The 117,500-nt window shown below is 39.7% G+C and overlaps 3 protein-coding genes, 1 long non-coding RNA gene and 5 other non-coding genes across 9 annotated transcripts in view; 2 read left to right on the forward strand and 7 right to left on the reverse strand.

Annotated features, from left to right (window-relative positions):
- Positions 1 to 12,073: 12,073 nt before the first annotated feature.
- Positions 12,074 to 30,732, reverse strand: dkc1 (dyskeratosis congenita 1, dyskerin). The gene is made up of 15 exons (XM_056446649.1): positions 30,667 to 30,732; positions 29,829 to 29,881; positions 26,588 to 26,674; positions 26,167 to 26,258; positions 23,349 to 23,533; positions 23,177 to 23,241; positions 22,342 to 22,468; positions 19,710 to 19,840; positions 16,148 to 16,291; positions 15,825 to 15,945; positions 15,520 to 15,638; positions 14,682 to 14,785; positions 12,845 to 12,884; positions 12,587 to 12,754; positions 12,074 to 12,483 (listed from the first exon to the last, which is right to left on the reverse strand). The coding sequence occupies exons 1-15, from the start codon at positions 30,680 to 30,682 to the stop codon at positions 12,415 to 12,417; spliced, it is 1,521 nt and encodes a 506-aa protein (XP_056302624.1). The 5' UTR covers positions 30,683 to 30,732; the 3' UTR covers positions 12,074 to 12,414.
- Positions 15,705 to 15,780, reverse strand: LOC130215304 (small nucleolar RNA SNORD83). Its single transcript, XR_008835689.1, has one exon. It is a non-coding gene; the product is annotated as a small nucleolar RNA SNORD83 (small nucleolar RNA).
- LOC130215301 (small nucleolar RNA SNORD83) lies at positions 16,027 to 16,103 on the reverse strand. Its single transcript, XR_008835687.1, has one exon. It is a non-coding gene; the product is annotated as a small nucleolar RNA SNORD83 (small nucleolar RNA).
- LOC130215310 (small nucleolar RNA SNORA36 family) lies at positions 19,551 to 19,687 on the reverse strand. Its single transcript, XR_008835695.1, has one exon. It is a non-coding gene; the product is annotated as a small nucleolar RNA SNORA36 family (small nucleolar RNA).
- Positions 19,910 to 19,986, reverse strand: LOC130215300 (small nucleolar RNA SNORD83). The gene has a single exon (XR_008835686.1). It is a non-coding gene; the product is annotated as a small nucleolar RNA SNORD83 (small nucleolar RNA).
- On the reverse strand, positions 23,628 to 23,704 carry LOC130215302 (small nucleolar RNA SNORD83). The gene has a single exon (XR_008835688.1). It is a non-coding gene; the product is annotated as a small nucleolar RNA SNORD83 (small nucleolar RNA).
- Positions 30,733 to 32,711: 1,979 nt separating the features above from the next.
- tmlhe (trimethyllysine hydroxylase, epsilon) lies at positions 32,712 to 57,768 on the reverse strand. The gene is made up of 8 exons (XM_056446375.1): positions 57,586 to 57,768; positions 55,278 to 55,431; positions 53,352 to 53,528; positions 45,938 to 46,217; positions 43,673 to 43,792; positions 39,569 to 39,805; positions 38,958 to 39,096; positions 32,712 to 36,005 (listed from the first exon to the last, which is right to left on the reverse strand). Exons 2-8 carry the CDS (start codon positions 55,423 to 55,425, stop codon positions 35,874 to 35,876), a joined length of 1,233 nt encoding a protein of 410 aa, XP_056302350.1. The 5' UTR covers positions 55,426 to 55,431; positions 57,586 to 57,768; the 3' UTR covers positions 32,712 to 35,873.
- A 2,706-nt stretch (positions 57,769 to 60,474) lies between these two features.
- On the forward strand, positions 60,475 to 61,498 carry LOC130214935 (uncharacterized). Its single transcript, XR_008835643.1, has 3 exons — positions 60,475 to 60,548; positions 61,077 to 61,151; positions 61,426 to 61,498. It is a non-coding gene; the product is annotated as an uncharacterized LOC130214935 (long non-coding RNA).
- Positions 61,499 to 112,488: 50,990 nt separating this feature from the next.
- Positions 112,489 to 117,500, forward strand: part of LOC130215292 (5-hydroxytryptamine receptor 2C) — an 18,022-nt gene continuing 13,010 nt past the window's right edge. The window contains exon 1 of the mRNA XM_056447217.1: positions 112,489 to 112,550. The gene's annotated coding sequence lies outside the window, so the exon portion shown is untranslated. The remainder of the gene's footprint in view (positions 112,551 to 117,500) is intronic.

Genomic DNA, 117,500 nt, shown 5'->3' on the forward strand with positions numbered 1-117,500 from the left:
CTAGAGCGCCGTCTGCTGTTAAACATTCACCCAGAGAGCGTCATCTGCTGTTAAACACTAGTCTAGAGCGCTATCTGCTGTTAAACACTTGCCTAGAGCGTCGTCTGCTGTTAAACACTAGCCTAGAGCGCCATCTGCTGCTAAAACACTAGCCTAGAGCGCCGTCTGCTGCTAAAACACTAGCCTAGAGCGCCTTCTGCTCCTAAAAACTAGCCTAGAGCGCCGTCTGCTCCTAAAACACTAACCTAGAGTGCCATCTTCTGCTAAAACACTAGCCTAGAGCGCCATCTGCTGCTAAAACACTAACCTAAAGCGCCATCTGCTGCTAAAACACTAACCTAGAGCGCCATCTGCTGCTAAAACACTAACCTAGAGCGCCATCAGCTGCTAAACCCTAGCCTAGAGCACCATCTGCAGTTAAATGCTAGCCTAGAATGCCGTCTGCTGCTAATACACTAGCCTAGAGCATCGTCTGCTGCTAAAACACTAGCCTAGAAAGCCGTCTGCTGCTAAAACACTAACCTAGAGCGCCATCTGCTGCTAAAACACTAGCCTAGAGTGCAGTCTGCTGCTAAAACACTAGTCTAGAGCGCAGTCTGCTGCTAAAACACTAGCCTAGAGCGCCATCTGCTGCTAAAACACTAGCCTACACCGTTCTCTGCTGCTAAAACACTAGCCTAGAGCGCAGTCTACTGCTAAAACACTAGCCTAAAGCGCCGTCTGCTGCAAAAACACTAACCTAGAGCGCCATCTGCTGCTAAACACTAGCCTAGAGCGCCCTCTGCTGTTAAAAACTAGCTACTCTATGCCCCGCCCTCTTTTTTTATGTTTCAGTTGAGACTGCGTCTAACATCGTATCTAAATAAATGCACAGTTCAAAGCACGTCACAGGACCTTTAAATGTAGCCATGTTCTGCAGGGGAACTGTGGACTTGGCATCGGGCTGCTCTGGCTACACATGAAAGAGCATTTAGTGTTTTTATAAGGGCTTAAGAGAGCAGGGGTTTCCCTCCTACTGCCTCTAATGACCTCATTTAGCACACTTTGGGAACTTTGTTTAGAAAGACGATGACATCATATGAACTGCTTGGAGAAGCCGCTGGATATTGGGTTCTGTGAAGCCACTAATTATACCGTGGTTTACTCCACTGTGTGTTTGCCATTTTTGTGACGCACAGTAAAGCAAGAATAACTGCTTAGATGACGTTCCCACACCTGCTCACTAATGTGCATTTCAAGACTGTCCAGTTGTTTGTCATTACTGAACAATAACTGGAAAATATTATCCAATAACGGTCAATTAACTCGATTTCTAGTTTCATATCAGAAACCAGTTGAAGATGCAAAAACCGCTACTTCCACCAAAAATGAGCTAATGACACTGAGTGAATGTTTTAGGCACGTAATACATGTTTAACAAATAGATGTGCTTCAAAAATCTCAGTTTCAGCGCATTCAGAAATAGCAGTTTGTTGGCAAAAGCCGCTAAACGCCACTTGCCTTTGACAGCAAAAGCCGCTATATCCCGAGAACCAATCAGAAGGCGCGAATTGAATCACATGTTTCCAATGTAGCAGCACACTGATGATACGCCGGCTTTTATGAGGCTGATTTACCTCAAAACTCTGTGCATTATAAGAAAAAGAAAACATAATCTACAGTCGGGCGACGCAGTGGCGCAGTAGGTAGTGCTGTCGCCTCACAGCAAGAAGGTCGCTGGTTCGAGCCTTGGCTGGGTCAGTTGGCGTTTCTGTTTGAGTTTGCATCTCCCTGCATTCACGTGGGTTTCCTCCAGTTTCCCTCACAGTCCAAAGACATGCGGTACGGGTGAATTGGGTAGGCTATATCGTCTGTAGTGAATGAGTGTGTATGGATGTTTCCCAGAGATGGGTTGCGGCTGGAAGGGCATCCGCTATGTAAAACATGTGCTGGATAAGTTGGCGGTTCATTCCGCTGTGGCGACCCCGGATTAATAAAGGGACTAAGCCAAAAAGAAAATGAATGAATCTACAGTCGGAAGTGTTGAACATGCATTCATAACGTGTTTTTGCGCAGTGATGCTACTTTGGTTGAGTCCGATTTACTATATATTAAACGGCAACTCCATTTCACGAAAGGCGAAGATAAGATGCCGTTCATTCATCCCGCATGGATGCTATGAGGATAAACAAGAGGCGAAAAAGAGACAAAGGCTGAGTATAATGAGAATGAATGAATGAATGAATGAATGACAGCCTCTAACATTGTCTGAGAGGCATCCCCTATTTGCCCAGTAGACCTACCTTCTGTTTAATTAGCTAATGTAAGATATGTTTAAAAAGATAAATTTAATGTATTAAACTATACATTATTTATATTACTTCATAACACCTATACGTCTGATAAGCTTTTTATATTAATGGACACAGATATTGATGTTTCACAATGTTTTTACACATTATTTGAATCTACCAAGCTTACTTTACAATGTTTACAATGTTTACAATGCTCTACTGACATTAAATCTAAATCCTAAATACCAGAAATGACAACTGATTAAAATTTTATTAATGGTAATTTAAATGTTATTGATTAATCCCCTTACTTGACAGATTTCATTCATTCATTTTCCTTCTGCTTTGTCCCTGGTTTATCAGGGGTTTCCACAGCGGAATGAACCGCCAGCTACTTGACAGATTTCAGTATAGGTGGCTTGTGTAATGTGTTCTATATTTGGTAAAATAATCTCTAATTGCATCTTTAGTCATTTTCAGCTAATTACACTGTCTTGATCCAATAGGTGGATTTAGAGGTTTTTGCAAAAAAAGCAGAAGTGGATTTAGCTGGTTTTGACGCAAAAGAAAATCTACCTTGTTTAAAAACCAAAGAATTGTCTAAAGTGACATTTCTTTAGACAAAGGTATTGTATTTACTAGCTAATAACATTATCATTAGCTATAAAGTGAAACTTCTAAGCCTAATCAGAGGAGCCTGATAGAAAATGCAAGCAAAAGAGGTCTGATGGATTTAGAGGGTTTTGCATCTGAACTCTTCAGTTGTTTTGCTACGTTTGTTTCCTGAATCAAAGTCAATCTTTATGCCTGCAAATTTCATTTCCCCAGGATATCCTTAATAGTTCCTGACTAAATGCTAAAATCTAAAAATGGACAGCAGTTACTTTTATATTCAGGCCTGTAGATGCCAGAACACATTATTGAGCGTGTTCTGAACTATTCTTACTGTACTCTGGACTAGTTTGTTCTTGGCACAGAAATGGAGTCACTTGTCCAGTTAGTGTTTAAATGTTCTTTGGAAACGCTTTCTGATGGCAAACAACCACAGTATTGATCGTTTTTACAATACACAAAGCTGTTGGCTAGTTTTATCCATGCCAAAAATGAAGATTTACAGATATCTGCTTCTATTTTTCTGCTCTTAATCTAAACCATCCTCCATCCCAGCCGTCTCCACATCTGCCTTGTCCAAGTGTGGTGCTGGAAAGATGTGCTGCCAGTGCTCTCTGACTCAGCACAAGACAGAGATCTACTGTAAAATAAAACGTCCATAAAATAAACAGCAGCTGTGGTTGCCAGAATTTTACTGTTAAAAAAAACCCCACAGTGGAATGAACCACCAACTATTCCAGCATATTTTCAGTACTGGGAAACACACACACACACACACACACTCATATACTACGTCCAACTTATTCCATCTAACTGTATAACCCTTGTAATTGGACTGTGGAGAATACCGGAGCATCCGGAGGAAACCCACGCCAACACAGGGAGAACATGCAAACTCCACACAGAAATGACCCAGCCAGGACTCGAACCAGCAACCTTCTTGCTGTGAGGCAACAGTGCTAACCACTGAGCGACCGTGCCAGCCATAGCAGAAATAATACCTGGGTTTTTTCACTAAAACATACATTTATATGAATTGTTGAGGTGTTACTGATATACAACATGATTATTTACTAGGGATGTAACGAAAAAAAACAGCGATACGATATCAGAGTATATACAGGAATCAGAGAGTGAAATTCAATACCTTTTAAGACTCTTTCCATACATTTTAAGACCTTATAACCACTTTTCAACCAGAAAAACTTGCGAGTTTTTAACTTATAGTATATTTACTAAACATTAATGTAAGAAACGAAACCAAAACTAAAATATTATTCATATTCTGAATAAAACTCTATTAAATCCAGCTAATTCAGCAGGTTGGCGCCTGTAGAACTGCAGAAATAACCTTGGTTACTGCAGTAAACAAAGCAGCGTGATGTCAAGTCTAGTAGGATTTGATTGATTTCATAAACTACACAGCATCCTGATATTCGCAGATTTAATTCAGGCTAGCTTTAGCATACAGCCATACATTTCATAATTAAATATAATATCAAATTGAATACCTTGCAAAGTAACATTTAAGACTTTTTAATACTTTTTGAGGGTCTTAAATTTCTCTACAAAACTTAAGACTTTTTAAGACCCCGTGTACAACCTGGATATAGCCCACACAGTAAGGACTACAATACTCTGCTTTCAAATACATGCTTACGAGTAGAAAAGCCATGTTGGTCTGTATTCATGTGAACACAGACAATAACAGTCTGATTAAAGAGAAAGCTCAGGAGGTTTTATCCATGCACTAGGTCTTAAAGTGACAGCAGCTATTTATGCTGCTATAGACCAAAAAGCACACACAGATTTACATGTGGATGGATGGATGGATGCTAGATGGATGGATATGGATGGATGGACGGATGGATGGATATATATTCAGATGGATTGATGGATAGATAGACATTCAGATAGATAGATAGATGGATGGATGGATGGATGGATGGATGGATAGGCATTCTGATGGATGGATGGATGGATGGATGGATGTAGATAGATAGATAGATAGATAGATAGATAGATAGATAGATAGATAGATAGATAGATAGATAGATAGATAGATAGATAGATAGATAGATAGATAGATAGATAGATAGATAGATAGATATTCAGATGGATGGATGGATGTAGATAGATAGATAGATAGATAGATAGATAGATAGATAGATGGATGGATGGATAGATGGATGGATAGATGGATAGATGGATAGATGGATAGATGGATAGATGGATAGATGGATAGATGGATAGATGGATAGATGGATAGATGGATAGATAGATAGATAGATAGATAGATAGATAGATAGATAGATAGATAGATAGATGGATGGATGGATAGATAGACATTCAGATGGATGGATGGATGGATAGATAGACATTCAGATGGATGGATGGATGGATAGATAGACATTCAGATGGATGGATGGATGGATAGATAGACATTCAGATGGATGGATGGATGGATAGATAGACATTCAGATGGATGGATGGATGGATAGATAGACATTCAGATGGATGGATGGATGGATAGATAGACATTCAGATGGATGGATGGATGGATAGATAGACATTCAGATGGATGGATGGATGGATAGATAGACATTCAGATGGATGGATGGATGGATAGATAGACATTCAGATGGATGGATGGATGGATAGATAGACATTCAGATGGATGGATGGATGGATAGATAGACATTCAGATGGATGGATGGATGGATAGATAGACATTCAGATAGATAGATAGATAGACAGACAGACAGACAGACAGACAGACAGACAGACAGACAGACAGATAGATAGATAGATAGATAGATAGATAGATAGATAGATAGATAGATAGATAGATAGATGTTAGAGGTTACTGTAACTGAATGTTAATTTCTTTATATTGGATTTCTATTTTAGCACCTTGTGTTTGTATTCTGGCTGCATCTGTTATCATGTTATCAATATGTTTATGTAAATTAGTGAATGAATATGCAAATTTTTCATTTTGATTCCATTTGATTCAAGTCATTCATACATTCTGTACATGTTTAACTGGCTTCTTGTTTTAAGTTAGCTATACTGGAAGTATTAACAATGGGGTTTCCAGACGATCTGAATTCGTCATGTTCTGTCTCCACCTGCTGGACTTATTTGACATCTAAGATTTCAGACCCTCTGTTTCTTGACCCTCTGTTCCTGCCAATAGGATCTGGATGCAGCATTTATGATGCAAGCTAGGATTGCATCAATGTTAGACAATGGAGCTAGTGACATCACTGTGACAGGTAGGGTTAGGGGTGGGGTTTGGTGAGCCCATTCAAAAAGCATTGCATGCAGATTAGATTGCAGCCAGACCCCTCTCATTCCTGCTGCTGTGATTATTTCATCCCTGCCCCCATTTTTCTGTGAGTGCCCTGAATGTGTCTAAATCTCTGACCTGTTGGTGGCTTTCTAGGGAAGAGGAGTCAGCTTCTGGACGGGACCTCTGAAGGAACAAACAGTCCCACAGGGTGTTAGAGCGTCACTCCTACTGTCCAGACTGTAGCTGGAGCCGCATTACAGTCTGTACCCAGGAACTCAGGAGGAGTGTATGTTACTAAAGGCATCAAAAAATCATAAACCTGAGGAAATAGCATACGGAAATAGGACATTAGGGCACTTAAACAGAAAGAGAAACAGAAATTAAAAGAGCTGAACCACTCTGAGAGACAGGAGGATCACAACATCCACTCAGAATGCTTCAGTACTTTGAATTTTTTTTTCTTTTTTAAATATTTCCAAAACGATGTTTAACAGATTCAGGAAATTTTCACAGTATGTCTGATAATATTTTTTCTTCTGAAGAAAGTCTTATTTGTTTTATTTCGGCTAGAATAAAAGAAGTTTTTAATTTTTTATGAGCCATTTTTAAGGTCGATAGCCTACAGAACAAACCATCGTTATACAATAACTTGCCTAATTATTGCCTAACAATAACTGCCTAGTTAATGTAATGAGGAGGCTGATACAGAGGGATCCATCTGCAGTGTATTTATTAAACACAGTTGAAACAGAAACCACCAATAAGTGATGATTGAGACACTCACATGAATGATAGGCATAAGTAGAAAGGCAGGCAGCAAGCATACGTTGGTCAGGGAAACAGGCATGGATCAGGGCTGGCAGCGTAATTCGGAAACGGACAGGAAGGCAGAGGATCGGGGCAGGCAGCGAGGAAAACAAGGTCTAGAGCAGTCCGGGTCAGCAACAAGAGATCAAACAGAGTACAAGGAAATAACGCTCAGAAATGTTGACGGGGCAAACAAGACTTCGCAATGAAGTGAGCGTGCAAGCTGCTTATATGTGTGTGTGTGTGATCAGAGTCAGGTGCAGCGCAATCAGTGACAGATACGGGGCTTCTGGGGGATGTAGTGTTAATAGTCTGGGGAGAGAGACCTCTGCTGGCCAGTGAGGGGAATTATTGGGACCGAGTTGGTGACAGTTAACCTTGTTAGGCCTTTAAATGTCTCTTTAAGCTGTATAGAAGTGTCTTGAAAAATATGTAGTCGAATATTATTATCTGTCATCATGGCAAAGATAAAATAAATCAGTTATTAGAGATGAGTTATTAAAACTATTATGATTAGAAATGGGCTGAAAAAAAATTTCTCTGTTAAACACAAATTGGGGAAAAAAATAAACAGTTATAATATAATTTAACAATTAATAATAATAATAATATAACAAAATTAATAATTTTGACTTCAAGTGTGTGTGTGTGTATACTACCGTATTACTATAAATTACAAAAAATTATTATAGTATTACCACTAATACTGTATTATTGTTTGTATTATTACAGGTTTAAAATTTATGTCCATGAACAACTCAAAAATAAACAAATATGAAGCATCACATGAATGAAGAAAGAACAATTTGCTGTATTTTTATTTTTGCCACCACCACCTCTTATGAATGTTGTTTGAATTTAAGTTACCATAGAAATGCAAGTTGTTTGCCCTTTATAGGTGTCGCAATTCAAGTTTATCCACATTACCACAGACACACATTGGTCGAAACGTCCTGTTATTGTTAACCAAGTTCTTATTCGTTGTGCTGTAGAAAATTACAATTTAAAAGGAGATTGTAATAATATGATAATATTATAATAGTATAATATAATAATAGTATCAAGAAAAAAAAAACATTACTAATGCTTTGCTTCTTAGACTTTACACACCTGAAACTTGTCTATAGCACTTGTTCACTGCTGCTCTTATAGTTGTGTGAATTGCTTCCTTGTCCTCATTTGTAAGTCGCTTTGGATAAAAGCGTCTGCTAAATGACTAAATGTAAATGTAAATCTAGTATTTGCGATAGGAAACTGATTTTTAGTGATGGTTCTAGTTTTTTTAAATGGTAAATTGAAGCTGAAGAGCCACATATTTTTGGTCAAAGAGTCACATGTGGCTTGAGAGCCATATGTTCCCTGCCACTGCTTTAGTCGATCATCAGCAGGGTTTTACCAAGTCAAATTTAAGACCATGAAGAATGAAATTTCATATCTGCAACGGGGGAAATAAGTATTGGACACGTCTCCATTTTCCTCAAAAAACATATTTCTGAAGGTGCCGTTCATTTGAAATTTTCACCGGATGTTGATAACAAATGTTTCAAGATTTTTAAGGCCTAAAATTAAGTTTTAGAAATTTAAGAGGTTTTAAGACCCCACGGATGCCCTGATCAGAAGCTCAAAAACATCCACAGAAATTTTCATAAACGCACCTGCAAAGAATTTGTAGGCAGAGCAAATATTTGAGTCTCCACAGCTAAAGTCCAGCAGCTTGATGTCTTGGGACAGCAGGTTCTCCTTTTTGACTGGTTCTATTTCACCACTGTCAGCTGCACCAGCACTTTCTTGGCCAGACACTTGTTCAGACAGCCACTCTCCTAACAGAAGCTCTGGAGACCTTGGCAAATGGCCGGACGCTCCAGAATCAGTACGTAGAATCTGGCACGGTTTAAACCATTCCAGCAGCTGCAGGACACTGGGGCAGGCAGCCGCTCGTGGGTCATTAGCGCCACTGACTCAGGTCTTCCTACAGGACAAACACTCCATTATATCCAGCACTCAATCAAACACCAGGGTGCACGCTTTAAGACAAATATCCAATTGCCTGATTTTCACTGACAAAAAAGCTGCACTTCCATAACATCCAATGCTGCTTATATTAATATCATTGCGAGTTTTGGTCTTGTTTCTAGTCTAAATATCTAAAAATTCTTAAATCAAGAAGCATTTTCTGGACTAGCAAAAAGTAATGTCTTGTTTTCAGAAATAACCATTCAAAATTAAGTGAGTTTTCCACAAAACGTGAGTTAACAGTTTAACTACTGGTAAAAAAGAGGAGGGGGGAGGGTAGATTTCTTTACCTTTGCACTTCCTCAGCTCTAACTTGCTTTATCCTACATCTTCCCTCATTGCTCTTTTATTTCAGTGTTATCTTAGCTGAGGAAACGGATAACCTGCAGGTGCAGTTGCTTCCTCCAACACACCTGAGGCTTCGGGTCCTGAAAAACAATAGGTTGTTTCCAGCCACGTGGTTTTGGTGACGCGCGAAATTCAGATGGAAAGCAGGAAGTAAATAAATAAAAAATATTAATGAATATTTATAAGCACAAAAGACGTAAACCTCCTTTGTTTTTTCCCATTTTTCTTGCAGAATTTGACTCTCGTTTCCTCTCTTAGACTAACTAAACACAAGAAAAACACAACTTTTATTTAATATGACAACCTTGTTAAGGACACATAAACCCTTGTTGATTTGATTTTTTTCTGTTATGTAATAGCTTTAATGTATGTAAACCCACTCTTGCATTAGTTTTATTTTCTTGTTATTCTTATTATTTCTTGTCCTCTGTATGTTACATTTACAAAAGATGTTTTTGTCGTATTTCTCTTTTATTGTACAAGTTTGGACATGCCCTGGTCACCTACATTAGAGTAGATTGATAAATATCAGAATCAGAAATCAGAAACAGCTTTATTGCCAGGTATGTTCACACATCCGAGGAATTAGTTTTGGTGACAGAGCTTCTACAGTGCAACAGGATTACAGAGACAGGACAAAAAAACAGATAATAAATATATATTTTTAAAAATAGAAGTAAGTAGTGAGTGCAAATATACAGATTGACAAGTGTATGTACATGTTTATTACTATATACAACGTTATATGTGCAGCTGTTATGTGTAAATTGGCATGTAAAGTGTGTGGTTAAATAAGTGTATATGTGTATAAAAGTGTATAGCAAGTAGTGATGTTGGTTCCACAATTATTATCATCAAGTGTTCATGAGATAGATTGCCTGAGGGAAGAAACTGTTTCTGTGTCGGGCTGTTCTGGTGCGCAGTGCTCTGTAGCGTCCACCAGAAGGTAAAAGTTCAAAGAGGCAGTGTGCTGGGTGTGAGGGGTCCAGAGTGATTTTGGCAGCCCTTCTGCTCGGTCTGGATAAGTACAGTTCTTGGGGAGTAGGAAGGGTTGTACCAGTGATTCGCTCAGCAGTCCGAACTATTCGACGTAGTCTTTGGAGGTCGTATTTAGTAGCTGAGCTAAACCAGACAGTTATTGATGTGCAGATGACCGATTCAATGATGGAGGTGTAGAACTGTTTCAGCAGCTCCTTTGGGAGGTTAAACTTCCTCAGCTGACGAAGAAAGTACAGCCTCTGTTGAGCTTTTTTGACAATGGAGTCAATGTGAGTGTCCCACTTCAGGTCCTGAGAGATGGTGGTGCCCAGGAACCTGAATGACTCCACTGCTGCCACAATGCTGTCCATGATGCTCAGTGGGGGAGAGCAGGGGTGTCTTATTTTACATTAAAAAAACTCCCAATTTTACGATGTGTATATAGGATAATGCGTATTTTTGTCAAATGCATTTTAAGGTTTGGTCCATGTTCTTTCCAAATGTTTTATTTTATTCCACTAGGTGGCGGTAAAGTATTTTTAATCTTGTGTCGAACAAAATAAAGCGCTTCTGTCTTATAAAATGGCAAGGTCATATTATTATTACTGTCATTATTGTTATTAGGTACATAGCTATTCAAATGTTGATTTTGCTTTCCTTGTTATTGTACTCTTTAATTCCAAGCATAAAAACATGAAATCTGAAAACCACTAAATATTGAGTCATCTACTTTTGCAAATGAACTCTTATATTTTCATCATTCTTCATAACCTAATTCAGTTTTAGTGGAGTGAAAGCTGGTCATCCGCATGTCAGCAACACACAGACACGTTTATGTACATGTAATGGAGGCCAGCTAGTAAGTGTTGTGCAGGTAAAAAACTGCTTAAATCAGCCTGGGTTGGTTGGCTGGTTTTAGCTGGTCAACCAGCCTAGTTCTAAAGGGGTTTTCAGCCTGGTCTTTGTTGGTCAGGCTGGGAGATGACCAGCTATGTCCAGCTTAAACCAGGCTGGTCAAGCTGGTTTTAGATGGTCATTTTCTAGCCTTACCAGTTAAGACAAGAATGGAAATCAGCCTGAAACGACCAAAACCCCTGTAAAACCAGGCTGGATTGTCCAACTAAAACCCAGCTTAGACGGGTTTATTGGTAATAAGACTGATTTTCTTTTTTTTTTTCAGCAGGGCTGCACGAATTTTTCACCAGAAGTTCATTACTTTTTGAAAAACACTAGTCCATATAGCCCATTGAATTAAGTCATCAAGACGCAAGGTCACATGACTTCACAATTACATCGCTATAGCATCACCTTACGATACGAATTCTGACTTCTATAAACAATGAATCAAACTGACTGAAGCAAATATTGTAGTGACCAATAACATGAGCAGAGGCGTAGCGGACTATTTAAAAGTGGGGGGACAGTTAAACAAGTTCGGTTCATGTAATTATTAAATCACCTGTTTCTAAATGGTCGGTCTTTAAGAGTGAGGGGGACGTATCCGCCCATCCCCTTGTTGCTACACCCCTGCATGTGAGGGGTGTTCAGTGCCACCCTGGCCACCCCTCTAGCTCAGCATGGGTGATTTAATTGATTAATCAAATATAATTATGCTGCTGTACATGGTAGCAGACCAAGATATCGAACAGACATAGATATCAAGATTAAAAGACCCACTACACCAAAACATCTTAGATAATTTAGGCAAAGTATGAAGAACAGACCCCGCTGGCAATAAAGACAAACATTTTGTTTTTGTAAAAAGTCAGTCGTTTCATTTGATAACAGGATTACAATCTCTGTATTTACAATAAAAAAAAGAAAGAAATTCTCCATTCAAATACATGAATATACCCAGACAATACGGGTCTCGTTTAAGAAAAACAAAAGAGCATCACAACCGCAACCATTTACAAAGATCAAACTTCAAACTCTTGGATCTTCACTGAGCCGTTGTTCTGTCCACTATCACACCGCAGCAGACATGACTGACCGGATGGATGAATGAATGAATGGAGGGAGGAATAAATGTCCATTAGACGAGTCCACATTTACAGCACTCTCTCCTCTACAGTATTACACGAGTGTTCAATCAGAGTCTGCCTCGGTCTCTTTGGCCTTTTTCTTTTTCTTCTTCTTCTTAGCGCTCTCGGTAACCTGTGGAAAAGAGATGCGTTTAGAGTTTCATCTTTACAGTGAGAGCAGAATAAAGTGGAACAGTCCAGACAGAGGCTGATCTAGATTTATATTAAATGCTGACCTCAGTTTCTTCCTCCGCTGGAGCCTCGGCCGCTGCTTCTTCTGCCAACTTCTGCTTCTTTTCTTTCTTCTTTTTCTTCTTTTCCTTCTTGATTTCTTCCTCCGTCTTTGAGGTGTCCTGAGCAGCAGCTGCAGCTTCGCTTTCACTTCCACTCTCGTCTCGTTTCCTCTACAGAAAAAACATTGAAAAATAAATAAACATTTCAATTCAACACTGATGATATTAAATGTACTGATGCATTTCAGCCGTCAGGTTTACCTTTGCAGAAGCTTCACTATCCTTTTTCACCTTCGTTGTGCTACAAAAGGAAAAAATTAATAAATTAACATTTCATATTAGTGATGCAAGTAATACGAGTAAATAAAATATTCAATTGTTACTTCATTTGGGTGGACGTGACAAACTGCAAGCTTTGCCAAAATGTACCTTTAGTAGACAAAGCTGATACAAACATTTACTGTGAGCACACTAGCTTATAAGTAACCTTTACAATGAACAATACTCTTACTAACGTCGAGGGGTGCTTAAATCACAACCCACAGTTCAAAAGGCACGATTAATAATGAATTAGAGATCGCCTCCATTCAGATCTTATGTGAAAACATTTAAGCTTTCCTGTAAAATTTAAATGACGACAGAAGTTGGTGAGGCACCGAAATGCTTTATGGCCCATTTCCACTGAGTGGTACGGTACGCTTGTGTGGCCATTTCCACTGTCAAAAGGCGTACCGAACCGTACCACTTTTTTTGCTACCCCTTCGAAAAGGGTACCAAACACGAGAAAGGGTACCAAAAGGCGGAGCTAGACGCGCAGCTGAACGCTATTGGTTTACAGAGATACGCCAATCACTTGCGCAAGAAGCCAGAAAACAAAGGAACCGCCATGTTTTAAATACACAGCCAAGAGATTACAGCGTAATATATACATATAACCAGCCGTGGTCGACCCAAGCTCAAACAAACCTCGTCATTGTCTTGATAAACAGCCACAAAGCCAAAAAGAAGAGCAGATTTTATCCTGTGCCCCGTAGTTTTTACGAGCCAGTCCGAAGCGCGAGCGGTTTCACTTGCTTGCGCTCTCTGCGCGTCTATATTTAAAATGATCTTCTTGAGCTGATAATGACGTACGCTTGATAATTGACGTGCTTTTGAAACCAGATCCTGTCAGAAACTGACAAACGCGAGAGTGATGGGCGAAAAAACAAAGGAGAGCCGGAAAACAAAAGGAGCACATTATTTTTTTTAGCAAACGTGAACAAACTGCCCTTTTTAACTATTATTATCATTACCTTTTGGACTATGATGAACTCAGAATGATAGAATTACTCTAATAGAGGCTAGATACAGATGAGAGGTTTGCACTGACTGTGGGCTTTATTTTGTGTTGTTTTTAACCTAAATTAGGACTAAATGTCTGTTGTGTATAGTTTTTCTGTAATTGGTAACATATCAGAGACTGCAAGGGGTCTATATGTGTTCATATGCTGCATTTATTTATTTAATATAATTCCAGACGGAAATCCAGACGCAAATTTCAGTAAGCTATTTCTTATCATTGATCTACAGTTATAATCAACTCATGTTCATAGAAAAGTCAGTAATAAACATTTATAGTATTTGTGTGTATAAAGCATCACGTTTTGTAAGAAGTGTTTCTCATATGATGCGAGCGACCCGTACAGCTTTACTGTAGACATTCAAGCAAAAATGACGTTGACTGAAACTCTGTCATGCACTACGCTTACCAAAAGGGTACCCCCTTGGTAGTGGAAATGCAAGCCTGATAAAGGTGACCCGAACCATACTGCACCAGTCAGTGGAAACGAGCCATTAGGTTATTAGACATTGTTACTACATGTTAAGCCTGCATTAATGCATTCAGTGTAAAGCTGCACAATTGATCATTAAAAGATCGGGATCAGTAGCACACATGCAGATTTGTCCACAGAGCTCAGGTGTCCATCATGCCCGCAGCAGACAGAAATAGCCTGAGCTCAGGGTTTTGCTTTAGCAGACAGACTCCCTCTAGGCTCACAGCAGAACAAAAAGGGATAACAGTCTGCAGGATCATGTGCTAACACAGAAACATGCCTACCTGTAGTCTACGTAGCCCTCTTTCCAGTCTGTAGGTGTGCTGTTGTTCGGTTTGCCATGTTTGTCTAGAAGTCCCTTTTGGATCATCATTTTCTTCTGGCTGGCCTGAAGTGCAGGAGTTACACATTACTTCATTATCAACACTACATAGGAATCTGTTAACACCTGATTTAATTCAATAACTATCCTATAGGTAAATAAACAGCTCAGCAAGTCAGAATTTGTCCATTTAAATTTATCTTAAAACCTACTTCTATCAATTTTCACAATTTATGATGGCATACTGTCAAAAATGAGACAAATGAGCTCATAAAGGGGCCAGATTCTGGACTTTGTCAGTGGGGGGGTGGGTCGAACCACCCAACCCCCTTGCTTGGCAACAGGCCTGAAATTACAATAGGCCCATGCCTACCATGAACACACAATTGTTGTTTGTTTTAGATAAAATTGTGACTATAAAAGGCTGTGAGATTGGATTTAACTTCATTTGCATTAATAAACCAAAATGACTTTGTTTTAGCATCTCTTTTTCCTAGCGTACAAGCATTTTTCAATTCCATTTTGGCTGCAAATTGTGAATTTACTCACAGAAGAAACTATAAATCGAAATATATCTTCATTTCAAGGCATGTGACTGGCTGTTTGCTACTGATGTCCCACCTTCATCTACACATGAACTCAAAACCAGAGTAAACAAAGTTGAACGTCATTCTACCAACAAAGCCTGATTACATTAGTTTGGCTTTATCAACTCAAAATTAACCCTGTAATCCAGAGTTTAAGCCTCTATCAGGATACAGGCTCGTCTGATCTCACAGATCTCCCTCAAAGTTCATTACCTTGGGTCCAAGGCCCCATTTACGTGGATATGTGTCTCGCTCCATGATGACTCGCTTGATTTTAGCGACAACCCCATGGTCACATGTGGATATTACAGCTGTGGTCATCAGAGCAACCGCTGAGGAGCAAAACAAAGTTAAACACAAACCAAATCTGAATATACTCATTGTAAAGTCTTTCACAGAGCCATCAGTCATGGGTGATAGATAAACGGTCATCTTTGCAGCAATGCTAATGCAATCTACATCACATCATGTGGCTCAGAACGGTGCATGCTGGGAGTTTCACAGCTTTTGACATTTACCTGTGCAAATGGCTTCTCCTTTAGTAGTTATAACCACAATGTCTTGATTCACCTCGATGCCATCTTCATACCGGAGGACGCCGGGTAACATGATCTTAGCACCGTAGCATATAGCGTTCACCTGTTACAAAATGTGTTGTTAGGCCAGCTCAATATATGGTTAAAGACAATCTTGCATATTGAAAAACTCGTGCTGCATTACAGCCATCAGTCATGGGTGATAGATAACCGGTCATCTTTGCACAGTGTGCTAATGCAATCTACGTCACATTATGTGGCTGGCAACATGAAGATTGTTAAATATGTAGTGTAGGTTTTCGTACAGCGCTGTCCTTCATGACGATCCTCTTATGGGAGATGAGGAGTTTCTCCAGAGGGAAGATCACTCTCCTCAGATACGTCTCGTCTTTGTTGTGGTCAAACTGCCACTGGGCGTCCAACACGTCATGCATGGTCACCAGGTTATCCTTCAAGAGAAATCAATTAGCACAATTACTAGATTTTCCATGTTAGACCTATTCTGGCTGCTTATATTAAGCAAATGTTATTGTATTATTGCCTTCAGCAGTTACCTGAGCACATCCAAACAATCGGCCTGGTGCTCTCATGAAATTGGTCAACTATATTTGAGAATATTGTAATCTAGGGCTGCACAATTTATCAATTGAGCGTCAATATGTTCATTTAGCAGGATTAGATAGCTTAAAGACTTGATTTTTAATTGACTTACACAATGATTGCCAAGTTATTCTGTTTGATTTCTGTTCATGAATACAGTTAAGACTCCAGAAAATCATCCTTTTTATTTACTTATCTTTGCTCTGTTGTAATTATATATGCTTTATTATAAAGCAAAGACACCGCATAGAAAAACACTTGATCATCCCAGTCGACCTAAATTAAATCTTTGAAAATATAGCCAATTAATCTGATGAAACGATTCGTATCGCAGCAAAACAAAATATAGCTGTCAGATTTTTCCAATATCGTGCGGCCTTATTGTAATCCTTAAATATAAAAAGCCATTAAAGGGACAGTTCACCCAAAAATCTATTTATTCCCACTCCCCAACTTATTTCTTTTGTTAAAAAATATTTTGAAGAATGCTGCTTTTTTGGGACCCACAGACTTCCATAGAACAATAAATTACTATAGAAGTCAAAGGGTGCCAAGCATTTTTCAAAATATCTTCTTTGGTGTTAAACAGAACATCATAGGTTATCAAGTGAAGGGTGAGTGAACGACAATTTTCATTTCAGTGAACGTTGACCTTAACTATTTAAAATTTAGTAGCAAATCAGGCACACGTGAACTTATGGGAGCTTACGTTAAGTTCAAAACATTCAAAAGAGCATGTGTTAGTTTATGTATACAGTGGTCCCTTGCCATAACGGGAGAAATCACCTTTCATGGTCTCAGTTTCGCTGATTTTAGTGCAGTTTGACAAGCTTTTTTGTTTTACAGCACATTGTTCTGCATCCTGTACAGCACAGAATGTGTTCAACTTGCTAAATCTTTGATAGCTGGCGGTGTGACTGTTCTGTATGTTTGCAAGTTTCCTCCCCAACAAACCCCATAATGTCAACTAGGCATGGGAGGATACAGTTTAAGGTTTACCACGGTTTAGAGAAGTCAAGGTTTTAAAACCACCAAAATTCTCTGTAATACTGCTCATAAGGTATGTGTAAGATTTTTACCACAGTATCTTCAGCAGAAAAGATATCCTAAGATGCCGTTTTAAATTGTAAAGAAATGTGTTTTTGAAACTGATGAAGACAGAGGAAGTCAATGGTTCATTTGAATTGACATGTTTACTGCTCCAAAATATTGTAAATCTTTCAAAAAATGAAGTGTTTTCAAAGGGAAAAAGGTTTAGTTTTTTACCTAGACATTTAAAAAGAATATATTTCAGAGCAGTGATCACAATACTGTGAAACTGTTATATTTTTATCCAAAGTCATGCCTAATGTCGTCGAAACATTCTGCAGTGTCAAAGGCACACACGGCAGCACCCAAAAGGCAGAAGATAACCAAATCGCACAAAGTTCTGGACATGCTAAAGGAAGGTAGAAGTTATACGAGTGTTTAAATGAGAGAAGTGTGATAATGTTATTGTCTATCTGAGAAAAGTGTAGTGAGGGGTTACACAGCCTTAAAACATCTATATTTGTAAAAAAATAAGCAGACCACTTCACGGATTTCACCTATTGCAGGCTGTTTTTAAAATGTAACTTCAGCGATTAACACAGGGACAGGGTATTTGCAGGAATCCTAAAGATCATTTTAAATCTTTGTAAGACTAAGACCTTTAAGTTCTAATCAATATCAAAGTTTTAACTTAATAAACAGTTGTAGTTAAATAAATCAATGGAGCACAATCATGCAACAGAACTCCGATAAGCTCTGAAGAAACAAAGCTTGAAAGAATAAATTGCATGGTTGTTTTCAGGGACAGGATTCAGCCACTGTTTAAACTCGTCTTTCTCCAATCAGGAGTACGCAAACTTACAGTTTCCCATTTGTTTCACTCTATGGTTTCGCTACACGTGTAGAGCGTCACATCACCCTCCTGCATTTGCCGCAAATTACATGGCATCACCCAGCCCAAGGATCTTGGCCAGATGATCAATCTATGCAGTTGGTTCGGGCCGGGACATGCTGCTGTTAATATTAGGAGGAAAATAAATATATTTATGCTTTTTTGGAGTCAAAGATTTTAGACAACGCTTCAACAAAATTTAAGACCTCGTGAAAACGATATTGAGACTTCAATACTTTAAGGGCCTTCATTTTCTCACAACTGATTTATCAAGTTAAAACTTTAAGACCCCGCAGACACCCTGGAGGGACCACTGTATGCTTGCATTTCAAAATCTTATCAATACTGCACATTTCAGTGCCCCAAATCAATGCCAGGTAAACTAAATGCAAAAAAAAGATCTAATAGCTTCCTTATTTTCCGCAGTCATGGTTTAAAACCCTTTGTTGCATTTGCTAGCCTTTTGTTTTTTTAAAATAACCCAAAATACAAGTCATAAATGTATTTCACTTTTAGATCCCCAACCAAAACAAGTTCTCCACATATAGCACTTCATAACTACCCTATAACTCAGCATCTCAACCACGTTCCTGGAGAACCACCAACACTGCATATTTTGGATGTTTTATTTGTCTGTCACACCCCTTACATGCGTTTCAATCTCTGCTGATGATCTGAATCAGGAGCGTTTGGTTAAAAAAACAAGGAAAATATGCAGAGCAGGTGGTCCTCCAGGAGCGTGATTGAGAAACGCTGCAATAACCCATTAAAGCTGTGGCCTCAACTAAAGCTGCGATCACACTGGGCTTTGTGTGTGCGAAATTCTGTCGTACGGCGCGGCGAAAAGGGGCTGGATTAAACATGACAGCGACATGCGAAACTTGATGCATGACCTTGCGTTTCCAGTCTGAAGCATTCGCGTGCGTATGAATGGAAGCCTATGGGAGGAAAAGCCCAGCGTGACCGCAGCTTTATACACCTTGATTAGGTTGACCAGCTGTGTTTGATTGGGGTTGGAGCAATACTGCAGAGCTGTGGCCCTCCAGGAATTATGTTTGAGACCTATGCATTAAAAGAATTCACCCAAAACAAACACAGAAGAGTCATTTACACCAAAATGGCTTGAGTAAATTATGGCACAATTTTCATTTGTGTGTGAATTATCCCTTTAACATTGATATTCATGTTCATGTCGGCTGAAAGGTTTGATGAAGGAGGTCAAAGTATAACCACTTCATGTTGATCACCACTCAGCCATTTCCTGTACCAAAGATTAATTAGCAGAACTGGGGAGAGACCCAGAGCTGAACTCAACACTTTGGCTCTGCAGGGGGTTTTTTCCATACCTTTTCACCCAAAACACCGGAACGGACTCGTCGCAGCTCCTGCATCTGCCCGCCGACCCCCAGCAGCAGACCCAGATGCACGCAGAGAGTTCGGATATACGTGCCTGCTTCACAGCTCACCCAGAAAATACCTGTTGAGTGAAAATATATCCGGTTACAGACAATCTTTCACATTGGAAACAGTCACCATGCTGCATTACAGCCATCAGTCATGGGTGATAGATAACTGGTCATCTCTGCACAGTGTGCTAATGCAATCTACATCACATCATGTGGCTTTAACATTGTTAAAAGGGATAGTTCACCCAAAAACTCACTCGTTTATCTTCAGGACAAATTGAAAAGGGTATTGGAATATTAAAAGGCACCAAGAGCAGTGTTAAGAGCAGTCTGAGAGCGGATCAACCGTAAAGTTTCATACAAATAACCTTCATGTGTGAAGCTACAAAAATGTGAAGTGAACTTTAAGATAAATCTTTTCAGCATCAGTTTAGCATGCGTGTTCATATGAAACCCCATGTATAATGCTGTAAATTCTGGCCTTTTTTACACTCCAAGGCAGAATACCCAGATGTCTGCTTAGCAATCATGAAGGCATCTTGAACTGATGTTAAAGCGTTACGTGGGTCTGTTTTATGTTTTGCATTTTTTATGGTTGTGTGCTTCGTCTGTGCACTTGTCTGAGTTTATTTGGTGGAGCATGCGAACAGCTTGCCCAGATTGGAGAGAGAGAGTTTTAATTTTATTGCCATTTCAGCTTCTATAGCTACGTCATGGCAAAAAGTAGAGATCAATTTTACCACATTTTATAAATACCAAATTTCTATAATTATAAAAATATTCTAAAAATTAAAAGTAATCAACAGCAATAAACAATATACTAGGTAAAATACATAAATAATAATGATAATATAGAAGATAAAAATCTAAAACAGTTTAAGGTTTTCTTTCGATAAAAATTGTACAATTTTAGACGGATTGCCCGGATTGGATCATGCAGGTGATGTCATTAGGAGTCCCTGTATATGGGCCAGACAGCAATGGCAGCCATGTCTCTATCCTACTCTCACTGTCTGGTTGGCGGGGCTCCGCACATGCAGGGATTGCTTCACATAGCCAGGGGTGTAGCAACCAGGGGGAGGAGGGGAATACGTCCCCCGCACTTTTAGAGACTGACCATTTAGAAACAGGTGAATTTTGGATTTCATAGAGCTGCCTCCCCCCCTCCCCCCTTTTAAAATGTCCACTACACCCCTGCACATAACGCTTCTCTCATTGTTGTTTTTGTTAACTTTGGCTCCTTTAGTATTCCTTATGTCAACTACTTTGCTTAGTTTGTCCATTTTAATACTTTAATTTTGTAGCTGGTTGTGGATATTAATTTTCAGTCACGTTTTGTTAATTATTTAGTTCAGCAAGGTAAGCAGTGACCTATAAGATTCACCTGTTTTTATTCTTTTTCATGTGAGCTAGGCAAGATCTCTCCTGGAGGAACAGCTGTAGTCAGTGAATGGTTTTGTTTAGCTGCCCTCCCGGTCGAATGTTTTCGTTATTAATAGTTTCTTCCTGTAAGGTTAAATTAAATTAAGATTAAATATATTGACAGGGACCTCAATTTGTCATATTCAAGCGTCAGTCTTCACGATGTTCAGCTCAAATGCTTATTTCGTTTATAGTTTGGGATTTTGAACTGTAACACGAAATTGTTAAATAAAAATAGCCCAGACATTACTTTTCTTTTTAACAAAACATTCAGATAGACTCAAAATTATGGTCAAGCTTTAATCCTGATTTGCACCTGATAAAACGCTATTATTGTTAATTTACCAGCCATGCATATCATACAAATAATCAATGGTGGTTCTCAAACACTGTTGTAATGGTTCTAAATCTAAAATGTTCAATAATAATAAAATTGAGCCACAGATTCAGATATGGTACCTTTTTTGGTTTTCAACATTTCAGGACCACGGCAGTGTATGGAGGCTCGCGCACTTTTTCTATGCAGTTTCGCTGTTTGTCCACACAAAAACATTATGGGGTGACGAACCAAAACTTAGTGTTTCAGCAGGTATAGCTCCAGGTATAGTGTGGTTGTGTGGACACTACAAGCAGAGTTTGCCTCATGATTTTCTCTTCTTTCTAATTGGCGAACACTGCTGGGTTTACACCAAACACAGAAGCAACGAATCGGGCAAATACAAAAGCATTGCGTATTCTGCATCGTTTGCACCATGGGACTGTAATCCGCTGCCGTTCTCAAGTTTGCATTGAATTGTTTGCAATTTACTCACAAAAATACAAAAATTTCTCATGAAATTCCCTATTTGGTGTAAACCCAGCATAAGTGTCATTATCTCAGCCTGTTGGTTTAGTACGCCGTTTTCATGTGGACAAAAATGTTATGAAAGTGGGGGAAACGGTTCATAAAAACATCAGTGTGTGGACAATATTCAGATTTATTCAAAATACCTTTTTTTTTTAAGCTCCAAAGATGAATGAAGCTCTTAAACGTTTAGACCAATATGAAGCTGGTATTTAACGACAAGTTCCATTTCTAGGTGAACTAACCTTTTAAATTAACCATACACAAGCCATTTAAAAAATAAATAAAAATAAAAAAAAAATTTACCTAATCTCCTCTCAGGATCATATTCAATAAGCTTGCTCTCGTAGATGGTGCGCACTCGCAGTTGGCGCTTCACAGCAGCGATGAGCGGCGGCCTCTGGAACAGAGCTCCTGTTAAACACTCCAGAGCCTGAGGAGAAACACAAAATCAAAAATCAGTCTCAGACTTCCTGCAGCCGCTGACGGTTAACAGTCCATGTGTATGTGATCAGAAATGTCAGTTCTTCTTCTGTGAAACCGAAACCTACACCCCTGCACGAGCCTCCAGCAGCCGCCGCTACAGTAAAACACTGCAGCGGAGAGCCGGAGGCCAGCCGGAGAGAGGGACGGAGACACTCAGAGAATGGATAAACAGGTTCATCACGCCACATACAGCAATACACACTATTAAAACCAAGCTTTTCCCTTGAAACACTAGCTACTTTATTTAAATGAGCACTTGGAGGTCAATAACTTGAGTTCATTACATGGCAACTGCTTTTCAGCCACCAATAAACTTCCAGTTAAAAGATTTGCATGACTTAAGTTCAATTTCATTAGGTTAACAGCATTGATAATGTAATTAAAATATAATCAGGTTAATAGATTCAAGCATTCGTTTACTTGTTAAAGTGTAAAACAAGATGTTAAGGCTGTTTAAACGCAGATACAGTCAGTAGCATCAGGAAAATTCATAAAAAAATAAACTAGATACGGGTCACATGATCAAAATAAATTACATACAATCTGAATGTAGCCCATGTTTAAATAAAAAAACTTAAATTTCATCAATTGACCAGAATATACAGCTCTACTGCTCAACTAAAATGTCAGTGTTTAAAGCAGAACACCTACTTACCCTCGCTAGCTGGTGTTCGTTCTCTAGTGCATTGTGCAGCCGTACTATGCCCACATACTCTTTGCCTGAAAGTAACGGCACAAGAGTAGTAAGGAGAGGCCACTAGTTTTAATGTAATTGTGCTGGTATTTACAGTAATTAAGCTGGATGTGCCGCGGTGAACATACTGTACCTGCGCTCTGCTGGGATTTGACCAGACGTGTGGCTCGCTCCACACACACGATCAGGCAGCCTGTGACTTTGGGGTCCAGAGTGCCACTGTGACCTGTTTTTTCAACACGAAGGATTCTCTTGATCCAAGCCACGACTTCATGGGAGGATGGGTTTGCGGGTTTGTCCAGGTTAATGAAGCCAGACCTGGGGGGGTGGGGGGGGGGGGGTGCGGGAGATAGATGATGGAAACACTTGTCGGAGCTGTTTTGCAAATCTAAAACACGCTTGTTTTCTCAGAAACCATCAGTCTTGGGTGATAGATACCGAGTCATCTTTGCACAGAGTGCTAATGCAATCTACATCACATCATGTGGCTTCATGTAAAGGCCCTGATATACCCAAATTGAAGAGCTGCGAGGAAAAATCATTCAAGAACTGTATTCTACATCAAATGCAAGGTTTTCATAATTAAATCACCACTTGAGTATTCTGAGCCTAGCATTTTAGAGACTAGGCTCTAGGGTAGAGTTTACCAGCAGATGGTGCTGTTAGACTAGCGTTTACCGGCAACAAATGGAGCTCTAGGCTAGTGTTTAATGGCAGACCACGCTCTACATTAACAATTACCGGCAGACGGCGCTTTAGGCTAGCGTTCGGCAGCAGACGGCGCTCTAGGCTAACGATTGGCAGCAGACGGCGCTCTAGGCTAACGATTGGCAGCAGACGGCGCTCTAGGCTTGCGTTTAACAGTGCTCTAGGTTAACACTTACTGGCAGACAGAGCTCTAGGCTATAGCGTTCAGCGGCAGACAGCGCTCTAGGCTAGAGTTCGGCGGCAGACGGCGCTCTAGGCTAGTGTTTTAGCAGCAGACAGCTCTCTAGGGGTAGAGTTTACCAGCAGACGCCACCCTAGGCTAACGTTCGACCGCAGACGGCCCTCTAGGCTAATGTTCGACAGGCAGACGGCGCTCCTAGGCTAGCGTTCGACAGGCAGACGGCGCTCCTAGGCTAGCGTTCGACAGGCAGACGGCGCTCCTAGGCTAGCGTTCGACAGGCAGACGGCGCTCCTAGGCTAGCGTTCGGCGGCAGACGGTACTCTAGGCTAAAGTTTTAGCAGCAAACCGCTCTCTAGGCTAGCGTTCGACAGGCAGACTGCGCTCTAGGCTAGCGTTCGACAGGCAGACTGCGCTCTAGGCTAGCGCTCGACAGGCAGACTGCGCTCTAGGCTAGCGCTCGACAGGCAGACGGCGCTCTAGGCTAGAGCTCGACAGGCAGACGGCGCCCTAGGCTAGCGTTTGACAGCAGACGGCGCCCTAGGCTAGCGTTCGACAGCAGACGGCGCCCTAGGCTAGCGTTCGACAGCAGACGGCGCCCTAGGCTAGCGTTCGACAGCAGACGGCGCCCTAGGCTAGCGTTCGACAGCAGACGGCGCCCTAGGCTAGCGTTCGACAGCAGACGGCGCCCTAGGCTAGCGTTCGACAGCAGACGGCGCCCTAGGCTAGCGTTCGACAGCAGACGGCGCCCTAGGCTAGCGTTCGACAGCAGACGGCGCCCTAGGCTAGCGTTCGACAGCAGACGGCGCCCTAGGCTAGCGTTCGACAGCAGACGGCGCCCTAGGCTAGCGTTCGACAGCAGACGGCGCCCTAGGCTAGCGTTCGACAGGCAGACGGCGCCCAGGGCTAGCGCTCGACAGGCAGTCGGCTAACGTTCGACAGCAGACGGCGCCCTAGGCTAGCGCTCGACAGGCAGTCGGCTAACGTTCGACAGCAGACGGCGCCCTAGGCTAGCGTTCGACAGCAGACGGGGCCCTAGGCTAGCGTTCGACAGCAGACGGCGCCCTAGGCTAGCGTTCGACAGGCAGACGGCGCCCTAGGCTAGCGTTCGACAGGCAGACGGCGCCCTAGGCTAGCGCTCGACAGGCAGTCGGCTAACGTTCGACAGCAGACGGCGCCCTAGGCTAGCGCTCGACAGGCAGTCGGCTAGCGTTCGACAGCAGACGGCGCCCTAGGCTAGCGTTCGACAGCAGACGGCGCCCTAGGCTAACGTTCGACAGCAGACGGCGCCCTAGGCTAGCGTTCGACAGCAGACGGCGCCCTAGGCTAGCGTTCGACAGCAGACGGCGCCCTAGGCTAGCGTTCGACAGCAGACGGCGCCCTAGGCTAGCGTTCGACAGGCAGACGGCGCCCTAGGCTAGCGTTCGACAGGCAGACGGCGCCCTAGGCTAACGTTCGACAGCAGACGGCGCCCTAGGCTAGCGTTCGACAGGCAGACGGCGATCTAGGCTAGCGTTCGACAGGCAGACGGCGCCCTAGGCTAGCGTTCGACAGGCAGACAGCGCCCTAGGCTAGCGTTCGACAGGCAGACGGCGCCCTAGGCTAACGTACGACAGCAGACGGCGCCCTAGGCTAGCGTTCGACAGGCAGACGGCGATCTAGGCTAGCGTTCGACAGGCAGACGGCACCCTAGGCTAGAGTTCAACAACAAACAGCGGCTAGGTCACACAAAAAAAGGAACTTTGTTGGAAGTATATCGGGCCCTTAATGGAACATTCCACTTATTTTGGAAAATAGCCTCATTTTACATTGGTAATAAAAGTTAGTACACAATGTAACTACAGAAGAGTCCAGTTTGAATAGGTCATTTTAAGGATGCTAATGGTCTAATCTGATTCAATGACCTATGCTAAGCATTCCTGCCAGACCAGAACAGCTGAATGGATTCTAAAATTATAAAACTGAAAAGTTTTACTCTAGGGCAGCTGTAAAATGAGCCTATTTTCCAAAAAGGTGGAGTTTCTTTTCTGTTAAGAGTCGATTACGTGAATACAAGACTTCATACCTGACATAATCGTGTATGCCCCTCTTGAGCGGATTGGAGCCATGTGGCAGAGGAGTGTAATGAGCAGTCCTGATGTTCAGCTTATCAAAGTTCTGCAGAAAAACAGGTTTATAGGTCAATAAAAACACACCAGAAGCAACGTCAAAGTTAAACTCAAGTATGTGCATGTTATCAGCCATGTATAATCATCTTGGCCAGAGCCGGACTGATCCTCCGCACCAGCACATCAGACACCACAGCGACTGAACCAATAAAACATTGACCCAGCAGTGCAGAATCAGACGGCTGAAACCCTGCGGCCCAGAACAGACCGCAGGGCCGCTGAGAGACAGAACCAGCAGCGCTCGGCGAATGGATAAACAAGTTCATCACGTCACACACTATAGACAGAGTGAAAAGACTTGAGTGAACAGAAACTGACCTTCAGCAGCAACGGCCATTGAGATGTGTCCAAGCTGGCAACCTTAGACTCTGGCTTAATGAGGAAGTCTCCGCTTTCTTGAATGTCCTGTTGGCAAAGGTGGCTTTATTAGGAATTATATGCTTTTAACAACTCATTTTAACATTGTTAAGACTTTCTGATATCGTGACAATAGGACTGGGCGATTAATAGGGCTGCATGATTAATCGAAAAAAGATTAAGATCTCGATTCGACCCTACACACGATCTTACTATAGCTTTTTCTACGATTCAGCCAATTATATTTTCAAGGTCAGGAGAGAAGCAAGGCAGTCGCACAAGTCTTCACAGCAACATTGACACCTTCAAATGGCGTTAAAAGTGTCACATACTGTATTTATAAGATATAATTCACCCAAAAATGTCATTTCTGTCTTCAGGTAATGTATTCGAAGCCGTGAAATCACACGTGAGCTGACCGCCAACTGTTTGTTTACTTCCGAGAACCAGTGTTGCCAGATGTAGCTGACTTTTTCCAGCCTAAAACCTGCTGAAAACTAAAAGGCACCGCCCAACAATCTGTAGTCTCGTTGGGAGGTCACAACTGTTGTAAGTTTTTTTTTATATGTGGACAACGGGGGCTATGGCACCTCTTTGGGGGATCATAACAGGTTTATAAGTGAAGACCGGGGCTAGCGGGCCAATTTTAACCGCCCAATTTTACACTACCCACCAATGTCATTTTTTACCCGCAAAAATAAATTCAAAACCGTCCAATCTGGCAACACTGCAGAGAATGGGCGCGTGCCCGTCTTTAGTGAACAGAAGCTGCATAGGCTGTGGATAACAGGTAATGAAGTTGTAACTAACGTTCAGTTTGTTGCACAGAGTGATCGTTTAAGGGCCATGCGGGAGATTTGATTTGCATGTATGCGTTCTCACAGTGACAGCAGCCATGAGCCGCACTCGGAAGTGAAAGTGAAATCTGTGCGTACATCGTTTAAATGATCATATCGCATTTTAGTTATGATTACGACAAACATTTGATGTTTTTTTTTCTTTCATAGCGAACAAAGCGTTGTGCATGAAAATAAATGTTTACCGAGTCAGTATAACAACCCTAGCGTATATGTAATGTTGAATATAATGCAAGGAGTCTGACAATCTAATAATGGTCTAATAATGTTGTTAATAACAGATGACAAGCACATCTTAAACATGGTTCAACTTTATAATTATGAATAGTTATATTCTGACATCTTTTTACTGTGAATTAACAGAGGACATATTGAAAGTCTGTTTAAGCCCACCATAATTTTAGCATTTTAAGCAACAGTAGACCTACACATAAGCCTATTATTATTGTTGTTATACCATATGTTTGAGAATTAACAATAATAGGCTAATCATATTAACCTTGATTTTGTATTTACAGAATTGTGAGAAAGAATCGTGATCTTGATTTGAAGCAAAAAAATGGTGGTTCACATTTTTGCCAGAATCTTTTTTCTGGCAAAACTGACGTATTGCAAACATCAATTTAGCTAAGTTAAAGTCAAGATTGTCCTTTTTTTCTCTATTGTGACATACATCTAAAGTCTAGAAATGAGGAAAAAATACATATATGCATAATTTTATTATTTGAAAACCAACTGGATTGTTGAATGATGAGCGTTAGCCTTCATTTTTTCATTTCAGAGCAGAAATGACATACACCCTGATAGCCCCGCCCTAAATTACTTATAGCTCCACCCTAAAGAATTTAACAAGAGCTGAGATTGCCTAATAATAAAGAATTAAAAAGAAATATAAAAGAAAATGCGCATGCATGCATGCATGTGTATATATATATATATATATATATATATATATATATATATATATATATATATATATATATATATATATATATATATATATATAGTTATCAGTGGCGCCCCCAAGTAAACTCTGGCCACGCCAATATGATTTTGCAGTTGATACTATTAATTTAAATGTACTTGCGTAATTCACAATATTTCATTAAATTAATAACCACTAAAATATTGTGGACTGATTGGTGTCATTGACATAGCTGATTCACTGCCCCTCCCCGATTGTTGTTGACAGCACGCACACACCTTCAATAGATGGCAATGACAATTTAATATTTACCTTAAGGTACATCAATAGAAGTTGTATTAATAATATTGTGGCTCAAAAAGGAATATGGATCAATTATATTATTAGGGTCTGTATAGTGAGTGAGTGTGTGTGTGTGTGTGTGTGTGTGTGTGTGTGTACATAGTAATGTGTTTTGTCCAGTTTGCTCATGTTTGTTTTATTAATTAAATCATTAATCTTCGTTCATTTTAGACATGGCATATACTGTATGCTGTACAATAGAAGTATGTGAAAAATAACTGAAAAGTTATGTAAATGAAGTGTTTTTAAACTAAATATTGACTTATTTGGTTTGCACATGCACAAGCCGAATTATTATATTGGAATAAGTTTATAAATTTCTTATTATAAGGAAATTATTATAAGGAATAAGTAGCAAAAGTTCAAGAGAAATTAAATGAATTAAAATCACGTTATTTCATTTACCAGAAACAAAAATATAACATTACACTGAATTCATTATTTTTTGTCACCCCAAGAATTGGCATGGCCTCTTTTGGTCACCCCCAAGAAAATTCTGGGGGCGCCACTGAGATAGAGATGTATATGGTTTAGCGTGAAAATAATTTCAAAAGTTTACTAGCCACTATGAGAACAGTGGATGATTTACCTCAGATTTGGGGGAGAAAAAATAAATTCAAGTAGTAGCTGTTTTTTATTTGGCGGTAAAGATCCCCTTTCATCTAATTAACACTAACAGTTTCTGAAGTTGAAAAGCAATTAAATTTAATTATCCTGACATGTTTGGTTTTGTTAGCATGTACAGTCTGGTGACAGCAAAACAACATCAGCACTATTTAATTGACTGAACAATGTTGTACTTTGATAGTCATTGGCTGCTTATTTTGATTTCACTACTTAGAATTTTGCTAACAATACTGAAATTATATCAAGGTGAAAGTCCAAATGTGCAAATATAAAACCAACTTCATCTCAATACATACAGTTGAGCATGAAAGGAATAAATTTGCTTTAAAAAAAAAAAAACCATTACTTGCAAAAATTGGCCTATACGTGCAAAACCAAATTTAACAGCATGTGCCATTGTTAAATCACTCAATAGAATTAAACATGTATATATATAAGAAATGAAAATTACCCCAACTTCTTCGTCAGAAATCTTCTTGGCCTTCTTTTTCTTCTCTTTCTTACCTGATCCAACAAAAACACAAAAAGAGTCACGAATGTGTCATGGACATTAATTTAAATAAATAAAGTCATGTTTTTATTAAGAGCTTTAGATTAGTGCACTTTTAAGCTGGACCACGTGGCGTGTTGGACCAGCACGTGGGGTTTAACGTCCAGTTCTAACCTCACAAAAACATGTTTAAAGCTTCATTATTAACATTATGAGTTACATTAAAATCACTGTCACTGCTCATTATTTGAGTATCAATATAAAACAAATCATAAAAATAATAAATGACCTTGATTTTAGGTCTGCATAAATCTGATAAGACTTTAGTGTCCCTAACAAGACCACTCCCTAACTTTACATCACAATTATACGTGTATTAGCCTATTAAACGTGTATTAGTGATTTATATTAACGTTATTAAATACTAAATTAGTTGTTTAGTTACTAAAAAGGCAAGATATCCAACTTTAACAAAAACTATTTACAAAAATATTTTTAAATTATATATACACATTTATTTATATTACATTTTGCTTGTGTGATTGTTTTGAAAAGCTTAAAGTTACTATAACTAATAAAAGTAATAGTAATTATTAAAGAGGCACACTTTTAAAAGCAGATCAGGCTTTGCATTTTTGCACGCACCCGGCTGCTTTGCATGTGGTTTGAGTTAAGAACTCAATTTACCATCATACTTCTACTTATTTACACTGTTTTTATAAAAATGTATCTATAATACAACCTTTTAGAGAGCAACGTCATAACAAATGTAACTAATATGAATAAAAGACGATCTTACTCTCAGTGTCCGCCATCTTCACCACAGCTGCGCGCTTCTGAACTGCAGCACGTGTGAATGGCCGAGCATGCGCATTTCTCCACACAGGCAGAGCGCGGACTCACATCTCGGATTTATAGTATCGCGATACTACGAGAAACCAACAACAACGAGAGATGGAGCCACACGATGGCGCAACACGAAGAGACGCTTCAGGTGAACACAAGAACTCAGATTAAAGAAATCAACTTAAAACAAAGTGCTGATATACAAAATGTAGGACATGTTCAGGGCAGTAATGTATTAGCTAATTAATGGAAAGAAAAAGATAAATATTCTGTATTTGATTATCTGTAGCACAAACTGTAAACTGAGCCAAGATGGCCCCCATACACTAAACAGCTACTTGTTCAAGCTACTTATTTAAAATGAGCTGAATCAACACTTGAGTTACTTGTATTTTTTGGGACAAATGAATTGTTTTATGTTCAATCCACTTAAATTTGTAAAAACAATAAGGTTAACTTAATCGATTTGTGTTGGGAAAACATGAAGGAATTATGCGTAACCCAGCATTTTTACAGTGAAGCTTTATGAGTAAATTGACGCATATTATTCTATGTTATTCTGTGAAATGTGTAATAATCAAATATTGTTTTTAAATAGTTTTGACAGTTTGAATAATTAACTTTAGCTGGACAAAACAGTCTAATTCTAATTTATTCTATGAGTTATATAAAGGTGTTTGTAAATGTAATATTTGGGAAACATTCAGGTTTTCATTAAACTTGTTGTCCAAATAGCAACACAGTACATTTATATAGATTAATCTAACATATTGAACGTTTAACTTGCAATAAAGAGCAAAGATACCGTAAATGTAAGTAACATATGGAGTTTTCTGATATCTTATTGTATAATGTTATTCAATAAGTAATCATGTCATTAATTATATATATATATATATATATATATATATATATATATATATATATATATATATATATATATATATATATATATATATATATATATAAAACAGTTGATGTCAGAATTATTAGCCTCCGTTTATTTTTTTCCCTAATTTCTGTTTAACGGAAAGAAGCTGATTTATTTTTTCTTTGCCATGATGACAGTAAATAATATTTTATTAGATGTTTTTCAAGACACTTCTATACAGCTTAAAGTGACATTTAAAGGCTTAACTAAGTTAATTAGGTTGACTAGGCAGGTTAGGGTAATTATGCAAGTTATCATATAATGATGGTTTGTTTTGTAGACTATTGAAAAAAATATATATAGCTTAAAGACACTAATAATTTTGACCTTAAAATGGTGTTTACAAAATTAAAAACTGCTTTTATTCTAGCCAAAATAAAATAAATAAGATTTTCTTCAAAAGAAAAAATATTATGATGGAGTCAGACACAATATTCATTCTGTTTCCACTGCAGCATGACTTTATATTCTATACTGGACATTATTGAAGGTTCAGTGACAAGACTTTAGTCTGAGCAAAGTCAAACCTTACTGTCCTAATTAAATCATTAAAATCAAGGCATGATTATGTTTTATTGTGGTCAAATAAGCGTAATCTAGAGGCCTTTGCCTTTCATATGAGCAACTTGAATTAAACTTGGATAGGCAACAAAATTTTTGTCAGGTAGTGTATAATTTTCTTTTTTAGACCAAAAATATGTGTGTTAGTTCAGAAAAAAATATGATTAAAATAAATTGAAGTCTCTCCCATATAATCTTTCAAATTAAATTGTGGCGTACTGTGATTCTGGATAAATGATGGAAGTGCAGAAATTTTATTTAAATGATTTACCTTATTTTCAATCTAATAATAATATCTTCAAAATCAGTATAATTTAAAGAGAAATGTTAATAGCAACACTTGTATATATTAAAATAAAAATGTGAACTGCAGACTTTCCCACTGGCACATCTTCTGTTTATATTCTAGCATAGTGTGTATTTTATTGTGTAAAATTTATTAGTGTATCATACAATGTGTAGTCGTATGTTCAAACTAAAATGACATGAAATCAAAAACGACAACATAATAGCAAGAAACTATTTATTTAGAGAGGTACCATTGGTATTGTGTGCGTACATTCACTTGAGATGATTTTGTACAGGATACAGGATGGTAAAATCATACAGATTAAAATATATATTCGTAGTATAAACAGAATGCGCTCCCAAATGTTGTGAAATCTTTCCCATTATTGCAACCATGCATTCACATTTCAATGTTAAGGCACAAACCAACAGAAATACCCTCCATTATTTCCATTTTTACTGAAAACAAAGCACCTTCTGGATTGATCGGTCTGTCATTATGCATTAAATCCTCAGTCAGACATCATACACTCAAGAATATAAATTTCACTGCATATTCTCTTGTATGTACACTGAATGCCTCGACCAATTCAGTTTTGTTTTTATGATCTAAATGAAAATCTTTATCATTAAATTGTCTGTTTTTCTGTGGAGAATGTGTTATGGATCAAAAAAGTACTTCTACACTGCAAAAAAAGCCTTTATTACTTAGTGTTTTTGTCTTGTTTTTAGTCCAAATATCTAAAAATTCTAAAATCATGAAGCATTTTTTAGACAAGCAAAAAATACTGGTTTGTTTTCAGAAATAATGAGTCAAAATTAAGTTTTCCTTTAAACACGAAAAATAATCTGCCAACGGGGTCAGCAAAATAATCTTATTTTCATTTTATTGTTTTCTTACATTTCCCAGTGATGGGTTGCGGCTGGAGGGAAATCCGCTGCGTAAAAACGTGCTGGATAAGTTGGCGGTTCATTCCGCTGTGGCGACCCCGGATTAATAAAGGGACTAAGCCGACAAGAAAATGAATGAATGAATGTTTTCTTACCACATTGGCAGATTATTTAGCTTGTTTTAAGGAAGAACTCCCTTAATTTTAACTCATTATTTCTGTAAACAAGACAATATTTTTTACATGTCTATAAAATGCTTCTTGATTTAAGAATTTTTAGATATTTGGACTAGAAACGAGACAAAAACACTAAGTAAGAACAGCATTTTTTCAGTGCACCCGCAAACCCATAACGAACATAACTGAATGCACATAATTACAATTGTTGATTATTAAAAGTGTATATAGATAAAAAACTGCCCATAGAATGATATCCTGCTTGCCTTAAAGGATTAGTTTACTTACAAAATAGACCTTTTGCTATTTGTCAACCAAGATTTTGTAATGAAGGTTTTTAAAGAAAACATGCAGGATATTTCTGTTTTCTCCATATAGTGAACTTCAATAGTGCTGCTCAGTGGTTTCAACTTCCAAAATGCAGTTTCAATACAGCTTTCAAGCAAAACAATTACCTAGAAAATCAATACCTTAACTAAATCAATGTCTGGACCACAAAAATTTTTTATTTTTTTTTTGTGAAAAGTCATCTGAAATCTCAATAAATAAGATTTCTATTGATATATATATGTTATGATATATAGGACAATATTTGGACGAGATACAACTATTTCAAAATCATTAATATGAGGGTTCAAAAATCGAAAATATTTTTTAAAATGTGTGATCCCAATTTTTAAAAAACAAAATGTCGTATCACCTTTTATCAAATCAAATCTATCAACTGATGTATTTTTATCAATGCATTGTTTTTAACATTAATATACATTGAAAAGTGCCATATTGGATGTTAAAAATGCATTTTTATGCTTTTTAAAATGTATTTTCCATAAATAAAAAAGTTCAGACATCCAAAACCTAAAGGTCTGTTGACTTTGGTGAAATCGTTTGGCTTATGATTGTATAAAAATCTCGAAATATATAAAATAACAATAGAAAGTACATGACGATAGTTTTCAATGGCATTTTGAGGGGTCTGTGTGTCTGAATGTGAGAGAGTGAGTGTGTGTGTTTGACACATTGAGCATGTTGTATAGGCTCAGATCTTACATATGATCTTTCAGTCTGATCTACATTAAGTTCGATATTTTTTATTGGACAAATTATGCTTAAAATGTCATTTTCATGAGCACAAAAGTTGTTTTAAACCACTTAAATTTGTTGAATTGAGTCTCCTTTTTGTGTTTTACAACAACAATCCTAGCCAATTTCTCAGATTAAGGCTCAGATTAAGGAAAAACAATCTAAAACTTTGCCCAAAAAAGACCTCTAACATGCTTTAGGATTAATCATAAGTGCTCAAAATTGTCATCCTTGAAGATAACCAATATTTTAATCTAAGTTTAAACTGATAGCTCCCCTAAAAATGAACATTGACTCATGATTTACTCTCCCTCTAGTGGTTCCAAACCATTATGAGTTTCTTTCTCATGTTGAACCTAAAAAAAGATATTTTGAAGAATGTTAGAAACCGGTAACCATTGACGTCCATAGTGTGAAAAACAAATGAAAGTCAGTGGTTACAGGTTTCTAGCTTTCTTCACAACATTATCTTTTGTGTTCAACAGAAGAACAAAACAATTACAATATAATAAATGACAATAAAGTTTTGAACAGCATTTTGGGTGTGTGTGTGTGTTCGATCTACATTGTATTGCTTTTTTTTTGGACAAATAAAGAATAAAAAGCTTAAAATACTTGCATTTTCCTTTTGTTTTGCATGGGCCCAAAGATAAAATGAAGGCACAAAAATGACCCGATGTAACTGCTCAGATTAAGAAAACTATTTTAAAAAATCTATAATTCTGCCCAAAAAAGTCCTCTAAAATGCTTTAGGATTAATCATAAGTGCTCAAAATTGTCATCCTTTAGGTGAACCAATGCTTTAATCTAAGGGTAAAGGGATAGTTCCCCTAAAAATGTACATTTACTCACTATTTACTCTCCCTCTAGTGGTTCCAAACTATTATGTGTTTCTTTCTCCTGTTGAACCTAAAAAAAAGATATTTTGAAGAATGTTAGAAACTGGTAACCATTGACTTCCATAGTATGAAAAACAAATAAAATGCAATATTTCCAGCTTTCTTCATAACATCTTTTGTGTTCAACAGAAGAAATAAACTCATAAAGGTTTAATACAAGTAAAAGGTGAGTAAACTAATTTTTCATTTTTGGGTGAACTGTCTCTTTAATGGCCTTTAAGAGCCTCCTTAGCATCTTTAAGTGCAGATAGTAATACTGCTGTGTTGTTGTGATCCTGCTTATCCTGCTAAACAGACTCATTTTAGGAAAATGCCTTGTTGTGTGCGTTTTTCAGGCCTGCAGACCCAGAGAGCGAGCCGTGTTCAGTACATCATCTCGTGTCAGATAACATCCACACAGCTGCCGCAGACCTGTGAAGGACTCTCTGCCATGGAGAACACGCCAGTTATCAATAAACAGAACCTGCGAACACAAAACAAACACAGGTATGATTCAACTTGAAGAAATAGAATAGAACAGAGTAGAGTAGAGTACAATATATTACCTGACTAAATTCTTATCGCTTATGGAAGTTAGGAAAAACAAATAATAAGTTGACTTCTAGTTGATCATTTGGTATCAGAAGTGGCTTGTATGAAAGCCAAAGGCCTCTAGATGACGCTTATTTTACCAAAATAAAATATGATCATGTCTTGATTTTGAATGATTTCATTAGGACAGTAAGGTCTGACTTGCTTAGACTAAAGTCTTGTCACTGAACAGAAATAATGTCCAGTATAGAATATGTGGTCATGCTGCAGTGGAAACAGAATGAATATTGTGTCTGACTCCATCATGAGCTTGGAGGACTGCATCCATACATCTCTGCACTGACTCAATCACTGAGTAATAAAGCCATCTGGAATGGCGAAGAAAGCCTTCTTGCAGGACTCCCAGAGTTCATCAAGACTCTTTGGATTCATCTTCAATGCCTCCACCTTCATCTTACCCCAGACATGCTCAATAATGTTCATGTCTGGTGACTGGGCTGGCCAATCCTGGAGCACCTTGACCTACTTTTCTTTCAGGATCTTTGATGTGGAGGCTGAAGTATGAGAAGGAGCGCTATCCTGCTGGAGAATTTGCCCTCTCCTGTGGTTTGTAATGTAATGGGCAGCACAAATGTCTCGATACCTCAGGCTGTTGATGTTGTTATAAACTCTGCAGATCTCTCGCACGCCCCAATACTGAATGTAACCCCAAACCATGATTTTTCCTTCACCAAACTTGACTGATTTCTGTCAGAATCTTGGCTCCATGCAGGTTCCAGTAGGTCTTCTGCAGTATTTGTGATGATTGGGATGCAGCTCAACAGATGGTTCATCTAAAAATCGACCTTCTGACACTTTTCCAAATGATCAACTAGAAGTCAAGCTATTATTTGTTGCTCGTAAAACTGGGATTGATGATAAGACTTTGGTCAGGTATTGTAGAATAGAATGAAGAACATGGCAGTTGTAAACAAACAGAACCTTCCAACACAAAACAACCGCATGTATGTATTTATTATCTGTTTTTTGTCCTGTCTCTGTAATTCTGTTGCACTGTAGAAGCTCTGTCATGGAAACAAATTCCTCATATGTGTGAACATACCTGGCAATAAAGCTCGATCTGATTCTGATTCAAATGCGCTTTCTGAATAATGATGAAATGTGCATTATTTGTCATACTTCTTGTACAAGATAAAAATTTAAGACTGTTTAATTAAAGGGCACCTATGGTAAAAAATCTACTTTTCAAGCTGTTTGGACAGCCATATGTGTATGTATGGTGTATAGACCGTCATATTGGGGTGATATAAGCACACCCAGTGCTTTTTATTAAATTTAACAACATAAAAAACGGTGGACCAATTGGAGCGGTTTACAAACCGACCGCAACTTTACGTAGGAGAGCGGTCCCCCCGCCCACCAATATTGATTGACAGGCGCGTCATCATATCCTCAGTTTGTTGATTCACGTCCGCCATTTTCAGCCTGAGTCGAAGCGATATCACTAAAGGAACACGCTAGCTCTATTTTTAGATGTAAGGCTCATTGGGCTCAACACAAGATCAATATTCTCCACATTATCGCACTAATCGGAATTATTGGTTGTATCTTTAGGTAGGTTTGCAAACATGTGTACTTCTCATCGAGTCTACCTTATACTTCAGCCGTTTGCATTTCTCGCGATCCCAGAAGCTCCCTGTGATCTTAACTAGCATGCGTTTTAGAGTTCTAAACATCGGTTTCTATCAGGGTACACTCAAGTTGACGGCTGGGCGCCGCAGACCGCTGCAGAAACCTATGTTTAGAATTCAAAAATGCGTGGCGCGACGATTCGGGACACTTCATGTTTCTGCCGCGCTACAGAGAGTGTCCGGTGTGTCGTGTCGCGGCCTGAGCAGCGCATCCGGTGCCTCAGTCAAAGTTAATTCAGTGTGTGTGGTTATTAGTTTCTGTGTACAAGCTCGGCACTTGAAACTAGCACACAGTTGGCTGTAAAACTATACAGACACATATGATTTTGTACTCTCTGCTTGGTCTGTGTCAGAGTCGTACATGTACGACTGAATGGTGATCCTCTCACTCCTGCTCCTTCTCGCAGTCTGCCTGTCTGTGTTGCAAACACAGAGCGGGTGAGCTCATGGCTCCGCCCCCTTGTTACATTGGGCGGGAAGCCGAAACTAGTCTACATGTGAAGCAACACACCCCTAAATCAGCGAGCTGTGGACACGCCCCCAACATGACACTTTTTAACACATTATAATGAAACAATCTGAATTGTGTTTTAAACTGAACCTAAACTGGCACACTCAGAAGAACCAGCATATTAATATTACATCAGAAAAAAGAGGTCAACTATGTGCCCTTTAAGAATTGTTTCCCAGTGATGGGTTGCAGCTGGAAGGGCATCCGCTGTGTAAAACATATGCTGGATAAGTTGGCGGTTCATTCTGCTGTGGCGATCTCAGATTAATAAAGGGACTAAGCTGATGAAAACATGAATGAATGAATAAATAATTAAGAATTTCTTCATTTTTTCTTCAGTTTTTAAAAGCAGCACAGTGTAATTGTTGAAAAAGCACCATACACTTTCAATTCAAGCACTTTCAAGAACCTGTGTTTGTTTTTAAGCATTTCCAGGCCTTGAATTCATAATGTATGTCTGAAATTCAAGTACTTTTAAGAAGCATGGGAACCCTGTACTGTACAATGCGAATTAATAGCTACAGATTTCCAGCTTTCTTCAAAATCTTTTGTGTTCAACAGAAGAATGAAGCACATGGTTGGGAACCACTTGAGGGTGAGAAAATAGTCAGTGGATTTTCATTTTCTGGGTGAACTCTTTCTTTAGGAGCTCTAATAAAACCACTCTAAGAAGACTTAATACCTTGCCCGGCTTGAGTTTGACCCAGAGCTCGTTGTCTGCCCTCCTGAGCTCAGCAGTGAGTTTCCTGTGAGCAACATACCAGCGGCGCACCACATCATGGGGGACTGTGTTAATGACTGAGCGGTCGTAGTTATTATATCTGAAAAACAAGGGAGCAACTCACTTTCAGAACTAGGAAATGCAGAGCTTCATCCATTACATCATATAACCAGGGCTTTCTCTGATCATTACATATATAAAGGGGACCCGTTATGCTGCTTTTTACAAGGTGTAAAAAGGTAACAATTTAAAATAATGGACCATTAGTTGATGTATTTATTAACATTAGCTTAGTGTCTTGTAAAGCATTTATTAATTATAGATTAACATCCACTAATGCGTTATTAAAATCCAAAGATGTGCTTGTTATCATTGGTTAATGCTCCATGAGGTAATATGAACTAACGTTATTTAAATTAAATACAACCATGAATAAATACTGTAATAAATGTATTACTAGTTTGTTCATGTTAGTAAATACATGAACTAATGGAACATTATTTTAGTGTCAGCCAAAAATGTGCAGTTGCCTGTATTTGTAAAAGATATGGTGCAAATAAAACGCATCTCACCGAATCATGTAAACCTCATTGTTCCAGGGATAAACGTTGAGCACGGGGCCGATGCCGATCATGTGGTTGCGATGATCGCTGAGGTTTTCCACATAGTCGTGTTTAATCGGCACGTGAGACAGCAGCTGGAAGTTCTCCGGCGTTTGCTGTAAAACCGTGTCGGCAGCGTGAAAACCGTCCACCAGCAGAGTCCTGCCGCCCGTGCCCTCGTGCCGCAGACAGTGAAACACCTGGATGCTTCAGCAGCAAAATAAAGCATTAAATAAACACCTTACGGACAGATCTTAAAGAGCCCATATTATACATGAAATAGGGTCATATTTAGGTTGTAAGGGTCTCCAACAACAGTCTAATATGCATGCAAGGTCATAAAACACTTCGATGGTCTTATAATCTGCATTTATTTTTACCTAATTATCCCAACGACTCCCATATGAATCGTTCAGCGATTCATTTGTTCCCAAACCCCTCCTCAGCTCGAAGCTAATCTGCGCTGATTGGACCGATGACAGCCTGCTGCGATTGGTCGACAGTGACAGGCTTCAGCACGAGACAGAGTGAAATGCCCAGCTGGTAATCAACTATATAAAAGTAGTCACAGTGCACACACGCTTCATAGTGTAAGGCTTTTTTCACACACACACACAACCCTCTTCAGAAGAACTGGGGAGATCGACGCGAGTCTCTCTCTCTTCCTCTCCCTCTCTCTCTCTCTCACACACACACAACGCTCCTCAGAAGAACTAGGGAAAGCGACGCGAGTCTCTCTCTCTCTCTCTCTCTCTCTCTCTCACACACACACACACACAACGCTCCTCAGAAAAACTAGGGAAAGCGACGCGAGTCTCTCTCTCTCTCACACACACAGACACACAACGCTCCTCAGAAGAACTAGGGAAAGCGACGCGAGTCTCTCTCTCTCTCTCTCTCTCTCTCACACACACACACACACAACGCTCCTCAGAAGAACTAGGGAACGTGACACGAGTCTCCTGTCTCCTAGCTTACGATCGATCGCCATAGCAACGACAAACGGCAGTGGAACGCGAGCTCACAAAAGCCTTTAACGTTAAATCCGTAAACAAAGCGGCACGCGTCGCGTTTTTAACGTGGCTTACATGTGATAAGAGAATATAAAGAGTAACCGCGTGTACTGTACCAGGTTAACAACTCATCTTTGGGTAGAGACTGTCAATATTATCCATCTGAGCACAGCGTGACTTCATTCGACCGGCGGCGTCTGTGTGTGTGTGTCTAGTGTTTTTTCTGTGTTAGTGGGCGGGGCCGCAGGTTTCAAATCTCCCTGGTTTGCGCGCGTAACTACTGGCGAGGCTTGTGTTTCGTGGCTGCGTCATCGCGAAACACCTAATGACTCGTTATCAAGGCGACTCGTTTGAAGCACTATGAGTCGACTCTTTTATAGATGAATCAATAGTTTTAAACACTGTACACTTACAGATTTAAGCCTTAGCTGGATATTTCACTTCACTTAGAGCTATGTTACACACTACATGGAAGGGCATTTTCAAAAACCCATAATATGGGCTCTTTAATAATCATCATCAGGATGTACAGATATTAAATGATTTCCAAATATGTGTGTTTAGCAGAGCAAGGATTCCCAGTGATGGGTTGCAGCTGGAAGGGCATCCGCTGTGTAAAACATATGCTGGATATGTTGGCGGTTCATTCCACTGAGGCGACCCCAGATTAATAAAGGGACTGAGCCGAAAAGAAAATGAATAAATGAATGGAAAGAGCATGGACATTTTCCCACAGTATTTTCTATTATATTTTTCTACTGAAGAAAGTCTTTACAGTCATTTCTTTTAGGAAATGAGTCGGATAAAATAAACAAAAATGAAGTCCGGTTAAATCAAAGATTTGTTTAAATCAAATCAATTACACGATGCATATTTCATCTAATTAATGGCAACTTAAAAGCATGTTCAATTTCATCGAAACATTACTAACAATAAAAAATTCGAAGTCGTTATTGGGTTAAATGTGAAACATCAGATTTGATCTGGTCATATTTAAATGATTTTTGACGGACCAGCAGGTTTACTCACTTTTCAAAGTAAAGTTAACTAATCACTTCAAAAGCATTGGGTTTACTCACTTTTTTAAGTAAAGTCAACTGATCCCTTTAAAAACTACTACTTTACTCACTTTCAGTAAAGGTAACCAATCGCTCTAAAAACAACAGGTTTACTCACTTTTATAAAGAAAACTCGACTAATCACTTTAAAAGCATGACCTTTATTCACTATTTTAAAGGTGCACTATAAAACAGGGTGTCCGCGGGGTCTTAAAAAGTATTAAAAGTTGATAAATCAATTATGAGAAAATTAAGGCCCTTAAAAGGTAATAAAGTCTTAATCGCATTTTTACGAGGTTTTAAATTTTGTTGAAGCGTTGTCTAAAGTATTCGACTCCAAAAAAAGCATAAATAAGTAAATAAATATATATATATATATATATATAATCACTCTAAAAATAACTAAATCGCTCTAAAAGTAAGTAATCACTCTAAAAGTAACTAATCGCTTTAAAAGTAACTAACTGCTCTAAAAGTAACTAATCGCTCTAAAAGTAACTAATCGCTTTAAAAGTAACTAATCGCTCTAAAAGTAACTAATCGCTTTAAAAGTAACTAATCGCTCTAAAAGTAACTAATCGCTCTAAATGTAACTAACTGCTCTAAATGTAACTAATCCTTCTAAAAGTAACTAATCGCTCTAAAAGTAACTAATCGCTCTAAAAGTAACTAATCGCTCTAAATGTAACTAACTGCTCTAAATGTAACTAACTGCTCTAAAAGTAACTAATCGCTCTAAAAGTAACTAATCGCTCTAAAAGTAACTAATCGCTCTAAATGTAACTAACTGCTCTAAATGTAACTAACTGCTCTAAAAGTAACTAATCGCTCTAAAAGTAACTAATCGCTCTAAAAGTAAGTAATCGCTCTAAAAGTAACTAATCGCTCTAAAAGTAATCGCTCTAAAAGTAACTAATCGCTCTAAAAGTAACTAACCGCTCTAAAAGTAACTAATCGCTCTAAAAGTAAGTAATCGCTCTAAAAGTAATCGCTCTAAAAGTAACTAATCGCTCTAAAAGTAAGTAATCGCTCTAAAAGTAACTATTCGCTCTAAAAGTAACTAATCGCTCTAAATGTAACTAACCGCTCTAAGTAACTAATCGCTCTAAAAGTAACTAATCGCTCTAAAAGTAACTAATCGCTCTAGATGTAACTAACTGCTCTAAAAGTAACTAATCGCTCTAAAAGTAAGTAATCGCTCTAAAAGTAAGTAATCGCTCTAAAAGTAACTAACCGCTCTAAAAGTAACTAATCGCTCTAAAAGTAAGTAATCGCTCTAAAAGTAACTAATCGCTCTAAAAGTAAGTAATCGCTCTAAAAGTAACTAATCTCTCTAAATGTAACTAACCGCTCTAAAAGTAACTAATCGCTCTAAAAGTAACTAATCGCTCTAAATGTAACTAACCGCTCTAAAAGTAACTAATCACTCTAAAAGTAACTAATCGCTCTAAAAGTAACTAATCGCTCTAAATGTAACTAACTGCTCTAAAAGTAACTAACTGCTCTAAAAGTAACTAATCGCTCTAAAAGTAACTAATCGCTCTAAATGTAACTAACTGCTCTAAAAGTAACTAATCGCTCTAAAAGTAACTAATCGCTCTAAATGTAACTAACTGCTCTAAAAGTAACTAATCGCTTTGAAAGTAACTAATCGCTCTAAATGTAACTAACTGCTCTAAAAGCAATGTGTTTACTCACTTTTTTAATAAAGTCAACTAATCGCTTTAAGCAGCAAGGCAAAAATTAGTGTATGCACACCTTTTCATCTCAAAGTTTTCACTGTTTCTTTAGTAAATCCTGAGTTATTTTTTACCATTAACAGAAGGTTTGCACTGGTATAAGCAGTTAGTAAATCCGGCCCTTAAGCTCTTATAATAGACCACAGAGAATGTGAATTTGACTCCTGCCGCTCATCTAAGCATGGACTAAGGAAACTTGATCTGACAGTCAGATGTTTAGTCTTGGGTTTCTAATTGAAGCTTAACTCTGATTTTCCTGTTTACCCGCAGGGCTCCTGGAAGTATGACGTATCCGTGTGGCGATCCAGTGCCAGCTTTGTGTAGGCAGTGTCTCCGCGAGAAAAATCTGAAGTGAAGTTCCACATCCGCCCATACATGGTCTCCCTGGAAACAAAGAATTGAAGTACTTAAAGGGACAGTTCACAAAAAAATGGAAATTTCCTCAGCATTTACTCACACTTAAGGGGCTCTAAACTTTTGGGACTTTCTTTCTTCTGTTGAACAGAAAGCGAGATGTTCTGAAGGATTCATTCATTTTCTTTTTGGCTTAGTCCCTTTATTAATCTGGGGTCGCCACAGCGGAATGAACCACCAACTTATCCAGCATATGTTTCACACAGCGGATGCCCTTCCAACTGCAACCCAGTACTGGGATACATCCATACACACTCATTCACACACAAACACTACGGACAATTTTAGCGTACCTAATTCACCTGTACCGCATGTCTTTGGACTTGTGCGGAGCATCCAGAGGAAACCCACGACAACACGGGGAGAACATGCACACACAGAAATGCCAACTGACCCAGCCAGCACTCAAACCAATGACCTTCTTGCTGTGAGGCGAACGTGCTACCCACTGCGCCACCATGACGCCGCATTCTGAAGGATGTTGAGGAAATCAAAGCAGCCATTGACATCCATAGTAGGAATAAAAAAATACTTCTTCAGTCAGGTAACGTGGGTAGAGTATCCAAAATTTATACTCAAGTAAAAGTACAACTACTTGAGGAACTGTTTACTCAAGTAAAACAAAGTATTCATTCGTTCATTTTCCTTCGGCTTAGTTCCTTATTTATCAGGGGTCGCCACAGCGGAATGAACCGCCAACTATTCTGGCATATGTTTTACACAGCTGCAACCCAGTACTGGGAAACACCCATACACTTTCACATTCACACACACACACTCATACGGCAAATTTTGTGCACATGTGTTTGGACTATTAGGAAAACCCACGCCAACACGGGGAGAACATGCAAACTCCCCACTGAAATGCCAACTGGTCCAGCCGGGACTCGAACCAGCGACCTTCTTGCAGTGAGGAGAATCTGCAGAATTCTTTTGCTATTTCTGCACAGAATTTTGTAGATAATCTGCAGATTTATGCGGAATGTTTTGGGAGTATCGTAATTAAAAACTTAATACATCAAATTACAAATAATACCATTTTAACTGTTATTTAATGTCTACAATGCAAATCTAATTAGATCCACTTATACAGTGGTAAACAAAGCAAGTCTCTTAGGGTTAGAGTACGTTGACATGTACTTGCAAAGTATCTTATAGTCAGTTAAATGTCTGATGAATGTCAGTATCAACAGATATTAAGCAGACAGTCTACTAATACCATCAAAATAAAGTGTTACCAAAAATTAATTTCCCTTTATTCATATATTCACTCATTCATTCATTTTCCATCGGCTTAGTCCCTTTATTCGTCAGGTGTCGCCACAGCGGAATCAACCGCCAACTATTCCAGCGTATGTTTTACACAGCAGATGCCCTTCCAGCTGCAACCCAGTACTGGGAAACGCCCATACCCACACACTCATACACTACGGCCAATTTAGTTTATTCAATTCACCTATAGTGCTTGTCTTTGGACTGTGGGGGAAACCGGAGCACCCGGAGGAAACCCACACCAACACGGGGAGAACATGCAAACTGACCCAGCTGGGACTCGAATCAGTGATGTCCTTGCTGTGAGGTGACAGTCCTAACCACTGAGCCACCGTGCCTCCCATTAGCTGAACTTAGTCACATTTGTAGTCTTTAGTTGACTAACAATGGTTTTAGGAAATGCAGCCCAGAGTCATGAATTAGATCCACTCATACATTGGTAAACAAAGCAAGTCTCTCATGTAATATATCTCCTAAAAGACAGAAAATATTACTTTACAAACCGTATTGTACATAAATCATATGAACATTTTCATATTAGTCAATAATATCACTTAAATTCATTTAAAAACTGAATAAATACTCATATATACATACAAAAATTGCACACATTTAGACAAGTAAATAAATACACTCACTGATGCTCTAAAATTCTGCAGAAATCTGCATACGGCCTACTAACGTAATGCATAACTTACCATAAAAAGTAACGCAACCAGTTTGAGTGCTTGACTTATAAAAGGCAGCTGGACCCGTTTGAAAGCACTGTTTTGGGGTCTTCACATTTCCTACCAAAAAGAGTTTGCGAGATGTAATTGAGTCATTATGAACACTAGGACTGACCTGATGAGGCTCACTCTTTGGGTCACAGTTTCTGTTTCTTCGAGAGTTGGCGGAACACCTTCAACAAAAGCAATCCCGTAAAGCAGGAAGTTGTTCAGGAAGTTCTTCAGCTCCTCGTCGCAGCTCATGAATTTGTCCCAGTTGGCAGAGGGAACTTTAGCACTGGAGTAGATGTGCGCGTTCCAGAGGACACGAGGCTGTATGGCACTCCTCATCTGGCCCTCGTAGCTGTTCTGGGCTAGCCATGCTAAATTGTATCGTGTGACGTGACCATCTGGCCCTGGATTATAAACAACAGGGAAATGACTTGTAATTCACCTCCACAGCATATATAGAAAGTTCTTCCTGTACTTAATATTTCACTTACACTTAATATTTACGTTAAAATGTTACTGATGATGTTTTGAACGTGTCATTTTCAAAAATGTACACCATTAAAAGTTAAGTTTAAAGTTACGTTCAAAGAACTTTCATACAATAGGTTGAATTCAATACTGGTAATATTCAAATGGGCTTTTTGAAGTATTGATTAAATGCATTATTTGCAAGCGGCAACCTCCTGTTTTCCCTCGTGAAGCAAATACGCACCTGAAACTGCAATTCATCGAAATTCTGCTAGTCCTGGCTCCATTATAGAGCACATTTCTATTGAGCCCACTGTTAAAATGGCTGACTTTACTGCAGGAAAAACTTGTGTATACAACCTGGTACAAAGAACGATTTTGGTTCGTACAGCTAATATTACCCTTCATGACTGTGAGGGTGGGTGCAAGTTATATTAAGTCTGCATAATTAAGGGCGTGGCCACTTGAGTGACAGCTAGGTCTCGCTGGTCGCTGTCTCGTCACCTCAGCTGATTCCGGCTGATTAGATGCTGAACTCATATTTTTGTGATTTATGTGGCTTTACACAATTAGTTCCCTTTTGTAAATATTTCTTACAATTACCAGATGATATGGCATGCTGTGTGCACTTAATTGACCATTAACATGGCCTCCATTTCTCAGGTGAGTGAAATTATATACTTATATAGCATCTCTATAAATGTATTTTTTTTATTTAAGATCATTTATAATGTTCTTTAGACCTGTAAAGCACTCCAGAATCTGACAGATTGATTAGCTGTAGGCTCTATAACAGTCATCTGAAACGTTGTCATACAGTGTTATGCCTGGGTTTCATCAATAGCCCTGCATTTACCAACACACACTATATCTGAAGTATTTAGAAGTAATTCACATTTTCCTCTTGTATAAAAACCTAATAAGAACAATGTTTAGTGGCTCAATGTGTTACAGCAGTGTTTTTAAAAGACTAAACACTTTATTGATATAGTGTACAGCCAAGCACATGTGGTCAGAACACAAACGAGTCGCAGGTAATGAAGTATTAAGCGTTTCTCTTAAAGAAAAACCTGTCTAAGCAAAATGCTAGAAGGCGTCTGTAGCTTCTCTCACGCTCCGCCTCTTTGCCCTTATTTGGTTACCCCGGATGGTGCGATGACGCACAAACAAAATGGCGCCGGTTGGCCACGCCCACTTGTATCTTTATTTTCGCCCTTCAGAAACCTATGAGTGGCATCACGGATACTACATCCATAACTTTTACAGTCTATGGTTATTTGTTATAGTTTTTTCACGAGTTCACACTTGCAATAGTTTCAGAATAAAGCGTATTTGGCGTGCTGTCCGGGGAGAGGGCTCTGAGCACGGGGAAGACACCCAAACTCGAGTTATTCCCCTTATCAGGAAACAGAGAGGAATTGGGATTCGAGCGAAGTATCTAGCCCAGCCCCAGAACGCTCCCCCCGGGAAAGTAATGCTTAAGAGGTGAGGTGACGGGGTGGTGGAGGAATGCTAAAGTCGTAAGATGCTGCAGGTAAGACAGCTTTGGTATATATAGGGGTTTGGTCAAGAACTGATTGGATAATAGAATAATTGTCAATGACGTATTTGATACTGAAACTTCTGTGCGTGCTCCTCCCCAAATTTGATTAGAAAACATCACTAGATTTTTATATTAAGAATTTTTATTCAGTTTTTAAAAGCAGCACAGTGTAATTGTTGAAATAACACCATAAACCTTCAATTCAAGCACTTTCAATGAATGACCTGTGTTTGTTTTTAAGCACTTTCCAGGCCTTGAGCTCATATGTCTGAAATTCAAGTACTTTTAACTACTTTCAAGAAAGCTTGTGAACCCTGTTCCTTAAAAAACAACATATTGGGGAAAAAAGTCAAGATTTTATCAGTGTTCATTAAGGGAAGCCATTATTAGTGGAGTGATACTGTATGTCCATCAGGGTCGTTTCAGTACAAGATAAGCTCAACGTTAGTTGGAGAGTAATGGTGATCTCAAAAAATTAGGTCACACTTTATTTTGATGGTCTGTTTGTTAAATGAAGTTACACTGCATCTGTATGCCAACTAATTCTCATTAGATTATAAGTGGACTGTTAGGTTGGAGTTAGGGTTAGTGTACGTTGACATGTACTTGCAAAGTATCTTATAGTCAGTTAAATGTCTGATGAATGTCAGTATCAACAGATATTAAGCAGACAGTCTACTAATACTCAAATGGACCATCAAAATAAAATGTTACCAACAATTAATTTCCCTTTATTCATATATTAACTCATTCATTCATTTTCCATCGGCTTAGTCCCTTTATTCGTCAGGGGTCGCCACAGCGGAATCAACCGCCAACTATTCCAGCGTATGTTTTACACAGCGGATGCCCTTCCAGCTGCAACCCAGTACTGGGAAACACCCATACCCACACACTCATGCACTACGGCCAATTTAGTTTATTCAATTCACCTATAGTGCTTGTCTTTGGACTGTGGGGGAAACCGGAGCACCCGGAGGAAACCCACGCCAACACGGGGAGAACAAGCAAACTGACCCTGCTGCGACTCGAATCAGTGATGTCCTTGCTGTGAGGCGACAGTGCTAACCACTGAGCCACCGTGCCTCCCATTAGCTGAACTTTGTCACATTTGTAGTCTTTAGTTGACTAACAATGGTTTTGGGGAATGCAGCCCAGGTCAGTTATTCCCACCCAAATTGAAAGAGGAAAATGTAAAAATATTTGAACAAAATTAAATAAAACAAATTTAATGCAAAAGCTTTTGTACTGAGAGAAGGTCTGTGATTGGGAGGGAATAAATCACTAATGCTGCTGTCCTTGGTTCCGTTGTGTATGTGCAAAATGTCCAGAACTAAGAGTTCAGACAGTGGGACAGTACTGGTAAGTCATTATGTCAATGTCTGGTTCTGTGAAGCTGATATATGAAATATAACAGCTCAGGCGAAAATTTTATTCATTTTAAAAGTGAATCAAGACATGCTTTTTTTTATAATTATTTTTTCTGGGTTATCACCTTTATTTGAGAGGACAGTAGAGAGTATTGACAGGAAAGCATGAGAAGCAGAGAGAGGGGAGAGATCGGCATAGGACCGCGAGGCGGAATCAAACTCGGGTCGCCTTGAGTGCATGTGTCGATGCACTAACCACTACACCACTGGCGCCAACAAGATATTGCAATTTGATGTAAGATTATAAGGACAATTTGTACTAAAATTCTAAAGGGCCAATGTAAAGGATTCACATGACATTATGTAAGGTAATGTAATATCACATCAAATATTTAACCAGTCAACCGACATAAACCTGGGCCAAAGTAACACTGACATAAAAGTCATGAGGAAGTATGGAACGCTGTCACTATATAACTGACTACAAAAAACGTGAGTCACATAGGTGGTCTGTCTGTGTTTCGTAAGAGTCAAAGTCTGTCTGTCTTTCTCTCAGAGGCTTATCTTTACTTAGGAACAAGATAACCATCTTTGTTTTAGAAGAGTGTTAAATCTTATCTTAGCACAATAGAGGTGAGCACTGAAACATGAAGACAACATTCAAGATGATTTATCTTCTTATCACAGTCACAATAACAAGCAATCTTGGAGAAGCTACACTTGACATCAAAATTATTCGCCCTCCTGTGACCTGTTTAACAGTATTTCATATAATATTTTTTCTTCTGGAAAAAGTTTTATTTGTTTTATTTCGGCTAGAATAAAAACAGTTTTTAATTATTTTAAAGCCATTTCAAGGTCAATTTTATTACCCCCCTTCAGCAATATTTGTTTTTTCATTGTCTACAGAACAAACCACTGTTATACAATGACTTCGGTTTGGTACGCTTTTATGGCCGTTTCCACTGTCAAAAGGCGTACCAAACCGAACCGTACCGTACCACTTTTTCGGCACCCTTTCGAAAGGGTACCAAACACGAGAAAGGGTACCAAAAGGCGGAGCTAGACGCGCAGCTGAATGCTATTGGGTTACAGGGAAACGTCATTCGCTTACGCAACAAGCCAGAATGAAAACAAAAAACCCGCCATGTTCAAAATACACAGCCGAGAGATTATAGCGGAATTATATATACATATAATAACGAGCCATGGTCGACCCGGGCTCAAACAAACCTTGTCGTCGTCATGATAAACAGACACAAAGCCATGGAGTAGAGCAGAATCTACCCTGTGCCTTGTAGTTTTTTACGAGGCAGTCTGAAGCGCGAATGGTTTCGCTTTCTTGCTAGCGCTCGCCGCGCATCTATATCTGAAATAACAAACTTCTTGAGCTGATGGTAATAACCTGCGCTTGATTATTGACGTGCTTTTGAAACCCGATCCTGTCAGACACTGACAAACGCGAGAGTGAAGCGTGAAAAAGCAAAGGAGAAGCCGGAGAAAAAGGAGCAGATTATTATTCAGCAAACATGAAGAAAATCCCATGTATAACTAACTTATTATCTTCACATTTTGGACTAATATGAACCGGGAATGATGGAATTACTCTCTAACAGAGACTACATGTGCTGTATCTACAGACACAGATAAGAGGTTTGCACTGACTGTAGGCTATATTTTGGATTGTTTTTTAACCTAAATACGGACGAAATGTCTGCTGTGTGTAGTTCTTCTGTAGTTGATAACATATCGGAGACTGTAAGGGGCTGTATGTGTTTATATATGTTCATTTATTTAGTTATTTAATATAATTACAGGCGTTACAGTAGGCTGTTTCACACTGTCATTGATCTGCAGTTATAATCAACTCATGTTCATAGAAAAGTTAGTAATAAACATTTCTACACAAGTATTTATGTGTATGAAGCATCTGTTTTGTGAGATGTGCTTCTCATATGATATGTAAGTGACCTGTACAGCTTTATTATAGACCTTTCCTCGAGCGAGAATGACGTCGACTGAAACTTTGTCATACACCACGCCCACCAAAAGGGTACCCTTGTTAGTGGAAACGCAAGCCTGATAAAGGTGACCCGTACCGTACCAGTCAGTGGAAACGAGCCTTAACTTTAACCTAATTACCCTGGTTAAGCCTTTAAATGTCACTTTAAGCTCAATACTAGTATCTTGAAGAATATCTAGTCTAATATTATTTACTGTCATCATGGCAAAGATAAAATAAATCAGTTATTAGAGATGAGTTATTTAAACTATTATGTTTAGAAATGTGTGAAAAAAATCTATATACAGGAGGGCTAAAATAATTCTGACTTCAACTGTATGCATGTTGTATAAATGTGACATTTTTAAAGCTAATGTGTAAAATTAACTAAAGCCGCATTCACACTAGCACTCATTTTGTCGCTCTTTGTGGTGACTGAAGTCACTAGTCACTTTTAGGGCTGCTTAGGTAGCTTTTATAAAGATATTCACTAACAGCGAATGAGTTTTCTTGTCGTTGTGAAGGTAAAACACCAAATATGAATAGATTCTATGAAAAAAGCATGTTCTCTGTCAATTTAGAGACGATTCAGAACTATTTTTTAGGTGTTGTGTAATATCATTTTGCTTCTGCAGCCATGGTTTGACAGGAAAGTAGTTCCTCGATAATTACGCCAGAATGAAAGGTTCCTAGCTGTATCAGACAAGAAAATGGCAACTACTCATTTTCTGTCAGTCTTAGTACGTAGTGAAGTATATTTTTTAACTAATTTCGAGAGGAGCACATGCTTATGATTGATCGCAGCTGGTCCCGCATTAGATAATACATGATCCACCAATCAGATGATTCTAAAATCGCTATAAATAACCACAGTATCTTACCTTAGCCATCTTCATCTTGAAGAATCCCCCCTTCCACCCCTACTCCACCCCTTCTCTTGACAGGGCAGCACGGAGGCCCAATGGTTAGCACAGTTGCCTCATAGCAAGAATGTCAGCTCTCATCTTTACCTGGCCAAGTCAGCATTTCAGTGTGGAGTTTGCATGTTCTCCCCGTGTTTGCGTGCGTTTTCCCGCCGGGCTCTCCAGTTTCCTCCCACAGTCCAAAAACATGTAACATAAGTAATCTGACCAACCCAAATCAACACCTTAGATGAGCATATAATTTAATTTAATTCAGCATATTCTCTGCATATTTATTTATAATTTACATTCACCATTATCAAGCAGGGGAGTTCTCGAGACCTACCTGAGCTCAAACTCCCCTCTCGCTCTGCAACGGGAGGGAGCCCCGAGCTCGAGGATCTCATGAGCTCAGGGCTCTCTCCCGGGACAGCATGCCAACCACGCTTTATAATTTCACGAGTTCACACTTAGCTTGAATATAGTTATACAGAAGAGACAAGCTTTAAATAGGAAAATGATCAAAACTCTTTGAGTGAGATGCTAATGGTCTAATCTGATTTAATGATCTATGCTAAGCTAAGCTAAAAGTGATCCCGCCAAACCCGAAGATCAGCTGAATGGATTCAAAAAATGGTTAACTCTAGGGGAGCTGTAAGACTTTATTTTAGGTTTTAAAGCAACAGGTTTACTTACTTTTTTAAAGGTATACCCAGATTTTCTTTTTCTGTCAACAAGACAGATAAATAAGAGATCTGTATATGGAAATAGGCATATTGTGAGCCTCAGACACCAGTTTGCTTGTTCTCATGTAATTTCCATGAGTGTAAAACTCACAAGCCATGCCCTCCGCATTTGCATGTACGCCTACTTTAGGTTATTCATCCGGATCTGACGAGCAGCCCCGTCATCAACAGAGCACAGACTCATGTAGCTCTGAGATCATTAATACGCATGCCAAATGTGTATTAATTGAAAAGCTAAATGTTTTCAAGTGAGAAAGCAATGATAGTTTCCCTCCCTTGGTTATATTCAAGCTTATATTTTACTTACTATGTATGTGGGACTTTTATTTTGAAAAGGCGAACCCCAAATGGTTTACAGTGCATTACAGGGCAACCACTGCACGATACATGTTTCAAACTGGCCTCAGGGCGCATAATGCAAGAGTTGCAGATTATATATTCATTCATCTCCACTCTGAAGAGCTTTGTTTAACTATTAGGCAAGATGAATTCGCGTTCAGCACTCACATGTCAGGAAGAGGTTGTGTTCGTCCACTCTGCTCTTGGAAGGCCTGATGGTCAAATCGATGCTGGCCGTGTCCAGATTACGCTGGTTGGTTTTGGAGTTGTAGCATGAAGCGGATCTGCAGTGGTCTCGCAGCCAAACATAGTCAAAGTGCATAACAAGACCACCATAGTTGAGCTCTGCAGAAATATAGCAATTAAACAACAGCTTACAACCATTCGTCTGTTTTTCACTACTATTCATTGACTTCCCTTTGCTTAGTCCCTTTATTCATCAGCGGTCGCCCCAGTGGAATGAACCGCTAACTATTCCAGTATATGTTTTATGCAGCGGTACCACAACCCAGTACTGGGAAACACCCATACACACTCATACACTACGGATCATTTAAAATCAGATATTCAGGCTCATATGTACTCGACAGCTTAGCACCCTCAAAAGAAAGCAAGAGCATGCTCCTTTGCAAGTGTAATTACAGATATAGTCAAAAACAGATCTGGCAACGCTCCAGTGCATATTTGTGGTTGTGCTCCGCAAAGCATGAGAATGTGTCTATTTGTAGCATGTTAGTGATATTATAATGATATATGATGTGACGTACAGTCAGGGGCGTAGCAACCAGGGGGGACGGGGGGATACGTCCCCCTCACTTTTAGAGACAGACCATTTAGAAACAGGTGATTAATAATTATATGAATGTATGATCTCATACAGCTGTCCCCCCCACTTTAAAAATGTCCGCTACGCCCCTGCGTACGGTTATTATTATGACATTCAGCTGTGTAGTGTACACAGCCTGACAAAAGTCTTGTCATCGATTCCAGTTGTAAGAGCAACAAATAACTTGACTTCTGGTTGATCATTTGGAAAGGTGTCAGATGAATCATCTGTTGATCTGCATCCCAATCATCAGAAATACTACAGATGTCCTACTGGAACTCGCATAGAGCCAAGATTCTCATAGAAATCAGTCAAGTTTGGTGAAGGAAAAATCATGGTTTCCAGGATGTGCTCCAGGATTGGCCAGCCCAGTCACCAGATATGAACATTATTGAGCATGTCTGGGGTTAGATGTAGGTGGAGGCATTGAAGATGAATCCAAAGAGTCTTGATGAACTCTGGGAGTCCTGCAGGAATGCTTTCTTTGCCATTCCAGATGACTTGAGTGATTTGAGTCATTGCAGAGATGTATGGATGCAGTCCTCCAAGCTCATGAGACTCATGCACAATATTCATTCTCACCATGACTTTATCTTCTATACTGGACATTATTTCTGTTCAAGGACAAGACTTTTGTCTAAGCAAGGTCAGACCTTACTGTCCTAATTAAATCAGTAAAAATCAAGACATGATCATATTTTATTTTGGTCAAATAAGCGTCATCTAGAGGCCTTTGCCTTTCATATAAGCCACTTCTGATACCAAATGATCAACTAGAAGTCAAGGTATTATTTGTTTTTCCTAAAACTTGGATAGGTGACAAGACTTTAGGTAGTATAGTAGAGTTTCTTTGATCATGAAGAAAACCTTGTGAGATTGTGATAGGCTAAAATAACAGCTTTTTAGCCCTTGTGAAAATTAACCAAAGTTTTACTACAAATAACACCACCCAAAATACATGTTTGTAGTTAAACCACGAAACCCCCAAATTAACCACTGTTTTGCTACACTAACCATGGTTTTTAAAATGGGTTTCAAAAATTAAAACGGCTTTTATTCCAGCCGAAATAAAACAAGACTTTCTCCAGAAGAAAAAATATTGTAGGAAATACTGTTAAAATTTCCTTGCTCTAATAAACATAATTTGGGAAATATTATAATAATTCAGACTTCAGCTTTAAGTCTATAATAACTATGATAATAATTTGTAATACAAATGCATGTTGAAAGCTTGTGTGCGTCTATAAAAATGTGTGTGTGTGTCTCACCCAAGCAGTCGGGCAGCAGCTGATAGTTGCATGAAGATGAATGAGTGGCGGTGTGCTGGAATCTGTGGCTCTGCGCTCCCAAACTCTCCAAACCCTGTTTCCAGCTCACAAATCCACTCAATCTGTTCAACACTCGAATTAAAGGCATGATGACCTGCAAAAAAGAGCTCATTGATGACTCTGGAACACACAACCAGTCCCATGCTGCTTATTTTGCCTATTGAAAATACATAGATTGAGTCTAAATGATTTTGGGCAACACTTTTTGGGAGGCTCATGCTTGTAATGAATTATAACTTTGTTTATAATGATTCTATATTATATATGTATCTATATTCATTTTCCTTCGGCTAAGTCTCTTCCATCAGACCCATTAGACCCATCAGGGAAATGAACCACCAACTATTCCGGCTGTTTAATGCAGCGGATGCCCTTATAGTTGCAACCTAGTACTGGGAAACATCCATACACACTCATTCACACACTCAGTCATTCACACACACTACAGACAATTTTGTTTACCCAATTCACCTATAGTGCATGTGTTTGGACCAAGCGGCAACCTCCCGCTCTCCCTCGGGAAGCCAATATGGAAGTAACAAACTGCAATTCATCAAAATTCCGCTGGCCCTGGCTCCATAATAGAGCAAATTGCAATTGAGCCCACTGTTAGAATGGCCAACTTTACAGCAGAAAAAAAGGTGTTTACAGCCAGGTACAAAGAACCATTTTGGTTCATATAGCTATTATTACCCTCCATGACAACTGTGAGGGGGGTGAATTTTTTTATAACTCATCCATTTCCTTTATTTTAGGTTATATTAAGTTTGCATAATTAAGGGCGTGGCCACTTGAGTGACAGCTAGGTCTCGCTGGTCTCCGTCACTTCACCTCAGCTGAATCCGGCAGATTAGCCACTGATCTCGGCATATTCATCGTATTTTTGTTTACATCTTTACATCTGAACTCATCATATGTAAAAACTCAATTTTTGATGAGTAAAAAGTTCATTCTGACAACTTTAAAGGTGATTTCCTCACTATTTAGATTTTATTTTAATTGCTAGATTCCAGATTGTCATATAGTCGTATCTCAGCCAAAATATCTTCCTAAAATAACAAAGTATACCCAAATAGAAAGCTTATTTATTCAGGCTTCATAGGATTTTACGAAAATTTACATTTAACTCAACTTCACTTCATTTAGACATCTTTACATTTAATTTTCTCCATATTTACATTTATTTAAACCCTCAGATTAACATATATAATTGCATCTCATCCAGTGTGACCCTTGGTTGACATAACTAATCTTTTGTTGCAGTTGTATTTTTGGCTGTAGCCATTAATGCATTGTATGGATATTTATTTATTTATTTTTCCTTTATTAGGAAATCATTAGTATATTAAATAAAGACCATGTTCCGTGATATTTAGATGCAAAAGCCTCTAAATGGCGTCTAAAATTTTCTTCTAAAATGAACTCAGCAAAATACAGCAAAAACATTGGTTATTATCATTGTGTTAAGATTAAATACCTGATATGAATATGATATGATAGGGATTTAAAAGAATTCCTGTGTTTGGAAGAAAGATTTACACAGCACTTACTTGGCTTTTTCATCTGTAACTGTAAACTTGCATTTGTAACTCTTCATATTAAAATAAAACACATTTTTATTTGTAAAAAGTTAATTCTGATTACTTTAAAAGGTGATTTCCTCAGTATTTAGATTTATTTTTGAACCCCCAGAATGCGGATTTTCAAATAGTCGTATCTCAGTCGAAATATCTTCCTAACATAAAGTATTTATCAGTCAAAAGCTTATTTATTCGCCGTTCATAAGACGTACAAATCTCAATTTCACAAAAATTGACATTGGTGACTGGGTTTGTGAAGCAGGACCAATTTAATTCAATTCAAGTTCATCTGTATAGCGCTTTTCACAATCATTATTGCTTCAAAGCAGCTTTAAACGTGCACAGTATTGCATTACAATCAAATTCAGAAATGCTAGGTTATTACTTAGCATAACTTTATCAGCTACTAATAACTTAAGCAAATTAATAGCCTTTAACAGTTAAAGTTATTATATATAAACAAAGTTAACCTGCAGTTAGCACATATGTGATGTCTATGTGTACAGAGAATTTGTACCCACATTTCTGTGAACCCCTCGTGCACATATAACGCATCAGTAAAGCAATAAATGCAGTCAGCAATACTCTCTGCACAACAATGTAGCTGTGATTACAATGTAATATCATCATCATGTCTGCGTGCGCGCTTGTGTTTGCAGTCGACTCACATGCGAGATGAATCCGCCACTTTCAGCTGCTGCTCGGCTTGTGACAATCGTATAACTTCGGTGTGAACTCCTCTTGAAAAGCTGCCGTATTTATTCCTCAATATCAATCATTAAACTTGAGCTCGCTCCCCGCCATTGTGTCCGTCATGAGATGTACACGCAGGCGCTCATATCCGCGAAACGATCTACTATGATGAAGACTGGTTCATTAATATTCATGAGAAGGGGCAGTACTATTTCGGGTTACCGGGCAACTTGAGCATCGCTTTATGAATATTAACAAGTTCAGTCTTCAGCAAAAGGATTCCACGCAACATCACTTCATTCATATTAATAAGCCCAGTCAAGCCTTTACCATAGTAGGATTCATAATTTACAGTGTTAGGGGGTTTGTTTGATTTAAAGGGATAGTTCACCCCTAGAAATGAGTTTGTTTACTTGCGCTCGGTTTGATGCAACTTTTTATGAGTTTATCGTTACATCTGAATATAAAAGAATAGATTTTAAAGAAAGCTGGACAACTTTAGCTTACATAGTAGGAAAGACAAATACTGCACTCTAAAAAACGTTGAGTTTTTCATTAAAGAGCCCATACTATGGGTTTTTAAAAATGCTCTTCCATGTAGTGTGTAACACAGCTCTCTAAGTGAAGTGAAATGTCCAGCTAAGGCTTAAATCTGTAAGTGTACAGTGTTTAAAACTATTGATTCATCTATAAAAGAGTCGACTCATGGTGCTTCAAACGGGTCGTCTTGATAACGAGTCATTAGGTGTTTCGTGATGACGCGGCTACGAAACACAAGTAGTTGCGCGCACAATCCCGGGAGATTTGAAACCTGTGGCCCCACCCACTAACACCCACTTGCCGACGCCGCTATGGATGCACCGGCCCTGTGTGTGTGTGTGTGTGTGTGTGTGTGTGTGTGTGAAGAGCAGGTAGACTGTGATGGGCTAGGAGATCTCCTCGCCAGTTCTTGGACTTTTTGCTCAATAAAATAGTTAGTCGTCAGTATTTTCTAGTCCATCGTCTGTATTTACATTCACCCACTGGCAGCCAAAATCCACTATGAAGCGTGTATGCACTGTGACTACTTTTATATTGTTGATTAGCTGCTGGGCATTTCACTCTGTCTCGCGCTGAAGCCTGTCAGTGTCGTCGACCAATCAGGCCAAGCAGGCTGTCATCGGTCCAGTCAGCGAGATTAGCTTCGCGCTGAGGAGGGGTTTGGGAACAAATGAATCACTGAACGATTCATATGGGAGTCGCTGGGATAATTAGGTAAAAATAAATGCAGATTATAAGACCATGAAAGGGTTGTTTGACCTTGCATGCATATTAGACTGTTGTTGGAGACCCCCAAAACCAAAATATGACCCTATTTCATGTATAATATGGGCTCTTTAAGTTGATATAGGATGCTTTGGTTATTTTTAAACTTTATTTGGTTATTTATTAATAACTCAACCAGCTGGGTTAAATATTTGGTGCTTTGTTGAGTTATATTTTAATCTTCATTGGGTTATTTATTTAATAACTCAACCAGTTGGGTTAAAATTTTGAATTTCACCAGTCAACTGATTTAACTGACACAAAACAGCTGTATTAATATGCGTGTGTAATGTTGTTTTTGCGTTATAAAGTTTATTTAAGTTATTATAACCCAATAATGTTGTTATTTTTTATTAAATTACCTCTCCCTGTTGTGTTTTTTACATCCGTTTCATTATCCAAGACCTTCTTTTAGAAACGTTTGAATGTGGTTAAAATGTATTTAACCAATGTAATTCGAAAACATTGTGGACACTGAGTGAAGCCTGCTGCAGCTGCTGGACAGTCTCTACAGTACACAGAGCTGTCTGCGGAACAGAAGCATATAGAAACAGGTGATTCAAAATGTCCACTACACCCCTGTCCCAATTTTGTCCCAAATGGGATAAAATAACCCATAGTTGGGAAGGTGCTATAATAACCTAGAGTTGGGTTATATGTTGGCGTATTTTTAACCAAACTATTTTAAGAGAGTATTATTATTATTGTTGTTGTTGTTGTTGTCAGTTATTATTACAGTAGATAGTGCTGTCGCCTCACAGCATGAATGTTGCTGGTTCGAGCCTCGGCTGGGTGAGTTGGCGTTTCTGTGTGAAGTTTGCATGTTCGCGTGGGTTTCCTCCCGGCGCTCTGGTTTCCCCCATAGTCCAAAGACTTGTGGTACAGGTGAATTGGATGGGCTAAATTGTCCCTAGTGTATGTGTGTGAATGAGTGTGTATGGGTGTTTCCCAGAGATGGGTTGCAGCTTGAAGGGCATCCGCTGTGTAAAACATATGCTGGATAAGTTGGCGGTTCATTCCGCTGTGACAACCCCAGATTAATAAAGGGACTAAGCCGAAAAGAAAATGAATGAACGAATGAATGAATGAGTGTGAGTCTGTCATCATCAAGTAAATGATCATTTGTGTGTGAACTATCCCTAAAAGGGTTAATTGTAGTTGATAATCTTGACCACCAGATGGCAGATCCGGCGTTTGTTTAGATGACCTTTATTTCATTCCACTCAAACACACATGAAGTAGGTATAAAGCACATATTTCCACTCCTTTCTCCTCTCTATTTGATATGTTAATGTGTTGATTGATGTCTCCTATAACTGTTTTAAGATTTCAGTAACCATATCAATCATTCTAGAGAAGCAGCAGAAGTGAATGACTCGAGAAACGCACACTGATGAGTGAGTGAATGAATGAGTGATTTTGAGCACAGCCTGAATGCGCGCACCCGCTGCCAATAACAATTAGCTCAGTAACAGGTGCTGACGATCAGGACAGAGCTATAAAGTTTGCTATGAGGCTTATTCTTTCATATGAGTAAAGAGTGTTGCTGCTTTTGAGGTAGAGATGGGTAGCATGGGGTATTCGGCAAAACTCTTTATTTTATCACTATTGTGTCATCACTGGCTGTGTAATGGTGAGTTAAGCATGCTTAAGAAATGGTGTCCTATAGACATGGTTGATCTAGTGCAACACTATTGATGTTTATTAATTGCACTGTGCATTTGTTTAAGTGCTGCTTAAACTTTCAATTGACTTTAGATGACTTCTATTTTGCTAAGCATTTGTGTAATTGGTTGGTTCCTCTAAAAATAAAAATTTGGGGTTTTTTTTTTTTTTTTTTTTTTTTTTTTTTTTTTTTTTTTTTTTTTTTTTTTTTTTTGTGGGGTGTATGAATCCTTAAGAAAACAAATGAAGTAAACTTTGCTTTATTCTGACTTGAGTTGGAAGATTAGATATTTAAGAGCATTAGGTTGGCCTCGATACTTGAACAAAGATGTTTAAAACCATCATAAGATTGTAAAATTGTTCAAGAACCCAGTTAAATGTTAGCAGAAGCTTTAAATTTGGCCAAAATTGGAACGTTGTGTTCGGTGGCCGCTTAATTTTGAAAATTCTGCTTCTGTTCAGCAAAATGAATTGCATGTCTGATGTTTCTCCACAGCTGTTAACAGTGCAAGATTATCTGAAGTGGCTGATGTGCTCTCATGGGAGGGTGTGCCTGACTCCATTTTTGAAGGTGAGCAAGCCACATTACCATTAACCAGATATTGATAGCAGGATTTCAAAGTAACTGTTACATTCAAGCATATTGGTTAAGCTTCACTATGCAGGGCAATAGCCCTCCAGGAATGGTTTTGGACACCAATAAGTGACTTGTCATTTGCAGGTCTCAAACAGAAATCTCAGCTCCTGCTTGAAAGTATCCACCCACCCCAAATTTAATGACCTGAGTGTCTGTAGAAAATTACACTATGTGAAATTTTATTTTTTTTTTTTTTGCTCTTCTGTAGGTTTGTTGGGTGGTGAGCTTCAGAATGATGGCCTCTCAAAGGATACAAATGTGCAAAATGTAACAAACCTGGATTCAGATATTTTAGAATCTTTCAATTTGGATGATAACTTAATCCTAGATGTTGCGGAATCCAACTCCACTCTGCGAGGTAACTTAAGCCTGGACGCTGCTGCAGAATCCAATTCCACTCTGCGAGGTAACTTCAGCCTGGACGCTGCTGCAGAATCCAATTCCACTCTGCGAGGTAACTTCAGCCTGGACGCTGCTGCAGAATCCAACTCCACATTTGGAAACTTCAGCCTGGACACTGCTGCAGAATCCAACTCCACTCTGCGAGGTAACTTCAGCCTAGACGCTGCTGCAGAATCCAACTCCACATTTGGAAACTTCAGCCTGGACACTGCTGCAGAATCCAACTCCACATTTGGTAACTTCAGCCTGGACACTGCTGCAGAATCCAACTCCACATTTGGTAACTTCAGCCTGGACACTGCTGCAGAATCCAACTCCACTTTGCGAGGTAACTTCAGCCTGGACACTGCTGCGGAATCCAACTCCACATTTGATAACTTCAGCCTAAAGGCTGCTGCAGAATCCAACTCTACATTTGGGAACTTCAGCCTGGACACTGCTGCAGAATCCAACTCCACATTTGGTAACTTCAGCCTAAGGGCTGCTGCAGAATCCAACTCCACATTTGGGAACTTCAGCCTGGACACTGCTGCAGAATCCAACTCCACATTTGGGAACTTCAGCCTGGACGCTGCTGCAGAATCCAACTCCACGTTTGGTAACTTCAGCCTAAGGGCTGCTGCAGAATCCAACTCCACATTTGGTAACTTCAGCCTAAGGGCTGCTGCAGAATCCAACTCCACATTTGGGAACTTCAGCCTGGACACTGCTGCAGAATCCAACTCCACATTTGGTAACTTCAGCCTGGACACTGCTGCAGAATCCAACTCAACATTTGGTAACTTCAGCCTAAGGGCTGCTGCAGAATCCAACTCCACATTTGGGAACTTCAGCCTGGACACTGCTGCAGAATCCAACTCCACATTTGGTAACTTCAGCCTGGACACTGCTGCAGAATCCAACTCCACATTTGGTAACTTCAGCCTGGACACTGCTGCGGAATCCAACTCCACTTTGCGAGGTAACTTCAGCCTGGACACTGCTGCGGAATCCAACTCCACATTTGATAACTTCAGCCTAAAGGCTGCTGCAGAATCCAACTCTACATTTGGGAACTTCAGCCTGGACACTGCTGCAGAATCCAACTCCACTTTGCGAGGTAACTTCAGCCTGGACACTGCTGCGGAATCCAACTCCACATTTGATAACTTCAGCCTAAAGGCTGCTGCAGAATCCAACTCTACATTTGGGAACTTCAGCCTGGACGCTGCTGCAGAATCCAACTCCACGTTTGGTAACTTCAGCCTAAGGGCTGCTGCAGAATCCAACTCCACATTTGGTAACTTCAGCCTAAGGGCTGCTGCAGAATCCAACTCCACATTTGGGAACTTCAGCCTGGACACTGCTGCAGAATCCAACTCCACATTTGGTAACTTCAGCCTGGACACTGCTGCAGAATCCAACTCCACATTTGGTAACTTCAGCCTGGACACTGCTGCAGAATCCAACTCCACATTTGGTAACTTCAGCCTGGACACTGCTGCAGAATCCAACTCAACATTTGGTAACTTCAGCCTAAAGGCTGCTGCAGAATCAAACTCTACATTTGGGAACTTCAGCCTGGACACTGCTGCAGAATCCAACTCCACGTTTGGGAACTTCAGCCTGGACACTGCTGCAGAATCCAACTCCACGTTTGGGAACTTCAGCCTGGACACTGCTGCAGAATCCAATTCCACTCTGCGAGGTAACTTAAGCCTAGATGCTGCTGCAGAATCCAACTCCACGTTTGGTAACTTCAGCCTAAGGGCTGCTGAATCCAACTCAACATTTGGTAACTTCAGCCTGGACGCTGCTGCAGAATCCAATTCCACTCTGCGAGGTAACTTCAGCCTAGACGCTGCTGCAGAATTCAACTCCACGTTTGGGAACTTCAGCCTGGATGCTGCTGCAGAATCCAATTCCACTCTGCGAGGTAACTTCAGCCTGGACGCTGCTGCAGAATCAAACTCCACGTTTGGTAACTTCAGCCTGGACGCTGCTGCTGCAGAATCAAACTCCACGTTTGGTAACTTCAGCCTGGACGCTGCTGCTGCAGAATCAAACTCCACGTTTGGTAACTTCAGCCTGGACGCTGCTGCTGCAGAATCCAATTCCACTCTGCGAGGTAACTTCAGCCTGGATGCTGCTGCTGCAGAATCCAATTCCACTCTGCGAGGTAACTTCAGCCTGGACGCTGCTGCTGCAGAATCAAACTCTACATTTGGGAACTTCAGCCTGGACACTGCTGCAGAATCCAACTCTACATTTGGTAACTTCAGCCTAAAGGCTGCTGCAGAATCCAATTCCACATTTGGGAACTTCAGCCTGGACGCTGCTGCAGAATCCAACTCCACATATGGTAACTTCAGCCTGGACACTGCTGCAGAATCCAATTCCACTCTGCGAGGTAACTTCAGCCTAAAGGCTGCTGCAGAATCCAACTCCACATTTGGGAACTTCAGCCTAAAGGCTGCTGCAGAATCCAACTCCACATTTGGGAACTTCAGCCTGAAGGCTGCTGCAGAATCCAACTCCACATTTGGGAACTTCAGCCTGGACACTGCTGCAGAATCCAACTCCACATTTGGGAACTTCAGCCTGGACACTGCTGCAGAATCCAACTCCACATTTGGGAACTTAAGCCTGGATGCTGCTGCAGAATTCAATGCCACCCTGCTTGGTAACTTAAGCCTAGATGCTGCTGATGAAAATGTTAACTTGAGCCTAAATGATGCTGCCGAAACAAGTTTTTAAAATAAAGTACAAGTGAACTGCAAGTTGCTGTCAAGTTTATTTGTTAACACTTTCAAATTTGACATGGGCTGTTTTACTTTTCCTTTGCCTTTTCACTTCATAAGCTAATGTTAAGTGTGGCCAAGCATTTCACAGAGTTTGTCAAACTGACCATAGCGGACTACTGTTTAAAAGCCGATTATCAAAGTTTTTGTTCTTTGCCTTATGTGTGCTAGCACAATGCCCTTTAAATTCATGCAGACTAGGTACTTATGGGTTTGTTCCACATATTACTTTAAGTTACCTAAAAGCTGTGGATTGCAAAACTGATTGCAGACTTTCATTGAATTGGGTTTATTTGCAGCTCTTCATAAAATTATTAGATGGTTAACTTGTATCCTAATATACTTCACCTAGAAATCTTCAGTGCTGCTTATAGGGTTCATCAGGATTTAGTACTTGAACTGATCCTTTTATCCATGTGCACTACATTACTGGAATCCTATTATGCTACTCTTGATATGCTGATGTCACAGTATGTCAAACATAAATTAATCAAACCATTGGTTTAAATGTTACTCAACTAAGGGGAAAATTATCAAAAGTTTGGACCACTGCAATATCGGGCTCATTGCTACTAGCATTGTGAAGTAACTAGTTACATGAAACATCCTTAATTTAATTACAAAATCTGTCATCATGGGACTGAAAATGAAGCAAAGATATCCATAGCAGATGGAGATTCTGCTGTGGGGAAATAAAGGGGTAAAGTTCATTTTCACAACAGTAACATAGTATAGCCAACCTAATGCTGTGTCCCTGTAATTTTTTTTTTCATGCACAGTGCGCTATGGAATTTTGTTCCATAATGCGCTGCGTTATGGAATGTGAAGGAAAATATTTGTTGACAGCGCTTTGCCGACAGAGAGAGAGTGCGTCTTGTTTATACACTATGAACAGCAGCTACGCTATTTATGCTCCATTTCCACTTGGTCATACTCATCCCGAGGCCCTCAGACTGTGCAGCGCCACTGATTCGATCCAAGACCAGCAATGAGATGATCCGAGGTTGCCATATCCTGAGCAGCTGCTGTGCTGGTCATGGAGGAGTGGAGAGCACGAGACTGATTCCTGTGACGCTCCAGGGACATATGAGTCTTCGCTGAGGTCCAGCCTCCGGCGCCAAGACTGCAGCTCTGCACAAGACGTTTGGCCATAGGAGAAATGGTCATGCCCAACTGAGCCTGGTTTCTCTCGAGGTTTTTTAATTCTTCGATTTTTGCCAATTGGTGAAGTTTTTTCCTCGCCTATGTCACCACTAGCTTGCATGGTTCGGGATCTGTAGAGCTGCGCATCGATGGATTTGCTCTTCAGTGTTTGGACTCTCAGTAGGGATTATTAAAGCACACAGAACTGAGCTAAACTGAACTTAAATACTGAACTGACACTGTTTCAATTTACTATGATCTTCTATGTGAAGCTGCTTTGACACAATTTACATTGTAAAAGCTCTATACAAATAAAGGTGAATTGAACTGTTCAACAACATCTGGTCCAAATACTTGGGGTTAGGGTTAAGAGTAGAGTAATATACTGGTCTTTAACTGCATTGATTTATTGCATTCCTGCAGTGGGTTCTCACATACTCTCTGGCTGCTATACACATAGTCTCATGCTGAATGCAGTCGACTAATCACAACAGACTGTGTCATTGGACCTATCAGCGCAGATTAGCTTCATGCTAAAGAGGGGTTTGGGAACAAATGAATCGCTGAATGAATCATTTGGGCGTCGCTGGGATAATTAGGTTAAAATAAATGCATATTCTAAGACAATGAAGGTGTTTTTTGACCTTGCACGCATATGCGCATGTTGTTGGACACCCCTAAAACCAAAATATGACCTTTTTTAATGCGTAATAGGGGCTCTTTAAAAATCTGGCATATGTTGAATAATATTAATCTGTTGCTTTGCCTGTTTTTGATATGCACGATGCCTTCTGCCAAGGCAATTTATTAAAGCGGTGCTATTCTGCTGCTTTTGACTGGTTTTCTGGCTTAATTGCGGCGCACCACATCTACCAGTTACGTTAATCCTCTCTGTCACTGAAAGCATTACGCTACTACAACCAGTCTGAGAGCTGCCGTCATGGCGAGTGATAAAAATGCATTTCATTGCTGGAAATTTAAAATCATTTCAGAAGGGCACACATGTAACAGTTCAGTGCAAAATTTGTGTGCCAGCTGTTAAAATACTTTCAACATCAACAGATTCAATGTCGAACCTGAAGCAGCTGCAGGTATGTAAGCTAGCCTTTCTTTATTTTATAAAAGCAAATGTTTTTGTTGTTATTGTGAGTGTACAGAAATAAAAACAGACCCTTTCATTTTGAATGATTATATTATGACTTACAAAGTAATGGATTTGTGAAATTCAGGGCACCAACAGACTCCTCTGGCCAAAGTGATTTGATCCCATTAACAGTGTTGGGCAGTAGGTGACGCTACAAGCTTACCTACATTTCTCAGTAGCATGGTGGTAGCGTTGCTATTTTATAAATCAAATAGCTTTTCAGTAGCGAAGCTATTTTATTAGTCAAGCAGTGCAGTAGCGTCCACACAAGCTACATTTACTGATCGAGGATCAATAAGTGACGGCACCGACATTCACAGAGCTGTGAGGCTGGTGTCTACCTGACGAAAGTAAATCCATATGATGGTGAGAATGACGATTTCTTCTTGCTGTTTTTTTCGGTGGTTGACAACAAACTTTTTGGTGCTGTAGTTACCAAATGTGGAGTTGGATTCTGCAGCAGTATTCATATTGCTTCATGAATGTAAATGTTTATATCTTTAAATGTACTGCATTTTAAAAATATACTATACAAGAAAAAATCCCATGTAGGCCTACTGTATAACAAAAACATGAAAAGTATGCTATAGAAATTCTAGATTGGTCATGGTATAAAAAGAGCATCTCTAGGGCAGTGTTTCCCAACCCTGTTCCTGAAGGCACACCAACAGTACACATTTTCAATGTCTCCCTAATCAAACACACCTGAATCACCTAATTAGAACATAAGAAGAGACTCCAAAACCTGAAGTTGATTAGTCAGGAAAGGGAGACATCCAAAATATGTACTGTTGGTGTGCCTCCAGGAAAAGAGTTGGGAAACACTGCTCTAGGGGACTTGATTTGCATACTTATGTGCAGATTTTGTACTGTATAATTATATTTTGTCTTTGACCCCTGTAAAAAAAAAATGCTATTTATGTAAAACAATCATGATTACGCTAAACTTGGAATGACAGTCAAGTATTTATAAGTGAGTGTTTATTAAAACACCAATTAAATATTTGCTAATTAAGTAAATGAACATTTGTGTGTGAACTATCCCTAAAAGGGTTAATTGTAGTAGATGATCTTGACCACCAGACGGCAGATACGGCGTTTGTTTACATAACCTTTATTTCATTCCACTCAAACACACATGAAGTAGGTATAAAGCACATATTTCCATCCCTTTCCCATCTCTATTCGATAAAATATGTTAATATGCTGACTAATGTCTCCTATAACTGTTTTAAGATTTCAGTAACCAAAATTAGTAGGCTACTGAACATACAGTTTGGTGAGAGGGGTGATTAAATTAGGTTATAATCACATAATATTTTAATGCTTCTCTTTATTGTAAAATATAATTTGATATTTTTTCTGTTGCGTCTATGAACTCAAGAAACACAGACTGATGAGTGAGTGAATGAATGAGTGATTTTGAACACAGCCTGCATGCGCGCACCCGCTGCCAATAACAATTAGCTCAGTAACAGGTGCTGACGATCAGGACAGAGCTATAAAGTTTGCTATGAGGCTTATTCTTTCATAAGAATAGAGAGTGTTGCTGCTTTTGAGGCAGTCATGGGTAGCATAGGGTATTCGGCAGAACTCTTTATTTTATTCCTAGTGTGTCATCACTGGCTGTGTAATGGTGAGTTGAATGCACTAAAAAAAACTTTTATTATTATTATTAACAGTGAGGGGGAAACGACTAAGTAATCTGTTTAAGACGCACTTAAAGTAGACATGACTTATGTAGTGCTGCACTATTATTGCTCTGCATTTTTAATTGACAAGATGATTTCTGCTTTACTGAGCATGGTGAACTTAAGGGGTAATTAACCTAAAATAAAACTTGAACTCCTTTAGGTGGTTCCTAACCTTAAGTTTGTTGTGCACTGTTTTCAAGAGCTGAAAACCTGTAACATTTGACTTCCATAAGACAAATTCTATGGATTAAATAGTTAAAGCTTTTTGACCCTTTTAAAAATCTTAAGGGTTCTGTAAGTAAACTTCAATAGTTTGATTCACGTAAGGGGGAGCTGAGATTAATTTTTAGATGAACTACACCTTTTAAGTCAGTCCTTCCAAGGATAATGAATGAACCTTACTTAAACCTTAAAACCGACTTGTTGAAAGATTAGTGCTACTTTTTATATTGGGTTAACTTAAATTTATCCTCTAAACCCAAGAATCTTTCAAACAAGATTGCAGTATTCAAGAACCCAGGTATAATATTTGCTGGAATTTAATTTGGCACAAATTCAAATGTTTAGTGACAGCTGAATTTATCAAACGTGAAAGCTGCTGTAAATTTCAGCAAAATATGAATTTAATTTCTGATTTGAATCTTCTCCACAGCTGGTAACAGTGCAAGATCACTTGAAGTGGCTGATGTGCTCTCATGGGAGGGTGTGCCTGACTCTGTTTTTGAAGGTGAGCAAGCCACATTACTAGTAGCTCCTGAACCTCAGACCCCCTCCCCCCCCCTCATTTAATCTTTAAATCTTTTTGTCATGGGTTTTGTTCCCGTTGTTCTGAGTAGATTGGCTGCTAGTACAGACTAGGCTGTGCTTAATGATATATGCTAAAAGGCTATTGGTAACGATCTAAAGATGACTTGGGTTTTCAAGAGTTCAAGTCAGGGGTCACCAAACTTGTTCCTGGAGGGCCGGTGTCCTGCAGATTTTAACTCACACCCTAATCAAACACACCTGAACAAGCTAATCAAGGACTTACTAGGTATACTTGAAACGCCCAGCCAGGTGTGTTGAGGCAAGTTGGAGCTAAACCCTGCAGGGACACTGGCCCTCCAGGAACGAGATTGGTGACCCCTGGTTTAAGTTAAACAATCTCTGCAGGACAATAGCCATCCAGGAATGCTGTGAGGCACCAATTAAAATTGATTGTGGTTTCTCCAATTTTGGCCTAGTTCCTAACATGTGTTTAGTTGACGTTAATGTCTGTCTGAGGTTTACTAAATTGTCCCCATTCTAACAACTGCAGTTTTCTCATCTTTAGAAATGGTTCATGGGTTCAAGAAGTCACTAGTTGGTTTCAAGCATAGAAATCTCAGTTCCTGCTTGAGGACCCCCCCCCCCATTACCCCAAATTTAATGATCTGTACAAATGTATGAGTGTCTCTTTGGAAAATATGCTGTTAACAGCTAACTTTTTGTCTCTGTAGGTTTGTTGGGTGGTGAACTTGAGAATGATGGCCTCCCAAAAGAGACAAATGCCCAAAACTTATCAAACCTGGAGGAAGATGTTCTAGAATCCTCCAATTTGCATGAGAACTTCAGCCTAGAAGTTGCGCAATCTAACTTGACATTGCCTGGAAACTTCAGCCTAGATGATGCTGCAGAGTCCAACTCAACCGTGTATGGTAACTTCAGCCTGGATGCTAAAGATCGAAATGGTTACTTCAGCGTAGATGATGATTATGGTGCTGAATTTAACTCCCTGTATGGTAACTTCAGCCTGGATGCTGAAGATCGAAATGGTAACTTCAGCCTGGATAATGCTGCAGAATCCAACTCAACCCTGTATGGTAACTTCAGCCTGGATGCTGAGGATCGAAATGGTAACTTCAGCCTGGATAATGCTGCAGAATCCAACTCAACCCTGTATGGTAACTTCAGCCTAGATGATGATTATGCCGCTGAATTTAACTCCCCGTATGGTAACTTCAGCCTAGATGATGCTGCAGAATCCAACTCAACCTTGCAAGGAAACTTCAGCTTAGTTGTTGTTGCTGCTGCTGCAGAATCCAACTCTACCCTGCATGGTAACTTCAGCCTGGATAACGCTGCAGAATCCAACTCTACCCTGCATGGTAACTTCAGCCTGAAAAACGCTGCAGAATCCAACTCAACCTTGCAAGGAAACTTCAGCTTAGATGCTGCTGCAGAATCCAACTCTACCCTGTATGGTAACGTCAGCCTGGATAACGCTGCAGAATCAAACTCTACCCTGCATGGTAACTTCAGCTTGGATAACGCTGCAGAATCCAACTCTACCCTGCATGGTAACTTCAGCCTAGATGACGCTGCAGAATCCAACTCAACCTTGCAAGGAAACTTCAGCTTAGGTGCTGCTGCAGAATCCAACTCAACCTTGCAAGGAAACTTCAGCTTAGATGCTTTTGCAGAATCCAATTCCACGCTGTATGGTAACTTCAGCCTAGATGATGATTCTGCTGATGAATTTAACTCCCTGTATGGTAACTTCAGCCTGGATGACCCTGCAGAATCCAACTCAACCCTGTATGGTAACTTCAGCCTAGATGATGATTATGCTGCTGAATTTAACTCCCTGTATGGTAACTTCAGCCTGGATGCTGAAGATCGAAATGGTAACTTCAGCCTGGATAATGCTGCAGAATCCAACTCAACCCTGTATGGTAACTTCATCCTAGATGACGCTGCAGAATCCAACTCAACCTTGCAAGGAAACTTTAGCTTAGATGCTGCTGCAGAATCCAACTCAACCTTGCAAGGAAACTTCAGCTTAGATGCTGCTGCAGAATCCAACTCTACCCTGTATGGTAACGTCAGCCTGGATAACGCTGCAGAATCCAACTCTACCCTGCATGGTAACTTCAGCTTGGATAACGCTGCAGAATCCAACTCTACCCTGCATGGTAACTTCAGCCTAGATGACGCTGCAGAATCCAACTCAACCTTGCAAGGAAACTTCAGCTTAGGTGCTGCTGCAGAATCCAACTCAACCTTGCAAGGAAACTTCAGCTTAGATGCTTTTGCAGAATCCAATTCCACGCTGTATGGTAACTTCAGCCTAGATGATGATTCTGCTGATGAATTTAACTCCCTGTATGGTAACTTCAGCCTGGATGACCCTGCAGAATCCAACTCAACCCTGTATGGTAACTTCAGCCTAGATGATGATTATGCTGCTGAATTTAACTCCCTGTATGGTAACTTCAGCCTGGATGCTGAAGATCGAAATGGTAACTTCAGCCTGGATAATGCTGCAGAATCCAACTCAACCCTGTATGGTAACTTCATCCTAGATGACGCTGCAGAATCCAACTCAACCTTGCAAGGAAACTTTAGCTTAGATGCTGCTGCAGAATCCAACTCAACCTTGCAAGGAAACTTCAGCTTAGATGCTGCTGCTGCAGAATCCAACTCTACCCTGCATGGTAACTTCAGCCTAGATGATGCTGCAGAATCCAACTCAACCTTGCAAGGAAACTTCAGCTTAGATGCTGCTGCTGCTGCAGAATCCAACTCTACCCTGCATGGTAACTTCAGCCTGGATAACGCTGCAGAATCCAACTCTACCCTGCATGGTAACTTCAGCCTGAATAACGCTGCAGAATCCAACTCAACCTTGCAAGGAAACTTCAGCTTAGATGCTGCTGCAGAATTCAACTCTACCCTGCATGGTAACTTCAGCCTGGATAACGCTGCAGAATCCAACTCTACCCTGCGTGGTAACTTCAGCTTGGATAACGCTGCAGAATCCAACTCTACCCTGCATGGTAACTTCAGCCTGGACAACGCTGCAGAATCCAACTCAACCTTGCAAGGAAACTTCAGCTTAGATGCTTCTGCAGAATCCAATTCCACGCTGTATGGTAACTTCAGCCTAGATGATGATTCTGCTGATGAATTTAACTCCCTGTATGGTAACTTCAGCCTGGATGACCCTGCAGAATCCAACTCAACCCTGTATGGTAACTTCAGCCTAGATGATGATTCTGCTGCTGAATTTAACTCCATGTATGGTAACTTCAGCCTGGATGCTGAAGATCGAAATGGTAACTTCAGCCTGGATAATGCTGCAGAATCCAACTCAACCCTGTATGGTAACTTCAGCCTAGATGATGATTATGCTGCTGAATTTAACTCCCTGTATGGTAACTTCAGCCTAGATGACGCTGCAGAATCCAACTCAACCTTGCAAGGAAACTTTAGCTTAGATGCTGCTGCAGAATCCAACTCTACCCTGCATGGTAACTTCAGCCTGGATAACGCTGCAGAATCCAACTCTACCCTGCATGGTAACTTCAGCCTAGATGATGCTGCAGAATCCAACTCAACCTTGCAAGGAAACTTTAGCTTAGATGCTGCTGCAGAATCCAACTCTACCCTGCATGGTAACTTCAGCCTGGATAACGCTGCAGAATCCAACTCTACCCTGCATGGTAACTTCAGCCTAGATGATGCTGCAGAATCCAACTCAACCTTGCAAGGAAACTTCAGCTTAGATGCTGCTGCTGCAGAATCCAACTCTACCCTGCATGGTAACTTCAGCCTGGACAACGCTGCAGAATCCACCTCTACCCTGCATGGTAACTTCAGCCTGGATAACGCTGCAGAATCCAACTCTACCCTGCAAGGAAACTTCAGCTTAGATGCTTCTGCAGAATCCAATTCCACGCTGTATGGTAACTTCAGCCTAGATGATGATTCTGCTGCTGAATTTAACTCCCTGTATGGTAACTTCAGCCTGGATGACCCTGCAGAATCCAACTCAACCCTGTATGGTAACTTCAGCCTAGATGATGCTGCAGAATCCAACTCTACCCTGCATAGTAACTTCAGCCTAGATGATGCTGCAGAATCCAACTCTACCCTGCATAGTAACTTCAGCCTGGATAACGCTGCAGAATCCAACTCTACCCTGCATGGTAACTTCAGCCTAGATGATGCTGCAGAATCCAACTCAACCTTGCAAGGAAACTTCAGCTTAGATGCTTCTGCAGAATCCAATTCCACGCTGTATGGTAACTTCAGCCTAGATGATGATTCTGCTGATGAATTTAACTCCCTGTATGGTAACTTCAGCCTGGATGACCCTGCAGAATCCAACTCAACCCTGTATGGTAACTTCAGCCTAGATGATTATGCTGCTGAATTTAACTCCCTGTATGGTAACTTCAGCCTGGATGCTGAAGATCGAAATGGTAACTTCAGCCTGGATAATGCTGCAGAATCCAACTCAACCCTGTATGGTAACTTCAGCCTAGATGACGCTGCAGAATCCAACTCAACCTTGCAAGGAAACTTCAGCTTAGATGCTGCTGCTGCAGAATCCAACTCTACCCTGCATGGTAACTTCAGCCTAGATGATGCTGCAGAATCCAACTCAACCTTGCAAGGAAACTTCAGCTTAGATGCTGCTGCTGCAGAATCCAACTCTACCCTGCATGGTAACTTCAGCCTGGATAACGCTGCAGAATCCAACTCTACCCTGCATGGTAACTTCAGCCTGAATAACGCTGCAGAATCCAACTCAACCTTGCAAGGAAACTTCAGCTTAGATGCTGCTGCAGAATTCAACTCTACCCTGCATGGTAACTTCAGCCTGGATAACGCTGCAGAATCCAACTCTACCCTGCGTGGTAACTTCAGCTTGGATAACGCTGCAGAATCCAACTCTACCCTGCATGGTAACTTCAGCCTGGACAACGCTGCAGAATCCAACTCAACCTTGCAAGGAAACTTCAGCTTAGATGCTTCTGCAGAATCCAATTCCACGCTGTATGGTAACTTCAGCCTAGATGATGATTCTGCTGATGAATTTAACTCCCTGTATGGTAACTTCAGCCTGGATGACCCTGCAGAATCCAACTCAACCCTGTATGGTAACTTCAGCCTGGATGCTGAAGATCGAAATGGTAACTTCAGCCTGGATAATGCTGCAGAATCCAACTCAACCTTGCAAGCAAACTTTAGCTTAGATGCTGCTGCAGAATCCAACTCTACCCTGCATGGTAACTTCAGCCTGGATGACGCTGCAGAATCCAACTCAACCTTGCAAGCAAACTTTAGCTTAGATGCTGCTGCAGAATCCAACTCTACCCTGCATGGTAACTTCAGCCTGGATAACGCTGCAGAATCCAACTCTACCCTGCATGGTAACTTCAGCCTAGATGATGCTGCAGAATCCAATTCCACGCTGTATGGTAACTTCAGCCTAGATGATGATTCTGCTGCTGAATTTAACTCCCTGTATGGTAACTTCAGCCTAGATGATGCTGCAGAATCCAACTCTACCCTGCATAGTAACTTCAGCCTGGATAACGCTGCAGAATCCAACTCTACCCTGTATGGTAACTTCAGCCTAGATAATGCTGCAGAATCCAACTCAACCTTGCAAGGAAACTTTGGCTTGGATGCTGCTGCAGAATCCAATTCCACGCTGTATGGTAACTTCAGCCTAGATGCTGAAGATGGAAATGGTAACTTCAGCCTAGATGATTATGCTGCTGAATTTAACTCCCTGTATGGTAACTTCAGCCTGGACGCTGCTGCAGAATCCAACTCCACATTTGGTGACTTCAGCCTAGGCTCTGTTGCAGAATCCAACTCCTTGTATGGTAACTTCAGCCTTGACGCTGCTGCAGAATTCAATGCCACCCTTCGTAACTTAAGCCCAGATGCTGCAGATGGAAAGTTAACTTGAGCCTAAATGATGCTGCAGAAACAAGTTTTTAAAATAAATTAAGTATAAGTGAACTGCAAATTGCTGTCAAGTTTATTTCAGTGTCAACACTTTCAAATTAAGTGCGGGCTATGTTTTACTTGTCCTTTGCCTTTCATAAGCTAACGTTAAGTGTGGCCAAGCATTTCACAGAGTCTGTCAAACTCACCATAGAGGACTACTGTTTAAAAGGATTATCAGTTTCCTCTTCTTTGCCTTGTGTGCTAGCAAAATGCACTTAAATTCATACAGACTAGGTACTTATGGGTTTGTTCCATATATTATTTGGTTACCTAAAAGCTGTGAATTGCAGACTTTAATTGAATTGGGTTTGTTTGCAGCTCTTCATAAAATTTAGATGGTTAACTTGAATCCTAATATACATCACCTAGAAATCTTCAGTGCTGCTTATAGGATTCATCAGGATTTAGTACTTGAACTGATCCTCTTATCCATGTGCACTACATTACTGGAATCCTATTATGCTACTCTTGATATGCTGATGTCACAGTATATGCCAAAAATAAATTAATCAAACCATTGGTTTAAATGTTACTCAACTAAGGGGAAAATTATCCAAGTTGAGTTCAGACAACTGCAATATTGGGCTCATTTCTACTAGCATTGTGAAGTAACTAGTTACATGAAACATCCTTAATTTAATTAACAAATCTGTTACAAGTTTCTTTAAAGAGCCCCTATTATGGGAATTTGTAAATGACCCTTCCAGTGTCTCTGCTCTAAGTGAATAAACATACAGCTGAGGTTAAAATCTAAAGGTGCAGCATGTTTAAAACTATTGATTCTTTAGTAAAATATAATTGGTTGAGTTGAACAAAATTTGAGTTGAGTTTGGATCTCTTGTTTGACTACATTGACATTGATGTGGTACACAACCAAAAATGTACTTCCAGTTCCATTTAAACTGTGCACGTGTTGTTCCTCCACACACTAGTAGTGGGGGAGGGGAATCATGGGACTGAAAATGATGCAATGATGATCCCTGACAGATGGAGATTCTGCTGGGGGGAAATAAAGGGGTAAAGTTCATTTTCACAACAGTAACATAGTATAGCCAACCTAATGCTGTGTCCCTGTAATTTTTTAATGCACTGTGGGTTATGGAATTTTTTTATGGACTGTGGAGGGAAATATTTGTTGACAGTGCTTTGCCGACAGAGAGAGAGTGTGTCTTGGTTATATACACTATGAACAGCAGCTACGCTAATTATTCTCAATTTCCACTTGGTCATACTCATCCCGAGTCTCTCAGACTGTGCAGCGCCACTGATTTGATCCAAGACCAGCGATGAGATGATACCAAGGTTTCCATATCCTGGACTAGGCCGTATCCTGAGCAGCTGCTGTGCTGGTCATGGAGGAGTGGAGAGCATGAGACTTGAGGTGCGGTCACACTTGACTTTTCTTCCCATAGACTTCCATTCATACGCACGCGAATACGTCAGACCGGAAACGCGGGGTCATGCGTTAAGTTTCGCAGGTTGCTGCAGTGCAAAGTTCAAGCTTGGTGAACTCTGACCTGCTAAATCGCATCACTTGACTGCATGAGACCAATTGAGGATCAAAACACGACCTCTCTGGACAGAAATTTAAAACATGGAGCTATCGCTCGCTTTTTTAATGTCTAATCATCTTGTTTAATCCCGCCCCTTTTCGCAGCGCCGCACGACAGAATTTCGCACACACAAAGCCCGGTGTGACCGTAGCTTTATTCCTGTGACACTCCAGGGACATGCAGGGAGGTCCAGCCTCCGGCGCCTAGACTGCAGCTCTGCACAAGACGTTTGGCTATAGGAGAAATGGTCATGCCCAACTGAGCCTGGTTTCTCTCAAGGTTTTTTATTTCTTCGCATTCGCCAATTGGTGAAGTTTTTTCCTCACCACTGGCTTGCATGGTTCGGTATCTGTAGAGCTGCGCATCGATGGATTTGCTCTTCAGTGTTTGGACTCTCAGTAGGGATTATTAAAGCACACAGACCTGAGCTAAACTGAACTTAAACACTGAATACTGAACTGACACTGTTTCAATTTACTATGATCTTCTATGTGAAGCTGCTTTGACACAATTTACGTTGTGAAAGTGCTGTACAAATAAAGGTGAATTGAATTGAACTATGTTCAACAACATCTGGTCCAAATACTTGGGGTTAGGGTTAAGAGTAGAGTAATATACTGGTCTTTAACTGCATTGATTTATTGCATTCCTGCAGTGGGTTCTCACATACTCTCTGGCTGCTATACACATAGTCTCATGCTGAATGCAGTCGACTAATCGCAACAGACTGTGTCATGGGACCAATCAGCGCAGATTAGCTTCATGCTAAAGAGGGGTTTGGGAACAAATGAATCGCTGAATGAATCATATGGGTGTCGCTGGGATAATTAGGTAAAAATAAATGCATATTCTAAGACAATGAAGGTGTTTTTTGATCTTGCACGCATATGCGCATGTTGTTGGACACCCCTAAAACCAAAATATGACCTTTTTTAATGCATAATAGGGGCTCTTTAAAAATCTGGCATATGTTGAATAATATTAATCTGTTGCTTTGCCGGTTTTTGATATGCACGATGCCTTCTGCCAAGGCTATTTATTAAAGCGGTGCTATTCTGATGCCTTTGACTGGTTTTCTGGCTTGATTGTGGCGCACCACATCTACCAGTTACGTTAATCCTCTCTGTCACTGAAAGCATTACGCTGCTACAACCAGTCTGAGAGCTGCCATCATGGCGAGTGATAAAAATGCATGGTGGTGGCTGTACTTTAAAATTAAATTAATATAATCTTAATTCAAGTGATGAAAGATTTTGACATTCTAACAGAAAGCCGAGTGCTACTGTAAGGTCACACCTGCTTAATATAAATGCTTCAAAATGATTTAGTTGAAAATATCCATTAGAAACTTAAAAGTAATCAAAAAGTAATCAGATGTAATCAGTTACTTCACTTTTATAAAGTAATTGAAAAGTTACACCACTTATTACATTTTAAATAGGGTAATTTGTAATGTGTAATCTATTACATTTCCAACGTAACATCCCCAACACTGATTACTACAACTTAGTGATAGATAACTAGACAGAGAGATTGATAGACGGATGAAGCTTTCTCTTTCCAGAACCTTCTCATTCTTTGTTTTGTACTGTGGAGTGTATCCCAAATAATTCTGTTCTAAAGTACATAACCACATCCTGCTTTTCCTTAATTATACTATACAAGAAAAAATCCCATGTAGGCCTACTGTATAACAAAAACATGAAAAGTATGCTATAGAAATTCTAGACTGGTCATGGTATAAAAAGAGCATCTCTAGGGGACTTGATTTGCATACTTATGTGCAGATTTTGTACTGTATAATTATATTTTGTCTTTGACCCCTGTAAAAAAAAAATGCTATTTATGTAAAACAATCATGATTACGCTAAACTTGGAATGACAGTCAAGTATTTATAAGTGAGTGTTTATTAAAACACCAATTAAATATTTGCTAATTAAGTAAATGATCATTTGTGTGTGAACTATCCCTATAAGGGTTAATTGTAGTAGATGATCTTGACCACCAGATGGCAGATCCGGCGTTTGTTTACATAACCTTTATTTCATTCCACTCAAACACACATGAAGTAGGTATAAAGCACATATTTCCATCTCTTTCCCCTCTCTATTTGATAAAATATGTTAATATGCTGACTAATGTCTCCTATAACTGTTTTAAGATTTCAGTAACCAAAATTAGTAGGCTACTGAACATACAGTTTGGTGAGAGGGGTGATTAAATTAGGTTATAATCACATAATATTTTAATGCTTCTCTTTATTGTAAAATATAATTTGATATTTTTTCTGTTGCGTCTATGAACTCAAGAAACGCACACTGATGAGTGAGTGAATGAATGAGTGATTTTGACCACAGCCTGCATGCGCGCACCCGCTGCCAATAACAATTAGCTCAGTAACAGGTGCTGACGATCAGGACAGAGCTATAAAGTTTGCTATGAGGCTTATTCTTTCGTAAGAATAAAGAGTATTGCTGCTTTTGAGACAGTCATGGGTAGCATAGGGTATTCGGCAGAACTCTTTATTTTATTCCTAGTGTGTCATCACTGGCTGTGTAATGGTGAGTTGAATGCACTAAAAAATTGACTTATTTTTGTGAGTGGCAATTTATAACTTTTATTATTATTATTATTATTAACAGTAAGGGGAAAACCACTAAGTAATCTGTGTAAGACGCACTTAAAGTAGACATGACTTATGTAGTGCTGCACTATTATTGCTCTGCATTTTTAATTGACAAGATGATTTCTGTTTTACTGAGCATGGTGAACTTAAGGGGTAATTAACCTAAAATAAAACTTGAACTCCTTTAAGTGGTTCCTAACCTTAAGGACAAATGCTATGAAGTAAATAGTTACAGATTTTTGACCCTTTTAAAAACCTTAAAACCGACTTGTTGAAAGATTAGTGATACATTTTAGATTGGGTTATTTAACTTAAATTTATCATCTAAACCCAAGAATCTTTCGAACAAGATTGCAGTATTCAAGAACCCAGGTATAATATTTGCTGGAATTTAATTTGGCACAAATTCAAATGTTTAGTGACAGCTGAATTTATCAAACGTGAAAGCTGCTGTAAATTTCAGCAAAATATGAATTGAATTTCTGACTTGAATCTTCTCCACAGCTGTTAACAGTGCAAGATCACTTGAAGTGGCTGATGTGCTCTCATGGGAGGGTGTGCCTGACTCTGTTTTTGAAGGTGAGCAAGCCACATTACTAGTAGCTCAACCTCAGACCCCTCCCCCCCCACCCATTTAACTTTTTAAATCTTACTGGTTTTGTTTCCATTGTTCTGAGTAGATTGGCTGCTAGTACAGACTAGGCTGTGCATGATGATATTATATACTAAAAGGCTATTGGTAACGAACTAAAGATGACTTGGGTTTTCAAGAGTTTAAGTTAAAGCTAATCTCTGCTGGACAACAGCCATCCAGGAATGCTGTTAGGCACCAATTAAAACTGATGGTTGTTCCTCCAACTTTGGCCTAGTTCCTAACAAATGTGTTTAGTTGACATTAATGTCTGTCTGAGGTTTGCTAAATTGTCCCCATTCTAACAACTGCAGTTTTTTCATCTTTGGAAATTGTTCATGGTTTCAATAAGTCACTTGCAAGTTTCAATCATAGAAATCTGTTCCTGCTTGAGGACCCCCCCCCCCCAAAAAAAAAACCCCACAAAATTTAATGATCTGTACAAACGTATGTGTCTCTGTGGAAAATATGCTGTTAACAGCTTTAACTTTGTCTCTGTAGGTTTGTTGGGTGGTGAACTTGAGAATGATGGCCTCTCAAAAGAGACAAGTGTCCAAAACTTATCAAACCTGGAGGCAGATGTTCTAGAATCCTCCAATTTGCATGAGAACTTAGGCCTAGAAGTTGCGCAATCTAACTTGACCTTGCCTGGAAACTTAAGCCTAGATGATGCTGCAGAGTCCAACTCAACCCTGCATGGTAACTTCAGCCTAGGTAATGCTGCAGAATCCAACTCAACCTTGCAAGGAAACTTCAGCTTAGATGCTGCTGCAGAATCCAATTCCACACTGTATGGTAACTTCAGCCTAGATGCTGAAGATGGAAATGGTAACTTCAGCCTAGATGATGATTATGCTGCTGAATTTAACTCCCTGTATGGTAACTTCAGCCTAGATGCTGCTGCAGAATCCAACTCAACCTTGCAAGGAAACTTCAGCTTAGATGCTGCTGCAGAATCCAACTCTACTCTGCATGGTAACTTCAGCCTAGATGCTGCTGCAGAATCCAACTCAACCTTGCAAGGAAACTTCAGCTTAGATGCTGCTGCAGAATCCAACTCTACCCTGTATGGTAACTTCAGCCTGGGTAATGCTGCAGAATCCAACACTACCCTGCATGGAAACTTCAGCCTGGATAACGCTGCAGAATCCAACTCTACCCTGCATGGAAACTTCAGCCTGGATAACGCTGCAGAATCCAACTCTACCCTGCATGGTAACTTCAGCCTGGATAACGCTGCAGAATCCAACTCTACCCTGCATGGTAACTTCAGCCTGGATAACGCTGCAGAATCCAACTCTACCCTGCATGGTAACTTCAGCCTGGATAACGCTGCAGAATCCAATTCCACGCTGTATGGTAACTTCAGCCTAGATGATGATTATGCTGCTGAATTTAACTCCCTGTATGGTAACTTCAGCCTAGATGCTGCTGCAGAATCCAAATCCACCCTATATGGTAACTTAAGCCTGGATGCTGAAGATGGAAATGGTAACTTCAGCCTAGATGATTATGCTGCTGAATTTAACTCCCTGTATGGTAACTTCAGCCTAGATAATGCTGCAGAATCCAATTCAACCTTGCAAGGAAACTTCAGCCTAGATAATGCTGCAGAATTCAACTCAACCCTGCATGGTAACTTCAGCCTGGATAATGCTGCAGAATCCAACTCAACCCTGCATGGTAACTTCAGCCTGGATAATGCTGCAGAATCTAACTCTACCCTGCATGGTAACTTCAGCCTGGATGCTGAAGATGGAAATGGTAACTTCAGCCTAGATGATGATTATGCTGCTGAATTTAACTCCCTGTATGGTAACTTGAGCCTAGATGATGCTGCAGAATCCAACTCTACCCTGCATGGTAACTTCAGCCTGGATGCTGAAGATGGAAATGGTAACTTCAGCCTAGATGATGATGATTATGCTGCTGAATTTAACTCCCTGTATGGTAACTTGAGCCTAGATGCTGCTGCAGAATCCAACTCTACCCTGCATGGTAACTTCAGCCTAGATGACGCTGCAGAATCCAACTCAACCTTGCAAGGAAACTTTAGCTTGGATGCTGCTGCAGAATCCAACTCTACCCTGAATGGTAACTTCAGCCTGGATAACGCTGCAGAATCCAACTCTACCCTGCATGGTAACTTCAGCCTGGATAACGCTGCAGAATCCAACTCTACCCTGCATGGTAACTTAAGCCTAGATGATGCTGCAGAATCCAACTCAACCTTGCAAGGAAACTTCAGCTTAGATGCTGCTGCTGCAGAATCCAACTCTACCCTGTATGGTAACTTCAGCCTGGATAACGCTGCAGAATCCAACTCTACCCTGCATGGTAACTTCAGCCTGGATAACGCTGCAGAATCCAACTCAACCCTGCAAGGAAACTTCAGCTTAGATGCTTCTGCAGAATCCAATTCCACGCTGTATGGTAACTTCAGCCTAGATGATTATGCTGCTGAATTTAACTCCCTGTATGGTAACTTCAGCCTGGACGCTGCTGCAGAATCCAACTCCACATTTGGTGACTTCAGCCTAGGCTCTGTTGCAGAATCCAACTCCTTGTATGGTAACTTCAGCCTTGACGCTGCTGCAGAATTCAATGCCACCCTTCGTAACTTAAGCCCAGATGCTGCAGATGGAAAGTTAACTTGAGCCTAAATGATGCTGCAGAAACAAGTTTTTAAAATAAATTAAGTATAAGTGAACTGCAAATTGCTGTCAAGTTTATTTCAGTGTCAACACTTTCAAATTAAGTGCAGGCATGTTTTACTTATCCTTTGCCTTTCATAAGCTAACGTTAAGTGTGGCCAAGCATTTCACAGAGTCTGTCAAACTCACCATAGAGGACTACTGTTTAAAAGAAGATTATCAGTTTCCTCTTTGCCTTGTGTGCTAGCAAAATGCACTTAAATTCATGCAGACTAGGTACTTATGGGTTTGTTCCATATATTATTTGGTTACCTAAAAGCTGTGGATTGCAAAACCGATTGCAGACTTTAATTGAATTGGGTTTGTTTGCAGCTCTTCATAAAATTTAGATGGTTAACTTGAATCCTAATATACTTCACCTAGAAATCTTCACTGCTGCTTATGGGGTTCATCAGGATTTAGTACTTGAACTGATCCTCTTATCCATGTGCACTACATTACTGGAATCCTATTCTGCTACTCTTGATATGCTGATGTCACATTATGCCAAAAATAAATTAATCAAACCATTGGTTTAAATGTTACTCAACTAAGAGGAAAATTATCCAAGTTGAGTTCAGACAACTGCAATATTGGGCTCATTACTGCTAGCATTGTGAAGTAACTAGTTACATGAAACATCCTTAATTTAATTAACAAATCTGTTACAAGTTTCTTTAAAGAGCCCCTATTATGGGAATTCGTAAATGACCCTTCCAGTGTCTCGGCGCTAAGTGAATAAACATACAGCTGAGGTTAAAATCTAAAGGTGCAGCATGTTTATAACTATTGATTCTTTAGTAAAATATATTTGGTTGAGTTGAACAATTTGAGTTGAGTTTGGATCTCTTGTTTGACTACATTGACATTGATGTGGTACACAACCAAAAATGTACTTCCAGTTCCATTTAAACTGTGCACGTGTTGTCCCTCCACACACTAGCAGTGGGGGTGGATTATGGGACTGAAAATGATGCAATGATGATCCCTGACAGATGGAGATTCTGCTGGGGGGAAAATAAAGGGGTAAAGTTCATTTTCACAACAGTAACATAGTATAGCCAACCTAATGCTGTGTCCCTGTAATTTTTTAATGCACTGTGGGTTATGGAATTTTTCGTTCCTTAATGTGCTGCTTTATGGACTGGAGGGAAATATTTGTTGACAGCGCTTTGCCGACAGAGAGAGAGTGCGTCTTGTTTACATACACTATGAACAGCAGCTACGCTCATGATTCTCTGTTTCCACTTGGGCATACTCATCCCGAGGCTCTCAGACTATGCAGCGCCACTGATTTGATTCAAGACCAGCGATGAGATGATACCAAGGTTTCCATATCCTGGACTAGGCCGTATCCTGAGCAGCTGCTGTGCTGGTCATGGAGGAGTGGAGAGCATGAGACTGATTCCTGTGACACTCCAGGGACATGAGTCTTCGCTGAGGTCCAGCCTCCGGCGCCTAGACTGCAGCTCTGCACAAGACGTTTGGCCATAGGAGAAATGGTCGTGCCCAACTGAGCCTGGTTTCTCTCAAGGTTTTTTAATTCTTCGCATTCGCCAATTGGTGAAGTGAAGTTTTTTCCTCACCACTGGCTTGCATGGTTCGGTATCTGTAGAGCTGCGCATCGATGGATTTGCTCTTCAGTGTTTGGACTCTCAGTAGGGATTATTAAAGCACACAGAACTGAGCTAAACTGAACTTAAACACTGAATACTGAACTGACACTGTTTCGATTTACTATGATCTTCTATGTGAAGCTGCTTTGACACAATCTACATTGTGAAAGTGCTGTACAAATAAAGGTGAATTGAATTGAACTATGTTCAACAACATCTGGTCCAAATACTTGGGGTTAGGGTTAAGAGTAGAGTAATACGCTGGTCTTTAACTGCATTGATTTATTGCATTCCTGCAGTGGGTTCTCACATACACTCTGGCTGCTATACACATAGTCTTATGCTGAATGCAGTCAACTAATCGCAACAGACTGTGTCATGGTACCAATCAGCGCAGATTAGCTTCATGCTAAAGAGGGGTTTGGGAACAAATGAATCGCTGAATGAATCATTTGGGTGTCGCTGGGATAATTAGGTAAAAATAAATGCATATTCTAAGACAATGAAGGTGTTTTTTGACCTTGCACGCATATGAGCATGTTGTTGGACACCCCTAAAACCAAAATACGTGCCCCACGTGCCCCAGTGAAAATCTCCAGTGCCCCAGTAAATGCATTGAGATATGATTTACTTCATATGCAAGTGTATTTATTAAGAGTGGTCATTCCGAAATAAAGACGTTATTCTCTATGTGCAACCGAACCAACGCTGGTGAAAGCAATGTGTTTAACCAAAAAGCAAACTGAAGCATCTCCGCGTGTGCGCAGAGAACCCGCGCGCCTCTCCCACGCGCAGTTCTCGCACGCGCTGCTCTTCTGCTGGTGCGAGTCCCGGTAGTTAACATGCGCGCCAAAAGAGCAGGCTACCTGCTTGTTACGCGCCGCTCATGCGTTGTAAAACCGGCGTAACAGCCTTTTTTGTTTAGCTAGTCACAAAACTAAAGTTTAAACAATATGACTGTGATCTTACTAAGCATGCTTCCTGATAGATTTATTTTGTATGAAGCAAAAAGGAGGGATGAGGAGTCAGAGAGGTAAGACTTAACAAACCTAATTATCTGCCATGTGTCATCTTTTTTTGTGTGTTTTATTGAATTGTCTATAGAATTTCATTAAAATGAAATAAATATTCATGCAAAAGTAATTTCTTAAATGATCTTAGCATCACTCCAGTTGTCTCAACAATGTTTTCCAGTTACATTTAAGATTATTTAGAAGAATAATTGTATAATAATAAGAATACTTTTATTTATAATAAATATAATAAATATTATATGATATATATATATATATATAATATTTATTATAAATAAAAGTATTCTTATACTTATATATATATATATATATATATATATATATATATATAGTGTGTGTGTATGTATATATGTGTGTGTGTGTGTTTATATATATATATTTTTTTAAATATTTATTTATTTATTTTTATTATTATTATTTTGAGGGGGGGGGGGGGGGGGGGGGCACATGCCCCAGTAGAGCTTTATGTCTAGCAACACACCTGGCACAATGCCTTCTGCCAAGGCCATTTATTAAAGCGGTGCTATTCTGATGCCTTTGACTGGTTTTCTGGCTTGATTGTGGCGCACCACATCTACCAGTTACGTTAATCCTCTCTGTCACTGAAAGCATTACGCTGCTACAACCAGTCTGAGAGCTGCCGTCATGGCGAGTGATTAAAATGCATGGTGGTGGCTGTACTTTAAAATTAAATTAATATAATCTTAATTCAAGTGATGAAAGATTTTGACATTCTAACAGAAAGCCGAGTGCTACTGTAAGGTCACACCTGCTTAATATAAATGCTTCAAAATGATTTAGTTGAAAATATCCATTAGAAACTTAAAAGTAATCAAAAATTAATCAGATGTAATCAGTTTTTATAAAGTAATTGAAAAGTTACACCACTTATTACATTTTAAATAGGGTAATTTGTAATGTGTAATCTATTACATTTCCAACGTAACATCCCCAACACTGATTACTACAAGTTAGTGATAGATAACTAGACAGAGAGATTGATAGACGGATGAAGCTTTCTCTTTCCAGAACCTTCTCATTCTTTGTTTTGTACTGTGGAGTGTATCCCAAATAATTCTGTTCTAAAGTACATAACCACATCCTGCTTTTCCTTAATTATACTATACAAGAAAAAATCCCATGTAGGCCTACTGTATAACAAAAACATGAAAAGTATGCTATAGAAATTCTAGATTGGTCATGGTATAAAAAGAGCATCTCTAGGGGACTTGATTTGCATACTTATGTGCAGATTTTGTACTGTATAATTATATTTTCTCTTTGACCCCTGTAAAAAAAAAATGCTATTTATATAAAACAATCATGATTACGCTAAACTTGGAATGACAGTCAAGTATTTATAAGTGAGTGTTTATTAAAACACCAATTAAATATTTGCTAATTAAGTAAATGAACATTTGTGTGTGAACTATCCCTTTAAGGGTTAATTGTAGTAGATGATCTTGACCACCAGACGGCAGATCCGGCGTTTGTTTACATAACCTTTATTTCATTCCACTCAAACACACATGAAGTAGGTATAAAGCACATATTTCCACCCCTTTCCCTCTCTCGATACAATATGTTAATGTGCTGACTAATGTCTCCTATAACTGTTTTAAGATTTCAGTAACCAAAATTAGTAGGCTACTGAACATACAGTTTGGTGAGAGGGGTGATTAAATTAGGTTATAATCACATAATATTTTAATGTTCGTTGCTTCTCTTTATTGTAAAATATAACTTGATATTTTTTCTGTTGCGTCTATGAACTCAAGAAACGCACACTGATGAGTGAGTGAATGAATTAGTGATTTTGAACACAGCCTGAATGCGCGCACCCGCTGCCAATAACAATTAACTCAGTAACAGGTGCTGACGATCAGGACAGAGCTATAAAGTTTGCTATGAGGCTTATTCTTTCATAAGAATAGAGAGTGTTGCTGCTTTTGAGGCAGTCATGGGTAGCATGGGGTATTCAGCAGAACTCTTTATTTTATTCCTAGTGTGTCATCACTGGCTGTGTAATGGTGAGTTGAATGCACTAATAAATTTACTTATTTTTGTGAGTGGCAGTTTACAACTTTTTTTTTTTTTTATTTATTATTATTATTATTATTATTATTATTATTTTTTTTTTTTTTTTATTAACAGCGAGGGGGGGGGGGAAACAACTAGGTAATCTAGGATGCACTTAAAGTAGACATGACTTATATAGTGCTGCATTATTAATTGCTCTGCACTTTTAATTGACAAGATGATTTCTGCTTTACTGAGCATGGTGAACTAATGGGGTGATTAACCTAAAATAAAACTTGAACTCCTTTTAAGTGGTTCCTAACCTTAAGTTTGTTGTGCACACTTTCAAGAGCTGAACCTGTAACGTTTGACTTCCATAAGACAAATTCTATGGAGTAAATAGTTACAGATTTATGACCCTTTCAAAAATCTTAAGGGTTCTGTAAGTAAACTTCAATAGTTTGATTCACGTAAGGAGGAGGTAATGACACTTTTTAGAGTAACTACACCTTTTAAGTCAGTCCTTCCAAGGATAATGAATGAACCTTACTTAAACCTTAAAACCGACTTGTTGAAAGATTAGTGCTACTTTTTATATTAGGTTATTTAACTTAAATTTATCCTCTAAACCCAAGAATCTTTCAAACAATATTGCAGTATTCAAGAACCCAGGTATAATATTTGCTGGAATTTAATTTGGCACAAATTCAAATGTTTAGTGACAGCTGAATTTTCCAAACGTGAAAGCTGCTGTAAATTTCAGCAAAATATGAATTGAATTTCTGACTTGAATCTTCCCCACAGCTGGTAACAGTGCAAGATCACTTGAAGTGGCTGATGTGCTCTCATGGGAGGGTGTGCCTGACTCTGTTTTTGAAGGTAAGCAAGCCACATTACTAGTAGCTCAACCTCATAACCCAACCCCACTCATTTAACTTTAAATCTTATTGGTCTTGTTCCCATTGTTCTGAGTAGATTGGCTGCTAGTACAGACTAGGCTGTGCATAATGATATTATATACTAAAAGGCTATTGGTAACGATCTAAAGATGACTTGGGTTTTCAAGAGATTAAGTTAAAGCTAATTTCTGCTGGACAATAGCCATCCAGGAATGCTGGTAGGCACCAATTAAAACTGATGGTTGTTCCTCCAACTTTGGCCTAGTTCCTAACAAATGTGTTTAGTTGACGTTAATGTCTGTCTGAGGTTTGCTAAATTGTCCCCATTCCAACAACTGCAGTTTTCTCATCTTTAGAAATGGTTCATGGTTTCAATAAGTCACTTGCAGGTTTCAAGCATAGAAATCTGTTCCTGCTTGAGCCCCGCCACCCCCCCCCCCCATTACTCAATTTAATGATCTGTGCAAACGTATGAGTGTCTCTGTGGAAAATATGCTGTTAACAGCTTTAACTTGTCTCTGTAGGTTTGTTGGGTGGTGAATTTGAGAACGATGGCCTCTCAAAAGAGACAAATGCCCAAAACTTATCAAACCTGGAGGCAGATGTTCTAGAATCCTCCAATTTGCATGAGAACTTCAGCCTAGAAGTTGTGCAATCTAACTTGACCTTGCCTGGAAACTTAAGCCTAGATGATGCTGCAGAGTCCAACTCAACCCTGCATGGTAACTTCAGCCTGGATGCTGAAGATCGACATGGTAACGTCAGCCTAGATGATGATTATGATGCTGAATTTAACTCCTTGTATGGTAACTTCAGCCTAGATGATGCTGCAGAATCCAACTCGACCTTGCAAGGAAACTTCAGCCTAGATGCTGAAGATGGAAATGGTAACTTCAGCCTAGATGATGCTGCAGAATCCAACTCAACCCTGCATGGTAACTTCAGCCTTGATAATGCTGCAGAATCCAACTCTACCCTGCATGGTAACTTCAGCCTGGATAACGCTGCAGAATCCAACTCTACACTACATGGTAACTTCAGCCTAGAAAATGCTGCAGAATCCAACTCAACCTTGCAAGGAAACTTCAGCTTAGATGCTGCTGCAGAATCCAACTCTACCCTGCATGGTAACTTCAGCCTGGATGCTGAAGATGGATATGGTAACTTCAGCCTAGATGATGATTATGCTGCTGAATTTAACTCCCTATACGGTAACTTCAGCCTAGATGCTGCTGCAGAATCCAACTCTACCCTGCAAGGAAACTTCAGCTTGGATACTGCTGCAGAATCCAATTCCATGCTGTATGGTAACTTCAGCCTAGATGACGATTATGCTGCTGAATTTAACTCCTTGTATGGTAACTTCAGCCTAGATAATGCTGCAGAATTCAACTCTACCTTGCAAGGAAACTTCAGCTTAGATGCTGCTGCAGAATCCAACTCTACTCTGCATGGTAACTTCAGCCTGGATAACGCTGCAGAATCCAACTCTACCCTGCATGGTAACTTCAGCCTGGATAACGCTGCAGAATCCAACTCAACCCTGCATGGTAACTTCAGCCTGGATGCTGAAGATGGATATGGTAACTTCAGCCTAGATGATGATTATGCTGCTGAATTTAACTCCCTATACGGTAACTTCAGCTTGGATACTGCTGCAGAATCCAATTCCATGCTGTATGGTAACTTCAGCCTAGATGCTGAAGATGGAAATGGTAACTTCAGCCTAGATGACGATTATGCTGCTGAATTTAACTCCTTGTATGGTAACTTCAGCCTAGATAATGCTGCAGAATTCAACTCTACCCTGCATGGTAACTTCAGCCTAGATGATGCTGCAGAATTCAACTCTACCCTGCATGGTAACTTCAGCCTGGATAATGCTGCAGAATCCAACTCTACCCTGCATGGTAACTTCAGCCTGGATAACGCTGCAGAATCCAACTCAACCCTGCATGGTAACTTCAGCCTGGATGCTGAAGATGGATATGGTAACTTCAGCCTAGATGATGATTATGCTGCTGAATTTAACTCCCTATACGGTAACTTCAGCTTGGATACTGCTGCAGAATCCAATTCCATGCTGTATGGTAACTTCAGCCTAGATGCTGAAGATGGAAATGGTAACTTCAGCCTAGATGACGATTATGCTGCTGAATTTAACTCCTTGTATGGTAACTTCAGCCTAGATAATGCTGCAGAATTCAACTCTACCCTGCATGGTAACTTCAGCCTAGATGATGCTGCAGAATTCAACTCTACCCTGCATGGTAACTTCAGCCTGGATAACGCCGCAGAATCCAACTCTACCCTGAATGGTAACTTCAGCCTGGATAACGCTGCAGAATCCAACTCTACCCTGCATGGTAACTTTAGCCTGGATAACGCAGCAGAATCCAACTCTACCCTACATGGTAACTTCAGCCTAGATGCTGCTGCAGAATCCAACTCAACCCTGCATGGTAACTTCAGCCTAGAAAATGCTGCAGAATCCAACTCAACCTTGCAAGGAAACTTCAGCTTAGATGCTGCTGCAGATTCCAACTCAACCCTGCATGGTAACTTCAGCCTGGATAACGCTGCAGAATCCAACTCTACACTACATGGTAACTTAAGCCTAGATGCTGCTGCAGAATCCAACTCAACCCTGCATGGTAACTTCAGCCTAGAAAATGCTGCAGAATCCAACTCAACCTTGCAAGGAAACTTCAGCTTAGATACTGCTGCAGAATCCAACTCAACCCTGCATGGTAACTTCAGCCTAGATAATGCTGCAAAATCCACCTCAACCCTGCATGGTAACTTCAGCTTAGATACTGCTGCAGAATCCAATTCCATGCTGTATGGTAACTTCAGCCTAGATGCTGAAGATGGAAATGGTAACTTCAGCCTAGATGACGATTATGCTGCTGAATTTAACTCCTTGTATGGTAACTTCAGCCTAGATAATGCTGCAGAATTCAACTCTACCCTGCATGGTAACTTCAGCCTAGATGATGCTGCAGAATTCAACTCTACCCTGCATGGTAACTTCAGCCTGGATAACGCCGCAGAATCCAACTCTACCCTGAATGGTAACTTCAGCCTGGATAACGCTGCAGAATCCAACTCTACCCTGCATGGTAACTTTAGCCTGGATAACGCAGCAGAATCCAACTCTACCCTACATGGTAACTTCAGCCTAGATGCTGCTGCAGATTCCAACTCAACCCTGCATGGTAACTTCAGCCTAGATGCTGCTGCAGAATCCAACTCAACCCTGCATGGTAACTTCAGCCTAGAAAATGCTGCAGAATCCAACTCAACCTTGCAAGGAAACTTCAGCTTAGATGCTGCTGCAGATTCCAACTCAACCCTGCATGGTAACTTCAGCCTGGATAACGCTGCAGAATCCAACTCTACACTACTTGGTAACTTCAGCCTAGATGCTGCTGCAGAATCCAACTCAACCCTGCATGGTAACTTCAGCCTAGAAAATGCTGCAGAATCCAACTCAACCTTGCAAGGAAACTTCAGCTTAGATACTGCTGCAGAATCCAACTCAACCCTGCATGGTAACTTCAGCCTAGAAAATGCTGCAGAATCCAACTCAACCTTGCAAGGAAACTTCAGCTTAGATACTGCTGCAGAATCCAACTCAACCCTGCATGGTAACTTCAGCCTAGATAATGCTGCAGAATCCAACTCAACCCTGCATGGTAACTTCAGCTTAGATACTGCTGCAGAATCCAATTCCATGCTGTATGGTAACTTCAGCCTAGATGCTGAAGATGGAAATGGTAACTTCAGCCTAGATGACGATTATGCTGCTGAATTTAACCCCCTGTATGGTAACTTCAGCCTAGATGATGCTGCAGAATCCAACTCGACCTTGCAAGGAAACTTCAGCCTAGATGCTGAAGATGGAAATGGTAACTTCAGCCTAAATGATGATTATGCTGCTGAATTTAACTCCTTGTATGGTAACTTCAGCCTAGATAATGCTGCAGAATCCAACTCAACCTTGCAAGGAAACTTCAGCTTAGATACTGCTGCAGAATCCAATTCCATGCTGTATGGTAACTTCAGCCTAGATGCTGAAGATGGAAATGGTAACTTCAGCCTAGATGACGATTATGCTGCTGAATTTAACTCCTTGTATGGTAACTTCAGCCTAGATGATGCTGCAGAATCCAACTCAACCTTGCAAGGAAACTTCAGCTTAGATGCTGCTGCAGAATCCAACTCTACCCTGCATGGTAACTTCAGCCTGGATAACGCTGCAGAATCCAACTCTACACTACATGGTAACTTCAGCCTAGATGCTGCTGCAGAATCCAACTCAACCCTGCATGGTAACTTCAGCCTAGAAAATGCTGCAGAATCCAACTCAACCTTGCAAGGAAACTTCAGCTTAGATGCTGCTGCAGAATCCAACTCTACCCTGCATGGTAACTTCAGCCTGGATAACGCTGCAGAATCCAACTCTACACTACATGGTAACTTCAGCCTAGATGCTGCTGCAGAATCCAACTCTACCCTGCATGGTAACTTCAGCCTGGATAACGCTGCAGAATCCAACTCTACACTACACGGTAACTTCAGCCTAGATGCTGCTGCAGAATCCAACTCAAGCTTGCAAGGAAACTTCAGCTTAGATGCTGCAGAATCCAACTCTACCCTGCATGGTAACTTCAGCCTGGATAACGCTGCAGAATCCAACTCTACACTACATGGTAACTTCAGCCTAGATGCTGCTGCAGAATCCAACTCTACCCTGCATGGTAACTTCAGCCTGGATAACGCTGCAGAATCCAACTCTACACTACGTGGTAACTTCAGCCTGGATGCTGAAGATGGATATGGTAACTTCAGCCTAGATGATGATTATGCTGCTGAATTTAACTCCCTATATGGTAACTTCAGCCTAGATGCTGCTGCAGAATCCAACTCCACCCTATATGGTAACTTCAGCCTAGATGCTGAAGATGGAAATGGTAACTTCAGCCTAGATGCTGCTGCAGAATCCAACTCCACCCTATATGGTAACTTCAGCCTGGATGCTGAAGATCGAAATGGTAACTTCAGCCTAGATGATGATTATGCTGCTGAATTTAACTCCCTATATGGTAACTTCAGCCTAGATGCTGCTGCAGATTCCAACTCTACCCTGCATGGTAACTTCAGCCTAGATGATGATTATGCTGCTGAATTTAACTCCCTATATGGTAACTTCAGCCTAGATGCTGCTGCAGAATCCAACTCCACCCTATATGGTAACTTCAGCCTAGATGCTGAAGATGGAAATGGTAACTTCAGCCTAGATGCTGCTGCAGAATCCAACTCCACCCTATATGGTAACTTCAGCCTGGATGCTGAAGATCGAAATGGTAACTTCAGCCTAGATGATGATTATGCTGCTGAATTTAACTCCCTATATGGTAACTTCAGCCTAGATGCTGCTGCAGATTCCAACTCTACCCTGCATGGTAACTTCAGCCTAGATGATGATTATGCTGCTGAATTTAACTCCCTATATGGTAACTTCAGCCTAGATGATGCTGCAGATTCCAACTCAACCTTGCAAGGAAACTTCAGCTTGGATACTGCTGCAGAATCCAATTCCATGCTGTATGGTAACTTCAGCCTAGATGACGATTATGCTGCTGAATTTAACTCCTTGTATGGTAACTTCAGCCTGGATAACGCCGCAGAATCCAACTCTACCCTGCATGGTAACTTCAGCCTGGATAACGCCGCAGAATCCAACTCTACCCTGCATGGTAACTCCAGCCTGGATGATGCTGCAGAATCCAACTCAACCTTGCAAGGAAACTTCAGCTTAGATGCTGCTGCAGAATCCAACTCTACCCTGTATGGTAACTTCAGCCTGGATGCTGAAGATGGATATGGTAACTTCAGCCTAGATGATGATTATGCTGCTGAATTTAACTCGCTGTATGGTAACTTCAGCCTAGATAATGCTGCAGAATCTAACTCAACCCTGCCTGGGAACTTCAGCCTGGATAATGCTGTAGAATCCAATTCCACCCTGCAAGGCAACTTCAGTCTAGATGAATCAATGGCTGTCAGAGGTAACGTTAGCCTGGATGCAGGTGTTGCAGTGTCTGGTTGTAACAATGACAACATTACTGGTGTTGCTCAGTGTAATATCACACTGCCTGGCAACTTCAGCCTTGGAGAATCTGCATTGAAAACCATTATTGATATACTTGGTGTTGCTCCTCAGCAAACAAATCACATTTCAGATCTGACTAAGAACTCTGATCCTTATTCTGTTGGTGTGTTTCATGAGTCTAATGCAGATGTTCTTGTAGTATATGGTGACTTGAATGATGTGGGCAATTTAAAAGCTGTTTCTAGTGTCTCTGATTCAAATAACTTGCCTAAATAAACTTTAATGCTTTTTGATATTCCTGAGTTGGAGATTTTCTGCCTTCTAAAATGATGCTTCATTTCAAGGGTATGATTGTCAACTGTTCTAATATACCTTAGTGTTGCAATGAACCACAGAAATTATTGTTCTAAAAGACTCTGAATTTGTCCAGATTCATTAAGTGTGAAAAGATTTACTTAAAGGGTATCAACCTTAAGTGTTTATGTTGAAGCCCTATTATATAAAAGGCTTTGTGCATGCACCATGAAGCCAGATTAGCTGGCTTACCACTTTAGTTAAATAACAAATAAAGAACATTGCTCTAATACCATGACAATATTGATGTACATGTAAAGATGTAGACTATAAATTGTTACTTTCTCTCTTTGTTTATTTGATTGCCTGTAGATTAGAGATGCTACGCCTAAATGCCAATGTAACCCAGTGATCGGTCCTTTTGATCTCCTCCAGCACATTTACAGTATTTCATATGTGACTGACTGGGCACAAAGGCATTTTTAGGGAACCAATCTCTCTTGCCCAGTTTTTACCAGAGTTATGGCGATTGAAATAGTTGAATTTGGTGATTTGATACCTGTGCCATATTTTTTCTTTGCTGTATATGCTCTTAACAATTAACCATCTTTCCCAAGAGTAAACCATGGGTTGAGGTGAACGCAGCTAATAATAAGCATCTGTAGTGGTGACAGACCAGGTTAAAATTGTTAAAACCAAATTAAAAGCCTTATTGCTTCTTACAATGAGATGGTCTTGGGTCGTGAGAAATGAATCTGAGTGCAGACTTTGGAGAGGTTAATGTAAACAACCTGGGTAGTAAGAAACTTGAACAGAATGCCACATTTCTATGACCTACCTTGACTATGTGAGGTAAAACACTCCAAAGAATCAAGGGCAAGCTTGAATAATATAATCCTACTGGATGGAGATCTACCATTTTGGGTTCTTCAGGGTTTTTTTTTCTCCACTTATGATCCAAACAAATACCTTATGGCCTCTCTCTTTGTTTAATTTTTGCGTTTTCAAATACCTTGCATTCTGTATGGAGTTTGCATGTTCGCTCGTGTTTGTGTGGGTTTCCTTAGGGTGCTTTGGTTTCCCCCGCAGCCTAAAGGTGATGGGTTAATTGAACAGTGGCCGTAGTGTAAGATCATGATTTATCTGATTGAGCAGCATGAAGCCTCTTCCAGTTCAGGAGAATTAAACTCCTAGCCGAAAGGGTTAAAAGGGAAATATTGAATCAGATATTGATAGAGGTAATGGCTGACAATGAAACAAAAAATTTGCCTCAAAATAGTAGAGAGGATAAAAAAAACAGTAGTTGTGGACTGGATTGTTTTAACCTTTTAGTCGTGAATATGTGAAACAACATTGCCCATGACACCATATAATCATGCATTCTTGATTGTTGGTGGTTTTCCCTGTTGGGAAGAAGTAAAATGTGTCATTTTTACTGTTGATCATCAGTTGGCACCATTAAGCCTTTAGACAGGCCTGTGCAAAAAACCTTAGTTTCTGGATTTTATATAGAGTATAACAGCAGAATAAAGTTTGTGTATGTGTGTCTGTGAGAGTGACCTTTGCGCACTTATCTTGATTTGTCTAAGAAAATCAAAATATACATCTCAGCTCTTAGAACAACACGGAGTAAACAACAACAAAGACATTGAATGTGGTTATAATGAAAGTCAATGGGGCAAAAACACCCACCAACTGTAAATTAGGTTGGAAAAATGAAAATCTAACAATGCATCAAAGACAATGTTGTTATTAATCGTTCACATTGTGATAAAACGATTTTAAAAATCCAGTCCACAATGCCTTTATATATTGAAAATACATTTTGTGTGTTTATTCACCAAATCAGTGACATCATTTATGAATTTGTCAGTTGAACAGTTAAAATCCTGTAATTTTCTAAACAATTTAGTAGTTTTGATCATGACTGAGGCTGATTAATCGATTTCTGCAAAAATATATATATATATAGCTGCAAGCAGTCCAGCAGTCCCATCAAAAACAAGCACGGCAACAAATTACAGAGCAATGGGAAAATTCTATAACTTTTTGTCAGCATGTTTTAAAGATGGTCTAAAGATGAGTCAAATTTGGTGCAAATCAGCCAAACAATGTTGGAGGAGTTCGAAAAATTAGGTTTTTGACTTAAGGCTAAATGGCGGACAGGAAGTTCAGTTAATTAAAGCACAGTTGGTATTGATATATTCTCAGGACAACCCAAGGAATGTATTAAGTAAGTATCATAGTAATAGGCAAAATTTGTCGAAAGTTATTAGCATTTTTAGAAATATCGTTATAACGTTTGACCAAAAGGGGGCGCGGTGATGAAACTTTTTGAGCAACTTCAGGGCACAGTCCTGGACACACATACAGACTTTTAACAATAAAGTGGCTACAGCCAAAATGGCTGACCTGGGAAACAACATTCGACTCTGCATGCTCCGCTGGATGTGAAGAAACCAATTTTATGAATTTTAGACAAAGGGTTGAGATGTTATAAGGAAAAAAAGACAATTTTTGTATCTCCGGACCACTACCGGGCAATGCACCGAAACACTGCAGGTAATTTCAGACCATGGTTGTCATAACACACACTAAGTTTGGTGTGAATACGGAAATGTTTTATGGAGATATTGCCTCAAGTCCATTTCCGCAACATCTATGTTAAATTTGTTCGCAAGTTAATTAAAAAATGGTTCGTCTAATCAACTTAAATTCAATACCTTTTGGTCAGCATGGTCTGTAGATCATATGATTTAATTTTGGTGAAAATCAAACAAACGGCCTAGGATGAGTTCGTTCAAAAAATTCAAAATAGCGGAAAATTTTTTTATGACGAATTGGGTGCGTTTGAATTCGGTTCAAAAGTTATAACGATAAGCAGAAGTAAAACTTTGGACAAGTGGTGGCACTAAAGAGTTTGAGTTCAAAGTTCAAATTTGAAGATCAGACTGTCCTCTATCAGTGTGCCAAAGTTTGTGGAAATGCTGCAAATATTTCATAGGGCTGCCATAGACTCCCAGAGCGGAAGAAGAAGAGGAAGAAGCCGGAAGAATAATAAGAAGAACAGGAACGGATACAATAGGTGCCTGCACACCTTCAGTGTTTGACCCCTAAAAATATTTATGCAAAAGACTGAATAAGAGATATCATTATCAGAAATATACTAAATATAAACACAAATACAAGGACAAAATAAACACTGTTTATGCAGTGAACATTTGAGAGGGATATCTCTTATTCTTCAACACAGAAGTGAATTGTGCTGACTCTCACCTGAGAACTGAATCAGACTGACGCTCTCATGTCTCGAATTGTCACACTTTGACCATGAGTTATGGGAAAGTTTATGTATAGCAATGGTGTAAAGTAACATTACAAATCCTCAAATGACTGTAATTGAGTAGTTTTTCTCAGGAATTGTAATTTACTAAGTAGTTTTAAAAATGGGTACTTTTACTTTCCTTTGAGTCACTACTTTATTTATTCTTGTCTATGGGGATTGGCTAAAGTAGACAAATCGGTTGTGATTCCTGTCCACTCAAATCACACATAGAAAGTAAACTGTCATAGTGAACAACCTCAAGACATGAGCGATTTATAATTGCAGCAAACTGAAGCATTAAAAGTGTCCAAGAAGATGTTCAAAATCTTTACACACATTGACCCAGAGACTGTTTAGTTGCATCTCCCTGATGAGAAGATGGCGGATGTTTACTGTATGATGACCGAAATGGCCTTAAACACCCAGCAGGCACGAGACGTCAACATGACGTCAGATTGACGTTGTACCCCAGCGTCATGTGGATGTTGCATTTTGTTTGGAAATTAAAATTTAGTTGACGTCAGAACTCAATGTCAGGCCGATGTCCAACCTAAAATCAACCAAATATCAACATCTAATGATGTTACAGCTTGACGTTGTGTGGACGTTACCACTATGACATCTATCAGATGTTGGATTTCGGTTGCCATAACTGATGAATAAATGTCAGTATTTGACGTCAATATGGTGTTGGTTTAAGAAGTTGGCTCGACGTTGGATTTTGGTCACTTTCTAACACAAGTTAAAATCAACCAAATATCAACGTCATTTGACGTCATTATTGGTGATCAAAATAATGTTGTCCTTAGACGCTGGCTAGACATTGAATTTTGGTCACCTGACGTCACTACCTAAATCTAACCTAATATTTGCATCTTATGATGTCGTGTGCCTGCTGGGATGGATTAATATTAATGTCTTATGATTTTGTATGTCTGCTGGGCAATAACTAAATGCATTACAGAATGTTTCGATTACACACACATCCACAAATTAGATGTAAATGCATCATACTTTACATCTTATACTCATCCTTTGAGTAATATTTACAACAGACACTTTTACTCGCACTACATTTTCAGGCAAGTAATGGTACTTTCCCTACTGAAAAAAACAGCTTAATCCAGCCTAGGCTAGTTGACTGGTTTTTGCTGGTCAACCAGGCTGGTTTTAGAGGGGTTTTGGTCACTTCCAACCATTTTCAGCCTGGTCTTAGCTGGTCAGGCTCAGAGATGACCAGCTAAAACCAGCTTGACCAGCCTAGTCAGGCTGGGAGCCCAGCCAAAACCAGCTATGTCCAGCTTAAAACAGGCTGTTCAAGCTGGTTTTAGCTGGTCATTTTCCAGCCTGACCAGCTAAGACTAGACTGGAAACCAGCCTGGAAGTGGCCAAAACCCCTCTAAAACCAGGGTTGTCGACCAGCTAAAACCAGCCAACCAGCTGTTTTTTTCAGAATGGTTTTACTTGAGTATGATTTTTCAGTACAGCAATGTCAAACAATTTGAAATAAGCTTAATTGATCTTAAACAGTTTGCATTTCTTTGGATTTATCATCCTGAGACTTTCTCTGCATTTTATGCAACAGAACAGGCCTCCGAATCATTCAATGGATGAATGAATGAGTGATTTTGAACATAGTCTGAGTGCGCGCACCTGCTGCCAATTAACAATGAAGCCACAGACAAGCGCTGCCAATCAGGCCAAGCTATAAAGATAGCTAAGAAACTCAAGATTCAATAGGAATAGAGAGTGTAGCTGTTTTTGATGCAGTCATGATTAATTTGGATTATTTTGCAAAGCTCTTTATTTTCTTGCTGTTGCGTCATTACTGTGTGTTCTATGGTGAGTAAATCTTGTAAGGAAAATCCTGTTTTAAACAACAAAGCACTCTGTTAGTGGGTGCTGATTATGTGCATGTCCGTTTTTCACAAACTATGGGCTAAAGGGAATTTAAGTGGTGTAAAAATTAGCCTACAGCAGAGATTTGAGTTTGTTCCACCATGTTTCGTAATTGCACTGCAAATGTGTTTATTGTTAAGCTCTGGTTAACTTTAAAGGTGTTCACATGCAAAAATACTTTAACCACTCCTGAACCTCCCAATTCTCAATGCTTCCAAAAGGAAAAGCAAATGGATTTGGTATTCAGTGATTCATAGAATCTAAACGCTTATTCAAACATCTGCCTAATTTAGTTGATCCATTTTATTTACAGTGTCAGTCACTCTAGAACCTTCTAGTTTTGTTCATGTAGTGTTTTGACTGCTGAAATGTAAATGCTGTCCGTAACAAACTGAATTAAGATTTCTTGTATGCTCTCCACAGCTGTTACCCATGCAAGCTCTCATGAAGTGGCTCATGTGCTCTCATGGGATGATGTGCCTGACTCCGTTTTTGAAGGTGAGCAAATGACATGACTTTAGTTACTAAACCTCGAAATGGCTGACTACTAGCTGCATTTTCTCAAACCTATGAGGATCCCAAACCATACACAATTTGCCTTTTTTACCCATGTAACACCTAGTTAACTCCCTCTACAGATTTATTTGCCCTGATTTTAGAATACCGTAAATTGTATCGTACTGAAGAGTAGATCGGCTACTAGGTTGGCAACTTGATGTAAAGTGCTATTGCTTTAAGGCATGGTGTCACCTGTGCTAGTTTACCATCCTAAAACACATTTTGACTTGTAATTAGCAAGTGTCAAACTAAAGTTTGTTTAATCTTTGTACAAACCAGTTTGGATGTTTGTGTAATTGAAATTCTGCTTCATTAACTGCACTTTCTTTCTGTAGATTTGCTTGGTGGTCTTGAGAATGATGGCCTTTCAAAAGAGAATATGCAAAGAAATTTCAGCCTGGAGTTTACGGATGCAAATGGTAACTTCAGCCTGTATGCAGATGCTGTGGAGTCTGGTTCCAATGTGCATGGCAACTTGAGCCTAGATGCTGATGCAGAATCCAATTCAACCCTGCGAGGTAACTTCAGCCTGGATAATGCTGCAGAATCCAACTCCACCCTTCAAAGTAACTTGAGCCTAGATGATGCTACAGATCGTAAACGCTACTTCATCCTGGATGCTGCTGCGAAATCCAACTCAACCCTACAAGGTAACTTAAGCCTAGGTGGTACAAAAGATGGTAACCATAAGGTCAGCCTAAACCTCAATGTACTTCCCATTGTTCTGGCATAATTTGAGTAACTCTTTGAATGGCCCCTCGAAAGAGAACGTGCAGAGAAACTTCACCCTGGAGTTTGTAAATGGTAACTTCAGCCTGTATGCAGATGCTGTGGAGTCTGGTTCCAATGTGCACCAAAACTTCAGCCTAGATGCTGATGCAAAATCCAACTCAACCCTACATGGTAACTTCAGCTTTGACACTGCAGATGGTAATCGAAACTTCAGCCTAGATGCTGCTGCAGAATCCAACTCAACCTTACAAGGTAACTTCAGGCTAGAGGACACTAAAAATTGACACTAGGGATATTTGGCAGAGCTCTTTACTTTCAGTTGCGTAGTCACTGACTGGTAGTTAAAATTGTATGTCTTAACATGCAGAAGTACAGTCTTAATCTCTAAATGAAACGAAATGTATAGTTTTTAAAGGGTTTGTATACAATTTGCAGGTCAAATTAGTGTGGTATGCAACACCAGTCTATACAGAACCCCTTATTTTGGTTCAAGTCTTTCAAATGTACTGCAAGTTCTTGGTTCATGTAATGTTGACTGACTTTGTCCAATGTAAATGCTGCCCTTGGTTGCCAGCAAGCATGAACTATTAGTTCATAATTAAAGGTTTCACTTTAAATTCTCTCCACAGCTGTTAAAAGTGCAAGATCACTTGAAGTGGCTGATGTGCGCTCATTGGAGGATGTGCCTGACTCTGTTTTTGAAGGTGAGTTTTTTTTTTTTTTTTTTTTTTTTTTTTTTTTTTTTTTTTTTTTTTTTTTTTTTCCTTCTTGGCAACCTAATGTAACAAGATTTACTAGATGTACAGATGTCAGTATTGACATGGCAGATTTTGGTTCAGATGAGGTTGACCACTAAATTAAGCTGTCACCTGTATTTTACGAACTTAAACCAGATCAAACTTATTTTGTACAGCAAGTGGCTTTGCCACTAGCAAGTCCTAGAGCAAAACTGTTACCACTTGAAAGAATATTAACTTGTACAAACCTGTGAATGTCACTAACTGAATAATGCCACGTTGAAAATAACACTTGTTTCTGTAGATTTGTTCCATGATCTTCAAAATGGCCTCTCGAATGAGATTATGCAAGGAAACTTCACCCTTGAGTTTACAGATGCCAATGGGAACTTTACCCTGTATGCAGATGCTGTGGAACCTGGTTCCAATATTCATGGCAATATCACCCTAAATGCTGCAGAATCCAATTCAACCTTGTATGGAAATTTCAGCCTACAGGCTGCAGAATCTAACTCAACCCTGCATGGTAACGTCAGCCTAGATAATGCTGCAGATGGTAACCATAATTTAAGCCTAGATGCTGCTGCTGCAGAATCCAACTCTACCCTGCATGGTAACTCCAGTCTAGATGCTGCTGAAGAATCCAACTCCACCCTGCATGGTAACTTCAGCCTAGATAATGCTGCAGAATCCAACTCAACCTTGCATGGTAACTTCAGCCTAGATGCTGCTGCAGAATCCAACTCTACCCTGTATGGTAACTTCAGCCTAGATAATGCTGCAGAATCCAACTCCACCCTGCATGGTAACTTAAGCCTAGATGCTGAAGATGGAAATGGTATCTTCAGCCTAGATGATGCTGCAGAATCCAATTCAACCTTATATGGAAACTTCAGCCTAAATGCTGCAGAATCCAACTCAACCCTGTATGGTAATGTCAGCCTAGATGCTGTTGAAGAATCCAACTCTACCCTGTATGGTAACTTCAGCCTAGATGATGCTGCGGAATCCAACTCAACCCTGTACGGTGACTTCAGCCTAGATGATGCTGCAGAATCCAACTCAACCCTGTATGGTAATGTCAGCCTAGATGATGCTGCAGAATCCAACTCAACCCTGTACGGTGACTTCAGCCTAGATGATGCTGCAGAATCCAACTCCACCCTGTATGGAAACTTCAGCCTAAATGCTGCAGAATCCAACTCAACCCTGTATGGTAACGTCAGCCTAGATGCTGTTGAAGAATCCAACTCAACCCTGCATGGTAACTTGACCATAAATGATGCTGCAGAATCCAATTCAACCTTGTATGGAAACTTCAGCCTAAATGCTGCAGAATCCAACTCAACCCTGTATGGTAACTTCAGCCTAGATGATGCTGCAGATTCCAACTCTACCCTGTACGGTGACTTCAACCTAGATGATGCTGCAGATTCCAACTCTACCCTGTATGGTGACTTCAACCTAGATGATGCTGCAGAATCCAACTCAACCCTGTATGGTAATGTCAGCCTAGATGCTGTTGAAGAATCCAACTCTACCCTGTATGGTAACTTCAGCCTAGATGATGCTGCAGATTCCAACTCTACCCTGTACGGTGACTTCAACCTAGATGATGCTGCAGATTCCAACTCTACCCTGTACGGTGACTTCAACCTAGATGATGCTGCAGAATCCAACTCAACCCTGTATGGTAATGTCAGCCTAGATGATGCTGCAGAATCCAACTCTACCCTGTACGGTGACTTCAGCCTAGATGATGCTGCAGAATCCAACTCAACCCTGTACGGTGACTTCAGCCTAGATGATGCTGCAGAATCCAACTCTACCCTGTACGGTGACTTAAGCCTAGATGATGTTGCAGAATCCAACTCCACCCTGTATGGAAACTTCAGCCTAAATGCTGCGGAATCCAACTCAACCCTGTATGGTAATGTCAGTCTAGATAATGCTGCAGATGGGAACCACAACTTGAGCCTAGATGATGCTACAGAATCCAACTCCACCCTGTTTGGAAACTTCAGCCTAAATGCTGTGGAATCCAACTCAACGCTGTATGGTAATGTCAGTCTAGATGGTCCAGTATCCAACTCAACCCTGCATGGTAACTTCAGCTTAGATGATGCTGCAGAATCCAACTCCACCCTGCATGGTAACCTCAGCCTTGATAATGCTGTGGAATCCAACTCTACTCTGTATGGTAACTTCAGCCTAGATGATGCTGCAGAATCCAACTTAACCCTGCATGGTAACTTGACCATAAATGATGTTGCAGAATCCAATTCAACCTTATATGGAAACTTCAGCCTAAATGCTGCAGAATCCAACTCAACCCTGTATGGTAACGTCAGCCTAGATGCTGTTAAAGAATCCAACTCTACCCCGTATGGTAACTTCAGCCTAGATGATGCTGCAGAATCCAACTCAACCCTGTACGGTGACTTCAGCCTAGATGATGCTGCAGAATCCAACTCAACCCTGTACGGTGACTTCAGCCTAGATGATGCTGCAGAATCCAACTCCACCCTGTATGGAAACTTCAGCCTAAATGCTGCAGAATCCAACTCAACCCTGTATGGTAATGTCAGTCTAGATAATGCTGCAGATGGGAACCACAACTTGAGCCTAGATGATGCTATAGAATCCAACTCCACCCTGTTTGGAAACTTCAGCCTAAATGCTGCGGAATCCAACTCAACGCTGTATGGTAACTTCAGCCTAGATAATACTGCAGATGGTAACCATAACTTGAGCCTAGATGCTGCTGCTGCAGGATATAACTCTACCCTTTACGGTAACTTCAGCCTAGATTCTGCAGGATCCAACTCTACCCTGTATGGAAACTTCAGTCTAAATGCTGCAGAATCCAACTCAACCCTGTACGGTGACTTCAGCCTGGATGAGGCAGCGGAATCCAACTCGACCCTATATGGTAACGTCAGCCTAGATAATGGCCCAGAATCCAACTCAACTCTGCATGGTAACTTCACCCTAAATGATGCTGCAGAATCCAATTCAACCTTGTATAGAAACTTCAGCCTAGATGCTGCAGAATCCAACTCTACCCTGCATGGTAACTTCAGCCTAGATGCTGCTGCAGGATCCAACTCCACTCAGCATGGTAACTTCAGCTTGGTAAATTCTGCATTGAAGGCAATTTTTGGTCCACTTGATGTTGCTGAGCAATCCAATCACATTCCAAGTGTGCCTGACAAACCTGAACCATATTCTATTAGTGCATTTCATGAGACTAAAGCTGACGTTCTTGTAGTCTGTGGTGACTTGAGTAATGTGGGCAGTTTAAAGGGAGTTTCCAATGTCTCCTAATTTGAATGACTTGCTTTAATAAACCTTGAGGCTTTTATTTTCTCTTTGTCTGGTCATTTCACTTAAACTGCTTCTAAAGTTTTCGCTTTCTGTACTCAGTCCTTCCAGGGCATGGGTTGGGTGTTTTCTCAATTGAAATGTACCTTGATGCTATATTGCAAACCCTTTGTGGCTGGATTAATCGGTCTTAACCATTTTAAATGGCAAAACCATTGTCGTTGGGACTGCCATCTTTATAAAACTACTTGTAACCAAATTAAGTGTTGTTCTGCTCTAATATTGGTTTGTCTAATAACTGTAAATTTAGCAAAATGGTGCCTATCTAAATACGCTATTTCAAATATAATGTTAAACCATATATGCTTTAATAAAAAAATTAACTATTTGTTGCTCCCAAAAATATTACTATATGTTAAGTTTGCTTGCTTAAAGTTTTCTATTTTAGTTAGACTTTAGCTAAAGTTGTGCTGAAATGGTATTATAAAATATGCTTAAGCACAGCTCAAATCTATTTCAACTACACTGAACATTAAACATATTGAACATAGCCATTGCACCAAAACTATCCATGCTTCATTGTAGATATATTGAGCAGGTGATCAGCAGAACTGGCTTTATTCCAGAGTTCAGTCTTCATCTCAGACTAGTTTTTAGAATCTTTAAAATGCCTTTAACAAACTCCAGCAGGCTGTCATGTCTTTCAGGGTGGGAGCAGTGCCTTTTGGTGCCAACGCAGAGAGGTTGTAAGTCACTTTCCAAAACCTTTTCACTCAATGTATTTCACTGGTGGAATAATCTTCCCATTCCTACTTGGACTGAGGATACAGTGGTATTCTTCAAATGACAACCAAAACCCATCTCTTCACAGAACACCTGAACCCCGGGGAATACAAAAAGCACCTAGAGAAGCACTTTTTCTCTCTCTCAAAACAACTCTAGTGCTAAATTATCTGAACACAAAGGCTGGTTTATACTTCTGCATCAAGTGATCGAAGCCTTGCGTATAGCTGTGCGTTTATACATCTGTGTGCTGTTTGTGTTGCTCTGCAAAAACACTTCCTAAACACTAGCTGTCAGCAGGTATTTGTTTCTCTGTCAAGTTTCTTCACGGGTGTTTTGTTTTTTCTGAACGCTACCTTAATGTACAAGTAGATCAAACTCGCACATTCAGAGCCGGGAACCAGCGGACATGAAACAACACTAATCATAAGGTAAACACAAAACTAAAGTCTCCATCTGGAGCTCCTTCACAGGACTCCACACTCGTAAACACTTGCTCCATCAGGTTCATGGCTTTCAGCACCTCCCACACTCATTACAGCTACCAATCTGACCAATCAAAGCGCTTGCACTGTGTCGTGATGTGGTTACATTTTTTTGAGAGGTGCGCATCAGCCATGGCAAGACCTATGCACATGATGCAGAAGTATAAATCAGCCTTTACTTTGAATAACAAACACTTCTTGTGTGTATTGCCTCTTCTTGTTGAATCGTTGAATACCTCCTCAATTGTAAGTCGCTTTACACAGAAGTGTCTGCTAAATGTAAAAAGGCCTGGCTCACAGTCAGAGCTCTCTTTCATCCCAAAGATTTTCAGTCAGGTTGAGGTCAGGAGTCCAGTTCCCAGAAATAGAGATACTGAATGTAACCCCAAAACATGATTGTTTTTAAACATGAAATAAGTTTAATATTATTAAACCAATAGATTAAAATGTTTTATTATTATTGCATTTGAAAATAGTACTTCTGGGGGCAGCTCAGCGGCTCAGTGGTTAGCACAGTCATCACACAGCAAGAAGGTTGCATGTTCTCCCTGTGTTGGTGCGGGTTTCCTCCGGGTGCTCCTGTTTCCCCCACAGTCCAAACACATGCGCTATAGGGGAATTGAATAAACTAAATTGGCCGTAGTGTGTGTGTGTGAATGTGAGTGTGTATGGGTGTTTCCCAGTACTTTGTTGCGGCAGGAAGGTCATCCGCTGTGTAAAACATATGCCAGAATAGTTGGCGGTTCATTCTGCTGTGGTGAACCCTGATAAATAAAGGGACTAAGCTGAAAGAAAATGAATAAATGTAGTACTTCTGAAATATGAACTTAAAGACATTCTTTCACTTAATTAACCTTCATGAGTTATTTTTTTACATCTCACAAACTGGTTTCACACACAGTGGATTCTCGGAGGTTTTCTCAAGAGAGTTTCTGAGGATAAATGCCAAGAGGTTCATTAGAATGTTGTGTGAAGTTCTGGAAAAAAAAAATGTAGAAGTTGGCAAATATTTTCTTAAGAATGTGTCACTTCCTAAGAAGAAAGTGTGGTTAGTGATACATGATGGTTTGGCAGCAAGACTCACCGATCAACATAATATAAAAACACTCCAAGCTCATTGTTTGTTTCTTTCAGCTGCATTACCATAATAAACTCAACCAGCCTGACCAGTTATTCAGTGCTCTGCATATCATTATAACGCCTGTCTCAAGATGGAGGGCTTGCATTGTGATGCTTTTATGTGATTTTATTGTGTGCGAGCTGCAGAAGTCAGCTCAAAAATAAGATAAAATAACCTGATAATTTTCTACTACTTCCAGTCATTTCAGAAAAGTAGACGCCATCTCATTGTTTTAAAAGGGGCCTATTTTGCAAAAATCACTTTTGAAAGGGGTTTAAACACAGTTGTGTGTCAACAATGTGTGAATATAACCAGCCTCTAATGGTAAAAATGTATTAATTTAATTTTTAATAATCAGACTTGATAAAAGCAGCCTGCAGAAACACTTTGATTGACGTTCTCCCTTTGTAGTATCATCAGAGGGGGAAAGCCCCGCCCACTAGTGACCATCTGTCCCTCATTAGCATAGAATGTTAGTCTTGTTTTAGAATCTGTCCTTAAGCTGGCATTTGTAGCTCCGCCCTCTTTTTAAAAGCGCGCAATCTCATTTGAATTTAAAGCGACAAAACGCTACAATTAGGATTAAACTCTAAAAGGGTTAGTTTCAAAGAGTATATGTATAGGGCATACTCAGGGTGTGAATTGCAGGGGGGTTTGGGGGTTATCATCAAATTAGATGCATAATAACCTTCGTTATCTATCTATACCCTTGTTAAGCTCTATACCCTCACCAGGGTGCTCAAGGGTTCATGGGAGTATGCCCAACCAGTCCACCTGTGTTTTGTGGACTTGGAGAAGGCATTCGACCGTGTCCCTCGTGGCATTCTGAGGAGAGTGCTCTGTTAAGGGCCGTCTTATCCTAGTATGAACGGAGTAGGTGTTTGGTTCGCATTGCTGGCAATTAGTCAGTCTTCTTTCCAGTGCATGTTGGACTCCGGCAGGGCTGCCCTTTGCCACCAATTCTGTTCATAATTTTTCTGGACGGAATTTCAAAGTGCAGCATTAGGCCGGAGGGGGTCCAGAGGATTTCATCTCTGTTATTCGCAGATGTTGTTCTGTTGGCTTCATCGAACATGGACATTCAGCATGCACTGGGGCGGTTTGCTGTCGAGTATGACGCAGCTGGGATGAGAATCAGCACCTCCAAGTCAGAGGCTGGAAAACCGCCTGGAAAAGGTGGTTTGCCATCTCCAGGTGGCGGAGTTCAAGTATCTTGTGGTTTTGTCACGAGTGAGGGAAGGATGGAAAGTGACAGGCGGATTGGTGCAGTGGCAGCAGTAATGTGGTCGATGTATTGGCCCGTTGTGGTAAAGAAGGAGCTGAGCTGAAAGGCAAAGCTCTCGATTTACAGGTCAATCTACGTTCCTACTCTCACCTATGGTCATGAGTTTCCTTCGCAGGGTGGCAAGGAGCACCCTTATGGATATGGTGAGAAGCTCTGTCACCTGGGAGCAGTTTGGAGTAGAGCCGCTGCTCCTCCGCATCGAGAGAATTCAGCTGAGGTGGCTCGGCATCTGTTTCGGATGCCTCCTGGATGCCTACCTAGGGGGGTGTTCCAGGCATGTCCCACCATGAGGAGGCCTCGGGGAAAACGCTGGAGGGAGTATGTCTGGCTGACCTGGGAACCCCTCGGGATCCCCCGCAGGAGCTGGAGGAAGTGTCTGGGGAGAGGGAAGTCTGGGGTTCTCTCCTAAGACTGCTGCCCCCGCGACCCGGCCCCGGAAAAGCAGTTTATGGCTCAATTTTAAGCGGCTTTATTGCGGTAGTTGTACTGCAGTTGGTTGTATTGTAGTACTTCAGTTGTATTGCGGTAGTTGTACTGCAGTTGGTTGTATTGTAGTACTTCAGTTGTATTGCGGTAGATGTACTGCAGTTGGTTGTATTGTAGTACTCCAGCTGTATTGCAGTAGTTGTACTGCAGTTGGTTGTATTGTAGTACTTCAGTTGTATTGCGGTAGTTGTACTGCAGTTGGTTGTATTGTAGTACTTCAGTTGTATTGCGGTAGTTGTACTGCAGTTGGTTGTATTGTAGTACTCCAGCTGTATTGCAGTAGTTGTACTGCAGTTGGTTGTATTGTAGTACTTCAGTTGTATTGCAGTAGTTGTACTGCAGTTGGTTGTATTGTAGTACTTCAGCTGTATTGCGGTAGTTGTACTGCAGTTGGTTGTATTGTAGTACTTCAGTTGTATTGCGGTAGATGTACTGCAGTTGGTTGTATTGTAGTACTCCAGCTGTATTGCAGTAGTTGTACTGCAGTTGGTTGTATTGTAGTACTTCAGTTGTATTGCGGTAGATGTACTGCAGTTGGTTGTATTGTAGTACTCCAGTTGTATTGCGGTAGATGTACTGCAGTTGGTTGTATTGTAGTACTTCAGTTGTATTACGGTAGATGTACTGCAGTTGGTTGTATTGTAGTACTTCAGTTGTATTGCGGTAGATGTACTGCAGTTGGTTGTATTGTAGTACTTCAGTTGTATTACGGTAGATGTACTGCAGTTGGTTGTATTGTAGTACTTCAGCTGTATTGCGGTAGATGTACTGCAGTTGGTTGTATTGTAGTACTCCAGCTGTATTGCATATATTTAAATAACACCGTTTTTTTGTGTCCAAAAAACTGCACTTTTCTGTAGTTAACTAAAAGTGCAGTATACTTTATAAAAACTGCAGTATTTTTTTGTGAGGGCTGTGCATGTAGTTAATCAATTTTAACAAATAAAAATACAGTTTGTGCCTCACAATCCACATCTTCATTGGTTTGAGGAGTTTTTAGCCGAATCCAGCCCTGAACTGAGGGAGATTCTGGAAGCTGTCCTTTGTCAAATGCTAGCTGTATATGTTTTATAATTGTTTGGAACATAATTAAATGAAATTCTAAGCACTTCTGTCTTTGTGTTGAGTCCTTTGGAAGCCCAAATACAGAAACGGAACAAGCTCTGTGGAAATAGCAGCGTTTGGATGCCATTTTAGCTTTCTCTGCTGTAACATTACAGTGCCTCTGGTCACACCCCTTCACGAGCCACCGTGCCACAGTGCCACCGTACATTTATCCATTCATTTTCCTTCAGCTTAGTCCCTTTATTTATCAGGGGTTGCCACAGTATAATGAACCGCCAACTTATTCAGCATATGTTTTACACAACGGATACTCTTCCAGCTGCAACCCAGTACTGGGAAACTACACTACGGCCAATTTAGTTAGCACATGTGTTTGGACTGTGGGGGAAACAGAGCACCTGGAGGAAACCGTACATTTAATTACAGATAAAAAGATTTATATTAAAATGTAATATTCTTTCAAGACAAATTGATTAAATAAGATTAATTGTTAATTGCACGAAATGTAACCCTTGCAGAATCCTTTGCTAAATGACTATAATCATAATAATAATAATAATAATAACAATCATTATTGGAGCCAAAAATAATGCCTTTTGCCATTTTATAATAGATATTTCACATAAGAGAATATTAATGTAAACATAATAAAATGGTTTGATTCTTAGGATAATAATTTTGACCTTAAAATTGGTGTTTAAAAATTTTGAAACTGCTTTTATTCTAGCCTAAATAAAACAAATAAGACTTTATTCAGAAGATAAAATATTATCAGACATACTGTGAAAATTTCCTTGCTCTGTTCAACATCATTTGGGAAATATTTAAAAAAGAAAAAAAAATTCAAAGGGGGGCAAATAATCTGACTTCAGCCGTGTATAAATATATATTTAGGAATACAAATTATCTAAGTCGATACTAGCACAACATTTAATGAATATTTTCTCTCTGATCTGGAAATATTTGGTTTATGAATCAAAAAGATTATGATGTTTTCATGCCACAAGCTCTGTAACTTTAATAAAAGAACAAAAACAAACAATATTTATACATAATTAATAGGCCCATCTCATTTATCATGTTTGAATAACAATGCTAACTATAATTTTTTTCTGAAGGCTGACTCTGATTTCCCATGTTGATTTCCGACCCTGCGTGGTTTGTGCTTATCACGATGTCAAAATGTGCGAAAAGTAAACAGATAATCCTGCGCTCTATCAATAACGCTCAACATATTAATACTTGCTTATCAAAATCATTAAATAACAGATTAGTCAGATAAAGGGCAGCACGGTGGCGCAGTGGGTAGCACAATTGCCTCACTGCAAGAAGGTTGCTGGTTTGAGCTCCGGCTGGGTCAGTTGGCATTTGTGTGTGGAGTTTGCATGTTCTCCCAGTGTTTGCGTGGGATTTCCTCTGCTAGGCGAATTGAGTGAACTAAATTGTCTGTAGTGTATGTGTGTGAATGAGAGTGTATGGGTGTTTCCCAATGATGGGTTGCAGCTGGAAGGGCATCCGCTGTGTAAACATGTGCTGGATAAGTTGGCGGTTCACTCCGCTGTGGCGACACTAGATTAATAAAGGGACTAAACCGAAAAGAAAAGGAATGAATGAATATAGGAATTATTTTTTCAGTGTTGACTGACTTAGAGGGGGGTTATGGACACGAGCTTTGCGGTGAAACACATCACCAATCAGCCTGGGCAAATGACACTGGATTCAGTATCCTGAGCGTCCAACTTTAAGAGTTACAGGCTTTATAAAATAAAAGTTCGATTATTAAAACATCTGAATTCAGTAATCATAGAGAACAGCATTCGCTATTATATGCGAGTCTGTGTTGATAGCGAGCGCAGTGTGTGTTTATAGGCAAAATAATCCTGAATGTCAAACCGCAAGCTATCATCATGAGGTTAAAAGCACACAACCGAACACTGGTCCAACTGAAACTGAAAGAGCAGGTTATATTAAGGCCAGCCCTCATTCGGATACACCTCTTTCCCAGCGGATAAATGAAGAGCGGAGATGAACAGCGCGCTCACCGGGAACAGCAGCGCGAGAAGCGGACACACACATAGAGGCTGCACGCACACCATGAGCACCGGGCAGCGATATGACGGTAAGATATGCCTGCTTCACCGTTTACTCAAGATAAATAAGACTTCAGGTTTGTAGACTCTCAAGTATCAGTACGTGCAGGTTACATCAATTTTCATTCGGCTTGGTGCCTCATTTATCAGGGCTCGCCACAGCGGAATGAACCGCCACGTACATGTTCATTAATTATATGCCATATTTGATTAATTGAAGCCAGGTTTAATAATTAAATATTAGATTGCAAGTCGTTTTTCCTACACTCTAAAAATGCTGGGTGGTTTCAACACAAATTTGGGTAAAATATGGCATCTCCAAACAGCTGGGTTAATTTATTATTATTATTATTATTATTATTATTATTATTATTATTATTATTATTATTATTATTATTGTTGTTGTTGTTTTTATTATTATTATTATTATTATTATTATTATTGTTATTATTGTTATTATTATTATTATTATTATTATTATTATTATTATTATTATTATTTATATTAGTATTGTTGTTATTATTATTATTATTATTATTATTATTATTAAATGCATAAACAAACTGTTGCATTTGTCTGTTTTTAATTAAAGTTTAGCTTCAGTCAACCAAGAATTTGGTAAGTTTTTATTCACTTTAATAGAAAATAAAAGTCTTTGGTGAAGTGACGTGTTTTGATCTACTCTTAAATGCCACTTGATTATTTCAAGCTGGGTTTAATAATTAAATATTAGATTGCCAGTGGTTTTTCATTTACTCTAAAAATGCTGGGTTGTTTTAACAAAAATTTGGGTAAAATATGGGCACCTTCAAACAGCTGGGTTAATTATTATTATTATTATTATGATTATTATGATTATTATTATTATTGTTGTTGTTGTTGTTATTGTTATTATTGTAGTTATTGTTAAATGCATTACAAATTGATGCATTTGTCTCTATTTTACTCAGAGTTTTGTTGGAGTCAACCCAGCCTTTTTAAAGTTTAAACACTTTTTAGTGACTTTAATAGAAAATAAAAGTCTTTAGTGAAGTGACGTGCTTGTACTGTATCTACTCTTAAATGTCATTTGTCTATTTCAAAGCAGGGTTAATAATTGAATATTAGATTGCAAGCCGTTTTAACCTACTCAAAAAAAAAAGTTACAATTTTGACCCAAATTTAGGTCAAATATGCATTGTTTTCCTAAAATTATAGCTCATTTATAGTTTCATTTATAGCTCAATTATATAGCTAAAATTTAATCCAAATGTTTGCATTTTGTCTTGAAATAACCAAGCATGTTTAGAGTGTAGCTTTACCTGTTGCAGTGTTGGGTTGCAGCTGGAAGGCCATTGGCTGCATTCCGCTGTGGTGATCCCTGGTTAATAAAGGGACTAAGCCAAAAAGAAAATGAATGAATGAATAATAATAATAATCATAATAATGATTAAGCTGTTGTTTCAACCCAGTTTTCAGCCCATTTTCTCAATAAAATTTTGAACCTAATTGGCTGTCAATATTTGATTCAAAAAAGGGTTAAAATGACCAATTGTTTTATAGCAGGGGTGCCCAAACTTGGCCCTGGAGGGCAGGTGTCCTACAAAGTTTAGTTCCAACCCTAATCAGACACACCTGGGCTAGCTAATCTCTTACTAGGCTTTCTTGAAACAGTTTGGACACCCCTGTTTTAGAATAATTTTCTGCGAAATGATGAAATTAATAAATCTTAACTGACTGGTTAGATTCAGGACAGCAGAGGACAACCGTTGCAGTTATTGTAAATCTGACATATCAGAACCAATGACAGTTGCTTAAGGAACTGTACTAAACATCTCTAAGTAGTTCTGATGTCCCAGTGTGTGCTTTTCTTTTTTAGTTTGGTATGTTTGTAAAACGTTGGCTTAACGGTTAGCACTGTGGCCTCACAGCAAGAAGGTCGCTGGTTCGAGTCCCGGCTGGGTCAGATGGCATTTCTGTGTGGAGTTTGCATGTTCTCCCTGTGTTGGCGTGAGTTTCCTCCGGGCGCCCCCCCCCCCAAGTTCAAACACATGTGCTATAGGGGAATTGGATGAACTAAATTGGCCGAGTTTGTGAGTGAATGAGTGGGCGTTTCCCAGTACTGGGATGCAGCTGGAAGGGCATCTGCTGCGTAAAACATATGCTGGAAAAGTTGGTGGTTCATTCCACTGTGGTGACCAGAGACTAAGCCGAAGGAAAATGAATGAATGAATGAGGATCTTGCTTTTATATACAGTGTATACAGCTACAGTATATATATATATATACATATGCATATATATATATATATATATATATATATATATATATATATATATATATATATATATATATATTCATTAATTCATTCATTTTCTTTTCGGCTTAGTCCCTTTATTAATCAGGGGTCGCCACAGCGGAATGAACTGCCAACTTATCCAGCACATGTTTTCACAGCGGATGCCCTTCCAGCTGCAACCCATCTCTAGTCAATCAAAGTCCAACGTCTTATATATAACATCTTAAACCAACATTATATCGACGTCAAATACTGACAGTTAATCACCAGGTATGGCAATCAAAGTCCAACGTCTTATAAACGTCATAGTGATAACGTCTACACAACGTCAAGCTGTAACATCATTAGACGTTGATATTTGGTTGATTTTAGGTTGCCAACATCTTAAACCAACATTATTTCGACGTCAAATTCTGACAATTATTCACCAATTATGGCAATCAAAGTCCAACGTCTTATAAACGTCATAGTGATAACGTCCACACAACGTCAAGTTGTAACATCTTTAGACGTTGATATTTGGTTAATTTTAGGTTGCCAACATCTTAAACCAACATCATATCGACGTTAAATACTGACATTTATTCGTCAGGTATGGCAACCAAAATCCAACGTCTTATAAACGTCATAGTGATAACGTCCACACAACGTCAAGCTGTAACATCATTAGACGTTGATATTTGGTTGATTTTAGGTTGCCAACATCTTAAACCAACATTATATCGATGTCAAATACTGACAGTTATTCACCAGGTATGGCAATCAAAGTCTGTCTTATAAACGTCATAGTGATAACATCCACACATCATCAAGCTGTAACATCATTAAACGTTGATATTTGGTTGATTTTAGGTTGCCAACATCTTAAACCAACATCATATCGACGTTAAATACTGACATTTATTCGTCAGGTATGGCAACCAAAATCCAACGTCTTATAGACAGTGGTAACTTCCACAAAACTTCAACTTTACCCTAATTAACCAAGTTAAACCTTTAAATGTCAAAAGTTGAATACTAGTATCTTCAAGAATATCTAGTCAAATATTATTTACTGTCATCATGGCAAAGATAAAATAAATCAGTCATTAGAAATGAGTTATTAAAACTATCATGTTTATAAATGCGTTTAAAAAATCTTCTCTCCGTTAAACAGAAATAGGGGGAAAAGATATACAGGAGGGCTAATAATTCTGACTTCAACTGTATACAAAGTGTTTGACAGTGGGACATCAAATATTAGATAAGAATTGATCGCGTCAGTTTGGACAGCAGTGTTATTGGTAACTGGGTGAAAATAGTTAATCCCACAGAAGAAAGCGGTTTACGGAAGCCAAATGTTTGGCTTTCAATTTACACTGAATCAACAGCGTGTCAAGATTTTGACGTGAGTTGGATTGACATATTTATTTCAGTTCTTTGTCTTCAGCTGTTGGAGGATTCTTGAGAAGAGCTTGTTTGTTTGTAATGAGTCATTGTGTGTGTGTTAGTTTCACCCTATCGGAACTACCATAATTATGAGATTACAACTAGTGAAAAGCTTTTATATGTTGTACTGTAATTATAACTTGTAGAAATTTTCTGAATGCTTCAGGTTGTACCATGTGCCACTACTGCACCGGATGCATGTAGTGTTATGTTTAGCCACAGATTAACAGCTAAGTTTAAAATGCATTACAATTTTGAATGATTGCAGTATATGAATCATCCTGTGCAAAAGTTTGCATCCCCTGATCTATTCAGGCTCATTCTGATTACGTACCCCTATATACATTTATGGAGAGCGTCAAATATGTCCCAGGAGCTATGATCTTTGCAGTTTTTGTTTTCACAAATCCACCAGAGGGTGCTGTGTAGGCTGTTTCAGATCTCAAATTTCTCTCACAAGTGCCATTCGCACCTGCTGTTCTCACGTAAATCCACCAGAGGCCGCTGTTAACTGACTGACTGACCAACCAACTGACCAACCCTCCTCCTTCCCTAAACCCAACCAATAGTATTTTCAAAAGCAAGCCAGAAAAGGAAAAAAAAAAACAGATTTTTACCATGTTTTCAGATTTTACCTCATTCTCACCCTGTTATTTACTTGTTTTTTTTCTTTTGGCTTTTGTTTTTGTCTTACCTTCTTTCACGAATAGTCCTTCGCCAGATTCGAACCCTGTTAAAGTGGTCAACTCCACTCTGCATGTCAAGTTCGCTGGACAACTGGTAAGAGCGGTAAAGCCATCCACACTGAGGTAAAAGGTCAGCTGGTAAGCATGAAAAGGAACGGTGTCATCCCGCCCTGTAGCGTTCATTTTAAAGATGAAATGCAGCCATACGTACTTCTGGTTACATAATTCACAATCTCCAGAAATGTATAAAGGGCTACGTTTTTATGCTGGATCCTTGTTCATTAGAGGGGTAGACAACCGAAAAATTTAAATTGTGTCATCATTTACTCACCCATTACATTTATGAGTTTATAGAAGATATTTTGAAGAATGCTGGAAACCTTTAACTATTGACTTTCAGCATTTTTCCTTTTAATCAATTATATACTTTTTACAGCTAAAATGATTAAATGCATAAAAATACACTCACCGGCCACTTTATTAGGTACACCAGTCCAACTGCTCGTTAATGCAAATTTCTGATCAGCAAAAGGCAGCAACTCAATGCATGTAGACATGGTCAAGACGATCTGCTGCAGTTCAAAGCG

Source organism: Danio aesculapii, chromosome 21, assembly GCF_903798145.1.
Source record: "Danio aesculapii chromosome 21, fDanAes4.1, whole genome shotgun sequence".
Lineage (NCBI taxonomy): Eukaryota > Metazoa > Chordata > Actinopteri > Cypriniformes > Danionidae > Danio > Danio aesculapii.

Bases quoted from the DNA above. Each gene is read 5' to 3' on its own strand.
- tmlhe (XM_056446375.1), bottom strand. From the start codon at position 55,425: ATGCCTTTAATTCGAGTGTTGAACAGATTGAGTGGATTTGTGAGCTGG. The intron at 46,218-53,351 runs GTGAGTGCTGAA...TTTATAATCCAG, and splicing joins ACACAACCTCTTCCTGACAT to GGCCAGATGGTCACGTCACA. The intron at 43,793-45,937 runs GTCAGTCCTAGT...CTTTGTTTCCAG, and splicing joins CAAAGAGTGAGCCTCATCAG to GGAGACCATGTATGGGCGGA.
- dkc1 (XM_056446649.1), bottom strand. The intron at 26,259-26,587 runs GTCAGTTTCTGT...GTTTTTCTGCAG, and splicing joins AATGGCCGTTGCTGCTGAAG to AACTTTGATAAGCTGAACAT. The intron at 12,484-12,586 runs GTCAGCATTTAA...TCTTTTCCACAG, and splicing joins CAGCGGAGGAAGAAACTGAG to GTTACCGAGAGCGCTAAGAA.